The sequence below is a fragment of the Lissotriton helveticus genome, chromosome 8, assembly GCF_964261635.1.
Source record: "Lissotriton helveticus chromosome 8, aLisHel1.1, whole genome shotgun sequence".
Lineage (NCBI taxonomy): Eukaryota > Metazoa > Chordata > Amphibia > Caudata > Salamandridae > Lissotriton > Lissotriton helveticus.
In genome coordinates, this window is record NC_136069.1 from 1,713,480,834 (window position 1) to 1,713,625,012 (window position 144,179).

Genomic DNA, 144,179 nt, shown 5'->3' on the forward strand with positions numbered 1-144,179 from the left:
TGCTACAGCAGAGCACACGTTTAGTGATCTGCCCCCTCATGAACTGTCTTACCGCCTCGCTATGCGTAATAACTCCTTTATCCGCATGTTACATTACTCACACCAGACCAGCAATGCCACTAATTGTTGGGTGTGTGGTCGACTCCCCCCTTTCCAGACCCCGAAGGGAGTTCTGCCACTTTTTCTTTATCCATTCTCACATAATGGTTCGTGTGGAGCATGGTCCACGTTAACGTCATCCTCAACAGATATGTCTTTTCTTAACAGTACATGTTTCCCAGACAAGCAAGGTCTCCCCCACAGAACCGGGTTAGATCTAGAAAATGAAGTGTATAATTTAGGTAATTATTCTTCGAATTTTATGGTCCTGAATGTTCAGTCTGATACTACTCCAGACTTACCTGCTATTTCAGTACTACCAGTCAAAGGCGAATTATGTGTCCGAAATAAGGGTTCCGTACACGTAGGACATAGTGATTGTACTACCATTGTCAAGTATAGTGACAGTGGGAAATCTATTTTCAAAGCTTCACGTCATTCTTATTTTATTTGTGGTCAAACCGCATATGTTCGTCTGCCCCTCGATTGGGAGGGAACCTGTTACATTGCCTTCCTACTGCCACCAGTTTTTCTAGCCCCATCTGATTATCATAGAAACACACATCTAGTACACATCAGACATAGAAGGGAGTCCCCAATTGTCGATTATACTGAAACTGCTCTAGAACAGTATACAGATTTCAACAGAGGTTTCTTTTTCTTTATAGGACCTATCCAGAATAGTAAGCTAATCCGTAGGTTAACCAGAACCCTCGAAGTTGTAGTAAATGAGACTGCCTCTGCTCTAGGTAACTTAACCGAAGAGCAATCTGCTATGAGATTTGTCGTTTTACAGAATCGTCTCGTCCTTGACGTCATATTGGCCGATAGGGGCGGGGCTTGTAGAGTCATCGGATCTAGTTGCTGCATTTTCATTCCAAATAACGCGCCGTCTGTTTATTCAGCTATAACCAGACTCCATAAGATTGCCCATCTGATCCACCAAGATCCAGGCACCTGGACATGGTCCGGTTGGTTCTGGAATATTATTTCCGCATGGGGATGGAAAATATTATCCTTTCTAGGTATAGCAGTAGCGATCATATTCAGCTGCTGCCTCTGTATACAATGTGGCCCTGCGATTTGCGGCATTTGTGCTACCTCTTGTATTCCTAGTCCCAAGCCCCGTTCTAAATCCCGTTCCAGGATAATTCGAGACGAGCAAATGATACTGTATGAAATGATAGATGGTATCATGAATATTGATGTTTCCTGATGGAAACGTAGTGACAAGGAGGGAATGTGGAAAAGTAAATTTTGCCATGTTCTGTGTCCCTACGTGTCATCCATCATATGTTATGTGTGCATGATTAAATATGCATATGTATTCCCTATGTTCGATTAATGACGCAATTATAGTTGTGTCCACCTCTAAATATGCCAGTTTCCAGTCCTCGTGAATACTACGAATATCAGGCCTATGTAAAGCTACGTTGCCACGTTTCTCAGTGTGCACGTTATTCCATTATAAAGTCCCCGTTTCTAGGCCTCAAAAGGGCCCGGACACCAGATTCAGCTCCTGTCTCCTGAAACCTCGCTGAGGAGCGATACAGCCCCCACCTGTATCCTCGACCCTTCACTTACTTCCTGCCTCGCAGTGCCCGGCCCAGCCTGGCTCAGTCTCTGAGTCTGCCAAGAATATGTTATGATTCCAGTTATCAGTTCAGTCCTCCTTCTCTGCATTCCTAAGCTACTGAACTGCATCAATAGTTTCCGTCATTGTCTAGCCTTCTCGTCTCCACGTTAGAGAAATACTGTATTTAATGGTCATTTAGTATTCTTCATCACGCACTACATGTAGAATAATGCATGGTCCAGTCTTAGAATCAAGTTAGCCTTTCCCCTCCTAACTTCTAGTTTATATCAACATGTTCTCTAAACATCAGATACTAGATACTGTTTAGGTACATGTCGCTCCGACCCTCCAGACTTCAGTCTCTGCTCCTAGCACAGAGTTCATAGCCCCCAGCTTCTCCTAGTGATACGTCATTGCCAAGTTTACGCGCACCATTAGGTTAGAGGTCCCGGCTCCTCAGGTAGCCCCCTCCATGGTTTCCGCCCCATTCATGACATATCCTGTTACGTCTGCACCACATGTCTATGTATACGCCCAGTTACACCTCTTTTCCCCCTTATCTTTCGCGACTGCTACGCGTCACACCTTCTGCTCCACCCACTGCTACGCCTACTGCAATGTAATGCTATGTGTTTGCGTTATGTATATATGCTCATGTATTGTTATTAAAAGTCAGCGAGCTCATCCCAGATCCAGCCCCAGCAGCTGCTGGGCCCTGTCATCCTATTCCTATGCAGGTTGTCCTGTTCCTGTCCTTATGCTGTATTAAACCTGCAAAACTCCTACTACCTCGAATCTTGACTCTTATTTTATTGAGCTATCTGTTATGATATATGTCTAGTCAAAAAGAGAGGTATTATTTATTTATTTACCACACCATAATAAGGCAAAAATTAACACCTTTGTTGAGTGGCCACAGATATACCAGGGGTGGGAACATCACCTCACCTCACGTGTGAGCACGCAAAAAAGGCATCAGAGCGTACACATCCACAAATACACAAGCACTCTGTACATAGACACACAGACCTGCTGTAGGGCTTATCACTTTTGCTACATTTCCCATACATCGCCTAGAGAGTGTTACTCCAACTCCTGCCCCCTGTATCATATGTATTTCACATACAATTACCATATAATTGACCATGCATGTAATACATCTGGCTTGTGTGTGGCACACATAGAGTTTGCATTCCATGGTGAAATTGGGCATCAATAACAGATCATCTTCATGGATTATAATAAACCTACAATTACAATATGTGATGCTTGTCTAAGGTCTCTTGTAACTGTCATGTGTTCCTGCTCATGGTAACTCTGCTAACTAGATGTGCCCATCTTTAAAGCAAGGTGTGCCCTGGCGCCCGCAACATCAATTTTCAAAACCTAGCTTGTTCTGTGGCTTCAAAGCTGTTTCTTATAAAGGTCATCTCTGCTCACTCCTATGATCTCACCTCAGCAACTTCTTGTATTCTTGGTGAGAACTTAGTCATGTGATTTATTAGACATTTCTGTGATTCTATACATATATAGTCCCTGCCTTGCATCAATGAGCTTGTCTCATGGTGCATGAGGAGTATGTCACATCTGTGACTCACAAATTATGAACATTTGCAATTCATACATTTTGCACTCAACTGAACGTGGGTATTATTAGGCGGTTCTTCATGATGTTCCTTCTAACCATGTGCGACCTCTTGCAGGAGCCGCAGCTTGGAGAAGCACCGGCCTTTACCTCTACCCAAAGCAGAAAGCATCCATTGTATTCCCACCATCAGCCATCGGAGCACAGCTGAAGGTAAGACACCGCTTGTCATGGAAAGAGCTGCCACTGAGTGTTAACTGTGAGGTCTGTGAAGAACGTATTGTGTTCCTGCTGGGTTAGTTAAACCCATTGAGAAGTCCATCAAACTGCTATGAGGATGCTGCTCTGACTCAGCTGAGAACAGAGTCTTGGATTCACATGGCCGTAGAAGCCCAGTTGAGCTAAGATAATCTGTGTGCGATCTGATGAACCATCGTAGGGATAATCATCAACAGATGCTTTATCGAATACCACAATGGCCACCAACTCCTCAGAACCACTCAATCTAGTTTCAGACCCAACCACAGCATGGAAAATGCCCTCAGCCCCACCACAGATGACATCCACATTATTCTGGTTGGAGGAGGAATGGCGACCCTCATCCTCCTGGACTCCTCTGCAGCGTTTCCCACAGTCTCCCAGCTCATCCCACCCAGTCCAACTTACTACACACCATCGGAATCCAAGAGCACATACTAAATGGATACGCTCCTTCCTGACTGGGAGGACCCAGTCAGTCAGCCTGGAACCATACACCTTGGACGCGTGTGACCTCATCTTCTGAGTTCTGCAAGGAACTTCCCCTAACCCCAACCATCTTTAACGCAGACATGATCCCTCTAGCCAGCATCACCCACTCTCACAACATCAACGTCCTCTCCTGCTCCCTCACAGATAAGATGCCCAGTACCTGGATCAAGTTCAATGCCTGTGTGAATGAAATTGTCCAGTGGGTTAATTGTCTGAACCTGAAAAATGACACGAGTGTAATTGTAATCTTTGGGAAGACCACTTTACATAGGACTCTACTTTGTGGCCAACACAGCTAAGACCTATCCCTTCCTCACAATGCATGCCAAGAACCTCAGGCACATCATCGTCTGCAAATTTGACTTGACCACCCTAGTCAAAGCTGTCACTGCTTCATGCTTCCATGCCCTGAGGATGCAGAGGAAGATTTTCAAATAGCTCCCAATCAGCGTCCGGAAAACCATCACTCACGCCATGGAAACTGGATATTTGAACACACTTCTTTGTAGAGATCACAAAAAACTGTTTGCAGACTATTCAGAAATCTTCAGCCAGATTAACCCGACCTTCCATGATGCACTTGCATCACTACAACAGCTGAAGCAGCTCCACTGGCTCTCCATACTCAACAAGTACAATTCAAACTCCTCATCCACACTTTCAAGGCAGAGCATAACACTGGCCCCGTATACCTCTACAATCACATCTGCTTTCGGAAACCTTCCAGACACCTCCGCTTGTCTGAACTCCTACTTGCGCACATGCCTTGAATACAGAAAACCAGATCCTGAAGGTGAATCTTTTCCTACATCGCTCCATCGCTCCTAGTGCATGGAATGACCTGGCAAGACACATAAGAGCCTCCTTCTTACTTCTTGGATTCTGCAAGAACCAGAAGACCTACCTTTTGAGTAGTTACCCTTCTGTGTAATTGTGGGCTCTACAAATCTATATGTCATAATCAGTGCTTGAAATGGAAAATTAGAAGTGCAGGTACTCTGTACCAGAGTACCTGCTTGTTTTTGAGAAGTGCCGATACTCTCTAATTGAAAGTATTGCATTTCTCTTGAGAAGTGCCGGTACTCTCCCTCTCAAAATACAAATATGCCGGTACTCCGTACCGGACAGTACCGGCCCATTTAAAGCACTAGTCATAATATAACATAACGTACGTTCGATTTGAGGGTCTCTAGTTGGCACAGGTAGGTACTTGTGACAAATAGGGACCCTTGCCTCTAGTCAGGATAAGGGGATTACACTTCTAAATAACCCCTGCTCACCCCCTTGGTAGCTTGGCATGAGCAGACAGGCTTATCTCAGAGGCAGTGTGTAAAGCATTTGTGACCACATACAGTAACCCATTGACAAAAATAAGTATACTTTATATAGATTTACCACAAGACCATAAACGACTAAATACACAATACTGTTACTTTAAGATGGTAGATTTAGCTTAGATCAGTTCAGTTATTAGGATGCGATACTTTGCGTCAATGTACCTTACGATGTGTTGCGCTTCCACGACAAGCAATGTTATATTATGTTATGTTATGTTATAGATTTTTATTGTGCGCACAGCTACTCCAGCTAAGGAGCGTCCTGGCGCATTGACGAGGAATAGCTTGAGAAACATAACACAGCTAAAAGAGCCAAAGGGACCACCATAAATGCATAGCACAAACTGAAGCTAAAAAACTAAAACAGGAATGTTTTCAAGGCTTTCCTAAAAGACATAAGATCTTCTAACAGGCGCAGTTCCACCGGGAGGGAGTTCCAGGCTGATGCCGCCTTTACTCCAAAGGAACGGCCACCCATACGGCAAAGCCTATATCTAGGAACTACCGCCAGGGCCTGGCCCTGGGAGCGAAGAGTGCGCGTGGGGACATAGAAAAGAAGAGAGCCAGACAGAATTTCAGGTCCCATGCCTCTCAAGATCTTAAAGGCGAGGCAGAGTATCTTAAAGAGAATCCGCTTCCGTATTGGGAGCCAGTGTAGGGAACGGAGAACATTCGCGACCGAACAGAATTTAGGGAGGCCGACGATTGCCCTAGCTGCGGCGTTTTGTACTCGTTGTAATCGAGTAAGTTTGGCCTGATTGGCCCCGGCGAGAAGAGAACTTGCGTAATCCAAGCGAGAGATGACAGTAGCCTGGATTACAAGCTGTCTAGTTGGGGCATCAAAGTACTTAAGAACAGGTCTTAAGCCTCTCAACAGACCGAAACAGCAAGCCGCTGTTCGTTTAGTGTGCCCTACAAAAGTCAGGCCCGAGTCTATCCACACACCCAGGTTTTTCAGCTCCAGAACCGGCACCGGGGATGGTCCCAGCTCACGTGGCCACCATTGGTCACCCCAGAGTTCCGCTCCCCTACCGACAACCATAACCTCTGTTTTAGTGGCATTCAGCTGGAGACAGTTTCCTGTCAGCCAGCTTGCCACTGCCTTCAATCCGTCCTGAAATCTGGGGGCATCCACTTCCGCGTCCCCGCTGAGAGTAACCGCCAGCTGTGTGTCATCGGCGTATGAGACCAATGTTAGGCCCCACTGCCTCGCGACATCAGCTAGCGGTCTCACGTAAAGATTAAACAACGTGGGACTCAGCGAGGACCCCTGTGGGACCCCCATGGCCAGTGGTTGGAAATTGGACTTGAAGGGAGAGATGGAAACACAGAAGGAACGGTCGCCAAGGTAGGAGCGGAACCATTGCAGGGCCAATCCACCGACACCTATCTCCTCGAGCCGATGCAGGAGGATGCTGTGCGAGACGGTATCGAAAGCGGCGCTGAGATCTAACAATATCAGCGCCGCCATCTGTCCAGCATCCAGCACCACACGGAGATGTTCCACCATCACAAGAAGGGCAGTCTCCGTGCTGTGACCAGCACGGAAGCCGTTCTGTGTGGGATCGAGGGCATTGATTTGTGTGAGGTACTCCGACAGGGCCAAGTTGACATGGGCCTCTGTGATTTTCGCCGGCCAAGGCAACAGCAAAATGGGTCGATAGTTTTCGGGCTTGGAAGGGTCAAGGGAAGATTTCTTGAGGATGGGAGACACCACCGCTTGTTTCCACTTAGTTGGAACCACCCCTGTCTCCAAGGATAGGTTGACAAGGGAACACACCGCAGTGCGCCCCATAAAGGCCCGCTCTCTAAACAGAGCAGACCTAACTGGGTCAGATGGAGAGCCAGATTTAACTCGCAAAGCGAGTTTGTCAAACCCATCTAGTGCAAGAGGGGGAAAGGAAAGCAGAGTGGTGGAGTGTGGTGTCGCATTAGAACTTCCCAAGTCAATCCCTGTGTCGGGGAATGCCTGATAGATTGTTTGCACTTTCCCCAAGAAATAGGCAGCCAGGGATTCACAGTGGGAGATAGAACTCACCACTGCGGAGGAAGTTCGCTTCGCTACCAAATCCTTCACGGCCTTGAAGATGGTCTTCGACGGGTTTGGGCTGCAACGAAACTCTGCAGCATAGTAAGCTGCCCGAGCTCGGCAAATTGCCAGATGGTAAGTCTTGGTAGATGCGGCATATGCAGCTTTTAAATCGGCCCCATATGTCTTTCGCCAAGCTCTTTCAGCCCGCCTACAGGCCCTCTTCAAGGCCCGCAGGGCACTGTCGTACCAGGGGCTCGACTCTCTAGTACTGACCTTAGTTGATGTAATAGGAATCAGGGTGTCGAGAGCCCTGGTAGTCCATAAGCAGAAGCGGTCATACCCATCCTCAACATCTACCAGCGGACCCAGCGGATCTTCCGCTAGAAGGTGGTGCAAATCCTCTAGCTTAAGTTGATTCCACAACCTCCTAGGAGCACATCTCACCGACGGAGTGGGAGGAGCCGCCGGGATGGGACACAGAATGGTCACCAGAAAATGGTCAGTCCATGCTACCGGGGAGATAGATATAATATTAGTCCGCGGCAAGTTGGTAAAAAAGGGGTCAAGAATGTGACCCCCTATGTGGGTAGGCTGCGAAACCAGCTGAATAAGCTGGAAGGCCTCTAAGTCAGCGGTGATGCTACGGACCGCCAGGTTAGAGGGGGCGTCGAAATGCAAGTTCAGGTCGCCCAAGATGGAATAATTGGCACACCCTATGACCAGTGTGCCCAGGGCATCCGGGAACGAACTTCGAAACACCACGTCACTACCCGGCGTCCCAGAGAATGTAAATTCCGGGCTGACAGTGATTTTTAAGGAGGCGCTTTCACAGCCGGCGATGTTAAGGCCCTTCCACACGCATACAAAGCAGGACCTGACTATAAGTGCTATACCGCCACCTCTGGACGGTCTGTTCAAAGTTAACATGGAATAGCCAGGAGGACAAACCAAATTCGGAATAGCTACATCTGTGTCCTGAAGCCAGGTTTCTGTAATGGCCAGGACGTCTGGGGCACCATCCTCAACTAAATCATAGATGTTCTGATAGTGATTCAGTGCAGATCTAACATTTAGGTTGGAGACCCGCAGAGAGGGCGAAAAGCCCTTAAGCCGACAAACCGGCACTGTAGCCTTCACAAGGATTGTCCCCGGCGAATCCAGCACCCAGCGATTACAGCGGCACCGATACGGGCCACAGAGCGGATGGACAGATGGCAGAAAACATCTCTGTCCGGCCTGGCCAATGTTGTAAAGGCTCTCTCTTGAGTAGGTAAGCATAGTAAAACGCCACAGAAGCCTACCTACCACAGCGATGGGAATGCGGCAAAGTTCAGGTGCAAAGAAATAAAGACCTGAAGATCTTCCAGATGCGGCACGCTTCTCCAGGGATGCGAGAAGTTCTCAGTTCAATGCATGGACTTCAGCGGCGACACTCATGTTCAGAAGTGCGATGGCAACAGCTTTCGCTGCGATACTCTTCTCCCAAGATGCGTTAAGCTTCCGCACGATGCGACAACTACAGCGGCAATATCCTTGTTTAGAATTGTGACGACAGCGCGCTTCTCGGGGATGCGAGGCGCTTTCCTCGATGCAGTGCAATGCGACAGTTCCAGCGTGACACCCTTGTTCAGAAGTGCGACGGCAGCAACAGCGATGGCGACACGCTTCTTCCTCGTTGCGAGACTCTTCTCTCGATGCGGGGCAGTGCGACAACTCCAGTGGCGACACCCTTGTTCAGAAGTGCGACACAGCAGCAGCAACACGCTTCGTTTCGTTGAATCACGATTCCAGCTCCTTGCGACACGCAGTTCCTCAGAAGGCCCAAAACAGCAGCAGGCACTTCCACAGGAACTCTGGGGAACTGGGGGTTGAAGTCGGTTGTCCCTGAGCCTTCAGTAGGAGGCAAGCTCTTTTCCAAGCCCTTGGAGTTCCTTCACAAGTTGAAAGCAAAGTACACAAAGTTCCTTTCTCCTTCCGTTGGCAGTAAGGCAACCACTGCAGGCCAATCCCCCAAGCAGCATTTCAGCTTGGGAATAGTCTCTCCTCAGTTTCTTCGGGTTCCTCTCCTCAGTAAAGGTTTCTTCTTGTAGTCCAAAAGTGATCTAATTTCTTGGGATCAGGATCCCAATATTTATACCAGAAATTTCTTTTTCCTCTGAGGGCAGAGGGGCCTTTGCCCAGTCCAAACCAGTTCTGGAGCACTCTGTTTACATGACTCCTTCTTTCCTTTCACAGTGCAGAGCAGACACATCAGACACCCCACAGAAGGTGGAGCCGGCATTGTGGAGGGAAAGCACAGCCCTGGAGCACTTTGTTGACATGATTCCTTCTCTTCTTTCACTGTGCAGGGCAGAGACATCAGACGTACCACAGGGTGTGGTGCCAGCATTGTGGGGGGCAGGAACAGTCCTATTAAGGTCCCAGGTGCAACTCCTCCCTCCCATCTAGATGCAGATCTCTCTATTCACCACTGGGTGGACTCATTCTGTCTCCTGGAATCCCCCAGCCCTGTCACTCAAACTCCAGACAACGAATACACACCCTAGCAGAGGCAGGCTTGAAAGGTTAGGCAAGCAAATACCTACTTTCTAAAAGTGGTATTTGCAAACACAGAATGTTAAAACCAACTTCACTAAAAGATGTATTTTATCAATCTCAGTCCAGTTATACTAAACTCGAATTTCTACCATGTTCCCTCAGTCAGTTACGATTATAAAATGAAATAATTCTAACAACCCATTCTGGCCTATAGAGAACAGGTAGCCTTGCCATAGTAAAAAACCAAAAAAGCTGTAATTCACTATTAGGACATGCCACACACATCAGGGCGTGTCCTACCTTATACTTACAATGCGCCCTGCCCTTGGGCCTACCATAGAGTGTCTGACATGAAGCAAAGGGAAGGTTTAGGGACTGGCAAGTGGGTGAACTTGCCCAGTCAGCATGACAGTACCAGACTGCACGCAGGCTCTGCATTGGCAGTCCTTAGACACATTTTACGAGGCTGCTTCTGTGGGTGGCGCAACCAGTGCTGCAGGCCCACCAGCAGCATTTGGATTTACAAGTCCTGTGCACACTCAGTGCACTGTAGTAGGGTCTGACCAGTGAACCAAATTAGCCAATCATGGAACCACTAATTCATACATCAATTTACAATAGGGAGAGCATATGCACTTTAGAACTGGTCAGCAGTGGTAATTTGAATTTGAATTTGAATTTGAATTTAAAAGTACTTTTAGAGCGCACGTATACCAGCGGTTTCTTGGCGCTATAACTAACGGGCTCTGAGGTTGCAAACAAGGAGGGCAGAGGGAGTATTTATTCAAAGGACTTTGTGAATAGGTGGGTTTTAAGACATTTACGGAATTGTGGGTAGAGGGTAATGGAACGAAGTTCAAGGGGAAGGGAATTCCAGAGGGTGGGGGCCAGGACAGCGAATTTAGAGCCTCCCCATTTCTTTCTCCGGAAGCGTGGGATGGTAAGGAGGGACTGGGAAGAGGAGCGGAGATCCCTGGTGGGAACGTATAGGACGATCTCGGAGGAGATGAATGCTGGCGCCATGCCAAGTCGGGCCAGGAAAGTAATGGATGCAAGCTTGAATTGGATTCTAGCTCGTACGGGAAGCCAGTGTAGGGATTTCAGAAGAGGGGTAGAGTGGTGAAATTTAGGGAGATTGAAGGCCAGGCGGGCCGCCTGGTTTTGTATCTGTTGTAGGCGACGCAGACTGTATGCAGGAATACCGGCATACAAGGCGTTACCATAGTCCAGGCGGGACACCACCATGGCCAGGATGATAAGTTTGAGGGCAGAAAAGGTAAAGAAACGAGACACCCTGCGAATAGTGCGTAGTGAAAGGAAAGAAGAGGATACCACGGAGCTGACCTGGGAGTGAAGGGTGAGTTGAGAATTGAGTTTTATACCTAGTGTTTTGACTGAGGGAGAGGGAACAGGAGAAGGACCAAGAGAGGGGGGCCAAAAGAGGGAGGACCAGGGGCTGGGTGAACCACCCGTCAACACCAGCTCGGTTTTGTCAGGGTTGAGTTTGAGGTGGTTGTGGTTCATCCAGTCCCTGATATGGAGCATCAGTGCCCAGAGTCATAAAACCAACAATAGCAGGTCAGACAAAATATAGGAGGAAGGCAAAAAGTTCAGGGATGACCCTGCAAAAAGGGCCAAGTCCAACAGTACCATACACATGGCTCCCAAATGTGTGCATTCCATTCACTTGACTTAGTGTGTCTGTGATCCACTGGTCCCCTTTCGCGTTGACTGATGTAAATTGTAACCATGTGTGATTCCTATACAATGACAATATTTCTTTATAGAGTTGACTATCGAAAAATAATGTGGTCCACTGGTCTGCACTCTGGATGATTGACAGCAATGATAGTAATGTCTTGTTCACACATGCTGACTGCACCTATCTGACCTCACAGGTGCAGATCGAATGCCATACGGATAACCTCAGTGGTAAAGAGGATGACCTCAGCAAGAGACAGCAGCTCTTCCAGCCGCCAACGGTCACCAAAGTCTACCAGGTTAAGAGCGAGAAGATGACCATCTCCACCCTGTGGGGCGGCCTCATCTACATCCTGGTGCCAGGCGGATGCCAGCTTGGACTTTTGTCAATCACTGTCACAGGGGCAGTGCGTGCACCCTTCTACAAGCATGGTGAGTACGGTACGAACACCTTGAGTAGGACATGAAGCATAAGCACCTCTACTCTGCTCAACAAGTGGTGGTTACGTGGTTTGATTACTTAATTGTTTACTAGAAGAAGGGAGTGTTGCATGAAGGTTCGCTTTGATGGGTGAAACTCTGGAGTTGGGGAGACCTGGCTAAATGGCATTTCTGCCATCTTTATGTGAGAGTTCCAGCACCTATTTAGAAGATCTGAAGTCCTCTGGAGGCATGGAGATTTGAACTGTGGTGCTGTCTATTGCACAAGGTAGCCCTGGTGTTCTGATTGGGTAACAAGTACATTATGTCATCTTTGAATCTTCTACAGGAGAAACCACTGATTCTGACTGGCTGGAAACTGTGCGGCACTACCCTGCCCCTTGGGCAGAGTTTGCCACTGAGAACATCATCCTCACCGTCCCTGCAGAGTGTGCCCTTGCAGTGGAGAAGCCCAGCGCCCTGATGTCCTTGTGGGACCGCATGATGGCAGCAGTTGCTGAGCTGGCCGCCATCCCTTTCCCCTTCTTGAGGCCGGAGAGAATTGTGGCAGATGTTCAAATATCAGGAGGTAAGTACTGCACCCACATACATCTGTCCTGCACACCGACAGCTTCAATTCTCTCACAGGATTTGGATTTACAAGTCCTGGGCACACTCAGTACATGCCACACCCCAGGGTCAGGTGAGAGTTCACGCGCTGTGCGCTTAGGCTATTCGATGGTGCACATTTCACTTGCCTCCTGACACATTCTCTGGCTGGCCGCGGCGACCCGGAAGTGTTGGGGCCGGCCGGCCAATCGCAGCGCGGCCCCGAGACAAAGCACCGGAAGTCCCGCCCTCGGCACTGCAGCGCGAGGAGGGAGACCGGAGTTGCGGCTGAGAGCCCCGGGTCCCAGGAGGGGGCCCAGGTGAAGTGGGGAAGACACTGAGGCCGCTGGTAGCAGCGCAGAGCTCCCGCGAGGAAGGAGGGAGCCCCGCAGGTGCTGCGCTGTCCGCCACCAGAGGATTAAAGCTGCCTGAGAGGCGAGAGGAGCGAAGGAAGCTGTCGGCGGGGTCCCCCGGGGTTCCCGAGTGAAGGGAGAGCCCCGGGGAGAGAGAGAAGTTCGGCGCGAGGGGAGCGAGGCTCCCAGAATAGAAGGAGAGCCCCGCAGCCGGCGAGAGTGAGCCGCCGTCCGGAGGAGCCCCGCACAAGAGCCTGGTGAGTAGGAAGGGCTGGGGGGGCTCCGTGCGGCCGCTGATGGTGCCGATTGAGAGGCACAGAGTCAGGGCGGCCCCGATTGGCAGCGGGTCGCCCCAACGTTCTAGAGCCCTGAGAGGCTCCCTGGGGGCACATTTGGTTGAGAGGCACAGAGTCAGGGCGGCCCCGATTGGCAGCGGGTCGCCCCAACGTTCTAGAGCCCCGAGAGGCTCCTTGGGGGCACATTTGGTTGAGAGGCACAGAGTCAGGGCGGCCCGATTGGCAGCGGGTCGCCCCAACGTTGTAGAGCCCTGAGAAGGCTCCCTGGGGCCATGTTGTCTAGAGCCCCGAGAAGGCTCCGGGGGCCATTTTGATTGGAGGGGGGCGCCGGGGCACATTGCCGGTGCTCGCCCCCCCGCCTGCCTGTGAGGTATTTGTTCAGAGCCTGAGGGCTCCATGGAGCATATTTGTTTAAGAGCCTGTGTGGCTCCAACGGTCTGCGCAGTGTTTAGTGACAGAGCCTGTGTGGCTCCAGCAGTGGGCGCAGTTTGCGCCTAAGGGTCAGTGAGGGCCCTGTCGCAGTTTTCTGATGATTCCCAGCTGCCCAGCAATTAGTGGGCAACTGCACCGTTTAGGTCTTGGGATGTTTCCAGGTGCCCAGCAAGTACTGTGCACCTGCCACGTTTAGGTCCCTGACATTGAGACACAGGGCGTCCTAGCCCCAACAAGGCCAGTTGACCTAGGGACTGCCACAGGTGGTGGCTTATGTAAGGTTTTGCGCAATTGTGTGGTTTTTCCTTGGACCTCTGAATGTTTTAGGCATCATGTGTCTTTGCGCTATTGAGTTGTGTCTTTCTTTCCCTGCTCTGCACCTCTGAATGTTTTAGGCGTCATGTGTCTCCTAGTGCTGCACCGCTGAATGTGTTTGTGATGCATCATGTGCTTTGTTCTTAACACCGCTGAATGTGTAGGTTTATGCATCATGTGTTTTCCTTTACTACTCCTGAATGTGTTTTCATGCATCATGTGTAATGTGTTGTGCTTATACCCCTAAATGCTATGTGATACTTAGGTGGTTGTTCTTTTTAGTGCAGGTGGTCCTAGTGAGGTCCTGGTTCCCTGCGTGACATTCTCCTAAGGTGGTTAGGGTTGCGTAGGTGGTACTTACCTGTTACCAGTAGATACTGGTTGTGATTTATAACTGTTATTTTGTGCTACAGTGATTTTATATCCTTTTATTCTAATTTCTGACAGTATTTCATTTCTACTAAGTGCTGATTCTGACAGTGGCTCATGTGGCCCTGTCCTGTAAATAATCCCTTATGAATGTTCCCCGTGCCAGTTGGCACAATGTACATGTGTGATTTCTATCTGATGTGTGTTTACAATACAAAAGTTATTTTAATATAACCTTGTGTGGAGTTCCTTTTGTGGTGTGCCTAGGATGTTGTTGCTGTTGTGTGCTGGCGCAAATGCTTTACACATTGCCTCCGAGTTTAGCCTTGCTGCTCGTGCCAAGCTACCAAGGGGGTGAGCAGGGGTTATCTTGGCGTGTGACTTCCTTGCCCTGACTAGAATGGTGGTTTCTGCCTGGCTTTGGCGTCAGCCTTAGCCTACCAGAAATAGCCAGTTCTAACAACATGCAATACATCACATGCCATTACAACGCAGTCATTACAACGACCGCATCGTTACAAAGCAAATCATTATAATGCAAGTCGTTACAACAACTTGCTGTAGGGGGCAGAATGTGTTGGATTTAAAATCCAACTCCTACCCTACTGTTGCACAGACTGGAGTTGGAATAGTAAATTATACTATTCCAAAATCCAGCACGCCTTCTACTGCAAGTAGTTGTAACGACTTGCATTGTAATGGCATGCAATGTATCGTATGCGTTGTAACGTGACCTATTCATCCCTGGGTGGGGCAAACAGAAGAATAAAGATTCAAACATTCAAATGAGCATTAGGGATCCAAAATATACAGCAAAACCATCCCATCAGGAGAAAGAGAATGGACCAAAGTCCACTGTACATGCGTAAATATATGGCAACATTTTGGAAAGAGAAGGTCTGCAACAGACAGCTAAATCTGCCCGTAGCAGGACATGAAATAAAGCAGGGGCGTTTGACCTTGGCAAAAGGTGAAGGGAAAGTTCAAATCCCTGCAGGCCAGAAGAAAAATTGTGTCTCTGAAGAGCAGAGGGGGTGGAAAACCACTATACAGATGTTGGAAAGACAAATATTATGCTGGTTTCAAAGTGCCCAGTTTGATATAATTGTGTTGCTGTTATTTGTTAATGCAGATGTTTAAATGATTTTGCAGTACTCTCCTGTTGTTTTCCAGATCGCACACCCTACAGTGACTGCTACTGTTTTCATTAGGGCACAATAACATAAGGTGTGTAGTTGTTTCCCTGTGGTGAACACTCTGACATGATGCTGTTCACAGTCTTGTTGTAATATTTAGTGCACACACAGAGATGACGGGTTATGTTTTTCATTAGTGCACACCCTGTGATGATGCTGTTGTTGTTTACCTTTAGTAAAGACTCTGAGATGACTGTATATTTACTTTTCACAATGTGCATAGTATTCTTGTGTTATATAATGCACACTTGGAGATGATTTACTGCTCCTTTACAACATTTGCACTTTGAGCTGGTTTTGTTGTTGTTTTCCACATTGCACATGCTGAAATGATTGTGTTGTTGGTTTCCACAGTGCACATGCTGAGATTGGTGTGTTGTGTTTGGCACAGTGCACATGCTGAGATTGTTGTGTTGTGTTTTGCACAGTGCACATGCTGAGATTGTTGTGTTGTGTTTCCCACAGTCCACATGTTTAAATTGTTGTTTTGTGTTTCCCATAGTGCCCATGCTGTCATGATTGTGTTGTGTTTTCCACAGTGCACATGCTGAGATTGGTGTGTTGTGTTTGGCACAGTGCACATGCTGAGATTGTTGTGTTGTGTTTTGCACAGTGCACATGCTGAGATTGTTGTGTTGTGTTTCCCACAGTCCACATGTTGATATGGTTGTTTTGTGTTTCCCATAGTGCCCATGCTGTCATGATTGTGTTGTGTTTTCCACAGTGCACATGCTGAGTTGGTTGTGTTCTTGTTTTCTAGACATGGGATTGACATCACCAAAGATATGAGGCATCTTTTAAATGACGTCACAGACCTGAACATTAATAATGGAGGGGAACCCTCCCAACTCTTGGTCCATGGGCTGCTAGCTTTCTCTGTTGGACTTGATGATTCTCATCGGTCATTTCTGGCTGCGGCACACTACGGGAAAGGCCGTGTTGTCGTGGCAGGCCATGAGACCCAACTAAACTCAGCTTGTCTTAAGACCTTCCTCATCAATGCAGTCTCTTGGATGCAGGGAGGAAGGGGAAGATTGGCATGGTGAGTGGTCTGAAGGGACTCCATGATCTTCTCAATGAGAACAAGTTGCCAAGTGAAATTTCTGACCTGATCCCAAGTCTTAGCGTCTACTGCTGTCAATCTTACAGTGATAGCGAGGCACAGAAAATCCATGAGTTTGTGGCTGAAGGAGGGGGCTTGCTCATTGGAGGCCACGCGTGGTGGTGGGCCAGGCAGCATCCAGGCCAATATGCTGTAGCAGACTATCCCGGCAATAAAATACTGAATACATTTGGAATCTCCATCCTGAGCCAAACCCTTTTGGCTAAAAGTTACAAAGCAATGGATCCCGAAGATGCACCGAAGGTCTACCACTTCCGCAGAGCTCTTTCCAAGTTCCTGCAAGAGAGCAGTGGAAAGCAGGATACAGAGCCATCTCCAGCATCTCGGATCAAAAAACTGGGGCAAGACTGTGCTGAAATGTTGAAGCTCTCCGCAGAAGGCTCTCCAGCGGTCCACTCAATTCACCATATCTTGAAGGATCTTCTGCACCGCTCTGGGGTCCCAGAAGTGAGCAAACAAAAGCCAATTCAACACCACTTCAACAAGTCACTGCTAATTGGGTTGGCCACATCTCTCTATGAACATTACCCCGAGCTGTTTGAGGTCTACAGACACCCTCAGTTGTCTGATTTATCTGACGTCACCCTGTCTATTGACGCCAACAATAAAGGTATGGCTAAATCCAGGAGGGTGGATGGGTTTTAAAATTCATAGCAAAATAGACAATCACTCACAGCCACTGGGCATGTTAGCTTTATGATGTTATGCAAATATTTATTTTTTATGACAGTTTTGATCTCAGTTTGAGGCTTGGGCGCACAGGCTCTTTGGAGCTTTACATACTCCTTGCCCCCACTGCACAAGTGCTGATCAAACTGTAGTCTCAGAGATGTAGACACAAGCCAGAGCAGTGCAAGCTGCTCATCCCTTGTTGCACAGGGTTTATTGTACAAGATATCTTTGCAAACAACATGAAAGCCTGCTCATAGCTGCAGGTGGCCCTAGTTTAGAACTGGAAACGCACGATGTTGAATAAAGACCTGCCCTTCTAGTAGGTTAGCCGACATTCTTTTGGAGGAGTGATTGGATAAGTACACACATGTCACAACAGGCCCCGCCCCCTCCCTGCACCACTGTGCAAACATGGCCCGTGGTGGGTTTTAAGGTGGGGGATTAATTTCCCTTCAATCCTGAGGGTTCCTGGGGGCCAACTAGCCCACCTGGTACCTCCAGTAAGCGCCACAGAGTTGCGTTGCAGAGAGGTGTAAAAAGGGGCATGGCATCGGGCCACCTGATTTTCAGCTCTCCTAGACCATTTCTTTGTTTTGTAATATTTTTCATATTTTTGATATTATCATGGGACTACTGTAGTCACACATCGTGTTCTATTTTTTGGGGTAGTTATTTTTGCATTTTTGGGGGAATCTTTTTTGTTCATACATTTTGATAAAAAACATTTGACTTGTGATTTGACTTGTGATTTCATTTAACAGTACTTCAGCTGCGAAATCTTATGATGAATTTTATTTTCAATGTTTACATTAATGAGTAGGCAATGTTAATTTGTTGTTTTTATGTATGTTGGTTTATTAGATATTAATATGCCTTCTCATTATATTAGAATATTGCATAAGCTTTATAGAGGTGCGTGGATATTTAAATGTATTCATGTTGTATTGCTTTGCAATAATTTCTAACTATGTAGAACCAGTTTCGGCATCTATTCGTAATCTACATTGGCTACCTCTAGAAAAGAGAATTCTGTTCAAGGCCCGATGCCTTGTCCAGAAGACTCTGCATAATTGTGGTTCAGAAGGTGTTAAAAGACTCTTCCAACGGTATGACCCCAAAAAACAACTGCGGTCAGTCAGTAACAAACTGGCTAGTAGTTCCCAGGTGCAGGAGGGCCAGGTGGGGGGAGGGGGAAGAGCCTTTTCTGTCGCTGCCTCTAAACGTTGCAATACTCTCCATCTATCGATTTATTGTCAAGACTCGCATCTACTGTTTCATAAGGCCTTAAAAATGTAACAGCTATTTCCCAAATTTGCTACTTACAACCACAGGTTCTATCCCTAGCGCCTTGACACATTTGGGCAAAGTTCATGCTCTACGAAATCAACATTCATTCATTCATGTATTACTGTAATGTCTGAATAATGATGTTGTGGTGATGCTGGTAGAATCATGGCAAGGCTGTGATGTCATCTGGAGTGTTCATACTATGGTGTTCTGTTAGTGACAGTTGCTATCTGCGCTGTGGCTGCGCCAGCTGGGACGGCTCTCTTCCCTTGACAATACATATATTGTGGAAACGACTATTTCTCCTGTACCTCGTCTTTACAGTGGCGATGGAGGACGGGATACTTGCCACTGACACCTGATTTTCCACAACCCGTGTGTCTTGTTTGCTGGCCAGCCACTCAACTGTGAGTAAATTGTTTTTTTTATATACTACAAACGATCGAATATTACATAGAGAGCCGTGATGTAGTGAGCTGGCCCCACATGTTCAGGAGTAACAAGTAGACGCTGTAGACGTGGCCAGGTAAATGTAGATTAAGTTTATTAAGAAGTTACATCAAGCCCCACCAGGAGCAGCCTGCCAGCTGCTCAGCCCATCCTCAACTCACAACACTCATGCACCCAAGCATTCCACTCACACTAACATTCTAACCGGAACACTCACACTGGCTGAGCAGCTAGATGCAGATGAGTAAAGGAACATATATACAACCTGAGGATACTACACATGCCCATTTTGTTTTTCGATTGGAAAACTTGGATCTATTTATAAACTGCCACACAACGTGTAAAGGTCAGAGAGCTCCTTGCCGCCCTTCGCTGCACCTCAAATTTCAGTGACTGAACAGTGTTTAATTTTGAGGTCGGAAAGTTCCTTGCTGCCTTTCGCTGCCCTTCATACCTCAGCGTTTAATTTTTAAAACAGTCGGGCAAACGGCTTACTTCATTGTGTTTGTACCGCTTCTCTTCACTGACTCATTGGAATCTGAGGTATTCACTCTATTGCTGTCTTCTCTGAATGATGACTTTGTGGAGCCTCGCAACGGGTTTAGCGATCGAGGTCCAGACGTTACAAGGAATGTACTGTGCGAGCCTCCTTACTTCGGAAATGCTTCAAGCACAGTAGTATTCTACTTGCTGTCATCATGTTACGTTTCCTTGGCATTCATCTTAGTTTGGTCACGGAGAAGAAGAATATACAGGTTCAATTCTATGAGTGTTATTTATTTATCCACACAACTTTGGCATTAAAAGAACTAACTGCAAAGTGCTCACAGCTAAATTCTACATTCACTGATGCGCACAGCTTTTCATTAACATCTGCGTTCGTATTTAAGAAAGTCACATTACCTCCAGTATTTCAAGACGTTTTCAATTCTCAAAGGAAATATCAACTCTTCAGTCTAATACAATGCTGCCATCTAGTGACTAAATTGAATTTCATTTTTTTTGCACTCTATATGTGGAACTATAACAATGTACTGCCATCTGTGATTTTTATCTTTGTCAATCTTCACTATTAACTGTAGGGAATGTTAGTTTTGTTTTTCTTCTTTGTACAACAAGACTTAGTTTCCTCATTATCTGCTCATTGGCAGAAGTAGTGGATTCCTTGACATTTAAAAAAAAAATATATTTTTGCTTCTTTTCTTCTCATACCTTGTACTTATTTCTTCTTTTTCTTTCCACAACTCTTTTTTGTTTTTGTGGTCAACATGCTGAGCGTTGTTGCACCCGCGCCCTTCTTACAAGAACCTGGAGAACCTCCTCTAGAATGGAAGTTATGGTTTAGGTCTTTCAAAACATACTTAGGTGCAATTGATGGTCAAAGGTACAGACCTGAAAGGAAAAAGAACCTAATGTACTACCATCTAGGAGTTGAAGGACAAAATGTATTTGATCATTTACCCCCCTATGATCCACCCGAATTTGAAGGCCCTGACAAATTTGAAATAGCTGTTGCACAGTTGAACAAACAGTTTACCAAAACAAAGAATATAGTAGTCCACATATACAAGTTTTTTACAAAAATGCAGAAACCTGAGTTTGTATGAGTAACAGAAGAAGGAATTTAGATGTGTCCGTAACGACAGTGATGATGTACTGGATGATGATGTTACAAATCAGGAATATGTTGTTGTAGTTAAAAACTGCAATGAAAAGCTTCAACATATTCCTGATCCTGAAATTGATGTTATAACTGAAATGAATCAAATTCAACTTCTGGTTGACACAGGAGCTCGCATCACCCTTGTGTCACAAGAAAAGTATCAAAGATTTTGGTCTCAAAAAAATCTTATTACCACCTGATATTCTTACTGTAGCTTTTGAAGGAAGCTAAATTCAATTGTTAGGGTATTTTTGGGCCACCATTAGTGTTTTAGGAGAAACTAATAAAGGCAAAGTATATGTTGCCAAGAGAGGGATTTAGGTTCTTTGTCTCATTCATCAAGCTGAATTTGGTTTAACTATCAAACCTGGTTCGGAGAATCCTGTTTTTATTGACAAACAATCTAATAGTAGTCATATTAATTCTACTAAAGACATTCACTCCCTTTCTAGTAACCAAGCACACAATGATTGGGAAATCAAGTTCAGTAAAGTATTTGAAGAGTGTCTTGGCAGAATTACCAATTTTCGGCATTTCATTAAAGTCAAAGAAAATACTAATCCTGTCAAAAACAAGTTATGTAATGTGCCATTAAGCATCAAGGATGATCTCTCTAAACGTCTGCAAATGCTATGTGACCACGGTATAATTGAGAAAGTTGAGTCCACCCTTTGGCTTTCACCCATCGTTTTAGCAAGGAAACGGTCGAGGGAACTGAGGATGTGTGTGGACTTGAGAAGCCTTAATGAGGCCATGTGAGTTGACGGTTTTCCTCTTCCACGCTTTAAGGATCTCATTGCCAAAGTTGGGTCTTCAATACAGAAAGACGGTGCGGTGCTCTTTGTTGAGGTACCTATGATGCCAGTTGGTTTTATGTGCATTATCATAAGCTGTAGATATTAATAGTGAAGTTATCTTATTTCTGCCTTTTCTTTAGGCATCTCGCAACGAGATTGTGGAAGTTTAGCCACTGGCATCTCATGCTATACTCTTTGAGAGTGTCTAAAGGGTGAGAATGCCTCTCGTTTTCTTGGGTCTAGTACCTTCGAATTACAGGGTTTATCCTTTGGGTATTAAACATAAGAGAATTTCCCCAGATATTTGTTTTTAATTCACTGGAATCTGGAATCATTGTGTAAAAACCCTTTTCTTTACTCCCTTGGTGACTGCAGCACGTTGGTGGCATGTGTATTCTCCATGAGATCTTGAAATATGTATATAATTATGTCTGATTGTTTTTACTTGTTGAAAAAATGGTATTGGTATGGGTACATGATATTGTATTTGTAATTGCAGATACCCTGTATCCACACTTTAAGGAGGCAAACTTTTATCTGTTGGTCCTGAGGAAGGTGGTACAAGCCCACCGAAACGCGCGTCGACCTGGCGTGAAAAGTAACCAACTTTATCTGTACAACCTCAGATACAGAGAAAAGAGATTGTCCTGACTGCTTAGTGAAGTGCTTGTAGATGAATGAATGGGTAGTGCATGTTTGAGGATAGGTGTGTGGTTATGAGGGTATCTTTGTTCTTATCTTTTTATGAGATGAAAAACAAAACAAAATAATTTTTTCTTTGTACATCAAATTTGTTATACATGTATTTGAATAATAGATTTTTAAGCTAATGCAACTGAAAAGAATATTGTAATGTAAATTCAAAAAAAGAAATATATATAAAAAAAGAAGAAAAGTAATTTTGATATATGTGTTGAAAAAAATGAATAAAATATCAAAAATATTTTGAATAAATCAGTGTACCTGTGTCAATTAGAAAAGATCTTCTGAAAATATTTGAACAATGTCGATTGATAAATAAGGTTGAGGCCACGAGGGAATTTTCTGTATTGTTGTTGCCATTGTCCCCTCTTTTCCCTGGCCATAAGTGAGTAGTAGAGGGGGTCCCGAATTTATGTTATTACAAAGTTGGGTCTTCAACATGTTTCACTAAATTGGATCTCAAAGCCCCGTATCATCAGGTCGAACTTCACCCTCAGTCTCGACACTTTACGGCTTTTGTCACTCCTGGTGGTGTCTTTCAATTCGGCCGATTACCTTTTGGCCTGGCTTCAGCGGCTGCGGTCTTCCAGAGACTTATGACTGATTTTTTCAGACACAATCCCAATCTTGTAGTATTTCAGGAGGACATTCTTATCTTTACCAAAATGAGATTGATTATGACTCAGTTCTTGATGAAGTTTTCACTGTATTCAAGAGGGGTGACTCTACAAAGAGTAAATGTTCTTTTAAAGTAAAATAGATTGAATATTTTGGTCATGGAATTTCCGAACAAGGCATAAAACCTAGACCTGGTTTGATCAAAAGTATTATAGAGGCACCTGATCCTCATAACAAAGAACAACATATGTCGTTTCTTGGTCTTTGTGAGTTTTATGCAAAATTTATAAAGAATTTTGCTGAAATACAGAGTGTTTCAGAGCACTACTTAAAAAAGGGGAAACTTTTGTCTGGTTGGAAGAATGTGAAAAAGGTTTTCAATCCATCAAAAGTCATATTGTCAAAGCCCCGGCTCTGCAACCTTTTATTGAAGGTAGAGAAACTGTTGTCACAGTTGATGCATGCGAGTATGGTCTGGATGCTGTTTTATCACAATTTGCAGAGGGTAGAGAATACACAGTGGGATTTGCTTTTAGGACTCTTCGTCCTGTTGAACGCAAGTTCTCTGTAATCGAGAAAGAGCCTCTAGCTTGTGTCTGGAATGTTGAGAAATGTAAGTTGTACTTGTGGGGTAGATCATTCATTCTTAAAACTGATCATCGATCTTCAGTTGACATCATGTCAGGGAGGAATATCAAACGCACTACTGCTCGTTTGGCAAAGATGTCAACACATTTGTTAGAGTTTACATTCAATGTAGAGTACATTCGTGGAGGAAGAAATGGCAGAGTGGACCGTTTATCTAGGCTCCCTATTCATGATCTAGATGAACAAGACTGGGAAAATGATGTAGAAGAATGTTTTGTGGCTTGTGTCAATCATGATATTCCCTCTTTTGCTGAAGATGACTGGGTCGCTGAAATTGAGAAAGATGCTATTCTCAGTCCGTTTGTTTTATTGATCAGAAGAGGCTGGCCAAAAGAGAATTGTCTTTCTCAAGATCTTCAAATGTTTTGGAAAGTCAACAGTGAACTTTCCCTTGAAGGTGGAAAATTGTCTGAGGTGACAAGCTTGTACCTCCCACATGTTACCGAGAGAAAATCATCTTGGCTGCTCACTATGGCCATCTGGGTTCTACCATTACTAAAAGAAAAGTCAGATCTGATTTTTCGTGGCCTTAAATAGACAGTTGATGAATTGGTCAAACCGTGTGTACGATGCAGTACTAGCGATAAAGTTCTTGTATTGGAAGGTTCTGTTGAACTCCCTGTATCCCCTCCTGTAAGAGCATGGCAAAAATTAGGTATGGACTTTCTTGGGCCTTTTCATGTTCTTCCTGCCAACTCAAAGTATTTTTTGGTTCTTGTTGACGACTTTTCTAGATGGGTAGAAGTGGAACCGATCAGTGTTCCCAATTCAAAAAGTGCTATCACGGGGGCGTGGCCAAGATGGGGGCCTGAGGAGACATGTTTGCCGGAGGCTCCTCGTCCGATCCCCCTCACAGCAAAGTTTCCACAGGCTTTCCTGTCTCCCGCTAATCGCATCGGTGGTGCAGCCAGTGGGGAGCCGGGAGGAGGCACCAAGGGAGCCAAGTGAAGCCAGAATTGGCATGTCCGGGACTGGGCAGGGGACGTGGGCCGTAAACGCGGCGGAGAACCGAGGGGCCTGGTGGCCGGAGGCCGAGAGGGGACGTGCCAGCAGCGGTAGCGAAGATGCCGGCTAGGGGGCCTGCAGCCGGGACACGAGTAAGGCTGCTGGAACAGCGCGGACCCCCACACAGCAAGCTGCGGCATGCCCCTGCAGTGAAGAGAGATGCCGGGCTGCAGGGGACGCAACGGGAGGCCCCGGCTCTGGCCAAGTCAGCGGAGCGCGACAGCCCACGGGAAGGGCCAGAGCACCGGATTCGGCGGAGACCACGCAGCGAAGTAGAGTGAGGTGAGGTGGAGAGCGGTGGGGCGCGAGGCCGGAGCTGTGCCGCCGAGCCCGGGCGAGTGGTGGAGGAGCCCTCCGGCGGTGGGCTAAATTGAGGCCCCGGCTTCGGCCTGCACAGCGACGCGAGGGGGCGGCCCGATCCTCAAGAGGCAGCGGGGGCTGGGCAGCACCGGCGCAGGAAGAGCGGTGTCCACAGCAAGGGCGACCGGCCACAGGAGCTCGGGGGTGGGAGTTCGGGCCCCCGGCGGACGCTGCGGTCCCAGAGCACCCACCGCCCATATACTGACATACATCGGGGAAGGGACATCAGGGCCTGCAGTTGGTTCGAGGCCAGGGGCGGCAGGCCCACAGCAGTGACACCACAGACCATCTGCCCGCGAGGCGGCTGTCGGGGGGCAGGGACCGGGCCCCCGGCGGAGGAATGTGAGGGCCAGGCCGGGAGAAGGGTTTGGACCAGGCCCAAGCACTACAGGAGGCCCAGCGTGAGCCTTTCCACAACAGCCTGGGACCAGGGGAGCGCGCCTTTTCCTCCCACGAGGGAGGGAACCACACAGGGAGGGGCGATAAGCCGGGCCCCCGGCAAGAAGAGACGCCGGATTGGAAAGCGGGGTCGCCTTTCGGAGAACAGGCTTTGTGGGACAACGCGGACGGTGGAGGGGCAGCCTGGGCTCGGGAGGACCCTCGCGGGCACACTGGACAGAGCTGCGTGAGACCACGCCGAGGTCGGACTCCTCGGTCGCTACACAGAGGTGCCGACGGGAGAGCCGGCAACGGCCGGACGCATACGAGGCTCGAGGCAGTGGAGAGCGCGGCGCGCGGAGCACTGAGACGATGTCCTCAAGTGCTTGCAGAGGGACATGCACAATCCACGACATCTTGTCCAAAGGCTCATCGAAAGGGGAAAAGAGCCCGGACAAACCGACAACATCAATGCCGCCCAAAGAGAAAGACCACGAAGGGGGGGATGCCCCTGCTACGAAATCCTTTATGGAGTCTCTCTTTACCTCCCTGAAGGAGGACATCCAAACCCTCAGGCAGGACATGGCGGGACACTACAAGGAGCTGCGTAAGGATGTTGACGAGCTTGGAGAACGAGTGGAGGCAGTAGAGACCTCCGGCCATGCTAGAGACGAGGAGGTGGACATTTTGAGACAGGAAATCCTCAGACTGCACGATCAGCAGACGGACCTGCAGTCTCACACCGAAGATCTTGAGAACCGCTCGAGACGCAATAACATTAGGGTTCGAAATGTGCAATCTAAGGCGGAGGGGGACAACATCATGCTGTACCTACAGGAGCTGTTTCGGGACATTCTGCAGGAGGATGAAAACTTTGTGATTTGCATCGACAGAGCCCATAGGGTGGGCCTCCCTCGCAGGGTGCCTGCTCCCCCTCCGGATATACTGGCGTTTCTACCGGACTACCCTCTTAAAGAACGCATCTTGCAAGCGGCGAGGAAGGCGCAACCCATCAACTTCAAGGGTCACACAGTGGAGCTCTTCCAAGATCTCTCCGCAATCACCCTACAGAAACGGCGAGCGTTCAGAGTGCCCACTACCTTCCTACGAGACAAAGGGGTCCCCTACTCATGGGGCCATCCATTCAGACTTATATTCAAATGGAATGGCTCCCTCCACCAGTTGCGGTCGCTGAAGGACACTTGCTCTCTGCTGGGTATCCAACCGGAGGGCGATGAGTCAGACGATGACAAGGAACCAAGATCCACGCTCTCCAAGACGCCGCAAAAGTCCAGGGACGGTTGGCAGACAGTGAGGCAACGTCGCGCAGCCAGGAAAGGATTCAAACCTGACCCAGAAACAGTGGCGCAGGGCCACGAGGCAGCAATTCAGGAAGTCGCCAAGGACACAGGAGCCGCATAGAGGGACCAGGACTATGCCCGTGCTCTTTCACAGCACCACGTTGGGGGGGCGGGGGCCTCAAGGCCGCCATTGCCACACATTCCCTCCCATTGACACTTTACCACAGGCCTGAACTGTTGCTATATAGGCCTGGGACAATGTTCACCATTTGGGGAGAGGGAGTTGGGTTCGGGGAAGAGGGGGGGGGGGTAGTTGGGGCTGGGGGGATCTCGAGGGGGGGGCAGCTAGGGTTCGGGGAGTTCTGAGGTGGGGGGGGCTCCGGGGTGTTCGTTCCAGGGAGGCAAGAATGGCAGGGACCCGAGGGGGCTCCGTACTGAGGTCTGTGGCGATAGACACGAGAGCCCGTGGGCGCACCACGCACGGGCAAGATGGTAGCGGGGTAGGGCCTAGTCCCCCGAATGGCGTCTGATACTTTGCAGGTCCTAACTCTAAATGTTAAGGGCCTCAACAACCCAATTAAACGGCCGGCGGTGCTCTCTTACTTAGAGAACTCAGGCGCGGCAATTTGCCTCCTACAGGAGGAACATTTGCTGGCAAAGGACTGGCATCGTATGCGATCCAGGGCCTTCCCTACGCAACTCTACTCCTCCACTGTTAGAATTGGGGGTCTCTGGTTGGCGCAAGTATGCACTTGTGACAAGCAGGGACCCTCTCCTCTAAGTCAGGGCGAAGGATGACCCCTTAGAATTACCCTTGCTCACCCTCTAGGTGCGTGGCGTGAGCAGCCAAGGCTAATCTTCAGGCGTTAGTTAGTTAAGCATTTGTAATCACACATACAGTAAAATATACCAATCCCCCCCACAAATGGACACCAGGCTGTAAATATATAAAAATACGCTTCTTTATGTAAAAATATATATATGTAACTCAACAGACTTATCACAAGACCAAATAACGTTTTTGTTGCAGCACAGGTTGTAAATAGGCAAAGGTTCTCAGTTGTAGCTTTCAATGGTTGTTTGTTCAAAAATACTTCAATGGTTTCACTTCAAGAAAATAGTTCCTTTTCTCCTTAGTTGCAGTTCAAAAATTGAGATTTCTCTGTTAAGGCGCTTTTGTTATAAATCTCCTAATTTCACAGTTCTCTCAGTGTTCTTTCCTTTCAAAGAGAAAGCCTCTCTCTGTTCTGGGGCTTTGGGACCCTCCTCGGCCTTCGGAGCGCCTTGCAGCGCCTCTCCTGCCTTCAAGGGTGAAACTGACTCGGCCCCTACCAACTCTCACGCATCTCGCGGTAGGCTTGGAATGGACACCAGAGAGGGCCTCGAAGAAACCCTGGGCCTTTTCCAGAGGTGGGGGCTGAGCTCGGACCAGAGCAGCAAGCAGGCGATCAGAGGAGCCCCGGGCCTTTTCCAGAGGTGGGGGCTCCCGGCTGCAGTGAGGAGCAGGGAGGGGGGAGAGGAGCCTCTGGGGCCAGGGCACAGCCAGAGGTGGGGGCTCTCAGCTGCAGTGAGGAGCAGGGAAGGGTGAGAGGAGCCTCTGGGGCCAAGGCACCTTCAGGAATGCTTTCTTTCAGGAATGTCAGTGCAGAGGGGTCCCTTCTGACAGCGGAGGATCTCCGGGAGGCAAGGCACCCTTCACAGTGTGGTGCGGCCTCTCCTGGGGGGGCAGAGCAAGGCAGGGCAGCCGGGTGCAATCAGATGCCCGGGCACAGGCTGCTCGAGTCCCCGGGATTCCGGCGGGAGGGGCTGAAGTCTCCTCAAGGGCTCCGTGAAGCAGGCAGGGGTAGAGGAGCGGCCGACCTTAGCCCTGGGGCAGAGAGCGACTCCGGGTGGAGCGAGGCTCTCAAGGGCAAGAGGGCAGGCTGGCTCCCGAGTACCACGGCCCTAGGAGGGGGCTAGAGGGGGCAGACTTCACCTCCGGCAGGAGGAAATACTCGGCCTCAGGCAGGGGACGAGCCAAAGCACAGGAGAACCCACTGGTCCTGGGGTTCAGTTCAGGGGGCAAGCTCAATCAAGCCCTTGGAGAATGTTTAGAGCACAAAGCAGCAAAGTCTTTTAGCAAAGTCTTCTCCTCTCCTTCCTCAGCAAGGCAAGCAGCAGGCCAGTCCTCCCAGCGTCTTCTTCTCCTTCTATTCGGGCAGAGGTTCTTTGTGGTAAAACAGGATTCTAATTTACAAGGAGCAGGGCTCCTACTTTTATACACAGTTTCTTTTGTTCTCACAGGCCAGGGGGGCCTTTGCATAACTGCTCTCAGCTCCTGAGCACTTGTGGTGGGTACTTCTGCTTCTGCATTCCGTGTGAGGGCAGGCACATCAGCCGCTCCCCAGGGGGGCGGAGCCGGCATTGTGAAGACAGGGGCAGCTTGAGCACTTTGTTGACAAGCTTCGGTCCTTCCTGGGCCAGGTGCAGGCTGAGTCATCAGTCGCTCCCCAGGAGGGCGGAGCCAGCATTGTGGAGGCAGAGCACAGCCTGATGCATCATTCAGGGGAAACTCCCACCACCCACTAAGGTGTCATCCTGCTATTCACAACCTGTCAACTCCCAGCCCTGTCACTCACACACTCAGACAGTCAGATACACACAAGAGCAGAGGCGGGCTGAAATGGTTAGACAAGCAAATGCTAGCTTTCTAAAAGTAGCATTTGCAAACACAGGATATTAAAATAAACTTTACTAAAAGAAGTATTTTATTATTCTGAGTTCAGGCATACTAAACATTAATTTCTACCATGTTCCCTGAGCCTGCTGGTATTATAGAGTGTAATAATTCCAGCAGCCCATCTGGCCTAGAAGGGAACTGGTAGCCTTACAATAGTGAAAAACGAATTTGGCAGTAATTCACTGTTAGAACATGCCACACACATCAGGGCATGTTCTACCTTATACTTACAATGCACCCTGCCCTCAGGCCTACCATAGGGGTGACTAATATGAAGTTAAGGGAAGGTTTAGGGGCTGGCAAGTGTGTGCACTTGCCCAGCCAGCATGACAGTACCAGACTGCACGCAGGTTCTGCAATGGCAGACCCTAGACACATTTTAAGGCTGCTTCTGTGGGTGGCGCAATCAGCGCTGCAGGCCCACTAGCAGTATTGGCATTCACAAGCCCTGGCACTCCTGGTGCACTTTACTAGGGACTGACAGTAAATCCAATGAACCAATCATGGACATCAATCACATATATACTTTTCAGTAGGGAGAGCATATGCACTTTAGCACTGGTCAGCAGTGGTAAAAGTGCCCAGAGTCATTAAACCAACAAAAACAGGTCAGAGAGAGTATTGGAGGAAGGCAAAAAGTTTAGGGATGACCCTGCCAAGAGGCCCAGGTCCAACACAACCCCCTTCCAGCCAAAACGCAGGGTAGACCAATCACCACTGTGATGGGCTTCCCTGCTTTGGGCGATAGAACCTGGACCTGGCCCGCAACAGCAGGGGCACATTCCAGTTCTACGCCAATCTGAACCTATTTCAAATCCTCTGTCCATACTCTCAGGGTCCACCAAGCCAATCCCTGGGGCACCCTTTTCTTCCTCTGTGGACACCACCTGTGCAGCCTCTAACCTTAACTGGCTCACAGGTGTGTCCCAACAGGCAGTCATCAAATCACAGTGGCCACTGACGGTAGTCAGGGCTGAGACCCAGGCCTCATGCCTCTCAGGGCTCTCAAACCTCTGTGGCCTCAGAGAGCGGGGGGCAGTAGCCCCAGGTGCTTGGCACCCTTTGTCCACTCTCCCTCCTGTCAGGTCAGGTATGCCATCCTGGCACTGACTTACCAGCCCCAGGCCTGTACCTGGCTGCTGGACCAAAGACTGGGGTGGGCTCTCCCACAACCGGTCCTCCTCCTTGGGGTTCTGTACCCTCCCACTGGAGTGGTACCCCCTTCCAGAATTGTCAGGGCACCTGTGGCAGGTGATCTGCACAATTCTCCCACCAGTTCAGGGGTGCTATCCTGCAACTGGGGCACCAGGTCAGGGGGGACACCCTGCACCTGGCCCTTAAACCTAGGGTCTAAACCCTCAAGTCGCACCGGGGTCAGAGGCGAGGACTCCCTCCCTCTGCACCCCCTTCCAGAGTACTGCCCACTCCCAACTGGAGTGGTACCCCTAGAAGTGACATGGGTCAGGACACTGATTACAGTGGTCCCACCCTCCAGGTCAGACAACACCTGAACCTGACTCTCCAACTCAGGGACCCAACCCTGCAGTTGAACAATTGCCTGGCGCACCAGGACTTCCCGGGGAGCACACATGCCCCCCCTGAGGGTGGCACATAGCTCCTGTGCCGTGCAACAGTCTGCCTGGCGCAGATCTCCCAACCCCTGTCCCTCTGACAGTGCGGGAAGATCCCCCAGGACAGAAGTGGTGTCCCCCTGGTCATTCACTGGGGACGCAGCCCTGCTGGCTGGCCCCTGACCCACTGGTTCTTCCACTGGGGACTCTTTCCCCCTCTCGCCCCTCCATCTGGACCTCTGCACCCTCCCAACTGGAGCGGTACTGCCAGATACCAGAACTACTGGACCTCTGTTTGCAGAGCCTCCACATTCTCTAGCCACTGGGGGATCCCCCTTAAAGGGTGACTCATCCGGACAGCCTAGGCTCCCCACCTGGTGTTCCCTTAAAGAACCATCCAGGCTCTGAGACTGAGGTTGGGCACTACCGGGACAACACCCATTCTCACTCCTTCCCCTTAAGGACAGGACGTGAGGCCCTACACCCCTCCCACTGCTACAGGACCTAGCTGGGCTACTCTGCGCCACTTCCACCACTCTGGGCTGGAAGATACCTGAGCCACTCCCCACAGGATCACACCCCAATGCCTCTCCAGACCCTCTGGAATCCACCACAAGGTCTGCCTCCAATGTGAGCTCCCTGGGGTCAGAGAACTCACTCTCAAACAGGTGTTGGCATAGCTCTGGAAAACTGGGACTTAAAGTATGCTCTCCCACAATTGGATTACACAGCCCCCTAGCAGGGTTAACCAAACTATCCTTCACCTCACCATCCAGCGCCTCACACACATACTCCACACCATTCTCCTGAGACTGGCCAGACAGTAGCGAACTGTCTCTGTCACACAACCCACACTCTTCTGGGCGGTCCTTACACTCACCCACCAGGACCTCAACCATGGGGGAATCCCTCCCACCACTAGGACCATGAACTCCTACGCCAGCCACCCTATTCCCTTCAGGGACGCTGCGCACTACTGGAGCTACCTCATGCCCTTGAACCTCCTGGTGTAAGTTAACCCCCTCCAAGTCAGGTGCCATAACTCTAGGTGCGCGCGCTATGCTGTCAGCCCTAGATACCTGAATGTTGCTGCCACCAGCTGAGCTGGACTCCACCTCCAGCCCAGCAAAACTCAATCCGCGAGCTACACAAATCTCTGGATGTTGGGCTGAAGCCCTCCTGGCTTCAAGCTCCAAGTCAAGTTCTTTCATCCTCAAGTAGTGAGCTCTTTGGTGTTTTAGCGCCTCCATGGCTAATTTTTGGCTTTCCATTGCCAATTTATGCTTGTCCATTTCCATTTGTCCTTTTAATTTCGCCATCTCTATTTCATGCGCCCTGGTTGCTGCCCTGTCTGCCAACTCCTCTGGCGACAGGCATCTGGTTGCTGCCTTTTCCATCCTCACTGAACCAGGCATGACGTTTCACAAGCACATGGAGATCTCCCAGCAAAATTATAAAAATGGAAACCTGTGGCTGCGTTATAGACCTGCTCTCACTATGTGGTGATCAGTAATTCACTGTATGTAAACTACAAATGCAAATTCGCAAATCCTCACCGCTGCGTCCAATGTTAGAATTGGGGGTCTCTGGTTGGCGCAAGTATGCACTTGTGACAAGCAGGGACCCTCTCCTCTAAGTCAGGGCGAAGGATGACCCCTTAGAATTACCCTTGCTCACCCTCTAGGTGCGTGGCGTGAGCAGCCAAGGCTAATCTTCAGGCGTTAGTTAGTTAAGCATTTGTAATCACACATACAGTAAAATATACCAATCCCCCCCACAAATGGACACCAGGCTGTAAATATATAAAAATACGCTTCTTTATGTAAAAATATATATATGTAACTCAACAGACTTATCACAAGACCAAATAACGTTTTTGTTGCAGCACAGGTTGTAAATAGGCAAAGGTTCTCAGTTGTAGCTTTCAATGGTTGTTTGTTCAAAAATACTTCAATGGTTTCACTTCAAGAAAATAGTTCCTTTTCTCCTTAGTTGCAGTTCAAAAATTGAGATTTCTCTGTTAAGGCGCTTTTGTTATAAATCTCCTAATTTCACAGTTCTCTCAGTGTTCTTTCCTTTCAAAGAGAAAGCCTCTCTCTGTTCTGGGGCTTTGGGACCCTCCCCGGGCCTTCGGAGCGCCTTGCAGCGCCTCTCCTGCCTTCAAGGGTGAAACTGACTCGGCCCCTACCAACTCTCACGCATCTCGCGGTAGGCTTGGAATGGACACCAGAGAGGGCCTCGAAGAAACCCTGGGCCTTTTCCAGAGGTGGGGGCTGAGCTCGGAGCAGAGCAGCAAGCAGGCGATCAGAGGAGCCCCGGACCTTTTCCAGAGGTGGGGGCTCCCAGCTGCAGTGAGGAGCAGGGAGGGGTGAGAGGAGCCTCTGGGGCCAAGGCACCTTCAGGAATGCTTTCTTTCAGGAATGTCAGTGCAGAGGGGTCCCTTCTGACAGCGGAGGATCTCCGGGAGGCAAGGCACCCTTCACAGTGCGGTGCGGCCTCTCCTGGGGGGGCAGAGCAAGGCAGGGCAGCCGGGTGCAATCAGATGCACGGGGTCCAGGCTGCTCGAGTCCCCGGGATTCCGGCGGGAGGGGCTGAAGTCTCCTCAAGGGCTCCGTGAAGCAGGCAGGGGTAGAGGAGCGGCCGGCCTTAGCCCTGGGGCAGAGAGCGACTCCGGGTGGAGCGAGGCTCTCAAGGGCAAGAGGGCAGGCTGGCTCCCGAGTACCACGGCCCTAGGAGGGGGCGAGAGGGGGCAGACTTCACCTCTGGCGGGAGGAAATACTCGGCCTCAGGCAGGGGACGAGCCAAAGCACAGGAGAACCCACTGGTCCTGGGGTTCAGTTCAGGGGGCAAGCTCAATCAAGCCCTTGGAGAATGTTTAGAGCACAAAGCAGCAAAGTCTTTTAGCAAAGTCTTCTCCTCTCCTTCCTCAGCAAGGCAAGCAGCAGGCCAGTCCTCCCAGCGTCTTCTTCTCCTTCTATTCGGGCAGAGGTTCTTTGTGGTAAAACAGGATTCTAATTTACAAGGAGCAGGGCTCCTACTTTTATACACAGTTTCTTTTGTTCTTACAGGCCAGGGGGGCCTTTGCATAACTGCTCTCAGCCCCTGAGCACTTGTTGGGGGTACTTCTGCTTCTGCATTCCGTGTGAGGGCAGGCACATCAGCCGCTCCCCAGGGGGGCGGAGCCGGCATTGTGAAGACAGGGGCAGCTTGAGCACTTTGTTGACAAGCTTCGGTCCTTCCTGGGCCAGGTGCAGGCTGAGTCATCAGTCGCTCCCCAGGAGGGCGGAGCCAGCATTGTGGAGGCAGAGCACAGCCTGATGCATCATTCAGGGGAAACTCCCACCACCCACTAAGGTGTCATCTGGCTATTCACTACCTGTCAACTCCCAGCCCTGTCACTCACACACACTCAGACAGTCAGATACACACAAGAGCAGAGGCGGGCTGAAATGGTTAGACAAGCAAATGCTAGCTTTCTAAAAGTAGCATTTGCAAACACAGGATATTAAAATAAACTTTACTAAAAGAAGTATTTTATTATTCTGAGTTCAGGCATACTAAACATTAATTTCTACCATGTTCCCTGAGCCTGCTGGTATTATAGAGTGTAATAATTCCAGCAGCCCATCTGGCCTAGAAGGGAACTGGTAGCCTTACAATAGTGAAAAACGAATTTGGCAGTAATTCACTGTTAGAACATGCCACACACATCAGGGCATGTTCTACCTTATACTTACAATGCCCCCTGCCCTCAGGCCTACCATAGGGGTGACTAATATGAAGTTAAGGGAAGGTTTAGGGGCTGGCAAGTGTGTGCACTTGCCCAGCCAGCATGACAGTACCAGACTGCACGCAGGTTCTGCAATGGCAGACCCTAGACACATTTTAAGGCTGCTTCTGTGGGTGGCGCAATCAGCGCTGCAGGCCCACTAGCAGTATTGGCATTCACAAGCCCTGGCACTCCTGGTGCACTTTACTAGGGACTGACAGTAAATCCAATGAACCAATCATGGACATCAATCACATATATACTTTTCAGTTGGGAGAGCATATGCACTTTAGCACTGGTCAGCAGTGGTAAAAGTGCCCAGAGTCATTAAACCAACAAAAACAGGTCAGAGAGAGTATTGGAGGAAGGCAAAAAGTTTAGGGATGACCCTGCCAAGAGGCCCAGGTCCAACATCCACTATGGAGAAGAAAGCAGGGGTGGCCATTTTGTTCGCTAAGCACTTCAAGGGTCAGGTGAGAGACAAGGTGGCAGAAATCAAGGGTAGATTGCTAGCGCACACTGTTAGCATTGGTACTGTGGAGCTTACAGTGGGATCCATCTACGCGCCTAACACTAAGCAAGAATAATTTCTCACAGGGGCGTTGTCGGAGGTTCTGGGGGCAGCGACAAAGTATACACTGGTGGGAGGGGACCGGAATCTGGTGATGGATAATGTGTTAGACAGGTCAGGGCACAGATTTGGCGACTCCGGTGCTCTCTCTACAGAAGGGAAGCGCTGGCTCGCCAGCAGAGGCTTCAGCGATGCATGGAGGGAGGTACATCACACGGCCCCGGGGTACACCTTTTACTCACATGTACATCGGACATATGCCAGGATAGATCACTTCCTTAATTCGGCAGATATGGCCCCTATGGTAAAGGACGTGGAGGTCACCCCTGCGGCCCTTTCCGATCACAACGCAATACTACTACACCTGCAAGTCCCCCGCATCCACTCACACAAAGGTAGGTGGCGGCTCAGGGAATCCCTGCTCACGCGTAAGGGGGTCGCGCAGCAACTTTCCCAGAATATATCGGACTACCTTAGCAGGAATGACACAAGTGAGGTAGCCATGCCTGCGGTATGGGGGGCACTCAAGGCAGTGGTCCGGGAGGAACTGATGGCGATTTCGGCCGCAGATAACAAGGAACGAAATGAAAGACGTCAGGAACTGACCGCACAGGTACTAGAACTAGAGCGAGTGCATTGTCGGACGGGGGCCCCCAGGATATGGCGCCAACTGAAGGCTGCTAGAGCGCAACTTGCAAGTCTTGACTTGGACAGGGTGGAATATGCGGCGCTACATCTCAAGCACACTTACTATGTGGGGGGTGATAGGACCGGTCACCTGCTGGCTAGCAAACTCAAAGCGCAAACAGTCAAGGCCAAGGTGCAAGTCATACGCGAGGAAGACAGAAGTGAGCATTGCGAAGACAAGCACATAGCCGAGGCTTTCAGGGAATTTTATGCCAAGCTATACGAGGCCGATCCGGCCTCGGAGGAAGAGGTCGGGACAGAGTATTTGCATGAAGCCAACGTAACCGCCCTGAATGGTGCGAATTCCGGGGCGCTGGACGCTCCCATTCGCCTGGAGGAAGTGGTCTCTGCTATTGCGCGCCTTAAACCACTCAAGGCGCCAGGCCCAGATGGGTTCTCCGCGGGCTTTCACAAAGCCTTTTGCCAACTTCTTGCCCCGGTGTTAACGAAACACTTTAACTCATTTCAAGGCCCGGGCTCGATACCACAAGAGATGCCCAAAGCGGACATAATCGTCCTGCCAAAACCCGGAAAGGACACCTCTAAATGCGCGGCATACCGGCCAATATCGCTTCTGAATATTGATCTGAAGCTTTTTACCGGAATCTTTGCTGCAAGGCTGGGGCCGTGCCTCCCAGGCATAATTGAACCAGACCAGGCGGGTTTTATACCCTCACGTCAATGCGCAGACAACACCAAGCGCCTGCTGCATGTGATCGATAAGGCCCACTACAACGATTCGGATGCTGCCCTACTGTCAGTCGACGCTGAAAAAGCATTCGACAGAGTGGACTGGATTCACCTCGATAGGACACTGTCGAGATTCGGGTTTGGGGAGAGATTCAGAGCCTGGGTGGCAAGCTGTTACGCGACCCCCCATGCAACTATTAGGGTGAACAGGACTGGTTCCAAGCCACTGGACATCCGACGAGGCATGCGGCAAGGCTGCCCTCTCTCGCCGATGTTATTCGCCCTTTACATGGAACCGTTTGCCCAACGAGTGCGAGATAACCAGAACATCAAGGGTATCACCTTCGGAGGCGAGAACCAGACCATCAGCTTGTACGCAGACGACATCTTGGTCGCTGTTGAGAACCCGACGGTCTCGATCCCCGCATTTCTGCTAGAAATGGAGCAGTTTGGGAAGGTGTTGGGCTTTAAGATGAATATCCAGAAATCTGTGATCCTTCCGCTGGGGTCCAATGCGCGACAGCCTCATAGAGGTTCGCTCAGGATCGGAGGGCTACAAGAACGCCGTCAAGATGTCAGTGCTGCCGAGGATGCTATATCTGTTTCAGACCATCCCGGTCACTCCCCCACTGGGCATGATAAAAAAACTGCAAGACGCCATACAGCAGTATGTTTGGGCCGGGAAACGCCCTAGAATGCGGCGTGATCTCATCTCGCGGTCGCAAGCTGAAGGGGGGCTGGGGGTTCCTGACCTGCATTGTTACTTCCAAGCTACCCAGCTGCGGTACCTTTTGGAGTGGTCCAGACTGACCTCGGAGAAAAGGTGGCTCTTTCAAGATAGGGCAATGGCGGGTATGCCACTGTGGCGGGTCGCAAGACGCGACAGACCAGCATATATCAGGAAATCCCCCATCACCAGAACACTCTTACAAGTGTGGGACGCGGTAGCGACAACTAGAGACCTCACCTCCTTTCCGTCGCCGATGACGCCCCTATTCGATAATCCGGCGTTCATCCATGGGACGGCCCCAAGAGCCTTTCCTCAGTGGCGGACCACAGAATGTCGCTCGGCAGGACACTTGTTTGACCGGCAGGGCTTTATGACGTTAGAGGCTCTCAAGGAGAGTTACGGGATAGAACGCCCGCACAACTTCCAATACTTTCAACTAAGACATTGGCTCACTCACAAAGACGTCGTCCCACAGGTGGGCCGTTTCCTCACACCCTTAGAGAGGTGGCTTTTGGCCAAATCAGACGATAAGAGGGCAATCACCGAACTCTACAATCTATTGACCCCACCAGCGCCGGTAGCTAGGTCAGCGGGGCAGAAAAGGTGGGAGAAGGAGCTAGGGCGGACACTCTCTGACAAGGAATGGCACGATATATTTTTCAGGGCCCATCACACGGCTAGGAACATGGCGAGTAGGGAGGCCACGGTCAAAGTGGCTTGTTACTGGCACCTGACTCCGGAACGCCTCCACCAGAGCAACCCTAGGCGTGACCCCAAGTGCTGGAGGGGATGCGGGCAGACTGGGACCATGATCCATCTGTTGTGGGAATGCCCAGAGGTGCAGGACTACTGGGAGGAGGTACTGAGGGATATAGATTTACACTTTGAAACGGAGGTTCCGCGCTTCCCGGCGTACACGATTCTAGGTCTGCCTAACAAATTGACATTTCCACTCAAATCAATCCGTGGGAAGCAGATGGGGCTAGCAATGGGCGCAGCGACGCAACACATCCTCTCACTGTGGGGCAACTCGCGCAAACCCTCCCACACGGGATGGCTCCACAAAATTTGGTTTATAATGGGGATGGAGCGCATCCAGGCCTCTCTCACACAAACCACGGACACTTTCCGAGAGATTTGGGCGCCCTTGATTGCACTACTCACCACTGAATTCCACGAGCTGACATGCCCCAAATATCTTAAAGTTCTCAGGCTAGTTGATGAGTTCCACAAACCTCAAGAAGCTCAAGGCCAGACGAAAAAACTACGACAGACCAGGTGATTCCCTAATAAGGCCTAGGCAGAACACACCGGGGAGTGGGGGTGGGGGAGGGGGGACGGGACGAGGTATACTGTTGTTGAGTTGAGAGGGGTTACGGGTGGGGGGCTGGGGAAGGGAGTTTGTTGGTGTTTCTTGTTGCTTGAAAATGGCTTCCACTGCATACATGGACACATGGCCCGAGGCCTCACGATTTTAGAGCCCCATTCCGGGAGCCCTGGGTGGGGCATACAAGGTTTGGAAGATTGCAATTGTCCTATCACCATAATGTACTATGTTGTTGCCAATAAAAACAAATTTGATCAAAAAAAAGAAAAAAGTGTTATCACTTGTCTTAACAAAAGTTTTCTGAGAGACAGTTACCCAGAGGAAATTCTTACGGACAACGGTGTCCAGTTTATTTCACAAGAGATGAATTCTTTTTTGCACTCCTGTGGTATCAAAACACCAGAACTCCTCTTTACCATCCTCAAAGCAATGATAAAACTGAGAGACTTAATAGAGTTGTTGTAGAAGGCATTCAAGCAGCTTACAGATCGAAGTCATGTATTTTCCAAGCTGTGAAAGATCTTGTTTGGTCGTACCGCACTTCTCCTCATGTAGCCACCAATTTTACTCCATTCGAACCTATGAGAGGTAGAAAAGCCCCTCACAAGTCAACCCCTTTTGAATGGCGAAATCTTTTCACCAAGATTGTAACATGAGAAGTATGTTGGATTCTGCTAACAAAAAAATCTTCTGAAAGAAATTAGTACTAGAAAGAGTGAATGCACCATTGGGAAAGAAACTCATAAAATTAGAATTGGAGATTGGGTTAGAGTAAAACATCCTGTATCTGTTAGGAAAGGTCTTTAAAAATTCCTAGGTTGTCAACAGGTCGTAGAAATTCGTAAAAATGCTGTAAAGTTGACCAATGGCAACTGGTGGAATACTTCTCGTGTGGCAAAGGCTCGTAGCTCTTCTCACAAAAATGTGAAAAATGACAAAAATGTTTTAGGAGGAGATGGTGGCGTCAGGAAGAACTCCAGATTTCATGTTAGACCCAGCAGATTACGAGATTATGTACTAATGTGTTTCTTCTATATTTATCTATTGTTTCATTTTTGTTTTCTTGTCTGCATTAATTTGTTTTGTTTCTTTTGTTAAAAGGGGGGGTGTGTTGATGTGATGGTGCTGGTAGAATCATGGCGAGGCTGTGATGTCATCTGGAGTGTTCATACTATGGTGTTCTGTTAGTGACAGTTGCCAGTTGAGACGGCTCTCTTCTCTTGACAATAAATATATTGTGGAAACTACTATTTCTCCTGTGCCTCGTCTTTACAGATGTTTTCGATATTTATTTAATTTTTCAGATTGACATTAAGGTTATTTTAATGTTATTTACAAATAAATAATATTAAACAATGTGTTTCCATTTTTTATATTTAAATTGTGCTATTGTTTAGTGTTATGATCTCAAAGTAGAGTTTTTGCTATAGAATGTTGATATGGTAGGCCTTGATTGTTAAACATTCCATGCCAGGATTCAGTGCCTTTCTTGAGTATTTCTAAAAATGGTAGAGTGTAAGGTTGCTACTTTCAAGGGTTTCTTGGTAGAAATTGTTCCACCATTCTACTATGTTATTTGCTGTTGATTCTCCCACCAGGGGATATGATCCTTGGGTTAGAGTCGGTTCCAGCTTGGTGCAGAGGACAACCAACGCATATTCAATATAATCCATTAGTGGAGCTTGTTTCATGGTTTTGGTAAAAGGAGGCTTCAATAAGAATGTGATAGTGTTTAGAGACTTCTGTTAAAGGGACGTATGCTAAAGCTTTTAGTTTTTGTATTTGCCATGTGTATTCAAAGTTAGTTGTGTATTCTATGCTCACAGTGGATTTGTGTTGGCTCCTCTATATGCTCTGGTTGAAGTGATAGTAGCACCCTTCAGCTGCAGGACAGGTTGGGATAGGTTTTCCGTTTAATGAAAATCCTGGCATGGTCGAAAATTACAAAGATTTGTTAGGGTTATAGCTGTTAGTTTGTTGCTTTACATGTGCTAGCATTTTGATATAAATTGCACTCTGTCAGGTAGCTGCGCACACACTCATGGGATGTTTGTATTTTGGTATTTACCATGTATTGTGTACATTTGGCTAAATGGAGGGGCGCTCGACTTTAAATGAGCAATTCGTGATCCATGTGTTACAATGTTAGCAGCATAAATTATAATTTGTCTGTCGATATTGGAGTTGTCGTTTCGTAAAGGTGTCTTTTATACAGTGTCGTTAGAAAGTGATGGGATATGTCTATTTCTTCATATCTTTTAGGTGCTACTAGTGCTTTCGCTTGATGATCTATGTGTTGTGGCAATTGAAATCTTTTTGGTTTAGTATGCGTTTTCAGGATCATTTGGACAGATATTTTCAAGTATTTTTCCAGTTGTTTCGGTGAGCTTGTACTGGCCGCTTCCAGGTCCGACAGGCGACGCCTCACTTCTATTTCTGTAATATTGGGATAATGGGAGAGATTCATACTTTGTCTAACATTTCCTGTGATGCCAGCAGGAGTACCTTGGTGAGTCTTTCCTGTCAAAGCTAAAACTGGAAAAAAGGGACAGAATCTGCAGCCTTTATGGTTACCATGAAGAGATGGTGATGCTTCATCTGTGTCTGCCAACATTTAATCCAGGCATGAACATTCTCCTTGTTAGACGGACCGGGAGGGTCGGCCGAGGATACGGGGAGAGGTCTCCGGGGAGAGCCGTCTCCAGTGAATCGTACAGACAAGTAACTTCCCCCCCACAGACGGACACCACACAATGATAAAGTTCAACGATACTTTATAGACAATTCTTCAAGTACGGTAGAATGGTACAAGGAGGTCTGGACTCAGGGGTCCCCTCTATTCTGGTCTCTGTTCGGGAAGAGGGTAGCGGGACAGTCTTGTTACCAAAAACGATGGAAAATAGCTCTCAATCCTCGAGCTCGGTGGTGTAGATGAACGGGCCGCGGCGGAGCCAGCAGGTCCCGAGATGGATGAAGGCAGACGACGGTCCGCGGCAGAGCCAGCAGGTCCCGATGAAGGTGGTGGTTACAAACGGTCCGCGGCTACGCCAGCAGGTCCCGACGATGATGAAGGATAGGGTGGTTCCCAAAGCCGCGGCAGCGCCAGCAGGCAAGACGAGGGTGCACAAGACAGAGCTACGGCAGCGCCAGTAGTCCGTCCAGGATGAGTTCTTCTTTGCGTCTCTCGACTCCAAGATACAACTCCCGTCCTGCTCTGGAGCTGCCCCAGTTATAGGGCTGGTGTGCTTTGATGTCCGGACCCTCGCACTTGGAGGTCGGGAGGTCCGGGATGAGGGGGTTCAGACACCCAGCAGGGGGGTGGAGCCAGCGTCCGGGGAGGCGATGGGCGAGCGGCACTTGGCGGGTGAGAGCCATCGACACCTCCTGCTCCCATTGACTGACCAAGTAGCCCGCTCACCTCCTGGGTGGATGTTGGTGCCGGAATGTCTGAGGCCTGGCCAGGCCCAGAGTTGAGGTCGATCGGGGGCCAGGCGGCCTCGTGGTGGAGTGTCCAAGATGGCGCCCAGGATGGGCGCGCAGGCCGGTAGTGGGTCGGCCTACGGGGTCAACAGGTTCGAGTGTAGGGGTCCCTGCGGGGACGGTGGACGTGCAATGGTGGTGTGTGGTACTTGCGTGGCTGGTTCGGGCCTGGTTGGGCCGGGGGAGAGCGGCCCTTCATGTGGCCTGTCCAACATGCGTCCCCCCCAGCTGAAGGCGGGGAGAGTTACCCGTTCTCTTGGGGACTCTTCGCGTCGAGGCGGAAGAACCGGGACAGGCCATCTGCGTTGGCGTGATCGGGCCCAGGTCGATGTTCAACTGTGAAGTCCATCCCTTGTAGGGAGATGGACCAGCGTAGTAACTTCGGGTTTTCCCCCCGCATCTGCATCAGCCACTGCAGGGGTCGGTGGTCGGTCTGTACCCGAAAGGGTGTGCCAAAAAGGTAGGGCCGGAGCTTCTTGAGGGCCCATACCACCGCGAAGGCCTCTCTCTCTATGGTGCTCCAGCGTTGTTCCCGTGGTAGGAGTCGCCGGCTGATGAAGGCCACCGGCTGGTCATGGCCTTCGGTGTTCACTTGGGACAGGACTGCCCCAATGCCATGGTCGGAGGCATCCGTCTGGACGATGAACTCCCGGCTGTAGTCGGGGGCCTGGAGCACAGGGGCGGAGCACATGGCGGCTTTCAATTGTTCAAATGCAGCTTGACACTCTGGGGTCCAGTTGACTTTCTGGGGCTGATTTTTTGACGTGGGCGACGGAGGGGCTCTTCCAACCCCCCGATCATCCCTTTGAGCGTGCGGTTGAACCGCTCAACGAGTCCGTTTCCTTGAGGGTGATAGGGGGTCGTGAACCGGTAGGTAACCCCGCATTGTTGCCAGAGAGATTTCATGTATTTCGAAATAAAGTTCGTGCCCCTGTCACTGACGACCTCCCGGGGGAAGCCCACCCGGGAGAAGATCCCCATCAGAGCCCGGCCGACTACCGGGGCTGTCACAGTCCGCAGGGGAACAGCCTCCGGGTAGCGGGTGGCGTGGTCCACTAGCACCAGGATGAATCGATGGCCTTGTTTTGTGCGCGGGTCCAGGGGCCCTACGATATCGATTCCGACCCTCTCGAACGGGGTGGTGACCACGGGAAAAGGTTGCAGGGGGGCTTTCAGTTTGCGGCCGCTCTTCCCACTGGCTTGGCACGTGGGGCAAGATCGGCAATGCTGGTGTACATTGTCCCTCATTTTGGGCCAGAAGAAGTGGGTCACCAGGCGGCTATAGGTTTTGTCTTGACCCAAGTGTCCTGCCAGGGGGACATCGTGGGCCAGGTTTAGCAGAAAGTCTCTAAAACGGAGGGGTACCACTAGGACTCGGCTGGCCCCCAGCTCCGCGATTCTTTGCTCACTGTACAGCAGATCATTGTCCCAGTAGACCCAGTGAGTTCCGGAGGTATCCCCTGCGCTTTGGGCTAGCGCTTGCTGGCGGAGTCCCTCGAGGGACTGACAGGTCCTTTGTTCTTGGCGAAATTGTTCTTGCGTGGGCCCCCCCTCTTGAGGCCACTGGTCGAGGTTAGCGAGGTCTGGAGGTTGAGCTGGTTCGGGGGGGACGTCACGGTCGGTGGTTTCGGCGGGGGCGACCGGAGGCGGTGGCGCCGGCCATTCGAGTTCCTCTGGGCGGGTGTTGGCACGGGCGGTCATGGACCGGGTGGTGACGCACGCCCAGTCCGGGACGCCCAGCATCCCCAGGTGCTCTTTTCGTTCGACTGCTGCCCATGGAGAGCTTTCCAGGTCATTACCCAGGAGGCAGTCTACGGGGGCGTCATCTCGGACCGTCACCTTCAACATGCCGGAGACCCCTCCCCATTCGAAGGGGACGCAGGCCATCCGACACAGACTTTCTGAGTTATCGGCTGAACGTACAGGGCAGAGAACGTTTGGTAAGTATTGTTCGGGGGTCAGCAGGTGACAGCGGACGGCTGTTACACTGGCCCCAGTGTCACGAAGGGCTTCCGCCCGGCGTCCATTGATGCCCACCCATTGGCTGTACTTCTGGGTATTAGCGGGTAGGGGGACCCGCGGGACCATGTCTCTCCCCCCTAGGCAGGCGAGAGCCATGGCGGCTGGCTCCCATTCTGGGTGTTCCTGTTCATATTCTTCTTGTTCCTCTGAGATCCGTTCCTCCCCCAGAGCAGCAGCGGCTACTTGGCGGGGTCTTGGGCTCTGGTACTGGGGGCAGTTTGGGTCGTTTGCATAGTGTCCGACTCGTTGACATCGATGGCAGGTAACATTGGCTCGAGGTCCCGGTCGCGCTGGGGTGCTGCCCCGGTTGGACGGGGGGGTGGGGCTGATAGTGGGGGTGACCGGAGCGTTGCTTCTTCCGCGTCCTTGGCCTCCACCTCCTCGGGGACGGTGCTGACCATTGTTGTTCCGGTTCTGTTCGGAGGACCCATTTCGACTCACTCTGGTGATCTCCCACCGGTCAGCTTCGGCTGCGAGCTGCCGGGGATCCGTTAACTTGCTGTCGAGGAGGTGCTGGCGAAGTTCAATGAAGCAATTGTTCGACAGATGCTCCCATACCATAAGATTGAACAGTTGTTCGTAGGTTGTGACCTTGCTTCCTTTGATCCAGCCCTCGAAGGCTCGGCTAAAGTAATTGACATAGTCCACCCAAGTTGTACCTGGGATGCGGGTGCAGTCTCGGAACCTCTGACGGTACATCTCGGGTGTGAGGCCATAGCGGGTGAGGAGTGCCGCTTTCATATGGTCATAGGAGGTCATCTGCTGGTCCGGGAGTTGCAGCAGGGCGTCGCGGCCCTCATTGAGGAATCTCCCCCACAGACCGGCCCCCCAATCGCTTCTATCGATCCGGTGTGCAGTCATAGCGATTTCATAGGCCTTAAACCATTGCTGGATGTCGTCCTCTCGGAAGTATTCTCGAACGACATCCTTGGGGATGTGTACCTTCTTCTCTGTTGCCCCTGGAGTGTGGGGTTGCTCGGGCACCCCTGTTTCTTTATTCTGTTTGCGTAGGTCGATTTCAGCTAATTTCCGTTCATGTTCATATGCCAGTTTCTTTTCCTCGAGCTCCCTTTGTCTCTGTTTCTCCTCTCTTTCTTCTCGGAGACGCAGGTGCTCTAAGTTGATTTTCTGTTCGGCCAACTTTAGTTCAACGTCCATTTTGAGCCGGGCCATTTCCAGCTCGTGTAGTCGGGTTCTTTCTCGTTCCTGGATCTCGCCTGGCGAGAGACCCGTTCTTCGCTCTTCAGGGCCCATGGGGGTTTGTGCTGTGATGTCTTGATCGGGGGTTCCGGCCGCCCCGGTTTCTGCCCAAGATTCCAGGGCCTGCTTAAAGTCATCTTTGGTATTTAGTCCGGTGGTAGCGATACCTAATTCGATACAGAACTGTTTAAGTTCACGATGGCTGTACTCGCCCAATTTCTCCATCTGGAATTTCTCCGTTGATCCGCTTTCTTTAGTTGACATCGTGATTCGCCGTGGGGTGAGCTACTCTCTGTACGGTTTATGCGGTGATTCGGATCCCGTCGCTGGCCACCAATGTTAGACGGACCGGGAGGGTCGGCCGAGGATACGGGGAGAGGTCTCCGGGGAGAGCCGTCTCCAGTGAATCGTACAGACAAGTAACTTCCCCCCCACAGACGGACACCACACAATGATAAAGTTCAACGATACTTTATAGACAATTCTTCAAGTACGGTAGAATGGTACAAGGAGGTCTGGACTCAGGGGTCCCCTCTATTCTGGTCTCTGTTCGGGAAGAGGGTAGCGGGACAGTCTTGTTACCAAAAACGATGGAAAATAGCTCTCAATCCTCGAGCTCGGTGGTGTAGATGAACGGGCCGCGGCGGAGCCAGCAGGTCCCGAGATGGATGAAGGCAGACGACGGTCCGCGGCAGAGCCAGCAGGTCCCGATGAAGGTGGTGGTTACAAACGGTCCGCGGCTACGCCAGCAGGTCCCGACGATGATGAAGGATAGGGTGGTTCCCAAAGCCGCGGCAGCGCCAGCAGGCAAGACGAGGGTGCACAAGACAGAGCTACGGCAGCGCCAGTAGTCCGTCCAGGATGAGTTCTTCTTTGCGTCTCTCGACTCCAAGATACAACTCCCGTCCTGCTCTGGAGCTGCCCCAGTTATAGGGCTGGTGTGCTTTGATGTCCGGACCCTCGCACTTGGAGGTCGGGAGGTCCGGGATGAGGGGGTTCAGACACCCAGCAGGGGGGTGGAGCCAGCGTCCGGGGAGGCGATGGGCGAGCGGCACTTGGCGGGTGAGAGCCATCGACACCTCCTGCTCCCATTGACTGACCAAGTAGCCCGCTCACCTCCTGGGTGGATGTTGGTGCCGGAATGTCTGAGGCCTGGCCAGGCCCAGGGTTGAGGTCGATCGGGGGCCAGGCGGCCTCGTGGTGGAGTGTCCAAGATGGCGCCCAGGATGGGCGCGCAGGCCGGTAGTGGGTCGGCCTACGGGGTCAACAGGTTCGAGTGTAGGGGTCCCTGCGGGGACGGTGGACGTGCAATGGTGGTGTGTGGTACTTGCGTGGCTGGTTCGGGCCTGGTTGGGCCGGGGGAGAGCGGCCCTTCATGTGGCCTGTCCAACACTCCTCAAGACTTGATTTTAGGAATGGACAGTCTTTCCTCTCGACAAGCTCCAGTTTCGTGTCCAATATGGACAAACAGGCAACTGAAATGCAGATTTGTTAAGTTCATGATAACAGGAGAAAAAAATTTCAATTGTTTTTACCTTGGTCTGTGTCAGAAGCAGTCTCACTTAAGAGGGAATGGAGTTGGAGAATTTACCTGAAATTAGACACAGGTCCCCACAAAGTGAGGAAGGTGGAGTGAAGACAGAGGAAGAAGATGACCAGATGCCATGAAACCATCCAGAGACATGTGAGGCGAGGTTCTCCAGTAGGTGGTTTCCCCCTCTTTCTGGAGACCAAGCCCAAACAGCTAAACAAGTGCCCCGACTGCAGACCACCATAAAAGGGCTGCATGAGACTGCCTCAAGTCCCAAGAGAATTACCCTGGCCCTTACTCTGAGGTTTAGAACCAGTCTGTAGAGAGTTCTTCTTCACCTTTGGCTTGAATCACTTATCATCCTACACTGAGAGATCAATACTCTGGACCTGAAGGCGAATTTTATACGCCAGATTCTAGTACCCAGAATGTTTTGGTCACGGACTTACACGTCCGTCCACCAGCGTCCCTACTACCATTGGGACTCCATGATTATTCCTAGAATACTTTCCCGAAGACCGTATATTTATTGTGGACTACCCGTGTCGCAACCTGGATGGAATTATCACCGGTACAGCGATTCCATTGATACTTTGCTAACATAAAAGCCCTGAAGAGTCACAATTGTACCACATTGTGACGAAAACACGTGTTGGCTAGTTTGTTCATTCTGTATTGATCCGGATTAAAAATCCCCATTATGATAACTCTGATGTCAACCTGCTTAATGTCTACAAAAAGAACAATTAGAATTTCTGTTTTTTACATTAAAACCTTCACCCTTATTCATGTGCACAGGATTCTGTTCTATATTTTATTTTGTTTTTGTGATATTTTTTACATTTCTATATTCCTTTCTTGATATAGTGTCATACAATCCTTGCTAGGGAGAGATCTCTTAATCAAACTGTACTGTTGTGTATTATCTGTTTTATGTTTTATTTGGAATTGTAACTCATGTTCAAAAACCTCTAATGTGTCTGTATCTATTAATATTTCTCAAGTGCCTTAAGCCCTGTGGAATGGACACACAAATGTTGTAGGCTGTGTTCTTTCTGAGCCACAGGTTAAGATTAATCTTAAACCTTTGAAGAAACTGCCCTGAATTATATATTACCCTTTACGCCCAGAAGGCAAAGATGGAATCTGACCCATCATCTCTACCTTACTAAAACAGGGGATCCCTGTGTCATCTTTGAGTGTGTCTGTAAAATGATTTTGCAAATAAAAAACCTGTTAAGGAAATGCACAGATCTGTACAGGGTCGGCACCCATGAATAATGTTGTAATACCTAGTTTTATTGTTGGTCCTAAAACTGTAACGACACCATCAAATACTCTTGCTACTTCCAAATGATTTCATATTGTGTATCTCTGCTTTGCCTTCTTCTTTATCTCTCCTCATAAACACAGTCTTACTTTCATCTTCTTGTTCCCTGGGGTCATGTAACCTGGTGTGGACTTCCACAGGGTTTTACTGGGTCACCATCCCTCTTCTTCCAAGCTTTGAAACAAGATCCAGCCACTCTAGATACTTGCATTGGCCTCACTCAATTAATGTAAGGTGCTTCATGGACCTCCTGCCTGAAGAAGCTAAGAAGGGGAATAGATCTTCAATTCCATCTCCCCCTCTTAAATATTGAAGTCACAACATTTCCGTGGGAAAGAATCATCAGCCCTCCAATCAGATCAGAGCCATTGATAAGTTACTGCATCTTGCCATGGTCTCCCAAGGAGGCACCTTCTCGGGGATGGAGGGCTACGGTAGGCAATGGATGACGGAATTTGCTTCTTTAATCAGACTCCTTCAGGAATATGTTGAGAAGGATACACTTGAAACCATACACGGGACTCAGGAGGCAAATCAAGCCTCTGTAGGGATAAAGCCAGCCACCTCCAAGGCCTGTGCACTGGGTCTGATGAATTATTCCAAACTCTTCATGCCAAGTTGGAAGTTTGAAGAAATAAAACATTTTTCCTTTTTAATGCATTTCTCAAAAATGTCTAGTTTGTTCAAAAAGGTCAGGTCTGTCATTGTTAGTAGATATATCTCTGAGTCAAAAACCATATACAGTTGCTGACTCAATGTAATGCAAAGCAGTGCTGAACGCTTCTTTCAGGCATCTTACCAGCACATGATTTTCAAACCCACCAAAACATATTTGGGAATCAGCCCTAGAGATGCAGTAGACAGTCTCCACCGAGGAGCAGAGATGGAAGGTGTGTCGAGTATCCATATCAGCTGCCACCTACCGTTAGTCGTTCCATGTCAAAGAGACAGTGGTGACCTATGACAACAGGTATATATTTTTTTGCAGCTCTGTTTCTTAACTGACTCTAGCACTAGAGAGGTGAGAAGCATCCAAAAATGTGTGGAGCATCGGTTAGGAGATCTGATACAAGTCCCTTGCACTGGAAAACTACTTGACCAACCTACATGAGGAAATGGGTGAGAGGAGGGCAGATGGCTCCTCCACCAGGGACTTTTGAATTTACAGCCATACTATTCACATAATTATTCCATCAAGCAACAGATGCCCATAATAAGGCAATAATTAACACCTTTGTTGAGTGGCCGCAGATATACCAGGGGTGGAAACCTCACCAAACCCCACATGTAAGCATGCAAAAAAGGCATCAGAGTGTACACATCCACAAATACCAAGCACTCTTTACATAGACACACAGACCTGCTGTAGGGCTTATCAGTTTTGCTGCATTTCCCATACATTGCTTATATAGTGTTACTCCAACTCCTGCCCCCCCGTATCATATGTATTCCACATACAATTACCATATAATTGACCATGCATGTAATACATCTGGCTTGTGTGTGGAACACAAAGTGTTTGCATTCCATGTTGAAATTGGGCATGAATATCACATCATCTTCATGGATTAAAATAAACCTACAATTACAATATGTGATGCTTGTCTAAGGTCTCTTGTAACTGTCATGTGTTCCTGCTCATGGTAACTCTGCCAACTAGATGTGCCCATCTTTGAAGCAAGGTGTGCCCTGGCGCCCGCAACATCAAGTTTCAAAACCTAGCTGGTTCTGTGGCTTCAAAGCTGTTTCCTATAAAGGTCATCTCTGCTCACTCCTATGATCTCACCGTAGCAACTTCTTGTATTCTTGGTGAGAACTTAGTCATGTGATTTATTAGACATTTCTGTGATACTATACATATATAGTCCCTGCTTGCATCAATGAGTTTTTCTCACGGTGCATGAGGTGTACGTCAAATCTGTGACTCACAAATTATGAACATTTGCAATTCATACATTTTGCACTCAACTGAATGTGGGTATTATTAGGCAGTTCTTCATGATGTTCCTTCTAACCATGTGCGACCTCTTGCAGGAGCCGCAGCTTGGAGAAGCACCGGCCTGTACCTCAACCCAAAGCAGAAAGCATCCCTGGTATTCCCACCATCAGCCATCGGAGCACAGCTGAAGGTAAGACGCTGCTTGTCATGGAAAGAGCTGCCACTGAGTGTTAACTGTGAGGTCTGTGAAGAACGTATTCTGTCCTGCTGGGTTAGTTAAACCCATTGAGAAGTCCATCAAACTGCTATGAGGATGCTGCTCTGACTCAGCTGAGAGCAGAGTCTTGGATTCACATGGCCGTAGAAGCCCAGTTGAGCTAATATAATCTGTGTGCGATCTGATGAACCATCGTAGGGATAATCATCAACAGATGCTTTACCGAATACCTCAATGGCCACCAACTCCTCATCACCACTCAATCTAATTTCAGACCCAACCACAGCATGGAAAAAACCCTCATCGCCACCACAGATGACATCCACAGTATTCTGGTTGGAGGAGGAATGGCGACCCTCATCCTCCTTGACTCCTCTGCAGCATTTCCGCAGTCTCCCAGCTCATTCCACCCGGTCCAACTCCTACACACCATCGGAATCCAAGAGCACATACTCAATGGATATGCTCCTTCCTGACTGGGAGGACCCAGTCAGTCAGCCTGGAACCATACACCTTGGACGCGTGTGACCTCACCTTCTGAGTTCTGCAAGGAACTTCCCCTAAGCCTGACCATCTCTAACGCACACATGATCCCTCTAGCCAGCATCATCCACTCTCACAACATCAACGTCCTCTCCTGCTCCCTCACAGATAAGATTCCTAGTACCCGGATCAAGTTCAATGCCTGTGTGAATGAAATTGTCCAGTGTGTCAATTGTCTGAACCTGAAAAATGACACAAGTGCAATTGTAATCTTTGGGAAGACCACTTTACATAGGACTTAACTTGGTGGCCAACAGAGCTAAGACCTATCCCTTCCTCACAATGCATGCCAAGAACCTCAGGCACATCATCATCCCCAAACTTGACTTGACCACCCTAGTCAAAGCTGTCCCTGCTTTATGCTTCCATGCCCTGAGGATGCAGAGGAAGATTTTCAAATAGCCCCCAATCAGCATCCGGAAAACCATCACTCACGCCATGGGAACTGGATATTCGAACACACTTCTTTGTAGAGATCACAAAAAACTGTTTGCAGACTATTCAGAAATCTTCAGCCAGATTAACCCGACCTTCCATGATGCACTTGCATCACTACAACAGCTGAAGCAGCTCCACTGGCTCTCCATACTCAAACAAGTACAATTCAAACTCTTCATCCACACTTGCAAGGCAGAGCATAACACTGGCCCAGTATACCGCTACAATCACGTCTGCTTTCGGAAAACTCCCAGACACCTCCGCTTGTCTGAACTCCTACTTGCGCACATGCCTCGAATACCGAAAACTAGATCCTGAAGGTGAATCTTTTCCTACATTGCTCCATCGCTCCTAATGCATCGAATGACCTGGCAAGACACATAAGAGCCTCCTTCTTACTTCTTGGATTCTGCAAGAACCAGAAGACCTACCTTTTGAATAGTTACCCTTCTGTGTAATTAAGGGCTTTACAAATCTACATGTCAATATAACTGTTAGTTAGATTTGGGGGTCTCTAGTTGGCCCAGGTAGGTACTTGTGACAAATAGAGGCCCTTGCCTCTAGTCAGGATAAGGGGGTACACTCCTAAATAACCCCTGCTCACCCCCTTGGTAGCTTGGCACGAGCAGACAGGCCTACCTCAGAGGCAGTGTGTAAAGCATTTGTGACCACATACAGTAACCCAGTGACAAAAATAAGTATACTTTATAAAGATTTACCACAAGACCATAAATGACAAAATACACAATACTGTTACTTTAAGATGGTAGATTTAGCTTAGTTCAGTTCAGTTCTTAAGATGCAACACTTTGCGTCAATGTACCTTACTATGCGTTGTGCTTCCACGACAAGCAATGTCACAGCGATGGCAATGCGGCAAAGTTCAGGTGCAATAAAGACGTAAAGATCTTCCAGATGCGGCACGCTTCTCCCGGGATATGAGAAGTTCTCCGTTCGATGCATGGACTGCAACGGTGACACCCATGTTCAGAAGTGCGATGGCAACAGCTTCAGCTGCGACACTCTTCTCCCACGATGCGTGAAGCTTTCGCACGAAGCAAAAACTACAGCGGTGACATCCTGTTCAGAAATGCGGCGGCAGCAGCTCTGACGGCAGCGTGTTTCTAGGGGATGCGAGGCCCTTTCCTTGATGCGGTGCAATGCGACAGTTCCAGCGCTGACACCCTTGTTCAGAGGTGCGATGGCAGCAACAGCGATGGCAAAACGCTTCTTCCTCATTGCGAGACTCTTCTCTTGATGCGGTGCAGTGCGACAACTCCAGCGGCGACAGCCATGTTCAGAAGTGCGACGGCAGGCAGCAGCCACGGCGACACGCTTCCTTTTCGTTGCGGCACGCTTCTCTCGAAGTGGTGCAGTGCGACAACTCCAGTGGTGACACCCTTGTTCAGAAGAGCGATGGCAGCAGCAGCGACACGCTTCGTTTCGTTGAATCACGCCTCCAGCTCCTTGCGACACGCAGTTCCTCAGAAGGCCCAAAACAGCAGCAGGCACTTCCACAAGAACTCTGGGGAGCTGGGGGTGAAGTCTGTTGTCCCTGAGACTTCAGCAGGAGGCAAGCTCTTTTCCAAGCCCTTGGAGATCCTTCACAAGTTAAAAGCAAAGTTACAAAGTTCCTTTCTCCTTCCTTTGGCAGTAAGGCAACCACTGCAGGCCAATCCCCCGAGCAGCACTTCAGCTTGGGAATAGTCTCTCCTCAGTTTCTTCAGGTTCGTCTCCTCAGTAAACGTTTCTTCTTGTAGTCCAAAAGTGATCTAATTTCTTGGGATCAGGGTCCAAATATGTATACCCCCAAATCCTTTGTCCTCTGAGGGAAAAGGGGCCTTTGCCCAGTCCAAACCAGTTCGGGAGCACTCTGTTTACATGACTCCTTCTTTCCTTTCACAGTGCAGAGCAGAAACATCAGACGCCCCACAGGAGGTGGAGCCAGCATTGAGGAGGGAAAGCACAGCCCTGGAGCACTTTGTTGACATGATTCCTTCTCGTCTTTCACTGTGCAGGGCAAAGACATCAGACGCACCACAGGGGGTGGTGCCAGCACTGTGGGGGGCAGGCACAGTCCTATTCAGGTCCCAGGTGCAACTCCTCCCTCCTATCTAGATGCAGATCTCTCTATTCACCACTGGTTGGACTCATTCTGTCTCCTGGAATCCCCCAGCCCTGTCACTCAAACTCCAGACAGGGAATGCACAACCTCGCAGAGGCAGGCTTGAAAGGTTAGACAAGCAAATACCTACTTTCTAAAAGTGGTATTTGCAAACACAGAATGTTAAAACCAACTTCACTAAAAGATGGATTTTATCATTCTGAGTCCAGACATACTAAACTCGAATTTCTACCATGTTCCCTGAGTCAGTTAGGATTATAAAATGTAATAATTCTACCAGTCCATTCTGGCCTATGGAGAACAGGTAGCCTTGCAATAGTAAAAAATGAAGATGGCTGTAACTCACTATTAGGACATGCCACACACATCAGGGCTTGCCCTACCTTATGCTTACAATGCACCCTGCCCTACCATAGGGGTGACTAATATGAAGTTAAGGGAAGGTTTAGGGACTGGCAAGTGGGTGCACTTGCCCAGTCAGCATGACAGTACCAGACTGCACGCAGGCTCTGCATTGGCAGACCTTAGACACATTTTACAACACTGCTTCTGTGGGTGGCACAATCAGTGCTGCAAGCCCACCAGCAGCATTTGGATTTACAAGTCCTGGGAACACTCAGTGCACTGTACTAGGGTCTGACCAGTAAACCAAACCAACCAATCATAGAATCACTAATCCATACATCAATTTTACCATAGGGAGAGAATATGCACTTAAGCACAGATCAGACAAAATATAGGAGGAAGGCAAAAAGTTCAGGGATGACCCTGCACAAAGTACCAAGTCCAACAGTACCATACACATGGTTCCCAAAGGTATGCATTCCATTAACTTGCTGTCACGAAGCCGGGCTCCCTGACCTGGACGAGCTCCCTGACGCAATCGGACGGGGTGTGCCTGCTAACGTCTCTTCCTTTACACCCCATCCGCAGGATCCTTGTGACGTTTCGTGGGCTTCCCCGGCCCTGCCTCCAGCACGTCAGTTTCAGTGTCCAGCCTCCATGACGCTGGGGGCGTTCCCACCGACTGCATCTACACCCGACCACTCCGGCGCCTGGACGTCATCTTCCACTGGCCAATCACGGGAGCTAGGGGCGTTTAAGGAAGCCCCGTTTCCCTACTGCAGCGCGGATCCTTTGGAAACGGAACAGGAAGACGAGGAAGACACCGCCAAGGAAGAAGAAGGAGGAACCGTCGTCGAACCGCTGTTGAGCCCCCTGGAGCCGAGAGTCGACAAGCCAGGAGGCCAACGTTTCCATGAGCCGCCCCGCCACACTTCCAAGGGAGAAGTGTGGCTACACAAGGTACGAGGGCGTTTTCAAGGGTTGTTTTTCTCACGGGGTGGGACCGGGTAGCCTGAGGGTGGACACTCTCGCCGTTCCCTGTCACCCAGCACAGATAGGCGGTTACAGACGGTGGTAGTACCCTGGTGTTCCCTCACTACCCTACCCCCCTCTCTATCTTTGTATATATTGGTCTCGGCCCTAACGTGGCTCTTTTCTGTTTTTTTCTCTCTCTCGAGTATCAATCCCTGGAGCAAGCCGGCCTTCTCTCCTCGAGGCAAAGACTGGAAGTGATGACCTCGACAGTTCGCCGCTAAAGGGACTCCCGACCTATGTTCATTGTACTTTATCCTTGTTTTGCTTATAAACCAACCGGTGGTAGAGACATACTTAATAAAAACCCGGTTAAAGACACCTTTATACTTGTGACGGCTCTCCTTCCCCGACCCCCCTTCCCACACTTGCCTTAATGTGTCTGTGATCCACTAGTCCCCTTTCGCATTGACTGATGTAAATTTTAACCATATAGGAATCCTATACAATGACAACATTTCTTTATAGAGTTGACTATCGAAAAATAATGTGGGCCACTGGTCTCCACTCTGGATGATTGACAAAAATGATAGTAATGTCTTGTTCACACATGCTGACTGCACCTATCTGACCTCACAGGTGCAGATTGGATGCCATACGGATAACCTCAGTGGTAAAGAGGATGACCTCAGCAAGAGACAGCAGCTCTTCCGGCCGCCAACGGTCACCAAAGTCTACCAGGTTAAGAGCGAGAAGATGACCATCTCCACCCTGTGGGGCGGCCTCATCTACATCCTGGTGCCAGGCAGATGCCAGCTTGGACTTTTGTCAATCACTGTCACAGGGGCAGTGCGTGCACCCTTCTACAAGCATGGTGAGTACGATATGAACACCTTGAGTAGGACATAAAGCATAAGCACCTCTACTCTGCTCAACAAGTGGTGGTTATGTGGTTTGATTACTTAATTGTTTACTAGAAGAAGGGAGTGTTGCATGAAGGTTCACTTGGATGGGTGAAACTCTGGAGTTAGGGAGACCTGACTAAATGGCATTTCCGCCATATTTATGTGAGAGTTCCAGCACCTATTTAGAAGATCTGAAGTCCTCTGGAGGCATGGAGATTTGAACTGGGGTGCTGTCTATTGCACAAGGTAGCCCTGGTGTTCTGATTGGGTAACAAGTACATTATGTCATCTTTGAATCTTCTACAGGAGAAACCACTGATTCTGACTGGCTGGAAACTGTGCGGAACTACCCTGCCCCTTGGGCAGAGTTTGCCACTGAGAACATCATCCTCACCGTCCCTGCAGAGTGTGCCCTTGCAGTGGAGAAGCCCAGCTCCTTGATGTCCTTGTGGGACCGCATGATGGCAGCAGTTGCTGAGCTGGCGGCCATCCCTTTCCCCTTCTTGAGGCCGGAGGGAATTGTGACAGATGTCCAAATATCAGGAGGTAAGTACTGCGCCCACATACATCTGCCCTGCACACGACAGCTTCAATTCTCTCACAGGTGGCACCAGTGCATGCCACACAGCAGGGTGAGTCGAGAGTTCACACGCTGTGCGCTTTGGCTATTCGATGGTGCACATTTCACTTGCCTCCTCAAACATTCTCTGATTTGAAGGGGACTTTGTAATCACTGATTAGAGAGACAGCAAACAAGCATTCATAATATTTAGATCTAAGTATAGGCAACCTTCCAGCTTGCAGGAGCTGGTTTTAATTCCCACTCCTTGGGGTTGGAGGAATGTCTAGTTTGAGGATAAGTTTGAGGAACAGCTCAACAATCACTTCGATTATTTCAATTGATAAAATGGCCCTCCACCCAAGACCACAGAATACAGCTACACCTGTGCTTATGCCGACAACGCCCTTGAGGGTACAAAGGTCTGGTACTTGACAATGAACAAACTTTGGAATCTATTCACACAGGCTGCATGGACGGTTTGGTTGGAGTGGTATCAGGTGCAAGGAGTCCATCTCTTTTTAGTCCCATAAACTGATTCTCAATCTCTGCTTTTCCTGCTCTTTCTGTTCTACTTTATGCCTTACCGACCAGCTCACCCACCACTCTCCGTATCTCTTCCGGGTAGACCAGCAGCGCCTGAGAGTCAGACCAGCTCATCACTCTTGCAGGTGCAGGGAACTAGTAAATGAGATACTAGAGAGGTAGCCCACTCCTTGCACACAGCTCTGGGGGCTTATTTACAAGCCCCTAACACCACCAGAACGTCACTTTTCACTTAACGTGGCTTAACACTACCTTGTAAATAAGGCCCCTCTTCAAGCTATACTTAGCGGGAAAGAGGCGGACAATTGGTGTTGTGGTCGGCGTTCCACCGCAACAACCATTGATTTTGCCGCTGCCCCCTATTGATAAGGGTGGCGTAAATTTGGGGCAGCGCCAAAATCAGGACCAGCAAAAACCTGGTCTTATCCTGGCGAAACAAGGAGAAGTGCTTTATTTGTCCTCGTTTTTGCTGTTTCCATGTGTGATGCCTTGTGCAGCACGCATGGACACAGCAAAACGCCATTGATTGTTTATGTTGTGGTAAATAAATAAATAATACCCTATTTTTGACTAGGCTTATAGCATAACAGATAGCTCAATAAAATAAGAGTCAAGATTCGAGGTAGTAGGAGTTTCTGCAGGTTTATTACAGCATAAGGACAGGATCAGGACAACCTGCATAGGATGACCCAGCAGCTGCTGGGGCTAGGTCTGGGATGAGCGCGCTAACTTTTAATAACAATACATTGACTTATATACATAGCGCAAACACATAGCATTACATTGCAGTAGGCGTAACAGTGGGTGGAGCAGAAGGCGTGACGCGTAGCAGTCGCGAGAGATAACAGTAAAAGTAGGTGTAACTGGGAGTATACATAGACATGTGATGCAAACGTAACAGAATATGTCATGAATGGGCGGAAACATTGGAGGGGGCTACCTAAGGAGCCGGGACCTCTAACCTAATGGTGCGCGAAAACTGGCAATGACGTGTTACTAGGAGAAGCTGGGGGCTACGAACTCTGTGCTAGGAGCAGAGACTAAAGTCTGGAGGGTCGGAACGACATGTACCTAAACCCTATCTGGTATCTGATGTTTAGGGAACATGTTGATATAAACTAGGAGTCATGAAGGGAAAGGCTAACTTGATTCTAAGGCTGGACCATGCATTATTCTACATGTAGTGCGTGATGAAGAATACTAAATGACCAGTAAATACAGTATTTCTCTAACGTGGAGCCGAATAGGCTAGACAATGACGGAAACTATTGATGCAGTTCAGTAGCTTAAGAATGCAGAAGGAGGACTGAACTGATAGCTGGAACTATAACATACTTTTGGCAGACTCAGAGGCAGAGCCGAGCTGCACCGGGCACTGCGAGGCAGGAAGTAAGTGAAAGGTCGAGGATACAGGTGGGGGCTGTACTGCTCCTCAGCGAGGCTTTCAGGAGACAGGAGCTGAATCTGATGTCCGGGCCCTTTTGAGGCCTAGAAACGGGGACTTTATTATGGAATAACGTGCACACTGGGAAACGTGGCAACATAACTTTACATAGGCCTGATATTCGTAGTATTCACGAGGACTGGAAACTAACATACTAGAGGTGGACACAACTGGAATTGCGTCATTAATCGGGCATGGGGAATAACATATGCATATTGGTCATGCACACATAACATATGATGGATGAGGCGTAGGGACACAGAACATGGCAAAATTTACTTTTCCACATTCCCTCCTTGTCACTACGTTTCCATCAGGAAACATCAATTTTCATGATACCGTCTATCATTTCATACAGTACCATTTGCTCGTCTCGAATTATCCTGGAACGGGACTTAGAACGGGGCTTGGGACTAGGAATACAAGAGGTAGCACACATGCTGCAAATCGCAGGGCCACATTGTATACAGAGGCAGCAGCTAAATATGATCGCTACTGCTATACTTAGAAAGGACAGGACTTTCCATCCCCAGGCGGAAATTATATTCCAGAACCAACCGGACCATGTCCAGGTGCCTGGATCTTGGTGTAACAGATGGGCAATTTTATGGAGTCTGGTTATAGCTGAATAAACAGACGGCGCGTTATTTGGAATGAAAATGCAGCAACTAGATCCGATGACTCTACAGGCCCCGCCCCTATCGGCCAGTATGACGTCAAGGACGAGACGATTTTGCAAAACGACAAATCTCATAGCAGATTGTTCTTCGGTTAGGTTACCTAGAGCAGAGGCAGTCTCATTTACTACAGCTTCAAGGGTTCTTGTTAACCTACGGATCAGTTTACTATTCTGGACAGGTCCTACAAAGAAGAAGAAACCTTTATTGAAATCTGTATACTGTTCTAGAGTAGTTTCAGTATAATCGACAATTGGGGACTCCCTTCTATGTCTAATGTGTACTAGATGTGTGTTTCTGTGATAATCAGATGGGGCTAGGAAAACAGGTGGCAGTAGGAAGGCAATGTAACAGGTTCCCTCCCAATCGAGGGGCAGACGGACATATGCAGTTTGACCACAAATAAAATAGGAATGACGTGAAGCTTTGAAAACAGATTTCCCACTGTCACTATACTGGATAACAGTAGTACATTCACTATGTCCTACATGTACAGAACCATAATTACGGACACATAATTCGCCTTTGACTGGTAGTACTGAAATAGCAGGTAAGTCTGGAGTAGTATCAGACTGAACATTCAGGACCATGAAATTCGACGAATAATTACCTAAATTATATACTTCATTTTCTAGATCTAAACCTGTTCTGTGGGGAAGACCTTGCTTGTCTGGGAAACAAGTACTGTTAAGAAAAGACATATCTGTTGAGGATGACGTTAACGTGGACCATGCTCCACACGAACCATTGTGTGAGAATGGATAAGGAAAGAGTGGCAGAACTCCCTTCGGTGTCTGGAAAGGGGGGAGTCGACCACACACCCAACAATTAGTGGCATTGTTGGTCTGGTGTGAATAATGTAACATACGGATGAAAGAATTGTTGCGCATAGCGAGGCGGTATGAATATTCGTGAGGAGGCAGATCACTAAACGTGTGCTCTACTGTAGTATTAGCAGACATATTTACATGAGGAACTGGAAAATACAGATAGAACGCATAGCTGGTGCAGGAAATCAAAATGCTGATGAATAATATGAAACTCAGAAAAACGATACATTTGATTGAACTTTGACTGACTCTCTCACTATGGGGGTCTATTTTATACATGTCATAAACAATCTAACCGTTTCACCTAGGGGAGGACTTATACAATCAAACTGACTGACTTATTTTACTAGACCTGAGCTTTAACTTATACTCCTGTTGCGGAGTTTTCTCTAACAAGGGAGGGGTTGTAATAATGTCTTGTGCGGGACAGTCCTTTAAAACAATGTCTTGGCAGTTTTTAGAATCTTGGGAATCCTTGGAAATGTTTTTAGAAACTGGTTTCAATCCTTTAAAAAGTTTAACATGAGAAAGGTGGATCCATCCTTTTCTGCCTTCCAACTTGACGGCAGTACGGGTGGTCAGGAGGACTTGACGTGGCTCTTTCCAACGAGGTTCCAGCGGACTTGATCTGTCGAAATTCCGGACCATCACTAGGGAGCCTGGAACGATTTCATGTGATGCCACCTCGGTATTGTCTGGAAAGGCGGCAGCAACCTGTGAACGACATGAGTTGAGGGCAGACATCAAGGAAGCTAGGTAATCTGTCAGCATATTACATGAAACATCGGTAATACTTCGGGGTCTAGGAGTACCCCACATGTTAGGGGGGCGGCCGAATACGACCTCATACGGGGACAGACCTGATCTGGAATGTGCGACCATGCGCATATAAAACAAAGCGACTGGCAGAGCTACTAGCCAGTCCACACCTTTTTCTTTACAGACTTTGGCAATACGGATTTTCAGGGTCTGATTATGTCTTTCGACTAGACCGGCTGCTTCAGGATGGCGTACACAATGGAACTTCCACTGGTACCCTAACAAAAGGGAAACGTGCTTCATTAACTCTGAGGAGAATGGCTGACCGTTATCAGAATATACGACTCTAGGGAGTCCATACCTAGGGAAAAATTCACGAACCAACTGCTTGGCAGTGGTCGCGGCTGTGTAATCTGGGACTGGATATGCTTCTGTCCACCTGGACAAAGCGCATACTACTACAAGGACATACTTGAAACCTCGACATCGCTCCATCTGAATATAATCCATCTGGAGGACTTCAAAAGGGTGGTCAGGGGGCTGGAAACCACCTTGTTCCACCGGGACACTTTTACCTGGATTAAACTGACAACATATCATACAGGTGCGGACTTTCTGCTTGGCTGCAGCTCGTAAATGCTTGTTGAACCAAATGTTCTGGATACTGTCTAACATAGCTTTTTCTCCTAAATGTGCTGGACTATGTGCGGTATTGATAATGACTTGAACCATAGAATCGGGGAGAAACCATGTGGCTCTACCCTTCGTTAACCATCCTTGATCTGTCTGGACCCCTCCTTGTTCAGACCATTTCTTGATTTCATCGGGAGTAGCATGTAACTGGATATCTATGACATCTTGTGTAGGGTCCTTAACTGTCATGCATGTAATCGGATCTGGAGTATGTGTCTGATTAACTGGAATGTCTGGAGTCTGTGCTGTAAGCTTGGCTGTGCGATCTGCTAGATCATTACCTTGGGAAATAATGTCTGTAATTTTCGTATGTGCTTTGCATTTCATGATAGCGATGGATGCCGGTAAATGTATGGCATCTAACAGGGCTTGAATAAGGAGACCATGCTGAATCTTGGTTCCATGAGAAGACATGAAACCTCTCTCCTGCCAGAGCACTCCGAAGTCGTGTACAACTCCGAATGCGTAACGTGAATCTGTGTAAACATTAACTTTCAGGTTCTTGGCGTGTATACAGGCTTGTGTCAGAGCGACTAGCTCTGCTGCTTGAGCGGACAGGGTATCAATACGGTGTGTTTCAATAACTTCAGTGTCAGTAGTCACTGCATACGCGGCTACTAGTTCTCCTGTACTAGTTCTCATACATGAACCATCCACATAAAGTGTCAGGTCGGGAACGTTGCAGCGTCTGATTTCTATGTGTGGCTGGAACAGTGTCAATTCATAACCTGTTAAACGTGCAATCGTCAAGTGTTGAGTTTGTGTTCGGTTTAAAAGAACTTCTACTGAATGTGGGACTTGTACTGTCAGGGAATGTCCTAAAACTATGGAATCACTTTGTCTGATAGCTAGTGCTGTGGCTGCAACTGACTTGAGGCACGCAGGCAACGCCTGGGCGACTGGATCTAATGTGCTCGAAAAATAAGCACAGGGCTTGTATTGTCCTGCTTGATCTTGTGTAAGAACAGATAATGCTGTACCTTCGCGTTCAGTAACGAAAAGTGTAAAAGGCTTACTGTAGTTCGGTGTAGCTAGAACTGGAGCTTGACATAGGGCTTTCTTTAACTCGTTGAAACTAAGTGTATGGTCAGATGTCCAAGGGAGGACAGTCGATACGGCTGCCTCCTGTGTCGTTAACTGTATCAGAGGCTTGGCTAGAAATGCATACTGGGGAATCCATTGTCTACAATAAGAAGTAAGGCCGATAAAGGCACGTACCTCCTTCTGGGTTCTGGGCTGGGGAAGACTCGCTATTAACTGGATACGGTCGGGTGTCAACTGCCTACCCCTCTTGGACAGCAAGTGTCCTAAGTATACCACTTGCTGGACACAGAATTGAAGCTTCGAAGGTGACACCTTGTGCCCCATCTCGGCTAGAAAATACAGAACTGTAAGTGATGCTCGCTCGCAAGCACGTTCAGAACGGGCTGTGATCAGTAGATCATCGACATACTGGAGCAGGGCAGTGTCAGTTGGCATGTGAATGTTGTCTAGTTGTCTCTTAAGTGCTTGACTGTAAATACTAGGACTTTCTGTGAAACCTTGAGGAGCGCGTGTAAACATATAGCTCCTTCCATTTAAACAGAATCCGAAAAGAAACTGGCTGTCTGGATGAATTGGAACACAAAAAAAGGCATTCTTGAGGTCTATGACAGTGAAGAACATGGCTTCGGAATCAATGGCTGTTAACAGGGAAGAAATGTCTGGAACAACTGGGTACTGCGGAATAATACATTTGTTAAGCTCTCGTAAATCAATCACTAATCGATATACTGGGGGTGCATTTGGATCAGTACGTTTCATGACTGGAATGATCGGAGAATTGCATACATTGGAGTCAGTTTCTACAACTACTCCTTGAGCCATGAGCTCGTCAATAATTTTGGATAAGGCTGCTACAGCCTCAGGTGGCAATCTGTACTGTCTGATTCGGGGTAACACTACACCTGGTTTGAGAGTCACACGATGGGGTGTGATTTGCATATAACCTACATCAGTTGGACCTTGCGCCCATAAATGCTGTGGAACATTAGACAATCTTGAATCAAAATCTCGTAATACATAGTGACCCTTGAAGTCACGTAGGAACAGACGTATTCCCTCTGGGGAACAGCAAATAACTGCACCTAACTCTTTCAGTGTCTTAATGCCTAATAGGTTTTCTGGACATGACTTAGTAAGTAACAGATCAGTAGTACGGGACAATGGACCTACTTCTAGAGTAACTGGCTTAGATATCTCATTAACTATTGGCTTTCCTGAAAATCCAAGGGAAATATTTCTTGAGCCTGAGAGCGGAGCCCCTGGAACTTCGGCGTGACTAATTGTGGTCCTACTTGCCCCTGTATCGATCAAAAACTTTCTGTCTTTCCCTAATACTTGACTGTGAACATAGGGACCTTCTTGATCTACAGGTATCTCGATGAGAGGCAAGCCTACCTCCCTCTCTAGGCTGTTTCATGAATATGGCTGGTACTCTGGATACTCAGACTGTGCATACTGGTACATCTGCGATGTAACGTGCTGTGTTGCAGCAATAGGCTGCGGTGCTGTAACTGTCTGTTGTGCATTCTGTGGCTGAGGAATCTGTGAAACTTGTTCTTGTCTAAGCGGACGTGGTCTTTCTTTAGTCTTACCAGTAGCTATGTTATGTTTCAGAACTGCACACTCGTTTATAAAATGACCTGGCTGTTTACAATAATTGCAGTTCCCTTTAACGGGAGCTGCAGGATGACTGGCTTGATTCGGACCCCTCTTCTGACTGTCTTGAGGAACAGACTGTGCAACTAGCACTTTCATTTTCGTGTCTTTCATACGTTTTCTTTCGTGTTCTTGCTCTTCTCTGATTCTATTCTGGTGATACTGGAGCATCTGGAGCATCTGGGACGGGGTATTAGCTTGCCAGGTGCTTTCGACTTTCAAAACTCGATTTTTAATTTGTGGACTTGAATTCTCGACTAATTTAGTAACAAAAAGGTGAGGGTATGACTCACTACTTGTCTTGAGACCACTATTGATACTGAAACATTTTTCAAACCTAGAATAAAAATCACTAATATCTTCATCTTGTTTCTGTTTACAGGCTGAGATTGCATCCCAGTCTTCTTTTCTCGTTGTCAATAATCTGGGAAAAACTTGAATCAGTAATTCTGGTAATTCTTTACATTTATCTCCAAGACCGGTACCTGGTACTCGTGCCTTGTCTTCAGCTTCTAGAGCTGCCCAATCGATCTTTTTCTCTCCCACCTCCCATTCTTTTTCCTTTAACTTTTCATACACCCCTGCGGGCAGCAGGACTTTTAACATTTTAATGATATCTGGGTAAGTGTATTCTCCCATACGGAGCATGTCTTTTAATTCTCTATGGAACCCTGCTGGATCTTTGTCATGACAGGGAATTAATTTCTTCATTTCAAGAAGTTCCATCTTTGAAATCGGAGTGTATACAAACACTCGTTGCATTTCGCCACCCGCCCCTTGGACTGGGTGGACTTCTCGTAACGGATTCTGTCTGTCTATGTAGAATGGCTTATTTTCTGGGGGTGAGACATGAACAAAATGCGGGTTCAGGAACGTTCTATATTTGTGGCGCTGTTCTAGAATGACACTAATTAAATCGGTACCTAGACCTCTCCATCTATACTGGAGTAACTCGTTCAGGATATCGTGTAACGGGCCTGGATCAGAATGTTGACCCTCATACAAAGTAATGAGGTGCTGGATCATATACATACCCACCAGTCGCTGCTCGGCTGGGGGCAGTTTCAGAAACATTTGTGCCACTATTTCGTCTGGAAAAGTGGTAGAATCAGTAATCCATCGGACTGCTGATCGGGCTAGTTCTTGTTCATGCATAGTACTTAACTCACTATAACCGATTCGTGATTTCAGAATGTGATCGGTAGCTTGAAATACTTGTTCTAGGGAACCTTGTTCTGGCGCTGGATGATGAAAAATAGACTTGTGTTCTAGACGTAAATGACGATCTGGAAATCTGGATTTTCCTACATACGCTATTCTGGCGGAATTCTCGTCTTCCTCTTCAGGATCAGAGATACTTTCTTTCTCGCTTACTTGTGCTGCTTTACGCTGTTCGTGTAACCTTATTATTTCTTTACGTATTTTCTTGTACATACTCTCCATAGCACCGATGGTCTTGTGCTTACCCTCGGCTATATTATCGCTCCACCTTGTCAGGATTCTCATTTCGGCGGAATCTTTAGACGGGTAGTCTTGTTCTCTTATTAGACAATTGATCAGGAACTTTAATATCATGAGCTGAATCTCGGCTTTCCTTTGAGACATAATCTCGCCAATACTTTCTGGATCATCCCCTGTACGGATGAAACGATATATTCTGTCTAGATCTTCTTTCATATTCGGTAAGGTGACTAGATACTCGGTCACTCTCCTTACACGTAAGGAATATAAAACCATATTATATTCGCCTGGAACTGGATCATAGACACATTCGTTAAGGGCTTGTCTGATTTCTGTGACAGACTTATTACTTTTAGGAGTACGCTGTGATGCTTGAGCATGTAATTCGAGTGCTGATAAACGTTTGTGTGGCGGTGGGGTTTGAGGAGTAGCTCCTCCTGCGGCCCCTAGACTGGAGTCGTCTACTGAGGCTCTACGTCCTGGCAGAGTGGGAAATGGAACTGTAGGCTGGACCGGGGGTACCGTAACAGGTACTCCGGTGTCTGGAGGAGCGGGAAGTGCCTGATTTGCAGGGACTGGCGGAGCGCGAACAGGATTTGCATATTCGGGGACTGTGTCGTCCAAATAGGACGAAATAAAAATATCAGCTGCGGTCGGTTTATGACGTAGCTTGGTCGGAACTAATGGTGGCGGGAAATTACTGGATGCCTCTGGGGTCGCTTTTGGCAAGCCCTCGGCAAGAAGAGGATACATACCCTTAATGAGGGCATGCCTCTGTCTGTCTGACTGTTCGGCTTTGACTTGTTCACCTATCTCGATTAATTCTCTTTCTTGGGCTCGTTCTTGGGATTCTCTACTTAACTCTGACTTTCTGACTTCCTTTTCCGTTCTTTTATGAGCTTCCTTACGCCATAACTCGATGGCATCTTTCTGTGACTGTCTGGCTTTCTTTTTCCATAATGCTTCTTCTACTCGCATGATACATTCGGCATCCCATGTACCCGATACGGGCCATCTATACTTTTCTTCTAACTGTTTGGTATACTCTACCCATAAATCTAGATACATTATGGCGCTTATGCCATGTTTCTGATACATAAAGTGACCTGGACTGTCCCTAGGCGGGACAGGAACTGCTTCCTCTAATAAACCCTTTCTAGTTTTTAACTGACGTAACTTGGAAAAAAGCGGCATTCTAAACTTGAATCGGAACACAATACAATACACGAAAAACAATAACAATTGGGAAAACAATTCAGGCATACCACGACATTGGAAATACATTAAACAATATCATAACATAACAGTTCGAACAGAATACTACCTGAAAATACTGAAAACAGAAACAGAACAGAATTCTCGAGAACGGAACAGACTAGAGTTACTGGATGCACTGCTGTAACAGTACGGAACATACCGGTCCCATAAAGGAACGCATCAAGACCCGTATCCACCTAGGTGAACACTTCGTTTGTGGGCTTGGGTACCACCAACCCACGGACCAGGAGTCAATTTAGACTGACCCTGTCTAGATACTACCCCAGCAATGGTACTCACCGGGCAGCACGGAACGGAAAGCCTCGGACGGGACTGGACTGCTACGACGACGGACTTCGGACTTCGGACTTCGGACTTCAGTTACGGGTGGGCCTCCGGATACCTCGGACCTTGGACTCTCGGATTGGGCTCTGGTCGGGACTCGCCGCGTTCCTCCACCGTCTCGTTTGGATGCTGGACCGCCTCCTCCGTCTCCTCCGTGGGCCTGAGGGATACTTGAAGCAGAAATATCTGCACGTGGCCGGTATGGTTCCGTCACGGCTGCAGAGGGTCAGGGGGTCGGCGTGGCTTCACCGACGCGTGGGGAAAGGGCAAGTCCCTGTTCGGGCGCCATTATGTGGTAAATAAATAAATAATACCCTATTTTTGACTAGGCTTATAGCATAACAGATAGCTCAATAAAATAAGAGTCAAGATTCGAGGTAGTAGGAGTTTCTGCAGGTTTATTACAGCATAAGGACAGGATCAGGACAACCTGCATAGGATGACCCAGCAGCTGCTGGGGATAGGTCTGGGATGAGCGCGCTAACTTTTAATAACAATACATTGACTTATATACATAGCGCAAACACATAGCATTACATTGCAGTAGGCGTAACAGTGGGTGGAGCAGAAGGCGTGACGCGTAGCAGTCGCGAGAGATAACAGTAAAAGTAGGTGTAACTGGGAGTATACATAGACATGTGATGCAAACGTAACAGAATATGTCATGAATGGGCGGAAACATTGGAGGGGGCTACCTAAGGAGCCGGGACCTCTAACCTAATGGTGCGCGAAAACTGGCAATGACGTGTTACTAGGAGAAGCTGGGGGCTACGAACTCTGTGCTAGGAGCAGAGACTAAAGTCTGGAGGGTCGGAACGACATGTACCTAAACCCTATCTGGTATCTGATGTTTAGGGAACATGTTGATATAAACTAGGAGTCATGAAGGGAAAGGCTAACTTGATTCTAAGGCTGGACCATGCATTATTCTACATGTAGTGCGTGATGAAGAATACTAAATGACCAGTAAATACAGTATTTCTCTAACGTGGAGCCGAATAGGCTAGACAATGACGGAAACTATTGATGCAGTTCAGTAGCTTAAGAATGCAGAAGGAGGACTGAACTGATAGCTGGAACTATAACATACTTTTGGCAGACTCAGAGGCAGAGCCGAGCTGCACCGGGCACTGCGAGGCAGGAAGTAAGTGAAAGGTCGAGGATACAGGTGGGGGCTGTACTGCTCCTCAGCGAGGCTTTCAGGAGACAGGAGCTGAATCTGATGTCCGGGCCCTTTTGAGGCCTAGAAACGGGGACTTTATTATGGAATAACGTGCACACTGGGAAACGTGGCAACATAACTTTACATAGGCCTGATATTCGTAGTATTCACGAGGACTGGAAACTAACATACTAGAGGTGGACACAACTGGAATTGCGTCATTAATCGGGCATGGGGAATAACATATGCATATTGGTCATGCACACATAACATATGATGGATGAGGCGTAGGGACACAGAACATGGCAAAATTTACTTTTCCACAATGTGCAGGAAGGTGTCCATTCCTGCACATAAACAATCATTATAAACGAATGACGGTTGCATTCTGCAGCACACATAGAATTTACAAAACACCATTGATGATTGATTACGTGCAGGACGGGACACCTTCCTGCACATAAACCATCACTCCCCTCAAGGCACGGCACCCTCGCACTATGGTGCAAGATTGCCTGAGTTGGTGCTAGGTGGCTACATTTATTGCCAGCTCATGGTGAAACGCAGGGCTAACCGTATTGTTGTAAATACAGTGCCGGCCTGCATTTCAGAAGTGACAGAGCGCGAGAAGGCTAAAGCTGCGCTCCGTCATTGCCTTGTACATATGCCCCCTAGTGTATTACTGCTTCATACTTCTTGTAGGACTTCAGCGTCCCATTGTGAGGCAGAGCAGCCAGGGAGTCCATAATTCCATGTGACGTCCCGTTCAACCCTTGATGGGGAAGACGATGACGACCCTTGTCATACTAGGGGGTGAGATATTATCATCCTGGGTGATTCTGTTCTATATAAATACAATAGCGTAGGGTTCCAACACTGTAAATACCTTGGGCTGTGGGATACAGGATCCGCCATGGAAGGCTGTTGGTTGCATATAGGTCATCTTCTCTTCAAGTGCCACAAACTGAATTTCAATCAATCAATCAATCAAGTCATTTATAGAGCGCACTACTCACCCGTAGGGTCTCAAGGCGCTGGGAGGGGGGGGGGGTGCCGTTACTGCTCGAACAGCCAGGTCTTGAGCTTCTTCCTGAAGGAGAGGTGGTCTTGGGTCATGCGCAGGTCGGACGGGAGTGAGTTCCAGGTCTTGGCAGCCAGGTAGGAGAAGGACCTTCCTCCTGTTGTCGCTCTTCGGATGCGGGGGACGGCGGCGAGGGCGTGGCTGGTTGATCTGAGGAGGCGCGTGGGAGTGTAGAAGTTGATCCGGTTGTTGAGGTAGCTCGGGCCTTGGTCATGTAGGGCTTTGTGCGCGTGGGTGAGGAGGCGGAAGGTGATTCTCTTGTTGACCGGGAGCCAGTGCAGGTCTCTCAGGTGTCCGGAGATGTGGCTGTGTCGGGGGATGTCGAGGATGAGTCTGGCCGCGGCGTTCTGGATCCGCTGGAGTCTTTTCTGGAGCTTGGCGGTGGTTCCGGCGTAGAGGGCGTTGCCGTAGTCCAGTCGGCTGGTGACGAGGGCCTGGGTGACCGTCTTCCTCGTCTCGGTGGGGATCCACCGGAAGATCTTCCGTAGCATGCGCAGGATGTTGAAGCATGACGAGGAGACGGCGTTGACTTGTCTGGTCATGGAGAGGGAGGAGTCCAGGATGAAGCCCAGGTTGCGTGCGTGGTCCGTCGGTTTAGGTGCGGTGCCCAGGGCGGGGGGCCACCAGGAGTCGTCCCAGGCGGAGGGCGAGGATCCCAGGATGAGGACCTCCGTCTTGTCTGAGTTCAGTTTCAGGCGGCTGGTCGTCATCCATTCGGCTACCTCTCTCATCCCTTCGTGCAGGTTGGCTCTGGCGGCGTCGGGGTCGTTGGTCAGGGAGAGGATCAGCTGGGTGTCATCGGCGTAGGAGATGATGTTCAGGTTGTGTTGGCGTGCGATGGTCGCGAGGGGGCCTTGTTTTCCAGCCTCTTCTATTCTATGTCACGTCTTAGATCTCTCCCATAGCTCCTGATTCTCGCACCCTACACTCCCACCACTCTCTGTAACATCTCCAAAAATATAATATATGTTCCATTATAAAACAAAATCCTAACTTAACTACTACTAAATGCATTCTGTGAATACAAAAAGTAGTACGTTTAGGATTTTGTCTAAGGTTTGTTCTGAGAATATTTTCCTTCCTCTTTCCCTTTTACAGCTCCTTCCTTGGATCACAGGTCACCACAAAACCTGAAATACTGCCTCTCGGGACTTGCAGCTAAATGCCACTATGCACTCTACCTGCTCCTAGATATCAGTCATCAGGTAGAGACCACTGTGGCATGAGAATTACAAGGGTAACTGGGTGGGAAGCAGAGTGTAAACACCTAGCTAAGGCAATGCAGGAATCATGCACTACCAAAGAAGGACATGCATGAAGAATTCAAGAGACACAAAATGCATCAAATAGTTCAAAGGATGCAAAACTCAAGCCTTGCCTATGTCAGCATGGCTGCAGATAGGGAGGTATGTCATACCAAAAAAAGACCCCAAGAGACCATTGGCCAGATGTATCAAGCCTAGTTGTGTTTGCAAGTGGCCGATTCGCGAACTCGGGTCATTTGCAAATGCACACAGGCATTTTGGTATGAATCAATGCCAAACTGTGGTTCAGTAACACATTACTGAGTCAGGATTTGGGATTGCGAATACAGAACGATTGCAAGGGGTGTGTTCAGGGTGTTCCATCCAAATTCAAGATTGTAATGGGAATTATTAATGTTTTGTGGCCTAATTCAGGTCCCAAACCAATAATACTTTACCCTCTACAGAAGTATAGTGAAAATGCATTCGCAAACGGGAAAGGTCCCATTTGGATCTCTTTCCATTTGTGAATGACAAAAAAATCTTTAAGAGGACTACTGCCTCCTCTTAAACAAACAATACAAATAAAAGCTTCTTTCTAAACATGGTCCAGTTTCTTTTGAGGGAAGCAGGCTGCATTTAAAATAAATGTCTGCTTTGTAAAGTAATCAAAGTCATGCTGGTCTGCTGACCCTAGAACACCACCATTCCTGTGAGGGCTGTGATTCCTAATGGGACAAACTGTTGCAGCCTTCCTTTTATATTCATGAAGGAGGCCAATTTGCAACTCACCAGGAACTGGTATCTTAAAAATAAGACCGTCATACATTAGGAATTATGATTTGCAAATTTGGAAATTGCAAGTTTTAGTGTTGATACATCTAGGCCCATATGACATAACCTGTGGCCCTCAGGAGTCCATTTTTATCCACAAACTCTAACCACACAAGAAAAGTACATTAACACTCATGTGTACACTTACAGTGAGATCTAAACACACAAAACTGATACTAGGAGAAGAAAACAGTAAGGGAAAACAAAAATGCATCAAAAGAAAACAGGCTTCTCCATTTCCTTTCACAAGGTATATCTCAATAAATAATCAATATCACAAAGCAGACCTTTTCAAAAAATATTTTATTATTTAGTATATGTGTACATGGACAGAAATATTGCTATGTAGGTGGGAGGACTGAGATAATATATAGTCTTAGAGCCACCCTCCCTCCCTCTACCAGGGTGTCTCCGGTGGATACACTACAACAGACGGTGATGGCTGGATCGCTTGAAGTCTTCTATTCCACAACTATTCTGGCAAGATCTGGGGTTGCTTGTGCTCTGGAGGGGACCTGCCTGGCAGCTTGGGATGAACTTATCCTATTGGAGCCGGACCGAGGCTGATTCCCATAGGGCTGGCCTTTGTCTACGGTGGCGTGGTGGACAAGACACATTCTGAACTGAAATGATCGGTTAAAATAATAAATAGACTCAAAGGTGGGCTGAGTAACAAGCGGCGCTAGAGAATAATTCAAGCATTGGAGACTTGTATTTGAGTTTAAAGAGCCAAATGATAATAAAGAGAGTCTCACTGGACAAGAGACGTCTGGATGAAGGTTCAGTAGAAAGAGCATCATCGAGTGATTGTAAGGTGGAGGTGAGCAGATACCCACACATTAATACTAAACTTAACATTGTTTGCTCTACACTAATAACAAAGTCAAAATACTATCTAGCTATATCGATAAAACAGCATCCAACATTTAATAATTAATATCTTTAGATCACCTTCAACTGTTGGTGATACAGCAGCTGTCACTTCCTTGTTGGAGGGCCTGAAACAGTTTCTAATAGGACTACAAACATAACAGGAGGATTTAATGTGAATCTGTTACGAAATTTAAAACACGCCAGTTCTGAAGATTCCCCAGACGGCCTGTATTCCATTCCTTTACTTGACAATCTTAAACTGCAACTGGTCAGGAAAAAGGAGTAGTTTTTTACCTGTAATTCTAGTTCTCTCCCAGGGGAATCGCCATTTACATTATTAGCAATGAATAGTTCCGCCCACGTGCGGGGACAGGTGTGGCGCCACGGCCAGGGCGGCTGACGCTGGATGCTGGCGATCACGGTTTGATCCCTGGCTCCGGTGGCAGGGGCCTGGCCAGCACCATGCGACTCTGGGCAATAGCTTGCTTCATCTTCCCAACGGCCCCCACCGCCGAGATACCCCTTCGGGGGTGATTCGTGTGCTATACAATTACTGGATTTCCATTTATTTTTCACCAGAGCAGTTCTTTCAAAGTCACATTTACTTTACCTTACCTCGGGTACAAAAATTACATTTTGCAGTCTTAAAACAGGCTATATTTGCCATTTTATTTAATGACTTTAAAATGTGAAAGAAAAATGGCGTAGGCCTTTAAAAGTCACTTGAAAGATTACAAAGAGAACTTTGAAAAAAGTATTTCACAATCTCTTTTTGCTTCTTTTTAAAGTGAGAGAAGATCAAATATATGTCAATGCAGCTGTATGGGCTGCGGTGTTGAAAGCACTGAGACTAGGCGGCTGCTGCTTTGAGGCACCGAGACCTCCAGTGTGCCATCATGCCCTGTAGGAGGACCTCTACCCAGCTCTTTATGAATCTAGAGTGTTAAACTTATTTTATGTCTTCTCTCGAGGAGAACTGAGGGTTGCTTGTGGTTTCAGTGGATAGTCCCCCGAGAAGAGCTAGGATTAAAGTTAGGAAACCATTCCTTCTCTCAGGAAACATCCACTGATCATCATACGCATTGAATAGATTAGCCAGCTCATCCCCAATAATTCAGCTGGGGGGGGATAAAAGTGAACAGTATAAATAAGCAAACACAGTCCTCAGAGAGGCTTGCCTGACTTGGGCATCTACAATAGTAGCCAAATCAAGACAGTAGTGCCTTGTAAAGTTGTGGACGAATCTCCAAGTCACAGTTTGCAAATCTAAGCAATTTGATTCGAAGTAATGCAGCAGTAGCTGTTTTACATCTAGTGGAATGGGCTTTAGGTCTTTCTGGCGGAGATTTGCTGGCATTTTGATAAAACATGATTATGCAGGAGACAACCCATCTAGGCAAAGATTGTTTCAAAGTCCTGTCCGTACAGTACAATAGTTTACAAAAAAGTGCTTTGACTTCCTTTAAGGTTTCAACTCCTAACATAAAGAGTATGGAGAGATCTCTCTGCAGGAGAAGGATTCTGAACAAATGTAGGTAAAGAAATAGTCTGATTGACATGAAAATCCAAGACTACTTTAGGGCGAAGTTTAGGAAGGGTTCTCTCATCCCTATACAAAAGAGTTCTATGTTGTTCCTCTCTCAAAAAAAGGAAAGAAGAAAGTAGCTGTTTGGAGAGGCCAAGTGATAGGTCCTCACTGTACCCTAATAAGGGTGGTAGTGGGGATCCTTTTGTTGGATGATGATGCCCTCACACACCCTTGCAGGTGTCTTGCTTTACCATCTGGGCTGCTCCTCGTTGGGGCGGCTGTGCAATCCCCAACGGGCTCCCTAAGAAGGGGCTCTTTGTCGGAGATCTTCTATCCAACTGCCGTAAGATGAGTGCGGGTGTGGGGCCAAGAAGTGTAGATGCTGTGTGGTGAATTAAAATAGGGTTCGGAGTACCTTGAATGGACAAACTTTTTTCTGGGGGTCTCCTGTCCTAATTTAAAGAAGTGTAACAGGGTGCTATCATGTACCACTCTGTGGGTCTGTGTGCTCCTGTTAAAGTGTGTTGGTCAACATGTTTCTCGCTGGTTGGTGTATTAACCCTGCGATTCTTCAGGACCATAAAAAAATGTGCTATCTACAATAAATAATAAGTGTTAAAACAGGTAACAAGTTTACCCTACGTTATCTTCAACCTGCCTGCATCTATCCACTCTTTGTGGTCCCAGGCGTCAACAGTGCCCGGTGGAGCCAGTCACATGGCTCTGCTCGTGTTTAGCTAGGTCTGGGTGTCCTTCAATCTACCCTCCTCCACCAGGTTCGGGAGATCACTACCCTGTTATTATGAAACATTTTGTAAGGTTCGTGGGAACATAGGGCCTGTACGTCACTAACTCTATGAGCAGATGTTATGGCGACCGAGAAGGAATCCTTCCTGGAAAGCTGTTGGCAAGAGTCTTATTAGGCGGTTCCAAGGGAGGACTCACAAGGCGAGAAAGGACAATATTTAACACCCATGGAGGAGAAAGTATCTTGAGAGTAGGATATATTTACTTAATGCCCTCTAGAAAATCCTTGACCACAGGTATTCTGAAAAAGTATATTTGTGATGGACATTTTTCTAAGCTGTAATTGCTCCTAAATGCACTCTAATTAAGAAAAACTGTAACTTTGCTTAAGTTAAATGGCAGAGGTATGGAACAAATGCCTCTTCTTGACAAGCGAGAGGATTGAAGTTGCTCCGAGAGCACCAGTCGCAGAATCTCTTCTATTTGAACGAATGTGAAGTTTTAGTAAAAGGATGTTTGGCTTCTCTCTCAACACATCCATGCATTCCTGAGAGAGGTTCAGTTAACTACATTTTATGAGTTCAGGAGCCAAGCTCAACAATTGAAGGTTGGGTGTTGAATCTGGCTTGAACAATGTTGGAGTGAATTGCAGTTTCCTGTGTGGACACTGGAGGAAAGGTGTAAAGAAATTTCCATGACCAATCAATCTCACAATGGCATTCCCCAGTGTGACTGGTTGGTAAAATCTCAAGGCTAAGCTTGGGCATTTTTTGATTTCTCCGTCTGTGAAAAGCTCTATTTTGGGGAAACTCGAGCCTGAAAAGATCTCCCAAGGTACGGAGTTGTTTAATACCCATTTCTGAGGATCTTGAAAGATTATGTTGAGAGTGTCTGCTTGAGCGTTCCTGGCAGATGGATCAATGTATTCTTGAGAATCCTGGATATTAACCATTTCCAGGTGTTGGTGCTTCCAAGGACAGAGGTCTGGATCTCGTCCCTCCCTGCTTGTTCAGGTAATGTATGATTGTTGTACTGTCCATCAGAACGAGGAGAGAATGTGCTCTGAATAACGGGAGAAAAGCCTTTATGGCCTGATGTACAGCATTCAGCTCAAGAAGACTGATGTGGTAAAACTGTTCCTTACAAGACCACATTCCTTGATCTGTAGAGGGTCCACGTGAGCACCCTAACCTGTTAAGGAGGCATCTGTCACCATGGTTTGGATCAGTACATCTTGATAGAAAGGCTTCACTTTAGTAGATTTTTTGAGCAGCATCGGCACCACCTGAGTGGTTGTTTAGCATGAGTAGTTGGCATCCTTCTGTCTTCTGATCTTTCTGAGAGGTAATCCCACTAAAATTCTAGACATTGGTTAAGAAGCTGCATCTATAGTCATGCATTCGGTACCTGAGAAGATCATCATGTCATCGATCTAAGTAGAAAGGAGACTTGTCCTGCTGTTCCTTGACTTCAGATTGCATTGTTCCTGAAGGACAGATAATCGTCTCTCCTCCGAAGAAAACCATTTTGTGTGTACAGTGTCTAGTACTGCACCCAGGTTGTGAAGGGATTGCACTAGAATTTAGAGTTTATTTTCATGATTCAAATGCAGACCCAACAGATTGAGAGTCATGACAGCTAGATGATAATGTTGACTTGCTTCTCGGTACAAATATGCCTTGATGAGCCAATCATCTAGGTATGAGTAGATGAGAATGTTCATTCTCCTAAGGCGAGCTGCCACAACCGCCATGCGAAGCAAGTCCTTGGTGTAGATTTGAGACCAAAAGGAAGGTCCTCGTATTGGTAACGGTCCCTTCCCACAGTGACCCTAAGGAACCTTTGATGCTTCCTGTCCATTGGGATGTGAAAATCAGAATCTTGTAGATCTATTGAACATAGCCAGTCCCCCTGATGGAGTTGAGGGTAGATTTGATGAAGAGCCAATATTCAGAATTTTGCTTTGCATATTCACTTACTTGCTTTTTGGAGTCTAAAATGGGTCTGTGCTCCTTTTTGGTCCTTTCTTTCTCACTAAGAAGTAATAAAAATACATTCCCACACCTCTCAGGTGAGAGGGGGCTTTTCCACAGCATGTTTCTGCAAGAGCATGTAGAGTTTTTGCTGCATTTTTCCAGATGGAAGAGGGATGTTTTCGTCAGTGGAATGGATGGTGTGAGAGACTTTAATCTGAGGGAGTATACATGTTCTACAATATTCAGAACTCATTAGTCAGTGGTTATTGTTTGCCATTCTTGTAGCTACGAGGTTATACTTCCCCCACAGGGGTGGTTAACAGAAGAGGGGGAAGAGAGAACTCCTTGTTTGCATCATTTGGTTTGGAGGCTTGGACAGATTCCTTATCTCATTAGCCTCTTGATTGACGGTACTGTCGCTAATGTCTCCGTATTATAGAGATGTTTGCTGTTGTTGTTGCCCTTGAAGACAATGAGGGGTTTGAACCTTCTGGTGGAATTACCAGCTGTCATAGGGATTAAAGGAATGTCTTATATAGGCCCGCTTTTTCTGTAATACAACAGCTTTCAGAATGTCGAGCTCAGTTTTTACTCGAGACAGCCAAATAATGTGCTACCTGAGTACGACAGATTCAGAATTAGGTGTTGGACTTCAGTCAAAACTGGAGCACTGTTTTTTGCTAGATCTTCTCAGTTTGGGTTTCCCTCAGTGGGAGTCCTCAGAGCGCGACATAAACTCCCTGGTAGAGGGAACAGTCTCTCCCCACCCTTCAGAAGTCTCTCCATCCAGGGAATCCTGCTTTCTGTGGTGCTCCACTTGGCCATGGAGGTAAATCTTCTCTCTCTTCCTCAAAGTATGCCTGGAAAGAGTCTTGCGGTGCCAGCACGTCTTGGGTTCATGAAAGTTAGGCAAAGATAAGATACAGATCCTGTCGGGTCTGTTTTTGCCAATTTTCTTCCACATTCTCAGAATTTCAAAAAAAAAGTTTACATTTTGCAAAAATCAGATATGGTTCTTGCCAGAAACATATCTAAAAAAGTACTCTACGCCCTAAAGTATGTCAAGTGAATCACTTTTTAAAACAACAGATGAAAAAATCGGAGAATAAAAACCTTAAATGCAGATATGTGCTGCAGGATCCTGTCAGCAGGAGCCGGAAAAAAGAACAGAGTAAAACGCCCCTTACAGGGCATGATGGGACACTGGAGGTCAAGGTACCCTTTCAGTCGCAGTGTCCTATACTTATTGTTTTCAATGCTGCAGTCTGTACTGCATATATGTCCCATTCTCTTACTTTAAAAAGGTGGAAAAAGAGTTTGGGAAGGACATTTTTAAAAGATCACTTTTTAAATTTTCTAGTGATTTTTAAACTGGAAATAGCTTAAATCAAAGACGCATCATGGTCGCTTTCCATTTCACGTTACAAATCCATTTTCTATTGGAGACCTTTCAAACCATTAATGGTGGCCCTCCTAAACATGCACAGATACACCTCAATCATTTAGTCTATGCAGAGGGTTTGATGATCATACCTTGTACACAAATGTGTCAACAGTAATAATTAAATTGACTTCAGGAATACACCATATCAAATAGACTGAAGGTAACTCACAGAAAACAATAATGATGTGCTTTGAATATACTACATCTATGTTCAGTTGCTACCTAGAAAACAGAAAATGTATCATTTTACACATTTTACTTCTCTTGTATGGAAATCAGCTTCAAACTTGCACATAATGAATTTATCAGGTAGACATTGTGACGTCCATAGGGCGCTCAATCTCTATTCTCGTCAATATCGGGGGACCAACAAATCTTGTAATTTTGCAAAGCCCCTTAGTGGTGAAAAAACTATTTTATATAGATTTTAAAATTGACTTACATATGAAAAACTAATTTTTATGATTTCGACTCTGATATATTCCTCTTCTTCAATTTGAAGGATTGTGCAATAACTACAAGAAGAGCAGAAGCTTAGATCTTGTTACACAGCGTAGTTATCTTGGGGGATTAAATCAGTAATACATTTATTACAAACTCCCATATTATAACTTTGGGCCTGGTTAGGATCTTGGCAGATGAGATACTCTTTCACAACAATGCCGTCCGCCATATTGCAAGTTCCGTAGGATATAATGGTATTGTAATTTGGCGGATAAGATATCTATCACGTTCGTAATCAGGCCTTTTATCAAATAGTTGCTCTGATGTCTCTCGGACACTCAAACACTATTCTAGAAAATCTGGGGTTGGGGCAGCAACGACACCATCAACTACAGGTACTACTACTAAGTTAGTACCTCTAATTTTATACTAAATGCTGATTTTTAGGCAAGTCATGAAAAAACTTTAGATTTTGTTAATTAAAAACATTTAAAGTGTATTTAGTCTAAGAACATCTATGCCTCAGTGTTGATTAGGATTAGAATAAGGACTTGCCTCTTTGATTGCCTCCAATAATCAACTTTGTAGCTTTACAGTGGAAATAATAAGAGCCTATTTCTGTGCTATATAAGGTGGTAAATAAACTTTATTGTATAGTTAATAAAAACCATTACAAAAAGTAGAAAAAAGAACAGCCATTTAAAATGAATGATCAACGAGCATCCATGATTAAAATTAGCAACATTAAAATACGAAAGGTACGTACAAGAAACATCCAGTGCCAAGTAAATTCAATTATGTGTTGTCCATTTAGTTGTTGTGCAACAGTAAGTAAAAACTCGTCTTCCGTTAACTACCAAAGAACAAAAAAAAAAGAAAACAACTTTTTATTTACTTTTCAAACTTGTGCGGTAATACCCCTTTTGTTCTCAAAGTTCGTGACAAATTTGACTAATCTGCAGCTCAATTGTGGATCCACTGTACACAAGGCTTGTATGACCGCGGAGCGACAGGTACGTATTCTATGTTCAATTAACTTTGACTTTAACCAGTACCGCCGTTCCTGATCCAGTGCAGGACAGATGCATAGTAGATGGATAAAGTCTTGTTGTGAGTCTCCACATAGATCACACTACTTAGTGTCCGGTTGTCTCCAATCCGATTTGTCAGCATTTGTCGGCAGATTACCCATCCTCAAATTAAGGTATTTCGTTTTGACATGTGAGGAAAAAGAAAGACCAAGGTAGGCTGCAGGTTTAAGCACTTTGTATGATTGTATTATCATCCAGCCATGCGCTCTGTGACTGAAGATTAACTTGTCATTGATCAGAGAGTGCCTGTTTGCAGCCCTTTTAATCGCCAGCTTGAATGATGATACCGGTAGCTTAGTTTGCCACAGGGCTGTAAATTCAGTAGTGTCGAGGGATAGTTTTAAATACTTAGCGTACTGAGAATTAGGGTTATTTTGCAATGCTTCCCAGGTGGCTTGGTTAATTCCTGTTTTCCTGTTCATCCAAATACCGTACCAGAATTTAATGGTCTCATACTTTTTTTGCAGTTCTTGGGATTGCAGACCGGACTCCAATCGGACCTGCGCAGGTGAGGCATTGGACGATACACTGAAAACCCGCTTGTAGACTCTAGTTTGAATTCGGTCTAGGAGCTGTGCACTTCTGGCATGATGTAACACGCTGCCATAGCCTATTGTGGGTAGCAGCTTGGCTTTGATGACTGTCAGAAGTGGATTAAAAAACGGGCCCTTGAGCTGTTTGGAAATGCTATTGAACGCATGTAACAGGGCTGTTCCTTTTTTTTCGATGGCATCGAAGTGCTGAGAGAAGTTGAGGCGACTGTCCAATTGTATTCCCAAATACTTGTAATTGCCCACCACTTCCAATTTTTTATTGTCTATAACGAAAACCGGCAGAGTATTTCGTCGACGGGTCAGTATCATGATCTTTGTTTTCTGGCTGTTGATTTCCAGAAAATTAAGCTTTGTGTAATCTGCCAGTTCGTGCAGGAGACGTTGCAGACCTATTTTTGTATGACTTAGGAGCACCACATCGTCGGCATAGGAGAGATGTGTCAGGCGTAGTGTTCCTAGCCGCGGTGGGTGAGCATTGGTTTCATCCAGCCTTAAGGTTAGGTCTGCCATGAACAAATTAAAAAGATAAGGGGCCAGCACACAGCCCTGTTTTAATCCGTCATGTGTGTTGATCTTTCGCGTCAGCCGGTGCCCATTAGCAATCTTTACCTACATCCAGGTGTCTGTATATAAATCCATTATAGGGTTTAGAATTGTGTCCGGCAAGCCCTGCTGCTTTAATTTGGACCATAATAGTTGACGGTTTATACGGTCAAAGGCCGCCTTGAAGTCGATGAAGCAGGAGTACAATGCTTGATGGTTTTGCATACTTTTTTCGGCAATTAGACTTATTGCCATTGCATTGGCCATGGTGCCTATGCCCCTGCGGAAACCAGTCTGGTTTACCGGGATATTCTGATTGTCCTCAGACCATTTTAAAAGGTCCGTTAACACTAAGGATGCGTAGTATTTTGCTTCTGCATCGATAAGTGCTATTAACCGGTAATTTGCTGGGTTTTTGCGGTCTCCTCCTTTATAAATCGGATTTATAATGGCCCCTCTCCAGCTTTCTGGCAGCCGACTCGTCTCATTTACTGACCTAAATAGGATGTTTAACTTGCATGCCCAGAATTGAGGGTCCTCCTTATAGATAGCCTGTGGGACACCGTTTGGACCAGGTGCACAGTCTTGTCTGCTTCTCTTGACTATTTGCGCTGTTTTGAAATCCACGAACGATCTGGAAGACTTTTCTCCGCCTCGCTGGTCATCACACAAGTTGTCAAATTCTGCAGAGACTGTGGTCTTCACTTCCGCTGTTTTTAGTATTTTTTGAGCTGGTATTGTAGGCGGCACTAGTTGGTTTACCGAAAAAGTGTCAAGTAGATGTTGGACCCATGCATTTTCCGTAACACAGGTCCTACTGGTTGTTTGTACTGATCTATTTAGAGAATTTACTTGTGACCAAAATGCTCTGGAGTCTGATTTTTTTGTGTTATGTAGCAATTTAGTCCAGAAATCGGAGACCTTGGTTTTATTTTCTAGCCATATTTGTTTTTTGTATTGTTTCCTGATTAATCGAAACGTTTGCCAAACTTTCAAATCCGAACTACGACCCTTTGCATGCCTCATAGACGCCCGCAGACGCCTTCTTAAGGACAATATGATCTTGCTGGTCTGTCCTTCTTTCTTTTGATTGTGGTTCGCGCGCAGATTAACTCCAGTTTTAGGTAGCTTCTCCAAAAAGGCGGTCCGTGTTTCTGCACATAGCTCGTTTTCATCAGTTATGGTTTGAAGTGAGTGCTTGGCCTCCTTAGCTAGTTGTGGTAGTGAGTTGATCGTCCACCTTAATCGCTTTAGGTTGACTGTTGTTATTTCCCCATCTATTGATCGAGCTTTTAAGTGTTTAAACGGTGCTAGTTTAATCTCAATAAATGATCACTCTCTGTTGAACTTCGAATTTGGAAGCTTTTGATTAACCCCAGCAAGGGGAGCGAGACAATGGTGTACTCCAGTATTGCGCTCGTACTGGGGCCGATGTGGGTAATTGAAGGGGGTTTATCCTGTTTGTTTCTTCCATTTAGTACTCTCAACCCGTGGTTTTCCAAGGCCCACATCAACTGTTTTCCCACTTGGTCGGTCCTCTTGCTTGGTGGGATCTCCTGTGTTTCAACGGCCCACAATTCGTTTGCAGCCATGATATTGTCTTCCTCTTCTGGGGACTGTATAAGATTTGCATTGAAATCACCCGTTAGGATTATCTCCCATTCTGGATGGTCGAAGCGGAAACCTGATATTACATTATTAATGCCCTTGAATAATTCCTTTTTTACCTTTGTTTTTGGATGGGCATATATATTGATAATTATAATAGTTCCGATGCCGACCTGGGATATCCTCTCTAATTTTATTATTTGCATGTCTGGTATGGAGGCTGCCAGTTGGGAGGCTTTGACATTTAGTGCAGTACTTATGAGGACCGACAGACCCCCCTTTGCTCGACCATAGCGCTGAGCGCGGATTGCGCTGACATGAAAACTAATTCTACCTGGAACATCGATTGGCTCTGTTAGCCAAGTCTCTTGCAGAGCAATGATGTCATATAAATCACAAGTGTCTATTTTTCTACTGTTGCTTAAAAATTCTTTGGCACCGGCGATATTCCAGGAAAGGACTTTTACTATAGTATGTCCTATGTTGCGCGCCCTGCTTTTATTTCAGTATTCCGTTGATTCTTGCATTTGTATGTTCTGTTGGTCGTTTTTGGGAATGTCTGTACCCCTTGCCCCCTGCAGGACCGAATATGTACATCGGCTAACCCCAGTGGGATCTCCGAATTTGGCGCGCTTTCCTAATAAGGGCGAGGGATAACCTGTAATTACTTCTTCCTTAAGTGAGATTCCCCATTCTTCAAATTTCTTAGTTTCATTGAGTAACTGCTTAATTGTTTCTGCGCTCCTCCAAATTGTAAGGGTACCTTCATTGGGAATGTTGTTTCCAAGGGTGATGAATTCAATTGTCAACAGGTCTGTAGGTGTTATGTGGTTGAGGCTCCGGATCGCCGATATTAGGTGTAGGATGTTTCCTCGGTTTAAATAATCTTGCGTACCTTGCATTTTGTAATTGGGTATGAAAAGCAACCTTCTAGATGTTATGGATTGTACGCCATGCGTATTGTCGTTCAGCCGAGTTCTCCCTACTTTGTTGCTTCCGTTGTGTTTTCCCTCAACTCTTGTGCTATTAACCTGTTGGCTATGAGCATCACTCCCTGGTTGTTCTGGCAGTATACTTTCCTTAGTTTTTACTTTCCATATTGTTCTTTTGGGTCCGCCTAGTTCTATATTGGTAACCATTAAGAAAATGGGGTAACCCATAAGGTATGGACCTGGGCATTTAACGATATCAAAACAACAGTGGTCCTAGACCTATTAATTACACAAGTTGACTTAAATCAATAATTTCAACAAATTTAAATAGAGCAACCACAGTCCATCTGCTCTATCGTACTGGAGAAAACTTTTTGTACCACACACAAAACCTAAACCACCAACAAAAGATTACTTTTGATTTATTAACTCATTCATCATGTATCCAAATATTTTTTGGTTTTTTAGTTCATATTATACACAATTACTTAATTTCAAAAATTAATAAAAACATAGAGGTTGCCCGAGAAAAAAGATAGTGCAAAAGAAGTGCTCAGAAGTGTGAACGCAAGTGAACGGAAAGGAAACAAAATTAGAAAGTGTAGAAACAACTATTCACATTATTTACAAAACAATAACAAACTTTCAGCTCAATCATATTTGAACCCTGGCCAACTGATTTGTAGTCTCTTTAAAGGATTTTTCAAATTAGACGTGTGTCTGAAAATTATTTGGCACTATATACAATTCTTAGGTTGGTCCAAGGGTAATGAGTGGTAGTGTCGACGTTTCGACTCGTCTTATGCCCAACCGGTGATTTGAACCTTGGGATTGCGAGTCTTCATCAGGACTGGAGAATGTACGTGGGCAACCAAGCGATAATAATAACCCCTTCAATAGGATGAAAAGCAAAGGGACGTGGTCCTGAATTCCAACTTCCTATTAATACTTCTTATTATGTGGATTCCATTGTTACCACATCTCGTTGAGGTTTCCAAATGTCATACAGGCACCATGGTAAAAGATTTACCTTGGAAAATTGGGTGATTCGCAATTTCTCGAAAGCTCCAGTCTTTAAGTCAGGTAGCTTATCAGATCATAGGCGTGCCTATTCCTCGGTTCGTGATTCTACAATGGAGGAAGGGAGAGGCACTTTCTCGAAAGCTCCAATCTTTAAGTCAGGTAGCTTATCAGCTCATAGGCGTACCTCTTCCTCAGTTCGTGATTCTGTCTATCTGTGAATACAACCGGTCAACCTCGCCTGCTCCGTGGACGCCCCAAGTTCTATATTGGGAGTGCGATCGTTCACACTGTTGAGTGGGTTAGGACCTGGCCTTATTTGTGTGCTATATAGATTACTTAACAGTAATAAACAGCAATTGAATGACTTCAGACATTAAAAAACTAAATCAAAAAGAGGCTGCTCTCATTGCCTGGGCTCTCACAATCCTTAATTGATGAACGATTAATTAGCATCAGCTGCAACTGTCGTCAACACTCTCCATGATTAACAGGTCCCAGCAAAAAATGTAATATAAGAATCTGTAAAGACTACTGATTTTTTCTCACTATTGAACACTCATAAACCTACAAAAAAACAAGTTATTTGCAAACCACGCATGTGATGGAAAAACAATTTTATTTAGATTTTAGAATTAACTCACATATGAAAAAAAAGCATTTTTAAGATTTAGACTCTCAGATATTACTCTTCTCCGCTGTGAAGTATTGTTCAAATCACTCAAATTGGAAGCAGAAGCTGTTGGCTATCCCTCTCCTATGAGGAAACAATAGAAAACACAAGTTACTTACCAGTAACTGTGGTTCTGCAGCATTGGTGTCTTTCATAGATCCACTTTCTTGGATCATTCCCAGTCATTGATGTGGGAGTCCCTCTGTAACTTTATAATAGCAGTACCAGGTACTGACAGCGTTAAAAGCCACGGGCAGTGCCCACTGCGTTAGACAATCCACCTCATTCTAAAGGGCCCTCACTTCAGCCAATAAGGTGAGAGCACTCCTTGAGTCACCTCTCTAGAGGACTTCACAACTCAGATTTCATTGCGTAAGAGTGGAAATGCAAAACCATAAATGTAATATCTGAGGTGAGCCTCTAGTCGAGATGAGGGGAGAGCGCATGGGAATCTATGAAAGATACCTTGGAGTGAAATGGGGATAAAAAACAGACTCACCTTATTTGAATAGATGACGGAGAACTGCCTGCCCACTACTGCATTTGTGTTTTCGACTACTTCCTGGCAAATGTGTCTTGTGAATGCGTAACTGCTGATCTACTTTTTTTTTCTTTATAAACTGTGTTTTTATTGCAGATTTAGAAAACATACAATCGTTTGTTCCGACTGTCCCGCCACTCACACATGTCCCTTATATATCGTAAAGCAATCATCACACAGCCGTTGAGCCTACATCCCGGAGGCCGGGCGGCGCTAGCTAGAGAGTGCTCAAACATGGTAATAGCAAAAGGAAACAATGACATCTGCTCGGCCAGACGATCTAGCATCTGCTTTGTCTTTATTGCCCCATCCCCTGGTCCCAACAAACAACCTGTCCTAGAGCTCAAACGGGAAATACTAATATGTACTGCTATTACAACTTGGTGGCCCCCCCGCTAACCATCACGCCCCCTTGATTAGCCGCCTTGTGGGAGCTTAACTCAGTCTACCCTCCCCTAAGTGGGGAAACATGTGATCAGTCACACAACTCAAACATCAACTCACGCAGCCCTTGAAGGTCGGACTCTGATTACATCAACAATAGGACTCCCTTCCCTCCCACCCCTACCCTCCCCCACACTCCCCCTGAACCTCAGCTGGTGTGGGCCTGGCCCATTTGTATTGATCCCTAAAAGGAACAAACCTGTAGGAGCCTTACCCATCCATCCGTGTATCCCATGGAACTTCCTTTCAAAACCCTTCCCTCCTTAGTCCTCTTCATTCGCCAGGCTGTTACTGAGCGTTCGTACTAGTTCTTCCCAAGCTCGTGCCATCTCTAGACTCTTCTCATTAGTTGTGCGGGCTGCCTGCCTAAGTCTGATAGTACCTTCGGTACAGGCCCATTTATGCAGTTCATTCGCCCACCTTCTACTAGATGGACCCTCCTTCGATTTCCAGTGCTAGGTTATCTCCCTATGGGCTAAGATAAGACCTAGATCAATAAATTTACTAGTGATTTTAGTCCTCTTTGTGTGAGGAAATCAGAGCAACAAACAAGCGGCCATGTCGTAGACCACCTGCCTATCAGTAATCTTGTTTAGCAGCACCCCCAACTCGGACCAATAGAGCCCCAATTTCGGACATTCCCATAACATGTGTTCCAGTTCTACATCAGGTAGCAAACATCTAGGGCACGCTGCATCCCGTACATGGAAATATTTCCGGATCTTCCCTGGGGTAAGGTAAGCTCTGTGCACCACCAAAAAGTGCACTTGCTGAAAGCAAGCATTCCTGCACCCTTTCCACGTCCTCCTCAAGATATGACCCCATGTCGCGTCCGGGATGGACTTCCACACACTCTCCTCCCACTTTTGCTTGAGAACTGTAAGTGGTTCCAATCCTTCGTGTAACATTTGAGAATGCAGGCAAGTGACCGTCTTAAACGTGCCCGCCGCCATCACCACATATTGGCAGGCCATCGTGGTCCTTGGTTCTGTCTGCCCAGACTTCCAATGCTTCCGTATCGCCGTCGTGACAGCCATATGCAAGAGGAAGCTCCCGTCAGGGAGGCCAAATTGATCCTGCACTGCCCGAAAGGGTAACAATTCGCCCTCAGAATAGAGGTCACCTATCACGTGAAGCCCCAGTTCTTCCCACTTCAGTAGCGGGGACCAGTCTCCTCCATGTGGCAAGGCCGTCAACATGCCCAGAGGGATTTCAGGCGCGTACGGGTGCGCTACTCCCGCCCTCCGCTGGCTTTTATTTCAGCACAACCTCAGGGTCTTCCCCTCTAAGGTTAAGTCCGGTAACTCAAGCTTTTGTTGCATGATGATATATGAGAGAACGTGCCTCTGTATTCCTGTCCCACGGGTCTGGTGCGGGCCCCTAAATTCTCGTGCAACATTCTGTGTAAGAATCTGCAGCTGTGCCGCCAAATAATAAAGTTCGAAGTTAGGAACTGCCAGTCCCCCTTCCAATTTCGGTCTCAACAACGTATCCAGCGCCACTCGTCGCCTCCCGTGCCCCCATATAAAGTCAATGGTGAGCGTGCGTAATTCTCGAAAGAACCGCGGGGGTATCCACAGGGGCAGTTTACGGAAGTAGTAGAGTAAGCGAGGCAAAGCCACCATTTTCAGCAGCACCACTCTCCCTACCATTGAAAGGGGAAGGGTTGCCCAAAACGCCATACAGCCTCTCAGGTCCCTTATACAGCGTCCTACATTCCCCTCCAACATGTCGTCAGCACCATGATATATCCGAACTCCCAGGTACGTGAAGCATGATCGCTCCCACAGCAGATCAGCGGGCAGTTGCGGTTGGTGCATTTCCGCTCTCAGAGGGAAAATGCATGTTTTATTCCATTTAACTCTGAGGCCCGAAAGCGCCCCAAAATCCGTGAGCAGGTCCAAAGTCCCTCGCAGTGCCAATGTCGCGTCCTCCAAGAACAACAGCAGATCGTCCGCATACAAGGAAATATAGTGCGGGATTCCTCCACACATAAGACCACTATATGCTTTCCCCGTCCTAGCGTGGGTCGCTAGAGGCTCAATCGCCAGCACGAACAGCAGGGGCGAAAGCGAACACCCCTGCCTTGTTCCTCTCTGTACCGGATACTCTGAGGATATGACCGAACCCAGTCGCACCCTGGCTGTCGCCAAGGAGTACAAGACCTTCGTCCAATGCCTAAACTGCTCACCTAAGCCGAATTTCTCCAGCACCCTATCGAGGTACTCCCATTCCAGGCTATCGAACGCCTTCTCTATGTCTACTGACAACACGGCCGGCATCATGCCCACTTCCAGGTCGCTCCCCAATACACGTATGAAGCGGCGGATATTAATCGAGGTATTCCTAGTCGGAATGAACCCTGCTTGGTCCTCATGGACTTGAGCAGTCATGTGGGGAAGCAGCCTCGTGGCTAATATGCGGCTCAAAATGTTATAGTCCACCGTCAACATAGACAGTGGTCTGTAGGAGGTCACATCACTACTCTCCCTCCCGGGCTTCAATAAGGGGACTACCAGCGCTTCTCTCATAGACTGTGGGAGATGGCCCTGCTCAGCCGATTTGTTGTACACCTCTAATAAGCGGGGCGCTAGGATATCTATGTATTTTACATACAATTCTATAGGGAGTCCATCCACTCCTGGGGTCTTATTCTTAGCCATTTGCTTGATCGCCCTCTTAACCTCGGCCAAAGTTATTTCCCGTCCCAGAGTCTTAGCATCCTCCTTATCTAACTGTGGAGGCTGAATCCCCGCTAGGTAGCCCTCCATATCCGGCCCTTCCGGCTCCAGGTGACCTTGATACAGTGTCGTGTAATAGCTCAAGAAGCGCGAGAGGATCGCAGTCTGGGAATAGACCATTTCTCCCGTTTCCATTCGCATGTTCAGAACCGGGCACCCTCCTGATACCGGGGTCGCTAATCTCGCTAAAAGCGTGCCCACCGTGTCCCCCTCAGCGTGGACCTTCACTTTATATTGTCATCATAGCTCCGCAATCTCTCCGTCTCTGTCGCTACAAGTTCTTTAGCCGCTAATAGCTGCTCCTGCAGTTCCCTCCGCTCTGGCATCTGCTTCTCCACTTCCCTCAGTGCCTCCTCTGCTTTTGCCACATCGGCCAGTACCACTTGAATGTTTGCTAATGCACAACCCTCTCACCACCACTTTAAACGCGTCCCACTCTATTCCCCTGGTAGACGCTGTCTCCTTATTCACTGCGAAATAGCGTTCAATGCCATCTCGAATTTCTGAGCTGAAGACCTGATCTCCAGGGTGTCCGGATGCAATCGCCATGCGGGGATTGCGACCCCTGCTTGCTGCCATTGAAAGGTCACCAGCTGAGGATTGTGATCGGAGATGGTCCTAGCCAAGTACTCAGAGCGCGTTGCCAGAGAAGCCAATGTGTGGCCACATAAGATAGTATCAATTCTTACATGCAGCTCGTGGAGCGAGGAAAAGAAAGAATAGTCCCTATCCCCGGGGTGGTGCCCCCTCCATATGTCAGTCAGCCCCACCTGTCTTGCCAACCTGCCCTCTGCTTCGCTATCTTACGGAAGAGGGAATCAACCAGTGGTGGGTGCGACCTGTCCAATGTTATATCAGTGACCGAATTAAAATCTCCGCCCATTATCACATGACCGGCCAGAAAATGTGCCAATGTCCCCGAGATCTTGTTGAAGAATCGGGGCTGATCCGTGTTCAGGGCATAGATACTACAGAGCACCACATCCCTTCCATACAATCTCCCCTCAACCGCATATGCCTGCCCTCTGGGTCCATGACACTATTCGTAGCCTGAAAAGGAATCCCCGCCCTTACCCATACCAAGACCCCCCTGGCAAACGCTGTGTAGGCTGTGCCAAACACCTGGCCCCGCCATCGCTTCTGCAACGCAGTACATTCCTGTTTGGTAAGATGGGTCTCTTGGAGTAACGCTATCTGAATTCCACGTCTCACCAAATATGCATGCACCTTGTGTGCCTGGACATAGTATGCAATCCACGTACGTTCCATGTTATACATTTCAATTCAGGAAATGTCCCTATTGCAAGAGTACCTCAGCATCTCCTCCTCCCAACTTCGCCAGCCCACACCAGGACCATTTAACCTTAAACCCACAACTCTCCGAAAAACACCGAGTACCCTCCCCCCCAGAACAGGACCCAATAACACATTATCAGTCCCCATCCAAACTTCCGCAACAAAGCACACAATTCTATCCTGCAGTACCCACTACAGGTGGCCTTAAGGGCTATGGAAAGGTGGTCCAGCCCGACAGGTGGCAGCCCTCGTCCTAGCCCCCGGCCCCTCAATCCCCCGCATTAATAAGGTACAGCTATAATGTTCACAATTGTTACCAAGTACACCAGCGATCCCCAATCCAGTTCTCCAGCAGCTGCCCTCGTGAGGTTTGGTGTAATTTACAGATCATCAGCTGTTCTGGGCGTTACCTCCGGGCCCTTGGTGCTGTCTGTGTCTGAGAATTCGGGACCTGAGTGTCTTTTGTCATCGTCGGAGTCCGTTCCCCTAGTCGAGTTCTCTTTCTGCGATCCAGTTATTGCCGCCGTCGCCGCCAGAGCCTCTTGTTTGTCCGCCGCTAGTTGTGCGAGCGGTAAGGCTTGTCGGGTCCTGTTTTTCTTGCGGAGACCTTGCGATTGGCGCATCCGCGGCAGCCTAGGCAGCCTAGGCTGCCCTCCGTCTCCCTTGCCCCTACGATCCGTGCCTGCCCTATACGATTCGAGCCAGGACCAAGCGTCCTCGGGCGTCAGGAAAAACTGTGTTAAACCATCCATGATCACCCTTAATTTTGCAGGGAATAGCAGCGAATATTGGACCCCCTCGTCCCTAAGCTCTTTTTTGACAGCCAAGTACGAGGCCCTGCGCCTCTGTATCTCTTGAGTGTAATCCAGGAAAATTGTGACAGTGCTGTTCTCCACCTTGAAAGGCCCAGTGGAGCGTGCATTCTGAATCAGAAGATCCCTATGCTTATAATGAAGGACCCTGGCCACCACAAGCCGGGGAGGGCGGCCCGACAGGGGCGGTTTGGCCGGAACCCTGTGCGCCCTCTCCAGCGTAAAGAAAGAGGATAGACCATCTGGAGCAACCTGCGTTTTGAACCAGTTCTCCAGATACATTATCATGTCCGTTCCCTCTATTTTCTCGGGCAGGCCCACCACCCGTACGTTGTTACGCCGATTGCGACTTTCGGAATCCTCTGCCCTCTTCTCCAGAGTCGCCAGGCGTTGTAACGCGTCTTCCAGTTTACGTTCCACCGTCACCACTGCCGGCTTCAAGTCTTGTATGACCGATTCAGTTTCTTTAACCCTGTCCGCCAGTTTTGAGTGGTCCGCCCTTAGGAGCCCCAGCCCCGTTGCCACTTGTGTTATGTCCTGGTGCAGGGATTCCTTCGTTGCCGCTATATCTTCCAGGATTTTATCAAGGCGCTCAGTCAGCCTTTTTTCAGAGAGCGTGCCCTCTGTGTCCTCACCGCCATCTCGTCCTGCCCCGCAGCGCCCTCTGTTTTGTTTTTAGGTTTCATCTTGACTAATGAGGTGGACCACTATTCCACAGGCGGGGAACCTCCTGTTCAGCTACACCGCTGCCAACGTCGTCGTGGGTCACCGTGGGAGCAGGGGGCAACCCTTCGGGATCACAAATCACCTGCCCGTGCCCTTCAGAGGGCCACTGCACTCCAGAAGACGTACTCACAGCCTAGAGCACCTGCTAGATGCCCCCTACCAACCACAGGCATGAGCAAGATTTCCCCCAGCGTGCGGGATCCTCATCGCACCACGCGCTGCTTTCCAGGGCCCCAGCTACCTCTCCGCCTGCTGTCACCACTTCAACTAGTAGCCCTTCTCGCAGAGCCTGAGCGCCGGGTAGAGATCCAGCAAAAGTCACATGGTCCAGTGGGACCCGTGGCATCCAAAGCAGCTGCCGGCCGAATTCCCCACGGGGGACACGGCGTCTCGTGCCCTCCTCACCCCTCCCGCTATGGTCAGGTAGGTACTTCCCCAACCTCGCCTCAGTTCTCTGGCAGGCCATGCTATTGAGTTTTCCACCATGCAGCTTCGCCGTCCGTGTGCTCCCGGACCCCGGCTGCGAAGCGCTACGTGCCTGCCCCCGCCCCCACCTCCGCAGCGCCGGTCCCAGGCCCGTGCTGCTCCACTCACCAGGGGCTTCAGAGCAATCCAGTCACCAGCCGCAGACCCTCAGGTCCGGCTCGCAGGGCACCCGTCGTTCTCTCCGTCGTTCCCGATAGGCCAGGTTGCAGAGTCTCCCAGCCGGCTCAACAGCGATCGCAGGCCGCCCGCCCACTCACCACGGCTCCACAGAGGATGTACAGCACGTGAACCGCCACACTTGTCCCGCAGGGAAAGCTCTTGTTTGCCGCCGGACGGCACCACACCATTAGTCCTCCTGGGAACTGGCGCCACACAATGCCACTAATGCGGGCCCTCCGATCATTCCGCCCGCCGGGCGCCATGTTGGATGTCCCGGGTGATGCACCCAATCTCCGCCTCCAGGTCTGACGTCCGCACCCGCAGATATTGGCGGTACCCTCGCAGCATAATGCATAGATCATGCGCTGCTCGCCGTCAGCAGTCGTGCTCCGGAGGTGTAGGCACCCAAAGCGATCAGGGTATCGCGTCCCGGCCTCAGCTACCGATCACTGCCGCCATTTTGCTGCACCTTCCTTGGGTCTATCGGCCAGATCATCCGCAGCCGGAGCACCTCGGGACCTGCAAAGATCACTGCAGCTGGCCGGTATGTTTCCTTGGCCGTTCCGACACTCGATTCCGTGATTTCAGCCGCACCATAGGCAGATTTTCAGGATAAAGGGCGGGATCAGACCAGGAGCTAGCTGCTCATGCCGTCTCCACCATCGGCGCCCAAGCCACGCCCCCTATGTAACTGCTGATCTATGTTGCTACTCTTAAAATATCTATTAGTGGCTATCTATTAGTGGCACTTCTGAAGAAGGTGCTGATGAAATAGCGATGCTTCTTCTATAAAGTTTTTTGATTGCATGCGTTGAAGGCCTTCCTGCTTTTGTATGACAGAAGATTATTGTCGAAGCTGCCCATCTCGAAATTTAATGTTTTGTCACAAGAAACCTTTAAGTGGTGCAAAGAATGATATTAGAAGCTGATTGGATTTCTTGTTTGTTTAGTTCTTTCTTAATAAAATGTCAGACACCTTCTAACATCCAGTGAGTGGAGAGTTCTTTCTGCTAGACTTGTCAGATTTGGAAACAATGTCTCAAGGACGTCTGGTTCATTGAGGTGAAATTTAGTTGGTACTTTGGGTATAAGTTTGAGATCAGTCCTTAACCTGACCCTGCCTTTAGAATATTGCAGGAAAGGCTTTATGTTGGTAAAGAACAAGTGACTTACCTTTGCAAATGCCTTATCTGGTACAGACTTTGTCTATCCGCACATTCCTTACCTTAGAATTTCCACAGGTGTCAGGATGGATCCGGAAGATTTTCGAGCAGTACCCCTGTGCAGCAGTAGGTGGTGTCATTCTACTCACGTCGGCTTCACTGGAAATGATGTGCGCAGTACCTATATAGGCACCACCTCACTGCACTGACGTCAGTTACTTTCTTAACTTTCCAAGCCAGGAGCGGAGAGCCACAGTGAAAACTGAACAATAAGGCCCTGAAAAGGGTGTCCCTTACACCTTAACCAGTTTGCATGGAGGATGGAAGGATTGGTAAAGTATTTGGGGCTAGATAGAGTCTCCACCAGATAGGGAGTTACGATAGGTAAGTAACTTGTTAATCTGATAGAGACTCCTAGCCACAGATTCCTGACCTTAGAATAGGTATGCAAGAAATACCTCACGGGAGATGGTCTGCAAACCCACTTAGATAGAAAAGTTGAGCAGGACTGAATGAGCGATGTGCCTATCACGACTGAACTGATTGTGCAAGCAGTCATGTTTTGTGTATCAATGCAGTGAGCTCCACATCGCCACCTGACAGATGTCCAGGAGAGGAATGCTCAGCGCTAACGCAGTGGTGGCAGCTTTGGCTCTGGTGATGTGAGCCCTCAAGCCCTCGGGGGGGTTTCTTTTCCATTGCGTCACAGATCTTAATGCACTGGACAATCCATCATGAGATGGTCTGCTTCTGCACATCCCTCCCTTTTTTGGCTCAGCCATAGTCCATGAAGAGTTGATCATCCAACGGGAATACTTTTGTGCGATCAAGATAGAACAACAACACTCTTTTTGGGCGAGACAGTGAAGTCTCGCCTCCTCCTTTGAAGAATGAAGCAAAGCAAAGAAGGTAAGCAGGGAAATGCTCTGGCCTACATGGAAGGGAGTGACAACCTTCAGAAGGAAGGGCGCACATGTCCAAGGAGCTGTAGGGAGGATGGCCGCTAAAAGGGCAGTCCTAATGGTGAGCATCAGAAGATGGCAGTTGTGCAAAGATTAGAAGGCACTCACATCAAGAAAGTGAGAACAAGTTTGTGGTCCCATGGAGGCATGATAAATGGTGTGGGGGAAACATGTGGTACAGACTTTTAAGGAACCTGGCTACAACAGTAAATTTGAAAAGAGAACGTTGTTCTGGCAACTGCAGGAATGCAGAGAGTGCTGAAAGATACCTTTGACAGTGCCAACAGCAGAGCACTGCCGAGCCAAAGAAAGGGCAAACAAAAGGACATTGGATAAAGGTGCAGAAAGGGGTTCAACTGTGAGGTAGGCACACCATAACACAAACTTATACAAATTGGCAGACATATGCGGGCTTGGTGGAGGGACGCCTGACTACCCAAAACACATCACAGACTTCAGACGGAAGGTCAACTGTTGCCACTCAATCTCCACGCATGTCGTGGGAGAGGAAGCAGACTTGGAGCGGGACCCTGCCCTCTTGCTGCAACAGAAGATCCTCCAGAAGAGGCAACCTGACTGGAGGACCGCTGGTCATAATCAACAGCCAGGATACCAGACTCAGGCCCAATCAGGAGCCACAAGAATGACTTAGGCCTGTTCATTCCTGATTTTCTTGAGAACTCGGGACAGGAGTGGTATTGGTGGAAAGGCATACATTAGGCTGGAGCTCCATTCGAGACAAAAAGCGTCTCAGAATGAGAGCCGATTTGGAAACTCCAGCACACAAACCTGCTGACATTGCGCATTCTTAGCTGTGGCAAATAGGCCTGGGTGGATTTTGCAGAGTTTTACTCCATGGAACTCGGCAAAGTGACAGAAAAACACTCCGTACTCCGCAGAGTTCAGCCAGCGGCGTAGTATGTTAAGTTGTGCTGCTTGCACTGATTTTAAGCGCCGCGAGTTTGTCCTGCACTCAAAATCAGCACAAAATGCACTCCACGTCACACTGAAGGGCGCTGCTGCTTTCTGCCGCTCAAGTAGACATTCTACTTGAGTGTCAGCTTCCTCAATGCGAGCCGATAAGGTGAGAGCACTCCTTGAGGCAGATTTCTCAAAGCGAGTCCTCTCAACCTGCCGCAACTGCCCGCATTGAGAAATCTCTCCGAGAGGAGGTCCAACATCATTTTGTCTCGTGAGTGCTCACAAATTACAATTGATGAGCTGTGCAAGGGAAAAAAGTACACTCTGTATCGCTTCACAGAGTTTTGAGGAATTCTTCGCCATCCCCTAGTGGCAAACAGATTTAACCAAGGCTCTCCACATTTCTGAAAGAGACCTTTCATCACCTCTGGATGGAGACACCATTTGTAATCCACTAGGCATCTTCAGCTGAGTTTGTACGCACTGGCGTACAGAGATACGACCAGATGCTGAACTGACCAAGGAAATGCCCTGACATTCCAGGCAATTCCAGAGGCTCGTGGCTTCTTGACCCAAGGTCCATGACCTCACCCCACCCCATTTGGTGCAGTACCAAATGGCGGTGGGCTTTCCATGAAGACATGCACCAGCCTTCCCTTGATCAAAGGAAGAATGGCTTTTAAAGCCAAGTGATTTGCCAGAAGTTCATATAGGCTGATTTGGAACTCAGACTCCACCGGAGACCAGAGCTCCCTGATCTCCACCTCTCAGAGATGGCTGCCCCAGCCCAGGAATGACGCATCTGTCACTACTGTTAGATGTGTTTCGGGAAGGGAGAGGGGTGGGACACTGACCCAGTGCAGTTTGTTCACCATCACTGCAGGTATTTTGCAGTTCCCTTAGAGTTCTAGGCCATGACAGAAAAGTTCCCCTGATGGTGAGCCCACTTGAATTTCAGGTTCCACTGCAGAGCCTGCATACACCAGCAGACATTTGTCACCAGCAGGATGATGGAAACCATGAAGCTCAACATTCTAGAGCTCAGTTTCACCGAAATCCAGGATAAAGGCTGAAACATCTGAATCATAGCCCAAAAATCCTGGACTTGTTGCTGGGGAAGATAGGCCCAAACCTGCACTGTTTCCAGAACTGTGCAGATAAAAGTGAGCATCTGAGAGAGAGTCAGGTCTGACCTAAGCATGTTCATAGTGAACCCCAGCGAGTGCAGGAGGTCTGCAGTAGTCTGAAGGTGACTGGCAAGATCCTGGGGAGAGCCCGCCTTCAACAGTCAGTCATCGAGGTAGTGGGAGACTGAAATCTCCAACCTCCCCAAACAAGCTGTGACCACTGGCATCATCTTGGTGAACGCACAAGGGTTGCTGGTAAGGCTGAAAGATAGCACAGCAAACTGAGAGTGCTGCTGGTCACTGTGACCCGTGAGTAGCATCTGTGTGCCGGCAGGACGGGGATGTTGAAATATATATCTTGTAAGTCAATCGATACCATCCAGTCTTACAGGTCCAGGGCAGACAAAACTTGGATGAGCCTGAGCATTTTGAACTACTCTTTTTTCAGGAAGAGGCTAAGAAGGTGCAGGTTCAGAATAGGACAAAGTCCTCTTTCCTTCTTTCACATCATAAAGTAGTGGAAATAACAACTAAGACCTACTTCTGATACAGGCACCCTCTCTATGGCTCCCTTGCCAAGAGAACCTGCACTTCTTTACAGAGCAACACATAATTTTGAGTAGCATCTGTGGGGCTTGATATGTGACTCCATCTTATCTGTTTGTAGCTCCTGTTTCATTAAAAAGATATTGCACTGGGAATAGCCAAGAAACTGAGGAGCTTGTCTTCTTGGATGGTAAGCAAGATTACCTTCCCTGTGTTTGATGGATGGAATGTGTTGGAATAAGTGATAGATCCTTCCTTTTGTAGGCTGTATTTGAATGTAAATATTTTAAATTGTGGTCATGACTTGCAATAATGAATGGATTCATGTAGGCCATATTTGTGTACATTGCAGCCCTGAAGAAGCCCAGATATGGGCGAAACGAGTTGGCTGTATTCAAGTACTCCAATGAATATGAAATAAAGGATCAAATAATGAAAGATAATCTCTCGTTTCTTCTGTCTATGCCTGGCAATTTTGCCGTCATTTCAGTGTATGCTGGTCTGGTTGCCTCTCAGATCTTTGTGAAGACTGATTTGCATATGGCTGGGTCTGAACTGGGGTGGCGAAGTGAGCTAAAGAACGATGATGGATTCAACCCAGATCTGTGACTGGGGGGTGAGTGTTTATAAAGTTTCACCAGTCTGCACATCATCTCTTTGTGTCTGCTTAGTTCGCCCAAAGATGGCAGGGTATGTACAGACGTGGGTCCTTTGCTCACTTTGCCACTGGATTGAAGCTATCCTAGCTGATGAGGAATGTTATCCTGAAACCGGTGCCCGAATGTTTGTTTCCAGTCCAGGGAAGACCTGATTTGGCAGTTTGGGCTTGACTCTTCCTGTGAGGAACAGGGTCAAGACTGATTTTCATATGGCTGGGTCTGAACTAGGGTGGCAAAGTGAGCTAAAGAATGGTGATGGATTCAACCCAGATCTGTGACCAGGGGTGAGTGCCTAAAAAGTTTCAGCGCTCCGTACATCATCTCCTTGTGTTTGCTTTGTTCACCCTAAGCTGGCTGGGTATGCCCAGACGTGTGTCCCTTACTCACTTGGCCACTGGAATCAAGCAAGCCTGGCTGATGAGGGGTGCTATCCTGAAACCTTTTCCAGGATGTGTGTTTCCGGGTCAGGGAAGACATGGCTTGGCAGTTTGGGCTGGACTGTTCCCATGAGGTACAGGGTCAAGACAGATTTGACTATGGCTGGGTCTGAACTGGGGTGGCGAAGTGAGTTAAAGAACGATGATAGATTCAACCCAGATCTGTGACTGGAGGTGACTGTCTGAAAAGTGTCAGCGCTCCGTCCATCATCTCCTTGTGTTTGCTCACTTAGGTAGGAAGGCAGCTGAAGACTTATATTCATTAGTCTACGCAGGATATTACTAGAGCACGTTCCTCAAGTAGCCTGACTGAAGACAAGACTAGGGGTTGGGGGTAGAAGATAACTTCCTCCTACTTATCCACACCTAATGTGTTTTGGTAGGATGAGTGAAATTGCATGAGTTTCACTTTACAAGTGCATATGCAACCCTAGGGATGTACGTTGTTCAAACGCATGCTTTTACCACGCATGCTGTTACAACGCAAGTTTTACCACGCAAGCCATTACAACACATTGCTTTGGGTGGTGCTGGATAGTGAATAGTTTAATTTACTATTCCAACTCCAGTCCCCGTGAATAGTAGTGTAGGTGTTGGATAGTAAATTAAACTATTACTTATCCTAAAGCGCCCCCCAGTGCAATGCATTGTAATGTTTTTTGTGGTAAAGCCTGCGTTGTAAAAGCACTGCGTGGTAAAAGTTGCGTTGAAAAGGATGTTCCCCGCAACCCTGGACTGCTGCATGAATGCTCTGAGTGGGCCTTGAACATCCGCATCCTGCTTTATGTTACTCGCCTCATCATAACAAGTTTGACACGTTTCATGTTTCTCTTCCCTCTGGTACAGATGTGTTGCCACCCATTTCCGGTACTGCTAATATACCAGAGGGGGGACTGCATTTGGGACATCTTACACTGGAGATGCCCTTTACCACAGACTCTTCGTAGTCTCCTATTAAGACAGATCATGATGTGCTAACAGGCCAGAGTACTACACCGTACCCTGTGCCGGTCATTCAATCAGAGGATCTGGGCATTATAAGGGGCTAGGATAACCTTCTGAATCCAAGACACAGACCTGCCGTTTTGTTGCCGGCCAACTAGGTGAGGGGTTCACCCCCTGTATCCACATGCAGCTCCTTCGACTTCTAATTAATACTTTGGTCTCTGTCATTCAACAGCCGCCAACAGTCCCTGTAACTTTTTAATGATCAGTAAAACGGAAGGGAAGAATGAAGTCAATTTGTTTTTATAGGCACAGACGCCCTGTCTAGTATGTTTTTATAAAACTAGTTTAAAGAGATCATTTTTATGAGCCCTCGGAACCAGTGATGTTTTGAAACAGGAGGAAGTGATGTGTGGGTACCACAGATATCATCTCCCACTTATGACACCTACTGACTCTGACTTTCAAGAGAGTCTCAGAAAGTGAGACAGCAACCCAGACTATTGTATGCATGTCCAAGGCTGTTGTTCATGTGCTGTGTTTGATGGTTCTTCTGTGGGATGCAGCAGTTGTCATCTTTTGTCTTCTCCTTTCAGGCTGGATGCACGCTGGCTATCCCAGCATGGCCCACACAGACTCCGCTAAAGAGTTGACTAACTTTGATTTAATTAGTGGAGGGATCTGGGGTCCCATCCACGAGATGGGTCATAATCAGCAGTGCTGGGGCTGGAACATCAGTCCGAACACCACGGAGGCCACCTGCAACCTTTGGTCAGTCTACGTGAGCGAGAAGGTGCTGGGAATCCAGAGGAGCCGAGCTCATGGAGACCTTCACCCAGAGTGCCGAGAGAAGCACATCAAGAACTACCTCGAGAAAGGAGCCAAGCTGGCGGACTGGACTTTATGGGCCGCTCTGGAGATGTATCTGCAGGTGAGCCTTGAGGGGAAATGGGTGAAATCCCATGGTTTCTGCAGTCTGTTGAGGAGCAGCAATAATGGAGTGATCTCAGAATAACCCTCTTGGTAATCTTTGGCGTCCATGACAATCCTCTCCTAACGCTTCACTCACAGGTCACTTCCGCTCAACAAACTCAGCTCAGCTGCGATCCCTACACACATAGGACCAACAGTCCGTAGTACTACACTCCCCTCTTACAATCAGATCAAACAGGTGTCAAAGACAACTAGGGAATTGTTCTAGTTTTTCTTAGAAGTCATGAAGCCAGAGACGGCCAAAGATACCCGAGTTTCTTAGATCAGTGGTGTGAAAAATTGATGTCCTTCTTTGAAAACAGGATCCAGGAGATAAAGCAAGGATTTCAGTGAATGTGGAGTTATCATCCTACACTTGGACAGAGTCTTCAAATATTCTGCCTTTTTGCAGTTTTAAGCCCTCGACAAGTGAGTGAAGCAGTCAACAAACTGAAACCCGAGTGTTCTAGTCAGGACCTGCAAGGACAAAACAATGAAGGATAGCTTCTGATAACCTACCTGAGCTAGGAAGCACCATGTAGGCTTCACTACAGCAATACATGGTACCCACGGTACCTCCGCTCTATCACACTATAATAATTGAACAAAACATTAACAACCAATGGGATTCAGTGATTTATAAAGTCACCTTTAACCTCCCCTTTTAATACATGATCGGGAAGTAGAGGTTGCTTGACAACAAGAGATCAAAGAGTCCAAGTCAACTCAGCAGGACAGAAAATCTGGGCTGAGACCAGGAAAAGGGATGGAAAGTGGAATTGCTGGCATTAGTGAAGATCTGTTGTTCTCCCGTGTTGAGGACCACTTAGAAATCTGAATCCTCTTTGAACTGGGCAGGGATCTCTGCTCTGGAACAAGATTGCACTGTTGACATTCTTTCAGGTCAAGTGCTGTCTTCTTCTTGTCGACCGGGAAAGGCATCAGGTGTGGGGTTCCACAGGGCTGCTCTCTGTCTCCTCTTCTGTTCAATATAAACAGGTGACTGCTGGACAAGTGGACTTTTCAATATCCATCACCCCTTTGTAGATATTATTCACCTTTATATGAGTGGGTAGATACTGTGACAATATCATAGCTTGACTAAAGCACATTTGCAATGTATCTAGAAGAAATATCCCTGCCTGGTTTGATCAAACACGGACATCTTCTGACTTGGAGATCCCTTCCATGGCAGACGTACCTTCGTCTGGATGTAGGAATTATGGGTCACATTGGCCGCTGCAGAGCAGTAAAACCAAAGCAGAAACACCAGCTTCATCTCATGCTGCTTCTGCTGCTGCATTGTTCTCAGTGCATTGAACTTTATCAGTGCCCTGATGTTGTTAAAGGTCTATAGAAATATATTGAAAATCAAACAACCAGAATGTTTCAGATTTTATTGAAAAGTCACAGTGGACAGTCAGTTTATGCTCTGGGAGCCTTGCTTTGGACAGCGGTGAACCGAATTTTGTAGAACCTACCTTGTCTGGCAACTTAAAGAAACCTAAAATCTCTCTTTAGTACCCAACAATAGTCAATCATGGACATTGACTCATTCAAGAAGTAGGGTGGGCACTCAACAAGTAGTACCCCCGGTTCTGTAGGCAATCCATGAGAAGCTAGACCTTCATGAAACAAATAACTAAGTTCATGCATTAAACAGGAAGGGTCAAGCTCTCCTGGTTAATTCTGATCGCCCCACCATGGGTCAAACTCTAGTTATTGCCAGTCTGGATGGGGTCAATGCTGTTCTCTCCAGCTTCACTTCTTGCTTCGCCTTTAAAGGCTGAGCATCAGTCAGCAGCTCAGCGAGTATTGTTTGGCTGGTGGTTCCACAGACATTGTTCTCTGTACCAATTTAGGTGTCTGGCCCGCCCTGTATGATCTTGTTTGTCTTCCAAATAGGTCTGTCTCTCACCTTCCACTGTGTGCTGCACCATCAGTCCTGCATACAATGTTGTTGATACCAAGATTGAATTTGAAATATTAACTTTTTGAAATATTTTTCTCTTTGGCTCATGGTTCAGTCTATTATTAGTTGGTTCTAATTGTTTTTGAATGAATCATAGGAAACCATTGTTTCTAGTTTTCATTAATGAAATGTCAAGTGGGTGTGGCTTCTCAAGCAAGCAAGATGGCTGCATAGTGCAGAGCTCTGTGACCTCACCCAGCTCAAATATGAACAATTGGATTTTTAAGGTGGAACTGCACTTACGATACTCCCTGTTGCAGCTGTGATCCTTGTGATGCAGTGTCAGCTAGCTGGAGGGCTCTGGGCTGCACTCTAATGCTGAGGTCTGTACCTAAGTGATGGCTGCAGATTAGGCCTATGTGGTTGAAAGGGGCCCCCAGGGAACCACACTGAGAACACAGGCCAGTATGACCCAAACATATTCGCCCAGGGGTAACCTTGTTCCCACAACTGGTCTGGGCCCTCTCAACGAATTGTACTGTTTTAATATGTTAATATGTTAATATGTTACAATAGTTTATATAGCGTTCAGCTGCCCCAGAAAGGGGCGTCCCAGCGTTTTGCAACAGAAAAATGACTGACTTCAGAGAAAGAGGTAGAGCATGGAACAAGCAGGCTTAGTTTCGGGGTAAAAAGGTGGGTTTTGACAGCCCTTCTGAAATCCAAAAGGTTTTCCCGTTCGCCTATATGTGCCAGCAGGGAGTTCCACAGTGTAGCCGCTAGAAAGACAAAGGAACGTCCTTCCGCTTGGCAGCGCTTGATCCGGGGTATCTTGACCAAATGTTGGCCAGCAGAATGCAGCACACGGGTCAGAGCATACGGGGTGAGAAGATTGCAGAGCATTTTAGGGGTGGCAAGTTTAAAAATTTTGAAGGACAGGCAGAGTGTCTTAAACTGGATACGCTGAGCCATAGGGAGCCAATGGAGTCTCCGGATGGTATCAGAGATAGAACAGAATTGAGGAAGGCCTACTAAAGTGGGGTACCAATGGTCCCCCCATAGATCAACGTTCTTTCCAACCAGTATGTTTGGGTCCTGCCCAGTCTTTGCCGCTCACTGGGGCCGCCCACAATCCACAGTATCTGCGGATCAGCAGAATGGGCGATGGCCTCGCATTGGGCATCCTCCTTAGTACTGCACCCTGAAGCAGCCGCAGGCTCTGAGTGTGGCAGTAGAGTGAAGTGCGCCACTGATGAGCGACAAGAAGGTGACCACATACTCCTTTTACATTGGCTAGTTGGTTAAGAAATTCAATCACCACACCCCCTAGCCATATTAAGACTCCGAGACTCAGTGACTCTTTGGAAGCCCTTGCACCCCATGTGCCATCCAGTTTCTTGGTGATAAATGAAGAGTAGCATCAAAATACTTAATGGTGTGAAAGCTGCTGATGCCTCTTATGGTGTGTTCTTTCTTCACAGCACTGTGCAGTCAGCTGTGAACCCTGGTCCATCTCCAGAGAGGTTTTGGAAGTGGTAATCATGCATCCACCTGTGTCATCTTTGAGCTATGTTTGGAGGAACTGAGAGTTAGAGACTTTCATCCATGTCTTTAGTCTATGTCAGGGGGTCTCTCTGACATTATACATGCAATGTGCAGGAAATGACAGGCAGGATGAAAGACCTTCTCCTGCTCCATACGGAAGGTCTGGAGCTCCCTTCTTCCCAGATGTATGTCACACCCTCTTTTACTTCCAGAAGGAACTGAAGATTGTTCTCATCCAGCAGCACCTTACGGCTAGGTCAACCTTCCCAACTGTAGGGCCACCTTGGCAAATAGCCTCACAAGAGGTTCCCTTTCTCTGTGCTATGTTAGTTGAAAGTGCCCTATGTCTCTTTTGGTCTTCTGTCTTCCTACTTACATATCTCTTCATACAAATCAAATCTGCAAGCCTCTGTAGTGCTCTGTTGCTTTAAATTTAGGATTGTAACTTTGAAATACCCAGAGTGCATACAACCCTGTTGAGTCATGATCTGAGGACTGCCGGATTCTCACTCTCCCCTAGTTATAGTCATTGTTTTGCCTTTGTGTATTAAAAATAAAATACAATCTTTTGTCTCCCAGCTTCAGATTTCCGAGCTGTAGGGCACTTCTGCAAATATACCCACCTAGAAATCCACTTTATCTACTCTGTTATTTTCAAATCTTTCTTTTCATGTATTTCCAATTGAAAAACCTCTGGAACACTATGTTGCTCCGTAACTAGGTTTGTGCTCTATAAATGCCTGGAATGCCAGAAACCGGTCCTCGGAAGCTTGTTTCCGGTCCACTCGGGTGGCAGAGTGGGCTAAAGAATGGTGATGGATTAAACCCAGATCTTTTGACTGGGTGTGAGTGTTTGATTGATTCCGATGCTCCGTCCATCACAACCCCCTTTTGTACCGCTTTTGGCCGCCATAAGTGTGGCGGGGTATGCTCAGACGTGAGTACCTTGCTCACTTTGCCACTGGATTCAAGCAAGCCGGACTGAAGACGGCTGGAATGCCAGAAACCGGTCCCCGGAAGCTTGTTTCCGGTCCAGGGAAGACATGGCTTGGCAGTTCGGGCAGGACTGTTCCCATGAGGCACAGGGTCAGACTGATTCGCATATGGCCGTGTCTGAACTGGGGTGGCAGAGTGGGCTAAAGAACGGTGATGGATTAAACCCAGATCTTTTGACTGGGTGTGAGTGTTTGATTGATTCAGATGCTCCGTCCATCACCACCCCCTTTTGAACCCCAACACTGTTGAGTCATGATCTGAAGACTGATTGGTTCTCGCTCTCTGCTTCCTATAGTTATTGTTCTGCCTTTGTGTGTTTTAAAAGTACTGCCTCTTGTCTCCCAGCTGCAGGAAGCCTTTGGTTGGGCTCCCTTTATCCAGCTCTTCTCCGAATACCAGAAATTGACTGACATCAAAGATGAAAACACCTACAAGATGAATCTGTGGGCAGAAAAGTTCTCCAATCAGGTTAAGAAGAATTTGGCCCCATTTTTCAAGATGTGGGGCTGGCCGATCAAAGACAGCGTCTCTGCAAAGCTGTCTTCACTGCCGGAGTGGGAGGAGAACCCGATGAAGAAATTTGTTGAAAGTCACTAAATATGGAAACACACAATCCCACTCCACAGTGACTTCAAGATATCAACGTGACCTAGCAACTTCTTTAATGACTGCATCATAATCAATGTGATTTCATATATTCCTACTGTGTGCATGTGTGTTGTGTCCACCTTACGACAGCCTCCAGTCCTGAGCTTTTCACTTACAAATCATTGATTTCAGTGTGTTTGTCTAATAAGTTCAATGAAAGCAAAACAAGACTACAGCAACTAGAATGATGTAAGTGATCAAATGATGGTCTTCGACAGTAAACAGTGTCTGTAATGCCCTGGAGGGAGTAGGTTCCCTCATACATGTGTGAGTTCAGTATACATGTGTTGTGAGGTAGGATCTTTGGGAGTGGTGCACGATACCAACATCAGAGTAGAAACTGTGTGGTGGCCATGTGTTCAACCAGTTTGCGAGAGTTTGGGACTGAGGCAACATTAGAGACTGATTAACTGATTTATATGCATAGTGCTGGATAGATGTATGTTCAGATCGATCGATGTACAGTCAGATAGAGCAATGTAAGTTCAGATAGACCGATATACGTTCAGATAGATCGATGTAAGTTCAGCTAGATCAATGAATGTTGATAGATAGATTTAAATTCAGATAGATCGATGCAAGTTTATATAGATCGATGTACATTCAGATAGATCGATGTAAGTTCAGATAGATCGATGTACATTCAGATAGATCAACGTAAGTTCAGATAGACCGATGTACGTTCAGATAGATCGATGAACGTTCAGATAGATCGATGTAAATTCAGATAGATCGATGTCCATTCAGATAGATCGATGTAAGCTCAGACGCATGCACCATCTGCTTGCTGAAGATCATGCCTCGGTGGGACTTGAAACCTTGGAATCCCATTGATTCGCTCCTTCAAAGCTTCCAACGCTTGCTTTGGAAAAACCTTCGGGGCAGATTTACTACCATTTTACGTCCGGTGCAGCTATGACGCAAAATGTTAGTAGAGATTACAAAGCCATATAAGGACCTTACCACAAGCTTTAATGATGCCTGAATTGTCCCCAAGAGTGCCAGTTCTAGGAGGGAGCAGAACTGTGCCATATCTTAAACGATAAGGAGCATTTTTGCACTCTCCATTGATGCAGCACAGTGGCTTTGCTTGCTGCCCTGTGTTGCGTGAAATCTTAATAAATATGCCTTTTTGTGGCCACCGGTTTTCTTGAATGTACAAAAAAAAACTCCAGATATTCAGAACCAATAGAAGAGGGTTAGCTTTACCCAACACTAGAGTTCACGTTCTGCCTACTCTGAGAAACCTGTGTTGGACCCCAAACGTAACACGCTTCAAATTCAAGACCTGTGTCCCACACAGAGAAGCATACATACATTCCCCAGAGAGCAGCCTGGTAGCTGTAAGCCTTTGAATGCCCTAAAATATTGTATGGCAAACCTGGCACTGCTACACCGCATACACTGACTTACAGGCAGGGATCAGTCCTCTAGGGTGATCTTCTGAAGGAGCTAATGGAGGAAAGTGGCCACAGGGCAAATTATCATTATCTGCGAGCTCATGACACAACAGGTAGACGCGTCACCACTGTGCAGTCTTTTCCAAGCTGTGTATAAGCCTCAGTGAGTTGACCCTCAGTGACTTAATGCTCATAGTGAGTTTACATACAGATGTCAACGCCCTAGTATTGCTAACACAATTTAACAACAATGTATTGCTTGGACCAGTACATACCTTTTGGACGCCCCATTATAACCTCCATTTTTAGATCGAGCTACAGCACGCATGCGCTCTCTGCAAGTCCTGGTGTGATCAATATTACACCTTTTTTCATGCCTGCTACCTACCATTGGTTCACTTCACTGTCGGTCTTTTTTGCTGCTTTCTAATTGGTTGGTTATGCTGATACGTCACGTCCCTTCATGGCTGAGGCGCACTGGTAAAGCACAGTTTCTTTACGCTTTGGATCTTCTGTTATTGTGTGTGAGAACTCTTTGGTTTTTTTTACTTTCCGCTGCTCGTCACTGCTTGGTTAAAGTGTTGGCAGGGAACAGATTAAAATCATGTCTAATATTTAGGGAGAGGTGTGGCGCCGCGGCCAGGGTGACTGACGCTGGAATCTGGGGACCACGGTTCGATCCCCGGCCCCGGCGGCAGGTTAGCCCAGCACCATGCGACTCTGGGCAATAGCTCGCTTAATCTTCCCGACGGCCCCCAGCGCCTACAGACCCTTACGGGGGATTGTGCGCTTTACAAATGTGGATTATTATTAAGACTAGGGTTTATGTATATCTACATAACTGTGAAACAACAGACAATTTACCCTGGGGCAATTTTAGTTTTTGTTTTCATTTACCTACTTACATTAAACACATTCAATTCAATGCAATACAATAAGCTTTATTCGGTTCATATAAAACAACCATAAAAACACAGAAAGAAAAACAAGCAATTGTTTAAAAGAACCAATTCTGTACATAAAATAGATAAAATCCAATCAGATTAATAATACTGCATTAAAACATCATACTTTTCCTTGCATCAATGGATTTTAGAATAAAAGTTGCAGTCTAAAAACAAAGATCAGGCTCTCGCATTGTAAACATCAAACTCATAGCAGCTTCCATGGTAAAAGTATAATATTATATAAACAAGGGTTTGGAATATGCAATACGGAGGTTCAAATACAAGTCACATATGAGGAGAAAGTGCAAAGTGTTTGTTTAGTGTGGCCGTCACAAGGGCAGGGGGAGGCAGGATACTATTTTACACATGGAAAAGCTACCAAGTGATGTACAAGACCAAATCTCATTCTTGTGAGCACATAACAATGCGAAGATCTGGTTACCTGGCTCAAATAAGTTTGGAATCCCTCGGGAACTGAATAAGATTAATAAAACTGGCAGGTTGTTTGCAGCCCTATGTTACTTAAACGCCTCTTCTTTCTATGCAGCAGAAACGAATTCTTCATTTCTGCTTTGGGCAACTCTGTTACTGCGTTGGGGTTATCCAAAATGTTTAATTTGAAAAGATCCTTAAAACTATGTACAATATAATTTAGCCAGGGAATCGTGAGACAATTATCTAATCGGAGACAGTCTTTGATAATCGTTCTATTGAAGGCAGTCTCCTCCTTCAGCCATATTGATCTCCAAATCAATAATGGCCTGAATGCTATTAAGTCCATCAGGTAGTTAATTTCACTTCACTGTGAATTAATTCAGTTGACGCCGAGGGTGGCAAGCAGAGCAACTTTTTAAGGAACATATTTTCCACTGTTTGCAGATCACAGTTAGAGTTATGACCCCATTCCCCCGCACCGTAAAGTGCGATCGAGGTACATCTTGATGGATAGATGTGTGTCATGTCTTTAATTTGTCGGTCGCCTAACTTCGCTGCAAACCTAAAAACTCCATGGACACTTTTTGCCATCTTCGCCCGAACATTAGACATCTCTTGTGACCATTTACCAACACCAGACAACGTTATCCCTAAATAACAGAACTTATCCACCATTTGGATTTTCTGCCCCTCTATAAAAAAGGAATTAGTCCTCTTACGCCTCGGACCACAGACCATAGTACATGTTTTGGTCTTGTTAATCTGCAACTTCCTCCTCGTGACAAAATCAGCGAACTTGTCTATTCACCGCTGAAGGCCAATGGGTGTTCTGGATAAAAGCACAGCATCATCTGCATAAAGCAGTACCGGCAGCTCTTGGCCCTCCGCCTGTGGTGCATCCGATTTTACAAGTTTAAGTGCTGCGTCAACTTCCTTAATAAAAAGTGTAAAGAGCAATGGGACTAGGACGCAACCTTGTCGGATGCCACATCTAACATTACATTTAGGGGTGCACTCACCCCTATGCCCATACCGTACAGATGTTAACAATCTTTCATAAAGCCTGGCCAGAAAATAAATGATGGTCTCTGGGGCTCCAAGATCTAAAAGAGTCGGCCCAAGTATGGCGAGATCCACTAAATCGAATGCGCTGCTGAGGTCGGCGAAGCATAAAAAAGGGACCCTTGCTTGGCACATGTGTATTTTCCAATTAATAAATCTAAGTTAATACACTGTTCAAGGGTTCCTCACCCTTTCCTAAAACCATATTGTGTCTTTGTTAAAATCCTATTATCCTCAGCCCATTCCTCTAACCTAACAAGTAGAATCCTACTCATAATTTTAATAGAGGAATCTAAAAGGGAAATTGGCCGATAGTTTTTGGCATCGGATTTAACCCCCTTCTTAAAAATGGGGATAACGATTGATTCACCCCAGGTAGAAGGAGTTCCCTCAGTTACAGCAGCGTTAAAAACTCTGTTTAGTATAGGTCCCCAGAGAGCAGGGATGGCTTTATAAACATCTATTGGAACCCCGTCCGGGCCTGGGGCCTTCCCGCCCTTGCTACTTTTAATGCCTTGTTCCACCTCAGCTAATGTAATATTTAGTGGTATGATAGGCCAGATACTTAAATTAGTAAGGTCGTTTGTAGTAAGGTTTCCTGGGTTAAAAACACTAGAAAAATGAGCAACCCATGCCTGACTGCTAACATGGGACAATAATTCGGGGACTACCTCGTCTTTTAAAAAAGGAGAATTAACAGTTTCCCAGAACAGCTGGCAGTTTGATGTATCCGCGGCCAAAGCGAGTTTGTCCCAGGCCGTCTGTTGTAGCTCCCTCTTCCTCTGTTTGAGTTTGAATTTATAATCCAATCTTAACTTCTTTACAAGCATCGGATACCTGTTACTACTGGACAGTGCTTGTTTTAACTGGTTCAATGAGAGAGTACAAGCATGGTTAAACCATCCTCTGTTCTGGGTAAATTTCTTATTGGATGTCGTAGTCAAAATAATATCAATAGTATTATTTATCTCACAGACATTCGTTAAAATCAGTGCAGGCTCAGTATTGAAATCCAAATTCTCAAGCATCTCAGCATAACAATCAGTGGCAATGTTTTTTAACACCCTATCTGGGTTAACCCTTTCCATTTTATTCTAGTGCCTTTAGGTCTACACGGGGCAATATTTCCCACAATTGTTTGTGTTACTACGGATCTATTACCCCATACAGCTACTTGCATAATAATGCAATTGTGATCACTAAGTAGGGATTCATCAATCCAGGGGGTGGTACATAGGGGAATAATATTGGCAGAAACCAGTACACGGTCGATAACTGTATTTGCATTTCTGCCTGTAAAAGTAGTAATTGGTTTCCCCATCCCATCTCTTGCACACTGCATTATGTCCAAATCAAAGTTAGCCATAACGGTATTAAGTATGTCTCCATAAGGATTATGGGGAAAATGCATACAATCATCTCCTGTATCAATCCTGAACCCGCAGACCTTAGTGGTAGACAGAGGACATATAGACGTATTAAAATCTCAGACCCAAATTATATCAAAACTGACATCTTCTTCAGTGCCCAATTTACCAATAACATTCTCCAGTTCTGTAACTACTTTATGTCGTGTACAATCAAAGAGATTATTATAGAAATTAATTAACAAAACATCCCGGCCATTTTTTGGTGTAGCCATAATATCTGTGAGTGACACCCGATGTTAGTAAACATTTAACTTCTATAGGCAGATTGATTGACAAGAGAATTAAAAGCCCACCCTTTGCTCTACCAGCAAAAGAACGCAAAGCAGGTAAATCACAGGAAACAAACCCCTCAAAATTAACATAATCTGTGCACCAATTTTCCTGGAGGCAAATAATATCATGATTATGGAGAAAATCCATCCATCCTAAAATATCCCTTTTTTTTGTCAACCTGGCTATGTTCCAAGAGGCTATAGTAAACCCACTAACTAGGGGTCTATCTACGTTGCCGGTTAACTGAGTTGTTATAAACTGACCGGCCCTGATTTTGTCACAATCGGGCATCATAGCTTGAGGTGCAGGATCTGTTTCTGACGGTTGTCCTATATTTCCCTCAGGGGTTGCCCCTTGCTCTATACTAAGAACCCTTTCAACAGAGGTATACGTGACTCCCAATATACTTGCCTGACCTACTAGTCCCTGACCCACTGGGATTTCTGCCCCTTGTTGGCCAAAGCCCCTGTGGCCCGCCAATCCTTCTGTATGGCGGGTTAGATTATGTCACTCAGTCTCCTCTAGGGTGCTGAGTGGTTGAAATCGATTATATATGGGTAGGGCGAAATGCGACTGGAGTGGCAGTGCCCAGTTAGCTCTATGGCATTCCTGGTCTACCGCTCTAGGTGGTACTTGTTTTAGATGGCTGTAGAAGAAACCAAGTGGGAGTAATGAGGTACTAGAATCGTTAACTGGCAAGGCTACTGCTCTATTCAGGGAGATCCTGGCATAATGTGGGTTCTTAAAATTAATAATGACACAATCACCCTGTATGGATTTCCTTAAAGGGACAATCTAGTTTACTCTTCTAGTCATAAGAATCCCGATCTGCATGATTAACCGGATAGCCACAATTACGATTAAGCCAATGCACCGTTTTATTTTTAAGAGAAACATGTGTTTCAATTTGGGACTGACTAAGAGGGGGGACATTCACCAATACTGCCACATACGGAGAGCATTCCGGGGGTAGATTGATGGTTCTACTGCGTTTTCCATCCTCTGGTTCTTTCTCCGCCCGGGTATTAGTCCCTGGTATAGTTTTCATATTTCTAGTTCCTTGGTTTCTTACATCACAGACGCGGTTACTACCTAACGATTGCTTTGTTTGGCCTAGGGGGGCTATATTGTCTCCTGTAGCTGCGACTTGTGCATTGAAATGAGTGCTTGCCCTCACATTTCTAGGGGAATCGGACACAACTCCTAAAGTAGCTGCTGTTCCTACATTACTACCATCTTGTAATCCTTCTTGCTGTCTAATTTTAATTTCTTTAAGTAGCTCATTGTGGTGGCTCAATACCCCACTAAGCCTAAATACTTCCCCATTTATTTTGTCTATTTTATTGTGTAATGGTTTGAGATATGTTTCAATTTTGACAGTCAGGGCATTAATGATCTGATTAACCTGTACATCATTCAATATCCTAGAGGGTTGATCCCCTGTATTTTAATACCTTTGCTGGTCGCCCCCTGTTTTGGCTGGTTTTTCTACAACTCCTTTTCTTTCTTGGAGTAAGCACCCCATTGGTTAACGGCAAACAGTGGACTTCACTTGTTTCATTGGAATTCTGAGCAGCATCTGGGTTTGCAGAATCCATAATAGGGGCAATATCTTGGTCATTGATTACATTTGGCTCCCCATGTGACTCTATCAAGCTTAGAGGGTCAGGTAGGCTACCTAATCCTAATGAGAGGCGGCGCTCTGCCCCATCTATTTCAACGCTGATGGCGCTAACCGCCTTCACAAGGTACGAATCGCTTGTAGAACCTGTAGACTCAACTATATCTTTGTTTCCTTTACGTTTCGACATGTTATAAATTACGTATGGCGCTAAATACTGCTGGTGCTACTATCGGGAAGATGTGCTCAAGTACCCACGTGCCGAAGTAGAGATGTTACAATAACCAGCACCTTAAATTAAGCAACTAAAAGGTCATACTTTATGTCCAACTAATATTACAAAAACGATGCAAAGATAGATTCTTAAAACAAACATAAATATCCTAATCACATAATCACAACAGGATAAATTTATCAAAGCTTATTGATCGAGTAAAAAAAACATAAAAAGTATCATAGATTGGTAACGCAACCGTTCAAGCTTCTACGTAGCGTGGGTTGATAACCGTGTTTGCCTAATAATAAATAGGCTGTATAAATCTAATCAAGTCTGATCATGTCCGGCTACTCACGGTTGCTATGACTGACCAGGGTCAAGAGGTATGGCCCAGCCCGGCCTTAAACGGTCTCAGACGGGCCCACCCCTGGTGAAGTGGATAGATAGTCAGTTAAACCACAGCTGCAGATGGGAGGGGCAAAGGCAGGACAGCTGGCGTGGGCCCCGTGCGCTCCTGGGACCTTGAGTCCTTCTCACAACGGTATGCCCCCACAAGAGTCTACTGCAGCCAGGGCACAAGTCCTGATAAGAGGTGGGGGGACGCCGACGTCACCACAGGAAGTGACGTCACGAAAGGTGACTTGTACTCAGTTGCAGGTTATAGTTATCGAGCTCCCAGTAAAATAAGTGGGGGACGCCGTCCACCCGCCTGGTACCCCGACCCGAGCCCTGACTGCAGCGAAGCGTCTCCGATGTCCTTTTTTTTTCTTTTTTGCTAAACTGACCTGCGTAAGACTCAGCAAATGTGCAGAAGCACCGGGACACCCGGTTGGGGTAGCTGTGCGCTATATTAAACACACTAAATAAATAAATAAATAAATAAATGCTCTTTTCAGTCTTCGCTATGCAGCCTAAACACGGAATATTTTTGCTTTTCTAAATATTATCTCTGAGTGCCAACCTCAGAATGCTTTATGAACCCACTTAAAAGGAAGAGCTGGAGAAAAGAGACTTCCCCAAAGATCTGCACAAACAAAATCCTGAAAGTTCATGTGCCAGACATTTTCTTTGTGTTTTTAGATAGATAGATAGATAGATAGATAGATAGATAGAGGGCGATAGATAGATAGATAGATAGATAGATAGATAGATAGATAGATAGATAGATAGATAGATAGATAGATAGATAGATAGATAGATAGATAGATAGATAGATAGATAGATAGATAGATAGATAGATAGATAGATAGATAGGATAGATAGATAGATAGATAGGTAGGATAGATAGATAGATAGATTTTTATTGCAAAATTGCTTAAAATCATTGCAATTTTTACAAAAAAGATCATAAAAACAATTTTTGCCTCTTTATAAAAAGAGTTTGGTGCGACAAGGCTAAACTTTTGAGTGATCTGTAGGAAGCAGATATTTCGTTGCAGTCGTAAATTTCACAAACTGGGCAGCGTCGCCCTCCATGCACACCTGCAGGGCCTCTTGGCATGTCCGTACATTGAGAATGTGCCAGATAGGGCACAGCCAGAAACTTTGCAGAGGTTGTTGCAGATGGATAGTACATGAATTAAGGTTTCTTCCCCTTTACCACAGAAGCGGCCTTCCTTGTAACTCTGACCATACTTGTATGACATCAGAGGGATTAATGCAAATCATAATCTCATTAAGTGATATTTCAATGTTGGCGTAAGGCGGGTGTTAGATAGCGAGGTAGCCTTCCGCAGTCATAAAGTTTTGATGCCCAGCTGCCGTGGGAGAGGATTTTCACTGCTAGTGCATCGTGCTCAGCTGAAATTTTCTCTGCTTGGTGGATTAACAGTTTTGCAGCCAGACCGATGGGTAGCGAGCTTGACCAAATTTCATGGTCTTCTAGTGCATCTAGACTGTGCGTTAAAAATTCATTCCAGGTGGACCATGAGTTGTTTATCAGTGACCAGGTTTGGCTTTTTAACATATGGTCTCTGTCATTTTTAGTTTTTAAGCAGCAAGCTACAGATCTTGCTTTCAGAATCCAATGTTGAAACGACAGGTTGATTTCAATGCGGGTTTGAGCACGAGAGGTCAATGTTTGGGAGACAGAACACTCTGCGGAAGCAGGCTGATTGCACTCAACCTAACCATGTGGACATTTTGTCTTTAAAAATGATTGCGCTGTAGGCCACTGTCAACAAACATTTGGCACTGATTACACAAATTACCGGTGATAAGTCCGGCGTACTCAAGACTTTCCTTACTCTTGAGAACGCCCTCTCGAGGCAGCGGGTCCTAGTATCTGCAGCCACGCTGGCAGGTCTGCTAGATGCACCCTCGTTTCAGCCCTGTATCGGTCATGATTTTGTCGGTAGTGGATTATGCAGGGAAACTCTTATTTTCACCCACGCATCAGTGTACAAAGATGATAAGAGCGTTTAATAAGGATTGCGGAATGCCCAGTTGCTTAGTTTTTTCCATCATTTGGGCCGGCCAAACTGTTGAATGCTGTTTGGAAGCCAATAAACCCCAATTTCAAAGACTTTCCTTTTATTGCAAGCGTATCCTCGATCATGTGGGTTAAGCACCTTGAGACCCTCATGGGTGAGTAGCGCGTTTACAATTCCCTGATTGATTGATTGAAGCAAACCAGGTTATCTTCAAAGTGACAGCACTTTTGAAAACTAGGGTATATGGGATCAATGTATGCTCTTCCACCCAAGAGGTCAGTTCTTGAAGTAAAGTGCTGGCATAACACTTCCCCTCAACATCAAGGTGTGCGATCATCGCGTAATTTTCGGGACTGGATCGGGTTCCGTTTTTGTGGATTGGGACGAGCAGAAATCCTCACCAAGAGACCGGAATAGATCAATACATTCTGCATTCCCTGAATAGGGGAGCCATAATTGAAGCCCATTTTTGCACTGAGACTTTGTACGCCTTTGATGGGATGCCATTTGGACTGGGCGCCACCCCCCGCCTTCCCCCCAACCGGGCGTGTTATTTTTGTATGATATGAGAGACTTGTGTAGATGTTATGTTTACGGTGGTCTCTGTTCCTACTGGAGAGTTGGCATGCTTTAAACTGTGGCATCTGATCCATTTGTCACTGAGGGGCTTTACTCAGAGTGTTTTATTGTGGGCCTCCCATGAGGTGGGAGCAATGTTTGGGGCAGTTGATGGTTGGTCCAGTCTCACACATTTATTCATCCAAATCCAAAATTTCCTTTGGTCTTCTGATTTTATGATTTCCTGTGCAGATTCCCAATGCTGCTCTTCCTTCAGACTCTAGTAGGTGAATCTTGCTTTCCTGTAGTTGATAGCTCCCCTTGGAGGGATTTGTATTCAATGTTATCACGGGTGCCTCTATGCAGTATGTTGTTTAATTTACGTTTTAGTTTCACTATATTTTGTTTGTATCGGAAAGGACGTTGGGTTTTTGGTGAGGGTTTATATGGCTCAGGCATTGTCCTGGTTGCTACGTTTTCTCTTAGATCTTCCACTGACGTTTCCCATGAGATTGCAGACAATTGATCGCTTTGTTCTTGCATTAATTTATCGAGGAAATGGTCCACCATCTCGCTGATCACTCCCAGGTAATCTATAGTCCACCATACTTTTTTTAACTGGCTCTAAGTTATCTTCTTTCCTAATCAGAAAGGTTGCTGGGCGAAGGAATTGTGAGAGAAGCACTTTGCAAGTGAGGATAGCGTGGTCGCTTGCCAATGAAAATATTACTGCAAATTTCTGGACTGCATGGAAGTGAGCGACCGAGACCCAAATACAGCCCAAAGTGGCCTTCTGAAGCATGAAACGTGCATGTTGGCAGTAGGCAAGTAAAATGTAAATTGATACTTGTATAGCGCACTACTCACCCGCAAGGGTCTCAAGGCGCTTGTACGAATACCGCTGTGGAACCCATCCTGGCTTTGCCTGTGAGGTGTCCACTCCTGGGCACCCCCAAGGTGGAGGCCAGGCATCCTTAGCGTTGTGTTGGCCGTTGTGGAGATTAAGCACGCTATTGCCCAGAGTTGCAGAGTGGGACCCATGATTGGAATAGGCACCGAGGCGAGAATTATCAGGTCCGTGGAATTTTGAGCCCAAGACCCGCCGAGGCGGGGAATTGAAACCTGGTCCCGGGCTAGACCTCTGCATCAGGGTCTGCCGCTCTAACCATTGAGCCACACTTCTCCACTCAAGTCAGATTGATATCTTCAGTTCAAAATGTGAAAGCCTAATTGATTTAGATAGGCTGCTACTTTTGCACCATGGCTGTCTTTCTGTTCATACTGACAACTTATATCTGGAATGGCCAACATTTGTTCAACCACTGAAGTTAAAGGAGAATCCATGTCTGATTCTATGAGGTTGGCATTAAAATCTCCCATTATTAACCGCAGATCATTTGGAAACTGAGGGAGAAGGACCCTCATAGATGGGGGAATTTTACTCAAAGTTGCTTCACGTTTGATTCTTAATGAAAAATAAAAATCAGCAATCTTAAAAGATAGAATTGACACAACTCTGATGGATACAATAGTAATTATAGTGGAATTACTATAGAGGGCAGCAAGACACTACACACTTCCTAGCTTACAAATCAACAAATATTTCTATACATATGAGGGATGCAGCCTATTGCTTACCACTCACTCAGATCCAACAAGCAATACTTACTTGCAGATTAATGAAAATCATTGCAATGAACATAAAATGTCTGGGTAAAAAAACACATTTACAAGTTAAAATAATTGATGCATTATTAAGATGTCATCACTTTACAAAATAGAATCCACTATTAAGATAACTACAAACCATTTTGCACTATAATAAAGAAAATGCGCCCAGGAGGAGCACCAGGCCCAAAAGGCATACCAACACAGATATACAAAGCATTCACACATAAATGGGCCTCACTGCTGGCCACCCTATTTGAGGCAACCAGAATGGGTGGGTTCATTCTGGACTCCAGGCGTGTATCTCTACTCGTCCCCATTCACAAAAAATGCTCGCGGGCTGACCCCGACAATTACCGATGATTGCCCTTCTTGATGTGGAAGGGAAGGAATATGCAAGTGTCCAAGTGCAAGAACTGATTACCTGGGTGGGAGATCGTAAATTAATACCTTTCACACAAACCGGATTCCAAAAGGGCTCACCCTCTTCCGAGCATTCCCACCACAAATTGAATCCACTAAAATTCAATCGATGCAATATGCTGACAACACGATCCTCCTCGATCAAACCCAGATGGGCCTTCAAAGACTCTTCGATTCTCTGGCCCTGTATTGCAAAGCAAATGCTTTGGAGATCAACATCACCAAAACTAAGGCAATGATAGTCTCACGCTCACGAGCCAGATAGCACTCTTGGTACATTGAAGGGAAGTCAATAGAGACAGTGACGGCATGCAAGTATCTGGGAGTTTGGATGGACCACAAAGGGAGACCAGCGCAGCATATCACCGCAATGCAGGGAGTGGCCCGTAGCTTGCAGGGGGCTTTTGTAAGAACCAAGAAAGCCCTTCACTCTCCAGATATTTCACTGCTAATTAAGGTGATAGGCGTCATAATCTTTAAAGACAAAATGCTCACCTGGCTTGACAGAGCACAGTCAATGTGCTTTCGCAGAGTGTTCCACCTACCCAACTCGACCTCTCATGCCCAAATCTGGATGGAGTTCTCTTTGTCATCCCAACATTGGGTAATGAAAACAAGATTTATTGGCTATTGTTTAAAAAATAAAAAGGCTTCTGACTTAACATTAAAGATCTGCATATGGTCTTTGTTAAATTACCCTAGCACACCCTGGAACCAATTTTTAACATTCTGCCTGGACGCACTAGAGGTTCAACATATAGACAAGCTCGCTGCCCATAGGGCCGATCACAAAAATCCTGACCAAACAAGCAAAGATCTTGTCACTCAAACATGATGCTCTAACCATGAAGAATCTCTCAGACGCAGTTGGGCGTCAAAACTCTATGGCCCTAAAACCCTACCACACTATTTGTCATCATCCTTGAAAACACGTGTGAAACACCATCTAATGAGATTACGTTTTGGCTAATCCCGTTGATGGCGTATAAGTATGGCCGGAGATTCAAGGAAAAATCTGCCCACACAGTGCTGTTTCTGTAAGAGCGGGGAAGAAAACTTAATCCACATCCTGTGCATCTGCAGAACTTTACTTCCTTCACAAACTTTTTTGCTTCGTCCAATTTGGAGGATCCTAAACGTCAGGACATGCGAAGAAGCTCTAAAAGATTGTAGGAGCTCAGATGGCCGCCCGTATTGTAAGATTCATGTCTGAGAATAATTCCCTGTTACCAGAAGATGATGCCCAAGAATCTTTGCCCTACCAGCTATGACCCCCCCTTGCTCTCACAAATACCTTTATTTAAAATAGAATATGGACAGTGTTTTTAACCTTGTTTTGTCTGAATTGCAACAATTTTAATTTTTGGTGCAAATAAAATACTTTGTAGTTTGTACTTGTACTTTACAAAATACAGTAGTCTAAAAGAGGTGATAGTCCATCAAGTGCTCCAAGAATTTTGACTACAAAGGTTTTTTATTTAGCAAAAGGAAGAAATTGGCGCTCGGTTCAACTGGCAGCTTTCAAGATTCTCGGCCCATTTGGTAGATGTAAAGTGATCACTTGTAGCAGGAACTTGGCAGCACTACAAGAAAGCTGAATTGATTTGCTGTTTTGTAAAGTCAGCCCCGCAAAGCGGTATGATCGTATATTGAGTACCCAGAATGCAGGCAGAGTAATGTGGGTCCTAAAGAGTCAACTGCCGGGCAGATGCACAGAAAATGTAACAAGTCGACAGAGAGAGTTCGACATCTTTGTTCGCAGGGCGGCACCTGGTCTTTTGAGGGAAAGGCACCCATTCTTGTTTTTAAATACAGGTGCTGGATCGTTTGAGGAATGTGGCACATAAGGTATGGTTGGGGCCTCCAGCTGTTGTAAGATTGTAAGACTGACCAGCTGTGTTTGTTTCCTGCCAGTTCTCCTTTAGTCCATCGACCAGGAATTTAATTTTGCGGCTTTGTTGGCGAGTTTTTGAAATGCTGCATGGCTAATGTTTAGCTCCCTGGTCTCGTGTAGATTGAGGGATGACAAAGCTTGGTGGAGCTCTGTTGGCCAGCTGTGTTTGACCGTATGCTGGCTTTCCATTTCAGACCAACACAAAGCGGCCAAGGACTCCGGAGCGGCGGCTCGCAATTTCCAGCACAATTTGATTAGAGAAGCCATTCTCACCGGGAACTGATGCTTAAGCCTGAATTCCATGCGTACGTGTGCTTGGCAGGTGTGCCGTGTGATGCGGTAAATCCTTTTGAACAGGACAGACTGTAGAGTGTTTAGGGTCGTTGCGTCTTTGCCCTTGAGGGGTTCCGAGCCATAAGTCAAAGACAGTAAAAATATAGCACTAATAATTTAGCACTAGGTATGACTGAGACAAATTGTCCATTGTTTTATTTATTAGATTGAATGCAAAAAACAATGTGTTTGCCAAGGCCCTTCGTTGTGCAAAATACTTTTTGAAGTTTAGTCTGGAATCCAGTTCCACCCCTAGATATTTGTAGGTGTTCACCTGTTTGATCTTATTGCCAGCGACATTCCATTTGAATATGCAGTCTTGCTGTCTATTTTTTGGCAAGATGCAGAGGACTTTGGTTTTCCTGTATTTTAGCTTCAGGCCTAGGAATTCAGTTATACTATGTAGAGTGGTGATTTGGCGCTGCAAGCCGATGGGGGTCCGGCTGCATAAAACAATGTCATCTGCATATTGTAAGCTCTGCACAGGTCTTAGTGCGAGTTTGGAGAGTCACTCCAGACTCCAGATGACAGGGTGTCCAGGTCTGCTGTATAAATATTAAAAAGGAACGGGATAGGACGCATCCCTGTTTAAGGCCAATGGATGTGGGTATCTTTCATGTCATCCTGTCACCCTTACCTATATTGATTTGTACCCATGTATTCGAGTATAGATTAATTGCTTTGAGCAGGTTTGGGGGCGCTCCCCATTTGGCCATTTTTGCCCATAAAAGGCCTCTCGGGATCATGTCGAAAGCTAATTTTAGATCGACGAAACAGGTCAGATCCAACAGATCTCAAAAACAACAGACCAACTAACCACACTACATGCAACAACACTCACGCAGACACAGAAAGGCAACGCATCAGTCACTCCCTGACGGGTCAAGGGAACTTCTCAACACTTCATGACATGAGGCTCCCCAAGCCTCACATCCAACAAAAACCACAAGACAACATCCAGTCCCATATCTTACACTGAAACTGCCCAAGACCTGCAAATGTTGCCGCCACCTCAGACTGAGGGCTTAGTGTTCCACTTGTTACACCACAAGACCCCTAGAGTGCAGGTTCTATACATACATCACACCTAAGACAGCTAGTACACAAGCACCATACATACACCACATTGAAGACAGTTAGTACGCAAGACTGATACATACACCACATCTAAAACACATAGCATGACATTGAAGACAGCTAGTACACAAGCTTCATAGATTCAACACATCTAAGACAGCTAGCACGCAAGAAATCCAAAACGGCTAGTACGCAAGCTTCATACATACATCACACCTAAGACAGCTAGTACACAAGCGTCATAGATACAACACATCTAAGAAAGCTAGTACGCAAACTTCATACATACACCACATCTAAGACAGCTAGCACGCAAGCTTCATACATACACCACATCTAAGACAGCTAGTACGCAAGCTTCATACATACACCACATCTAAGACAGCTAGTACGCAAGCTTCATTCATACAACACATCTAAGACAGCTAGTACGCAAGCGTCATAGATACAACACATCTAAGAAAGCTAGCACGCAAACTTCATACATACACCACATCTAAGACAGCTAGTACGCAAGCTTCATACATACACCACATCTAAGACAGCTAGTACGCAAGCTTCATACATACACCACATCTAAGACAGCTAGTACGCAAGCTTCATTCATACAACACATCTAAGACAGCTAGTACGCAAGCGTCATAGATACAACACATCTAAGAAAGCTAGCACGCAAGCTTCATTCATACAACACATCTAAGATAGCTAGTACCAAGCACCATACATACACCACATTGAAGACAGCTAGTACGCAAGCTTGATACATACATCACATTTAAAACCCATAGCATGACATTGAAGACAGCTAGTACGCAAGCTTCATAGATTCAACACATCTAAGACAGCTAGCACGCAAGCTTCATTCATACACCACATCTAAGACAGCTAGTACGCAAGCTTCATTCATACACCACATCTAAGACAGCTAGCACGCAAGCTTCATTCATACACCACATCTAAGACAGCTAGCACGCAAGCTTCATAGATTCAACACATCTAAGACAGCTAGCACGCAAGCTTCATAGATTCAACACATCTAAGACAGCTAGTACCAAGCACCATACATACACCACATCTAAGACAGCTGGTACGCAAGCTTCATACATACACCACATCTACGACACCTAGTATGCAAGCTTCATACATACACCACATCTAAGACAGCTAGCACGCAAGCTTCATTCATACATCTCATCTAAGACAGCTAGTACGCAAGCTTCATTCATACAACACATCTAAGATAGCTAGTACCAAGCACCATACATACACCACATCTAAAGCCCATAGCATGACATTGAAGACAGCTAGTACACAAGCTTCATAGATACAACGCATCTAAGACAGCTAGCACACAAGAAATCCAAGACGGCTAGTACGCAAGCTTCATACATACATCACACCTAAGACAGCTAGTACACAAGCGTCATAGATACAACACATCTAAGAAATAAGTACGCAAACTTCATACATACACCACATCTAAGACAGCTAGCACGCAAGCTTCATGCATACACCACATCTAAGACAGCTAGTACGCAAGCTTCATTCATACAACACATCTAAGACAGCTAGTACGCAAGCTTCATTCATACAACACATCTAAGACAGCTAGTACGCAAACTTCATTCATACAACACATCTAAGATAGCTAGTACCAAGCACCATACATACACCACATTGAAGACAGTTAGTACGCAAGCTTCATAGATACAACACATCTAAGACAGTTAGTACCAAGCACCATACATACACCACATTGAAGACAGCTAGTACGCAAGCTTGATACATACATCACATTTAAGACAGTTAGTACGCAAGCTTCATAGATTCAACACATCTAAGACAGCTAGTACGCAAGCTTCATTCATACACCACATCTAAGACAGCTAGTACTCAAGCTTCATTCATACACCACATCTAAGACAGCTAGCATGCAAGCTTCATAGATTCAACACATCTAACACAGCTAGTACCAAGCACCATACATACACCACATCTAAGACAGCTAGCACGCAAGCTTCATAGATTCAACACATCTAAGACAGCTGGTACGCAAGCTTCATACATACACCACATCTACGACACCTAGTATGCAAGCTTCATTCATACACCACATCCAAGACAGCTGGTACGCAAGCTTCATACATACACCACATCTAAGACAGCTAGTATGCAAGCTTCATACATACACCACATCTAAGACAGCTAGCACGCAAGCTTCATTCATACATCTCATCTAAGACAGCTAGTACGCAAGCTTCATTCATACAACACATCTAAGATAGCTAGTACCAAGCACCATACATACACCACATCTAAAGCCCATAGCATGACATTGAAGACAGCTAGCACGCAAGCTTCATACATATATACCACATCTAAGACAGCTAGTACTCAAGCTTCATTCATACACCACATCTAAGACAGCTAGCATGCAAGCTTCATAGATTCAACACATCTAAGACAGCTAGCACGCAAGCTTCATAGATTCAACACATCTAAGACAGCTAGTACCAAGCACCATACATACACCACATCTAAGACAGCTGGTACGCAAGCTTCATACATACACCACATCTACGACACCTAGTATGCAAGCTTCATTCATACACCACATCCAAGACAGCTAGTATGCAAGCTTCATACATACACCACATCTAAGACAGCTAGCACGCAAGCTTCATTCATACATCTCATCTAAGACAGCTAGTACGCAAGCTTCATTCATACAACACATCTAAGACAGCTAGTACCAAGCACCATACATACACCACATCTAAGACAGCTGGTACGCAAGCTTCATACATACACCACATCTACGACACCTAGTATGCAAGCTTCATTCATACACCACATCCAAGACAGCTAGTATGCAAGCTTCATACATACACCACATCTAAGACAGCTAGCACGCAAGCTTCATTCATACATCTCATCTAAGACAGCTAGTACGCAAGCTTCATTCATACAACACATCTAAGATAGCTAGTACCAAGCACCATACATACACCACATCTAAAGCCCATAGCATGACATTGAAGACAGCTAGTACGCAAGCTTCATACATACATCACATCTAAGACAGCTAGTACACAAGCTTCATAGATACCACACATCTAAGACAGCTAGTACGCAAGCTTCATACATACATCACATCTAAGACAGCTAGTACACAAGCTTCATAGATACAACACATCTAAGACAGCTAGTACGCAAGCTTCATACATACACCACATTGAAGACAGCTAGTACGCAAGCTTGATACATACATCACATCTAAAGCCCATAGCATGACATTGAAGACAGCTACTACACAAGCTTTATAGATAAACACATCTAAGACAGCTAGTACGCAAGCTTCATTCATACAACACATCTAAGACAGCTAGTACGCAAGCTTCATACATACACCACATTGAAGACAGTTAGTACGCAAGCTTGATACATACACCACATCTAAAGCCCATAGCATGACATTGAAGACAGCTAGTACACAAGCTTCATAGATACAACACATCTAAGACAGCTGGTACGCAAGCTTCATACATACACCACATCTACGACACCTAGTATGCAAGCTTCATTCATACACCACATCCAAGACAGCTAGTATGCAAGCTTCATACATACACCACATCTAAGACAGCTAGCACGCAAGCTTCATTCATACACCACATCTAAGACAGCTAGTACGCAAGCTTCATTCATACAACACATCTAAGATAGCTAGTACCAAGCACCATACATACACCACATCTAAAGCCCATAGCATGACATTGAAGACAGCTAGTACACAAGCTTCATAGATACAACACATCTAAGACAGCTAGTACACAAGCTTCATACATACATCACATCTAAGACAGCTAGTACACAAGCCTCATAGATACCACACATCTAAGACAGCTAGTACGCAAGCTTCATACATACATCACATCTAAGACAGCTAGTACACAAGCTTCATAGATACAACACATCTAAGACAGCTAGTACGCAAGCTTCATACATACACCACATCTAAGGCAGCCAGTACCAAGCACCATACATACACCACATTGAAGACAGTTAGTACGCAAGCTTGATACATACATCACATCTAAAGCTCATAGCATGACATTGAAGACAGCTACTACACAAGCTTTATAGATAAACACATCTAAGACAGCTAGTACGCAAGCGTCATTCATACAACACATCTAAGACAGCTAGTACGCAAGCTTCATACATACATCACATCTAAGACAGTTAGTACGCAAGCTTCATAGATTCAACACATCTAAGACAGCTAGTACGCAAGCTTCATTCATACACCACATCTAAGACAGCTAGTACGCAAGCTTCATACATACATCACATCTAAGACAGTTAGTACGCAAGCTTCATAGATTCAACACATCTAAGACAGCTAGTACGCAAGCTTCATTCATACAACACATCTAAGACAGCTAGTACGCAAGCTTCATACATACACCACATTGAAGACAGTTAGTATGCAAGCTTGATACATACACCACATCTAAAGCCCATAGCATGACATTGAAGACAGCTAGTACACAAGCTTCATAGATACAACACATCTAAGACAGCTAGTACGCAAGCTTCATTCATACAACACATCTAAGACAGCTAGTACGCAAGCTTCATTCATACACCACATCTAAGACAGCTAGTACACAAGCTTCATAGATACAACACATCTAAGACAGCTAGTACGCAAGCTTCATTCATACAACACATCTAAGACAGTTAGTACGCAAGCTTCATAGATTCAACACATCTAAGACAGCTAGCACGCAAGCTTCATACATACATCACATCTAAGACAGTTAGTACGCAAGCTTCATAGATTCAACACATCTAAGACAGCTAGTACCAAGCACCATACATACACCACATCTAAGACAGCTGGTACGCAAGCTTCATACATACACCACATCTACGACACCTAGTATGCAAGCTTCATTCATACACCACATCCAAGACAGCTAGTATGCAAGCTTCATACATACACCACATCTAAGACAACTAGCACGCAAGCTTCATTCATACACCACATCTAAGACAGCTAGTACGCAAGCTTCATTCATACAACACATCTAAGACAGCTAGTACGCAAGCTTCATTCATACAACACATCTAAGATAGCTAGTACCAAGCACCATACATACACCACATCTAAAGCCCATAGCATGACATTGAAGACAGCTAGTACGCAAGCTTCATACATACATCACATCTAAGACAGCTAGTACGCAAGCTTCATTCATACAACACATCTAAGACAGCTAGTACGCAAGCTTCATTCATACAACACATCTAAGACAGCTAGTACGCAAGCTTCATTCATACACCACATCTAAGACAGCTAGTACGCAAGCTTCATTCATACACCACATCTAAGACAGCTAGTACGCAAGCTTCATTCATACAACACATCTAAGACAGCTAGCACGCAAGCTTCATACATACACCACATTGAAGACAGCTAGTGCGCAAGCTTGATACATACACCACATCTAAAGCCCATAGCATGACATTGAAGACAGCTAGTACACAAGCTTCATAGATTCAACACATCTAAGACAGCTAGCACGCAAGCTTCATAGATTTAACACATCTAAGACAGCTAGCACGCAAGCTTCATAGATACAATACATCTAAGACAGCTAGTACGCAAGCTTGATACATACACCACATCTAAGACAGCTAGTACACAAGCTTCATTCATACAACACATCTAAGACAGCTAGCACGCACGCTTCATACATACATCACATCTAAGACAGCTAGTACACAAGCTTCATTCATACAACACATCTAAGACAGCTAGTACCAAGCACCATACATACACCACATTGAAGACAGCTAGTACGCAAGCTTCATAGATACAACACATCTAAGACAGCTAGTACACAAGCTTCATAGATACAACACATCTAAGACAGCTAGTACCAAGCACCATACATACACCACATTGAAGACAGCTAGTACGCAAGCTTCATAGATACAACACATCTAAGACAGCTAGTACACAAGCTTCATAGATACAACACATCTAAGACAGCTAGTACCAAGCACCATACATACACCACATTGAAGACAGCTAGTACGCAAGCTTCATAGATACAACACATCTAAGACAGCTAGTACCAAGCACCATACATACACCACATTGAAGACAGCTAGTACACAAGCTTAATAGATACAACACATCTAAGACAGCTGGTATGCAAGCTCCATGCATACACCACATCTAAGACAGCTAGTATATGAGCACAATATGTGTATCACATCTAAGGCAGCTGGTTTGCAAGCTCCATGCATATAACTCATCTAAGACAGCTAGTATATGAGCTCCATATATACACCACATCTAAGACAGCTAATGAGCAAAGTTCATGCATACACCACATCTAAGGCAGCTTATTTGCAATCACCATACCATCCCCAAAACAAGACTGCTGTCTCTAAACAGCAGCAGTACAACCTACAAAAGCACCTCTCTTACAACATTGAGGTGCTAGACTTGTCTCCATACCTAATGCTTGGAATCTGCACAAACTTCCTGCACCGTCTGAAACCACTGTGATAATAACCCAAGCAAAGCAAACACGGTGGAACTTTACACACACCATAAAATGCACCCATGTGCAATACTTGACCTCTGCAACCTTTAGGGAGGTAATTCACTGAATTTCCCACCATGTATTGTACAGCAGATTAATGCATAGGTTTATATTAGGAAACTACTCACAAAGTTTTGATAGCAGTTTTTAGGTCTCAATCTTTTTACTGACATAAATGTCAAATACTGCAAATTTGCAAAACCACAATGCAATCAGTTGGGCCACGCAGGGCTCCAATGCAAATGAATGAAATAGAATGTTACCAAAAAACTCAACAATAAAGTAATACCAATATATTAATCCCCCCCCCTACCCTAACCCAGGAATAGAAGAAGAAAAGGGAGAAAAATAAGAATGCGCGCTCCATCCCCGCCACCCGCATTGCCCTACCGCCCGCCCGACCAAAGACAGGTGGAGATTAAATTAAAGGGTTCGCCTCAGGCGCAGGAGTGTCCACTGGCACCAGGCGCAGAAGGCGCAAGTATCTCAGGCATGTGAGCTCCCAAAGTCCTATGCTAGGAGAGTCAGGAAAGGCTGCCATAAGTCGTTAAAGCTGGAGCCCTTGCCGGCCGCAGTAAGCGAGATTTTCTCCATACCCAAAATGTCCCAAAAATGGTGGAGCCACCCTGTCAGGGTTGGAGTACGTGTAGATTTCCAGTGGGAGAGAATGTTTTGTGTGACAGAGGCCAATGCAAGGGCCATATGTTTCCCCCTCATGGATTTCAGCGGATAGTGAGCGGGTTGGGAACTCCCAGTAGTGCATACTCTGGAAGTCGGAGAGTCTCCGTATCAAAACGCTTGTCGACGTTGTCGAGGACCTGGCTCCAATAGTGTGTCAGGTGTTCCCATTCCCAGAGGAGTGTGGACATGATTCCCCACCTTCCCACTTCCCCTCCAGCAGACCGGGCTGTGTGCGGTGTCAATGCGATGCAGGTGCTCAGTACGCAAGTTTCATGAAAGTTTCGGTGAGGCCTATATGAGTCGCAGTTTGTCTCGCCCTATAGAAAATCCCCTCCCATTCTTTGCCAGTGAAATCACGACCAAGGTCCCTCTCCCATCGGGCCCGCACTGTATGGTAGGTGTGAATGTAGCGAGATAGGAGCATCCTATATAGGCCTGAAATGAGCTTCTTGTCTAAGGTACATGTGATCAGTCAACGCTCAAAATGGGCGAGGTGTCTGTGGGGCTGCGATGTAACGTCTGGATGCAAAGCCCAATGTCAGAGCTGCAAATAATGCAAGTACTCAGATTCCGGGAGGCCATAATCTACATGCAGCTGAGTGAAGGGTACCACTCCTTTGGCGTCATAGAAGGGGCAAAATGCATAGCATCCGGTAGTTCTCCAATGGGGAAGGAGGTCCTCCCCCATCCCCAGTCCAAAGTCGGGGTTTCCAAAGAGAGGAGTGAGCGGGGAAGCGAAGGTTGACAGGGATCAGGATCCTCCGTGACCCTGAGAGTGGCTTTCGTCAATTGTAGATCACTGGTTAAACATGCCGTTGACATCTGGCAGTCTCTCCAGGACAACAATTGGGATCTTCCTCTTCTTACCGAAACGTGGCTGAATGATACCACGAACCCTGCTATCACTTTAGCCATCCCGGAAGGCTACAGTATCATCTGTACTAATAGACCAATGGCAAACTGGGGGGTGGTGTTGCACTCATTCACAAGTCCAAATGGACTGCTATAATTCCCTCATACGATCAAATTGACTGCATTGAGGGACTGCCTTTCTGCATCAAGATATCCCCTTCCATTTCTTGATCAGGACTATTCATTTATCGCCCCCCTCACTCCAGCACTTCACATCTGCCTGCCTTGGCGGATTACATCATCCAGGCTAGCACACGATATGCCAATTTTCACAGCTTTAGGGGACTTCAATCTCCATGTGGAAGATGAGTCTTGCCCTTACAGCAAAAGTCTTATCTCGACGCTAGCGGCATGCAGTTTAGTCCAAAGGGTGGAATTACCTACGCATAAAGCTGGTCACCCACTGGACCTGATTTGTTCCAATTTGACGAACATCCAGGTAGCTAATCCCGTACCAGTGATCTGGTCAGATCATTATCTCATCCCCTTTGTGATCGATATTCCTCACCCTGACAGGCCCGTATTGGCTCCTAAGGCATCTGGAAGAAACTGGAGTCGTATCACTTTGGAATCACTCCAGGAATACTTAAAAAACTCGCAGCCTAGTCCAGCTTCAGATTTGGACACGCGTATTGCCAATCTGGATGTCTGGATCGGCCAGGCCATGGAGGCATTGGCCCCTTTGAAGCCTATTAAAACCCATAGGTCAGCACCATCAGCCCCCTGATATTCTGATGATCTTCGTCAGACGAAAGCCTTGTGTAAAGCCCTGGAACGAGCTTGAAGGCAGAAGTATTCCTTGGAAAGCAAAGCTATTTACAGGATGGCCCTTAAGAAATACCGTAGATTGATTGTGGAACATAAAAGGGCCTATTTGTGCACCAGAATCAATAAAGCCAGCAATGGTGCTAGAGAGATTTTCAGCATTGTTAGATCCTTGACGGACCCTCAAGCGCTGAATTGGAGCCAGCCTGCCTCCCAGTCTCTCTGTGAGGAACTATCGGAATTGTTTGAGGAAACAATAGACTATATACACCTCCTTCCTCACAACCAACTGCTCAGGACTGGAGGAGGAACCGATTACTCAGAAAATGCTGTTCCCTGCCCTTTTAGAATTTGCAGATATTTCAGAAGCAGACACCATTGTAGAATTACTTAAGTGCAAATCTGGATCACCTAATGATCCCTGGCCGGCGAAGCAATATAAGGCACTGGCAGCTCTTCTTAACCCCTTCCTCAACCCTATTTGGAATGACTCGTTGAGAACGGGTAGGTTTCCTGACAAATGGAAGCATGTCTCCTTGGTTCCCATCCTGAAAAAGCCCAATGCGGATCCGGACAATCCAAGTAATTACAAGCCAATATCCCTTCTGCCTGCGCCTGCAAAGATCCTGGAAAAACTGGCACACTCTCAGCTTGTCAATTACATAGAGTCCCATGGGCTTTTGCATGATTCTCAGCATGGCTTCCGGTCTGGCCACAGCACGGAGTCAGCCCTGATCGAAATGACTGACTCGGTGAGATGGACGCTGGACCGTGGGTCGAGGGCGGTGTTACTGCTGCTGGATCTTTCAGCAGCATTTGACACCGTCTCTCACAATATTCTGCTGAAGAGGTTAAGGGCTCTGGGCATAGGCGGCACCGTAATGAAGTGGATCACCTCCTTTTCATCTGACCGTACTCAGCAGGTATACACCCCTCCTTATACATCCTCCGCCAGACCACTTAAATGGGGAGTTCCCCAGGGTTCTTCCCTGAGCCCGTTCCTCTTCAATGTCTATTTCACCCCCCTGGTCGAAATGATTGCACAGATCGGTGTTAAAACTACCTCCTATGCTGATGATATTCAGCTACTCTTCACCTTTGATGAGCCCACTGCTTCTGCATTTGATCTTCTGAAATCCTGTCTCAGGAAAATATCAAAATGGATGGACTCAAATTCTCTGAGACTTAATGCAGGAAAAACTGAGATCCTGTTTTTTAACACACCGTCCCCTCTGGAATCCAGCCTATGGTGGCCGGAAGATTTGAGTCAAGCCCCCATACCTAAAGACTCAGTTAGGAACCTTGGGGTCCGCTGGGACAACCACCTCACTTTTAGTGCCCAGGTGCAAACAGTAGCAGCTTCTTGTTTTGCTAAGATCAAAACAATAAACAGGCTTATTAACTATCTGCCTACTGACTACCGTACGGCTGTGGTCCACGCCTTGATAACCTCCCATCTCCCAAGGGAGTGGTGTGGCTCACTGGTTGGAGGCGGCAGACCCGAAAGCAGAGGACGGCCCGGGACCAGGGTTCTATCCCCTCATCTCTACAACGGCCCGCCGGGAATGCCTGGTTTCACCTTGGAGATACTCAGTAGGGACCATCTCACAGGGAAAGCCAGGACGGGTTCCCCAGCAGTCTACAGCGCAGAGATACTCCTTCGGGAGTCGATTCTAGCGCTTTAGAAACCCACAATTAATGAATTAATTTATGAATGCGCTTTACCTGGGCCTTATGGCTGGTCTATGTAACAAACTTCAGACTGTCCAAAATGCTGCAGCTCGTCTGGTGGAGGGAATTCCTCCCAGACAACATATTACCCCACACCTCCACAGATTGCATTGGCTTCCCATCGCTAAGAGATGTGAGTTTAAAGCTATGACACTGGCCTATAGAGCTATGAAGGGTAAAGGACCAGCCCATCTGAAAACTAGCTTATGTCCCTACCATAACTCCAGAACACTGCGCTCAAATTTTCAACTTCTTCTGTTTACCGCCAGATTTAAAAGAACCCGTTCGGGAGGGAAAACATTTGAAGTTTGTGCCTCCCAGCGCTGGAATAAGCTCCCGATAGCCCTCGTGCATGTCAGACAGAATCCGTATTTCGCAAGTCCCACCTCCTTGGCTTATAACCCGGTATTTTGCGTCTTCTGTTACCAGATCTATTAGCGCCGGGACGCCCCGTTGGGGCAGCTGTGCGCTTTACAAAATACACAAATAAATAAAATAAATATGACCCTGTTTGTCTGGTCCCAGACCAACAGGGTTGTGCAGGTTGTTGGTGGGGGGCGTTGGGCCTTTCGAAGGAAAGGGATCTTCATCAGGGAGGTGCCCGCTATAACCCGGCCCTGAAAGAGACAGTGTTTTTCGGATTCGGCCCGGCTCCACTCCACCAGGTGCCGGAGTTGCGTAGCCCTATAATACAACACAAGATCCGGGATGCCTATACCAACCTCATCTGGGGGGAGGAAGCTGACCAGCCACTTCATCCTCGGTTTGCGACCCTGCCAGATAAATTCAGAATTCTGACTGCACCTGCTGGTGCCAGCCGGTGGGGGCTTTCAGGGGGAACGTTTGAAATAGATAGAGAAGTTTGGGGAGAAGTGTCATCTTGACTGCAGCAACACGGCCAAGCCAAGAGATCAGGTTATGTTTCCAACGCCGCAGAACAGCGCGGATGCAGGACTGCAGGATGGTAGAGTTGGCCACCCTTGTCACCTGAAGCGTGGGGGATAGCCGCAAGGCTTCGGTAGCAGTTAAGGATACGGGTCCTCATCTTTTCCCACAAGCCGAAACGGAACAGCACTTGTTCCAAGTAGGGCAAAGTGTACACAGTCAAAGGCTTTTTCAGCATCGACGGCCAGGAGTATGTAATCACCCGGAATTCGGGAGGTTTTTTGATGAGGTGAAACACCCGCTTTGTGTTATCCCTGGTCCGTCTCTGGGGGATGAACCAGGCTTGGTTGGGGTCGATCAACCCTGAAAAGTGGGGAGCTAGGCGAGTCGCAAGGATGCTGGTGTACAGTTTCAGGTCGATATTTAAAAGAGAGATAGGCCGGTATGCAGCACAAAGTTTCTTGTCCTTACTGGTCTTGTGGATAACTACTATGTCTGCTTGTAATACGGAGGGGGGAATCACCCCTGAAGAAGCAAAGGAATTGAAAAGGGGCATGAGAAGAGGGGTGAGTGTGGGGCAGAATACCCATCTGGGCCCAGTGATTTAGCCACTTTTAGGCACGAGATGGGCGGGATTACTTCCTCTCGGTGGATCTCCTGCTCCAGGTGGTAATCATGTGCCTGGGACACGCAGGGGAGCGTAACCCAATTCAAATAGGAGTCTATGGCTGTCGACTTCAAACGCTGTGCATCGTATAGATGAGTTTAAAAGTCGCGGAAAGTATTGGCAATGTCAGCGTCGTCAGTGTGTCCCTGGCCCATTTGATCAATAATCTCTTGTACCCCATTGCGCAGCCGAGATTCCCTTAGTTTGTGTGCTAGGCGCCGTCCGCATTTGTCACCGCCAACATAAAATGAGTGGCGGAGATGGAGAGCTGCATATTCTGCTTTGTCTCGATCTATGGCAGCGAGCTGCATTCTAGCCACTTTCAGCTACCACCAGCTACGTGGCGCTCCTATGATAGCAGTTTTTAAAGTGCTCAGATTACTCCAGCTGGAATGTACACACACTAGGATTGCTACCCTAAAGGGACAGGAAAAGAATGTGGCAAGAAGCGACCAGAGACCTTAAAACGAATAATAAGGCACCCAAGGCATAAGACTGATAGGGTTTTAACTGTCTAAATAGTCGGGTATTTCATTTTGGTTGCGGAAGCAGGTTCTAGTCTCAAGTAGGGTGGAAGAGTGTTCCATAGCTTGGAGGCTCGTAATCCAAAAGAAAAAACACCCGTCCGGGCTTTATTAGCCCAAGGAATCACTGCAACTGCTATTCCATAGGATCTGAGGCTGCGGACAGGCGAGTAGGGTTTAACCAATTTGGAAAGATAGTGTGGCCCTCTTTGACAGAGGCACATAGCCTTAAAGATAATACATTTTTCCAATAGGAGCCAGCGTAGTTCAGCCAAGGCCGGAGAAACATGCACCCGTCTCTGGAGCTTCAAAAGAAGTTGGGCAGCTGCATTCTGCACTCTCTGGAGCTTCCGGGTCCTGCCCTGGCTGGCTTCAAGCCAGAGGCTGTGACAGGAATCTAGTCTTGAGATTACATGGGCTAAGAGTGGGACCAAATGCCTAGAGCCACCACGCTGAGGACCACACAGAGGGTTACTGCCAGTCAACTATGAGAACCTCTGTTTAGTTGGCATTGAGCTTTAGGCAACTAGAGTTCATCCTGTGAGCCAGTTCTATCAGGCAGGACCCAATATACATTGCAGATCATCCTTCATCCTGAGCAAGTGTGACAATCAACTCTGTGTCATCTGCATAAGACACCATGGTGACATTGTGTTTGTCGATGACATCTGCCAGGGGCCACATATAGATGTAAAATAGCGTGGGGCTTAGCGTAGAGCTCTGGGGCAGCACCTGGGACAGGTGCAACAATTCACACAAACTCAAGATGCATACATTATACATTTCCAAGGAGAGAACCTTCTCCCCATCATAGCATTATCAAATATCACCTATATGCCGATGACACTCAACTGTACTATAATATAAAATCATTGAGTGACATCATACATCTGAACGAAACACTAATCAAGATACAAACCTGGCTTAACAACAACCACTTAAAGTTGAACTCCAACAAAACTGAAATACTGCTTTTCTCACCGAAAACCAAACGTCTACCAATAAAAGACTGGCTCACGAACCTCGATGCCCTAAACTGTTCTCTTACACTATCCAACTATGAAAAGTCCTTGGAGATCACTCTGGACAAAACTTGTCTTTGAAGGACCACATCAACAACTTTGCCAAAGTAGCGCTGTACACTATTAAACACCTTAAGAAAATCAAACCTTTTATTCCGTCAGATGATTGTAAGTTGGTAGTGCAGTCTCTTTTCCTCTCAAAATTGGATTATGGCAACGCCATCCTCACAGGAACTCAGAAATCCCAGATTTCCTCCTTACAATGTGTTCTCAACACAGCTGCATTGCTACTAACAGGTGTTAAACAATTTAAGCACATCTCACCGGCCCTCAAGAGCCTCAATTTGCTTCCCATTGAAGGACGATGTATCTACAAAAATGCTTGCATTACACATGAAGCCCTGCACACTCACAATCTACCTTGGTTCCAAACTTTCCAAAGCAGAAGGAGCCAAGACTCTGAGAAGCTCCAACGCTTCCCATTCCTCCTGAACTGAAAAAGAAATCTTCGCAGACTCGCTCTTTCTCTGGAACTGCTCTCAGGATCTGGAACTCACTCCCTAGAGATCTCCGCTGCAACCCATCCTTTCCCTGCTTCAAACGGGACCTTCAATACCTACTGCTAAACAAATCCCTTAAATCCCAAACAATCTAAGTTATGTTCCCAGAGATCACTCTCAATCCTTCCTGACCCTTTAAAACCTTGGCTGCTAAGGCTTTTCCCCTCCTGTGCGGCAGATTTATGTTTTCCATTGTTTCATGACGCGTTCACCTTGTCATGAACATGGAAAAGGTTAAGGAGGGCATTTGATTGCTGAATCTTCTTCTATTTCATTCTCACCACTATCTTGTGATGCGCTAATTGCCCACATATTGTATTTACCTTTACTGCACGAAGTTTATCGTGATCTGTACATATGAACGATCTTCATCTTATGTAAAGCGCTCTGATACCTTCAGGTCTAGCTAGCGCTATATAAAACATTTTCACAAGTAAATAACTAGCATTGAACAATTTCCTACAACACGTTACATGGAAAGTTTGGAAGAATGGCAATGTAAAGCATTTATAAAGCGGCAACACTGAGAGTCCGCCAGTCCCCTCTGTTAGATCAGGTGAAAATGTCAAACCACCACTGATCCATGATCCATAATGAGGACAATTCAACCCTCAGCAGAGCGGAGCACTTTCTCTTGCAAGAATTGGGCGCCCAATCCAGCTCTCCTTCCTTTTAAAGTGCACAACTCTGAAACCTTTGATTGTAAACCAGGATCTCCCAAGACCATATCATGCACATGTTTAGCAAGACTATCATCTCTGCAAACGACACCAAGGGAGAAGGGACCCTCCATTAGCTCACGAAGGCCGCATCATAAGTCCCGGGGTAGGTGTCCTGCAAAATCACCATCATGCTCCGAACCGCAGGAGTCTAAGGGTCTCATTTACAAAGGATTGGCTTAGGGCAGCGTGCAGGTATCTTTGCTGCGCTGCCCTACACAGATGCAAAAAGGAAGGAGTGAAGTGAATGTACAAGATACAGTACATTCCTGTCCTTTCTGCCAGTGCACAACTTACAGCTGTGCAGTAACGCAGGCACCCTTGCACCATGGTGTAAGGATGCCCGCACTGTTGGCATGATTGTTTTAGTGCAGGAAGGGACACCTTCCTGCACAAGAACAATCATTGGAGGGGTTTCCCTCTTTCCCTGGAAATAGGAAAAACGAGGAGAAATAATGTTATTTTCAGCCACCCCTGGAGAGGCACAGGGTTTTGACGCACTCCCAGATTCACGCCATCTTGTAAATTGGGGAAGTGTCAAGACACAAAACAACGCTCATGGCACGCCTCCCCGATGCAAAGTGAGGAAATGCAGCTTTTGCGCCACGTCGCGTCATTCCTGATCTGTAAATCCATGAAAAGCCACACAGGTCGGCTCTACGTGGCCTTGTAGATATCGCTGAGCCCGGGCGCCACCAGAACTTAACACAAAGTGACGTCCAGCAGGGCGGGGAGCTTGTAAATAAGCCCCTTAGTCCCATTAGGGACATTCATTGCTGAGTGAGCGCACACTGCCGCTGTGTTCCCTCACATCTCCGTTTGGGAAAAGTTTGCAGCGCTCACTCATTTTACCAGCATTCAATGCGAATGCACCCCCCCTCACCACTACAGCTCTCTGAGACGCAATATCTCCCAAATTGAGTGCACTCCATCCCACAGTGATGGCACACCACCAGACTTGCTAATAATACACCTAGGGGGTGAGGAGTTGGTTCACCTGGGGCACAGGGGCCTGCTGCTCAGGATGAAGAGCACTTTGTGCAGACTGAGCAACTTGCTGGGGACTTGTGAGTTATGGTGGTCAGAAATTACCCCGAGGTTATCCTGGCGGGGCGCAAGGTCAGGGGAAGCGATGGAGACCTCACGCAGGCGGGTGAACAGAGCAATGCGCAAATTCACCGAGCAAAGAGGATTTGATTTTGTCAGACACAGGTTGCTGCATACAAAATGCACAGGGTGCTTTGAAGCAGATGGCATTCACCTATCCAAGGTGGGGATGGACCTCTTCCTGCTTGATTTAGCAGAAGCGTTAGTAGCAGCAGGTTGCAAATAAAAGAACAATAGAAGGGGGGGACTCTGGGGCGGCGGGGGCCACACCCAGAGCCATGGCGGAGTTACAGAGCGATTCAACGCTGGAAGGTACAGAAGGGTACCCTCTACAGGAGCACAGTTGGTGTGCGAGAGCCAATTATCCCCAGGGAGATCCTCGGTGGGATCCTGGAGGAGTGACAGCACCCCGTTAGTCCTACGGGCGGTTGTGGACCTGAGCAACCGGGTGTTGGCTGCAACGCTCCACCCCCGTAGTGGGGAGGGGCGTGAGTAATGGGTGGACTGGAGGTCCTCCGGGGGGAGGGGATTGCCTTTTCCCCCAATATTGACAACACCAAGGTGGTTAACACCAAAGGGGGTTTATGGCTCATCGGGTGGGCAGGTTGCGAGGGGCGGCCTGACCCTGGATCGCCCGTAAGATAACCCAATATGTTGGAATAATGTTTATGCAAATAAAGCTGTAACAACTTTCTCCAACAAAACATTGTGTGGTGTCGGTTATTGGGGAAATTGTTGTGAGCGGACTGGGGTATGGGCCGATGTTGGCACTATGCCAGGCTGCCCCGGGCCACCGAAGGGGGCCACCTACGTGGGCGGCCACCCTTAGTGCCACATGATGGCAAAGACCCCTTCGAGCGGTATAGTTTCGGGGACCTGGAGGGTCACCAGTGATGTCACTTCCGGCGGGGGAAGGGCGGGGGCTGAGGGTATAAGGTCTGGCGCCCACTTTGACCCTGGTCGGCCTCGTGGAAGGATCCTCCCCCCCTTGACCTCGACGAGTGGTGCTGCCCGAGTGCTGTTTTCCCTCCCTAACGTGAACCGGGCGGTCAAGCAGCGGGGGGGGGGGGGCAGTTATCTAATACTATTTTGCTTTGTGTTGCAGGAGGAGTTACAGGGCGATTAAACGCTGGAAGGTACAGAAGGGAACCCTCTACAGGAGCACAGGAAGGGTGCGAGAGCAAATTATCCCCGGGGAGATCCTCAGTGGGATCCTGGAGGAGTGACGGTGCCCCGTTAGTCCTTCGGGCGGTTGTGGACCTGAGCAACCGGGGATTGGCTGCAACGCTCCGCCCCCGTAGTGGGGAGGGGCGTGAGTAATGGGTGGACTGGAGGTCCTCCGGGAGGAGGGGATTGCCCTTCCCCCAATATTGACAACACCCCCGCAGTTACCACCACAGGGGGTTTATGGCTCATCAGGTGGGTAGGTTGCGAGGGGCAGCCTGACCCTGGATCGCCTGTAAGATAACCCAATATGTTGGCATAATGTTTATGCAAATAAAGCTGCAACAACTTTCTCCAACAAAACATTGTGTGGTGTCGGTTATTGGGGAAATTGTTGTGAGCGGACTGGGGTATGGGCCGATGTTGGCACTATGGGCACATGTATCGACCCTAGGAGACTTGGAGACTGCCCCTAGGGTGAGTCTGCCTGTTGTCGGCAGTCTGGTTGGTGGCTGACTCCCAGCTGTGGCGGCGTGTAAACACATCTGGACCTGGCTAGCTGTGCTCGTCTGGGAACCTGAGTTGTCCCGTGTGCAATGACTGTTTGTCCCGCTTGGCTGTCGGGCTGAAAGCAGGCCTGTGACCTCTGCCGGCAGGTGCTGTGGACCGGCAATCCAGGAGAAACGCAGCTGGTGAACAGCAGCACTGCGGGGGCTGCAAGCGGAGGCCTCTCCAGGGTTCAAGCAGACGCAGAAGCTAAGGGGAGCCAAGACCTGGCCCTGGCTAACGGTCCGCTGTTAATGCAGCTCCGATGAGACTATTCCTGTTTGTGTGCCACCGCCTGAGTGAACTGATTGGCGTTGTGTTGCTGGTCGCAGGGGTGGGGGAGGTGCGTGCCGGTGACTGGGTGTACCTGGGCGCCTCAGTCGTGAGTGCCCATGGTGTGTGGGTATTTGTGTCTCGGCCTCCCACCTTGCTGCCTGGCCTTGCATATTACCTACCAGGTCCGCTGACACCAGCGCTTCCCCCGATAGCTGGCTGCCTTCCTCCCGCTCATGTCTCCTGCTGGACACACGCTACAGGGCACGGTGTGGTCGCTGGTCCATTGGGATGTGTTGGCTGGGACAGACTATTTGCTCCTCAGGCGCTGTGGTTTACCTCTGCAGTTTAGCGTAAGGGAACGCTTTTGGCCTTCGGCACGCACAGTGCCTAATAACTAGCAGCTGCTGGAGCAACTAAGGCATACCTGTTCGAAAAGTTTAGCTTTGCACCAACTTCCAGATCAGGCCTTAGCACTCTACGTTGGGCGGTGGGACTGGTCGTTTGTGTATGGTAGCTCTGACTTGGCTCCTACTGGCGCGGTGAGGCCAGGCCGTACAGGCCAGTGCCTGGTGGTACACCCTGCCATCCAGTGCGCAGAGTGTCTGCTGGATACCTCGTACAGTCTGATCCGGTGCTGGTGTGACCATGGGGCGATGCTGTGCTGCCTCTGTGCTAGTGTCATCGCAGTCCTGTCGTCATGGGCAAGACAGACAAGAATCAGTCGAACCTAAACTTTGAACTGCGTAAATCAGGAATACCGTCACAAACTGCTGCTTTGGACTCAGAGCTGGATGCCGCCTCTGAGCCACTGACCGCTCTGGAAAAAACACTAGCTGCCATCCAAGCCAGCCTGCAGTCCATCGATGGGAAAATGGAGGCCCTTAATTGTCAGTGATACGATCGATCGCAGCCAGGCTTGTACATTTTGAAATTGATGACAGGGGCGAAAGCAAACACAGGCCCCTGGTGCCACCTTGCAATTATAAGCCTCTATAGTGGTCTCATTCCAAGCGACTGGGGAAACTACAGGAGAAGAGTGGTACAAGGTTCTTCAAAGAATAAAACGGTCAGATAAGCTTGGAGATAATCTGTCAGCGTGGGTGGAGAAGAGAAAGCTCGGCTCAAAGCCATCTACCGCAACCTCAGTAATAGGTGAATGGGAAGGTCTCACGGCAGATCTTCAACAGAAGCTGGGGAACGCACAATACAAGATCAGAGTAATGGCCTTGCAACGTCATCATATGTTCCCCACCATCTCAAGGACTTAAACAACTGTAATTGCGCTCTTCGCAGGGCCTTGGATGCCAAGAAAAGAGGTGGCAAATCAATTGATGGGCATCCCATTACTGTAGGTTATCCGACAAAAAGAAAGTATAAAAAAGTGAAAGGGAGCAAATCGAAACAGAGTGGCTTATAGTCTTTTCTCTTTCGAAGGGGAAGAACCACTCCAGGCTGTGGAGGTACTTAAATCGGATTGACAACCTAGGAATGATAAAGGAGACCTGGGTCACCGAACAAGCCTGTAGGAGGTATGTCAAACATCTCTACTCAATCGATTCACTAGATGAGGGGGATGCTTCAATGAGCCACTCGGAAATGGTCCATGTCGCCCCCCAAGGCATTTCAATCATCGAAGGCAAAGTAATAGAGATCAATAAAATATGGAAAGATAAAGCATCAGGGACAAACAGGATTCCTGCCCCAGTATTAAAACCAGCACAGGTTTTCTGTGCATCAATTTTAAACCCCCTTTTTAATCACGATTTTATCACCGCAACAACGCCGTGCTCTTGGAGAGGCTCTATACTCTTTCCTATCAGTTAAAAAGGTGACCGCTACAACCCAGCAAACTACAGGCTTGTTGCCTTGCTTGACCTGGAAGCAAAGGCTTAAGCCAGAGTCCTCTTGGACGAGCTGGAGTCATGGGCAAAAGAAAAAGGAATCCTCCTGTTTTTACAGTCAGGATTTAGTCCACACTCCTCAACCATGGACAACATAATAGTGTTGGCAAATTGATCCACACAAGCGGTCAAGAAGAAGCACCCACCCCAGTTCCCTTTTTTTATAGACTACAGCACTGCTTTTTAGGCTGGATTGCGGTAAATTATGGGAGAAATTGACCACATGGGGGATCCCACCTAAGCTCCTTAAGTTGGAAATATTGGGGTTATTAGGCTGTTGAGCCTCAGACATTCTCCTTTTTTTCCCCAACAATTTTTGCTAATTTTCCTGGCCTATGGCTCCCCCCAGATGTTGACGAGGTCTTATCCCCCAGTTTAGTCTCCAAGTCTTCAATAAAATTATCTATATCAGTTAGGAAAGAATTGTCTGCAGTGTGCGTTACTGTCCACACATTTCTTTTCTCCCCCTGGAGGCTTAACACAGCGTTCCTCTTTCCCATCTTGGCAGTATTTATCCTATACGGCTCTTCCAATGGGCCAAGGCAGGGTTGTAATACAAATCCACAAAAAAACACGATTAGGCCATTACAGAATCCGCATGAAGGGGGTCATACAAAGTTAGACCAGTGTATGAATCTCTGTTACCATATCCTTGGCGAAATCAGGATGGCTACCCCTCAGGGAATAAGGGTGTTTGAAACACATGCGCCTGAGCCAACTGGGGTGTCCCAGCCTCCTCCGGGAGAGGACGGGCTGCTCTTGGACCCGGCACAACCCATGGGAGCAACAATATCCTTTTGACGCACCTGCCCGGCTCCATGGTTGGTGCAGCCTACCAGCCGCCGGGAAGGATGGGCAAGATAGTTCTATTCCCCACCTGGGCAGCAATCAACTGGGCGTCCTAGAAATGTGTGTTATTTTAGGGGCTTTGGAGCAAGGAGAAGTGCTCTGACCAGGGTACGGCCACAGTCTTCACAGACAGTAGGGGTGCTTTGCAGAATTGGGTGTTGTCCTGGGAAACGGAGACACAGAAGTAAAACATCATGGGGTAACCTCTGCATGTGGCATGTTGAGAGACTGCTTCAGACCCTAACAGCCTGATGCTGGGCACGGCTAACATTCTCCCTCTTTCCTATCGCACAAGGGTGGTGTCACTGCTTCTGTAAGCCCTAACTAGACACGCACTGTAAACTATGAATACATTAACAACCTTTCCACCAGACGCTACCCAAACATCCCAATCACATCACATTGCTCCTTTTCTAGAGCAAAAGGCACTTGAGGAAGGTGATGGGAGCAGCAGGGACTTCCTTTTGCATGTGAGGGAAGCTTCCATTACAGTTCTTTGAGGGTGTGAATGGATTCCTCTTTGCAAGTGGATGAAGCCTGGTAAGATTCTTTCACTACACAAAAGCCAAAACTATCGGCATTGCAAACGCTCGGTTATTATAGTTATGTATAGGTTAACTAAAAGTGCCCACAAGAAGCAGGAGAGCATCAACCACAACTTCAAACAGCCTGCAGGGCACACAGAACTTATAGTTATGTTTAGGGTGACACAAAGTGCCCCACAAGAAGCAGGAGAGCATCAACCACAACTTCAAACAGCCTGCAGGGCACCCAGAACTTATAGTTATGTTTAGGGTAACTAAAAGTGCCCACAGGAATCAGGAGAGCATCAACCACAACTTCAAACAGCCTACAGGGCACACAGAACCTATAGTTATGTTTAGGGTAACTAAAAGTGCCCACAAGAAGCAGGAGAGCATCAACCACAACTTCAAACAGCCTGCAGGGCACACAGAACTTATAGTTATGTATAGGGTGACTAAAAGTGCCCACAGGAAGCAGGAGCGCATCAACCACAAGTTCAAACAGCCTGCCGGGCACACAGAACTTATAGTTATGTTTAGGGAGACTAAAAGTGCCCACAAGAAGCAGGAGAGCACCAACCACAACTTCAAACAGCCTGCAGGGCACACAGAACTTATAGTTATGTTTAGGGTGACTAAAAGTGCCCACAGGAAGCAGGAGAGCATCAACCACAACTTCAAACACCCTGCAGGGCACACAGAACTTATAGTTATGTTTAGGGTGACTAAAAGTGCCCACAGGAAGCAGGAGAGCATCAACCACAACTTCAAACAGCCTGCAGGGCACACAGAACTTATAGTTATGTATAGGGTAACTAAACGTGCCCACAGGAAGCAGGAGAGCATCAACCACAACTTCAAACAGCCTGCCGGGCACACAGAACTTATAGTTATGTATAGGGTGACTAAAAGTGCCCACAGGAAGCAGGGGAGCATCAACCACAACTTCAAACAGCCTGCAGGGCACACAGAACTTATAGTTATGTTTAGGGTGACTAAAGGTGCTCACAAGAAGCAGGAGAGCATCAACCACAACTTCAAACAGCCTGCCGGGCACACAGATTTTATAGTTATGTTTAGGGTGACTAAAAGTGCCCACAAGAAGCAGGAGAGCACCAACCACAACTTCAAACAGCCTGCAGGGCACACAGAACTTATAGTTATGTTTAGGGTAACTAAAAGGACCCACGAGAAGCAGGAGAGCATCAACCACAACTTCAAACAGCCTGCAGGGCACACAGAACTTATAGTTATGTTTAGGGTGACTAAAAGTGCCCACAAGAAGCAGGAGAGCATCTACCACAACTTCAAACAGCCTGCAGCGCACACAGAACTTATAGTTATGTTTAGGGTGACTAAAAGTGCCCACAAGAAGCAGGAGAGCATCAACCACAACTTCAAACAGCCTGCAGGGCACACAGAACTTATAGTTATGTTTAGGGTAACTAAAAGTGCCCACAAGAAGCAGGAGAGCATCAACCACAACTTCAAACAGCCTGCATGGCACACAGAACTTATAGTTATGTTTAGGGTGACTAAAAGTGCCCACAGGAAGCAGGAGAGCATCAACCACAACTTCAAACAGCCTGCAGGGCACACAGAACTTATAGTTATGTATAGGGTAACTAAAAGTGCCCACAGGAAGCAGGAGAGCATCAACCACAACTTCAAACAGCCTGCAGGGCACACAGAACTTATAGTTATGTTTAGGGTAACTAAAAGTGCCCACAAGAAGCAGGAGAGCATCAACCACAACTTCAAACAGCCTGCATGGCACACAGAACTTATAGTTATGTTTAGGGTGACTAAAAGTGCCCACAGGAAGCAGGAGAGCATCAACCACAACTTCAAACAGCCTGCAAGGCACACAGAACTTATAGTTATGGATAGGTCAATTAAAAGTGCCCACGAGAAGCAGGAGAGCACCAACCACAACTTCAAACAGCCTGCAAGGCACACAGAACTTATAGTTATGTATAGGGTAACTAAAAGTGCCCACGAGAAGCAGGAGAGCACCAACCACAACTTCAAACAGCCTGCAAGGCACACAGAACTTATAGTTATGTATAGGGTAACTAAAAGTGCCCACAGGAAGCAGGAGAGCATCAACCACAACTTCAAACAGCCTGCAGGGCACACAGAACTTATAGTTATGTTTAGGGTG

General features: G+C 47.1%; 1 protein-coding gene across 1 annotated transcript; it reads left to right on the forward strand.

Annotated features, from left to right (window-relative positions):
- The first annotated feature begins 12,542 nt into the window (after positions 1–12,542).
- LOC144774145 (TRPM8 channel-associated factor 2-like) lies at positions 12,543–104,735 on the forward strand. The gene is given in 9 exon segments (XM_078659164.1): positions 12,543–12,627; positions 12,687–12,741; positions 16,369–16,622; positions 16,625–17,341; positions 50,274–50,368; positions 55,458–55,692; positions 56,030–56,269; positions 99,310–99,644; positions 104,484–104,735. Coding segments are annotated over 9 exon segments (2,268 nt in total).
- The last annotated feature ends 39,444 nt before the right edge of the window (positions 104,736–144,179 follow it).